This window comes from Strix aluco, chromosome 1, assembly GCF_031877795.1.
Source record: "Strix aluco isolate bStrAlu1 chromosome 1, bStrAlu1.hap1, whole genome shotgun sequence".
Taxonomy (NCBI): Eukaryota; Metazoa; Chordata; class Aves; order Strigiformes; family Strigidae; genus Strix; species Strix aluco.
In genome coordinates, this window is record NC_133931.1 from 171,088,066 (window position 1) to 171,222,770 (window position 134,705).

The 134,705-nt window shown below is 45.3% G+C and overlaps 1 protein-coding gene across 1 annotated transcript; it reads right to left on the reverse strand.

Moving 5' to 3' along the window:
• Positions 1-53,318: 53,318 nt before the first annotated feature.
• Positions 53,319-117,882, reverse strand: WNT9A (Wnt family member 9A). Its single transcript, XM_074845303.1, has 4 exons — positions 117,522-117,882; positions 80,148-80,407; positions 72,603-72,865; positions 53,319-60,197 (listed from the first exon to the last, which is right to left on the reverse strand). The coding sequence occupies exons 1-4, from the start codon at positions 117,614-117,616 to the stop codon at positions 59,724-59,726; spliced, it is 1,092 nt and encodes a 363-aa protein (XP_074701404.1). The 5' UTR covers positions 117,617-117,882; the 3' UTR covers positions 53,319-59,723.
• Positions 117,883-134,705: the final 16,823 nt, after the last annotated feature.

The following is a 134,705-nucleotide window of genomic DNA, read 5'->3' on the forward strand; positions in this document are numbered from 1 at the left end:
TATCAAATGGATTTTCTGATGCCCTCCATCACACACATCCAGTGAGCTCAGATTCATGTCAAAAATACAACAAACTCTCACAGGCTGAGCGGGACAAACTTCATGGTCTGAATTTCCCCCTTCCTCAATGTATGGAAAGGGATGACATCACTTGATGGGACGGGAACTCTGCATGAGTCAAGACTGCAAAAAGCCAGAACCATGTACTGTATTTAAAAACCACCTTTCATGCCAAAGGATTTGTATGTCCCTTAAGAAGCCATTTAAGGAGGATATGAAGACAGCATTCAAATACCACTAGAGGGGAAATTAAACTGAGATTAATCCACAACACTATCATTAAGGTAACCTATAGGAAAGCGTATTTTACAGATTCCGAATTTGTCTTCGAGTACCATATGGGCAAACAGATTCAACAAAGTAAAAGGAACATCAAAATTAACATATGGTGGCCAAAGCAGCAGACCATGTAGTCTCTTCTTCTTGAATAGTAGCTAGCTTAGCATAATACAGGGCAAAACATGGGTATACATGTACATATGTGCATGCACCTATCCAGCTACAATCATACTCTCACACATATGCAGGGACATCCATCAGAGCTGAGATGAGGACTTACAAGGTGTTATAGCTCCAAGAGGATGAAGATTTAACGAGTATATGAATGAATATCCAAGCAGAAGGGGATTAGGTGGTGCTCATCTCTTATACTACCTGTGGCTGTTAGCGATACCTTTGTACAACTCTGTATGGGAAAGTGAGCATGGGTTCACTGGCCTCATTCTAAGCCCATCCATGCCATCCATCTCCTTCCTTCCCAGAAAAACTCCTAACTAGGCAGACAAGATCAGTCTAACATGTAATCTTTCTGTCTGAAAGCTCAAATGGAGTGAAATTCTACCAGATACTCATCTGATCTGCATTTCATGATGGAGAATCAAGGTGAATCCTGAAGATTTATAAAATTATTCATTGACTCACTGGGAAAAAAGTGGTATTCCATGGTTAAACATTGCAAACTAAAACAAAATAAAATAAAATAAAGGGTATTAAGTGGTTAATTCCAAACCTTTTGCCAATAATCACCTGAAAGTCCACTTTTTTTTCTGGCTAGCCCCATAGTTGTCTAGACAACCAACACCTGCTCTTAATTAGTGACTAGTATCCCAAACCGGAAACAGTGCTCCCTTGTAACACAAACATGACCTCTGATCATCTTCTTCTACCAGCAAACGTTCAAAACAGCTGAAGACAGCCAAGCCCAGTTAATATTGCCCACCTGCTGCTGCAGGCTACTGAAGCCAGGACTGCTCCACTGTACTGAGTTCCTTAGGTTTTTTTGTTTTGTTTTTTCTGTTGTTCCGGGGGCAGTGGCCTGAATTGGCCCAAATCCAGCACTCCCACACTCACAAATCTGGAAAGAAAGAGAAAAAAATATCCAGGGTGTTTGCTCTATGTTTTCTTTCCAGAGAAAGGCATGCCTCCTCCATTCCACTAGTGCAGCTGACAGTAGCTTGTCTCCTAAGACCCTTGGATAGGCCTGTCAATCACAGTGATCTACAACTAGAGACATCAGGATTCTCCCTCCAAGGACCATCTCCAGAGAACAAGTGCAATATTTAAAGTTCACCAGACTCCACCACCAGCCCAACAATCCAGGAGAATCCTGGTAGCCACAATCTGGGTGAATCTGACTGTCAGACCAGGAGGCAAACTTCCTCCAGCAGGAAAAGTGAGCAACAACCCTGGTCACCACCAGTGAAACTTGTCTTTTTTAGCTCTAATCACAGGGATATGTCAAAAGAAGTCCATCTTTGCCTAACCATTATAGAGAGGAGCACAGACCACTGAAGTCCTGCCTCCAGTGGTGCTGATGCTGATTTTGATGCTGATGGCTGGGTGATATTTCTTTCCTCTTTAGGGTAAAATCTTTTGTGTAAGTCAAATGTACAGTGAGTAGCTAATGGTGACCTCGCTTCTTGAAAAACTGGGCCAAACATAAGACCCTAATGCGAGAAATCCCCAGCTGACATTTTCTATCTAAGAAACTACATTTTTTATCTAATAAACTGTCCATTTATTCTCGGTCTAAAGCCCTTATCTCCAAGTCTGTTCAATTAGCACTGGATGTTAAAAAGTCACAACTTTAACTGAGGGAGCTATCATCTACACGAAGCTTTACCTTTGCTAACTAGTATCTCACTAGCAGCAAAAGGAAGAGTTATAGGACTGTCTCTGGATGCTGGGACTTGGCCATTCATGTTACTCATTTGTTAACACTGACCGTATTAGCCCAGATGAACTAACAAACTTGCAGGTGACTCTTGGGTGCTCTTTAGGAGTTAGCACGGAAAGGAAACATTTCCAGGAGCCTGATTCCGTGCAGCCAAGGAGTTCTGAAGGGTAAATGTGTTTATCAGTATATGCAGAAGTTGTTCCTTCACAACTTGTCCCTACGCTAGAGTATAAACATAAATGTAACCTGAAGGTCATCACAAAAAATCCACTGGATCCATCAAAGACAGACTTTACTGCTTACTGTGATATCCATCTTCAAGAAAGCAATGACTCCAGCACTGCTGGATGCTGGCTTCCCAGACTGCTGTGATAAGTCCTTCATAAGGCAACTAGCTGGTGGTTCAACTACGATCCCAACTCCTCTCCTCCAAATTATGCATCCATTTTTTGACATCAGCCACCTAGGTCTGTTCAAACCAGACCATGCTAGGCATTCCCTGGTAATAGAGGAGTGAACAGACATATAATTACCCAAATAAGTGAAAACTGGCTTGTCAGCTTGTAAGGACCCACGTAAATGTTGATTTCACACCAAGCAGAGATGTGACATGTAATTCAATCTAGTGCCTGTGAGCAGCAGAAGTCTGCTCCCTAAGGGAAAAAATACATCACTGAATGCAGAGAGCTGTGGTAGAGATGGAAATAAAAAATTAAATGAACTGAAAACTTTCAGTTTGCTCCCATTCCCAGACTGATTTCCTCCTAAGCTCTCCATCCTTTCTGCAACAAGATGCAAACCTCGATGTGAAGGCTGTGTTTTCACACATGTGCACATGCATTTGCACATGTGTGTGCACACATACGCTTTCTCATTTCTAGTTGCATGCTGTGAACAAGGCATACGCTATATGACTGGTTAATAGCCTGGGGAAAGGACATTGTTTTTACTCTTGCTTTTGGACTTGGGCTGGAAGGGGGAGAAAGGGGTGGGTTGAGAGGTTAATGGTGCAGAGCAGCAGAAGAGAGATGAGATGGGAAGGCAAAAGAGGAAAGCAGAGGAATTTGCAGGATTTGCTCAAGTTCATCGACCTATTAATAAAGGACAAATGAGGAGTGACAGAGAGATAATACTGAGCAGGCCTCCACCATTTCGCAAACCATCACCTATAATTTCAGGGAGTAGCAACACCAGCTGACAGATTTTTGCAGCCAGCCATGGTGCTGTCATGGGACTGGGGAGAGGAGGAAAGGGGGGTGAGTGGGAGGGGGCAGAACTTGTGGAGATGAGAGAGAGGCGGGCAAAGCTGAGGTCAATGGTGAGGTGTTAGTGGCAGCTCATGTTCTGCAGTCTCCGGTCGCAGGCAAAGCAAAAGCTGCTGCTCAGTTTGGATGCACTTGGAGAAGGAGCACTTCATAAACTCTGCGCTCAACCATGGCAGAGCTGGGAATAGCCAGCCAGTTTGTGTTCTCCAGGGTGGCTGCTTACACTGCATTACCTGACATTTTCCCCTACCCAGCTTTACATGACTCAAGTGCCAGAGGTTGCATTAAGGAGGTGTGAATATCATGAATCTGGATACCAGCCAAAGCTCATGAAGGTCAAGAGAGGATTTTTTTTCCACCAACTTCAACTGGAGTTCTGATCAGTTCCAGGTTCAGCCTGAGACTTTCCCTGCATGTATCCAAGACACATGATAACTTTGCCGAGGACATTTGGGAACATTCCTGTTTGGGGTGCATGGAAAATGGGTGTCCTAGCAGGTTTTTCCTATTGTCTCAGAAGAAGTGGTCAAGACAATGTCACGGGCAGGAAGATGTTCAAAATATGGAGACAACATGCAAAATTAGGGCTGGATATTAATATGGTTATTAGCAAGTCCTGGGATGAGTTCCTTGCCTTGGGGACATTTTCAACCACCACGGACAGACTGCTCAGAGAGACAGCCTCCTTCATTCACAAATACAGGATCAGAACAAACTTCTAACCCAATAAGAGGTGCTGGGAGGGTAAAGGCATTGAAGTCAGTGAGGTAATTCAGTGGTGTGATTGAGAAGGAGTTTCTCCATTAGCTTGGTAGGTCCTCATCTGGTTTAACTGCCTTTGCAGATCTTGCGTAACGTGCTGAAATGCATCTTCAGCTTTGCCATCATCTCTCAAATAAATTACCATGGAGAGGTGTTTAGAGACCCCCATAGTTAGCAATGTGTTTTGAGAAAAGCACTAAAGAATGATGAAGAGTTGGTGAAATTTTATGTTACAAATATTTTTACAGCTTTAGCCCTATTTTTAGTTAACAGATCATCTATGCACCAATTATAATTTCCTTCACACATATTAAGTACACACAAGAATTTGCCAAATACACTGGTGCTAACCCCAAACATTCAAAAAACATGAGTCAGCCCTCTCTTTGCCTTCCCCCCTCACATCCCAGGCATATTATCGACTTAAACTTCATCAGACTTTTACAAAAATAAATGTAGGCTCTTTTTAGTTGCATTCTCATACTGGAAATTTTTCCATTTTGCCTTTGTAAGGTTTCTTCTGCACTTCTGAGGGTTGTTACATTATCTTCTTTTTAAAAGAAACCTGAGATTTCCTCACAATTACTCATCTTTCAGAGTGAAGGATGCATAAAAAGCTCTCCAGATAAAGACTGGGACAAAAGCACGCACAATCCTTGGATTTCCCCATTCTGGTTGTACCTATGTGGTCTTATTTGTTTTTTTCTTCATTATATGGAATATGCAAGTAAGCTGTGGTGGGTTGTCCTTGGCTGGATGCCAGTTGCCCACCAAAGCCACTCTGTCACCCCCCTCTCAACTGGACAAGGGAGAGAGAATGTAACAAAAGGCTTGTGGGTGGAGATAAGGACAGGGAGAGATCATTCACCAATTACTGCCACAGGCAAAACAGACTCAACTTGGGAAAAGTAACTTCATTTATAGCCAATCAAATCAGAGTAGGGTAATGAGAAATAAAACAAATCTTAAAACACCTTCCCCCCCCACCACCCCTCCCTTCTTCCCTCATTTAACTTTACTTCCAATTTCTCTACCTCCTCCCACCAGTGATGCAGGGGGCAGGGGATGGGGGTTGTGGTCAGTCCATCATCCATGCCACTCCTTCTTCCTCAACAGGAGGACTTCTCACACTCTTCCCTTGCTCCAGTGTGGAGTCCCTCCCACGGGACACAGTCCTCCATGAACTTCTCCAGAGTGAGTCCTTCTCACAGACTGCAGTTCTTCATGAACTGCTCCAACATAGGTCCCTTCCATGGAGTGTAGTCCTTCAGGAACAGACTGATCCTGCGTGGGTCCCCCACAGAGTCATGAGTCCTGCCAGCAAACCTGCTCCAGCGTGGGTTCCTTTCTCCATGGAGCCACAGGTCCTGCCAGGAGCCTGCTCTAGCCTGGGCTTCCCATGGGGTCACAGCCTCCTGTGGGTATCCACCTGCTCTGGCATGGTGTCCTCCATGCAGGTGGATATCTTCTCCACTGTGGACCTCCATGGGCTGCAGGGAGACAGCTCTGGTCTTCACCACGGGCTGAAGGGGAATCTCTGCTCTGGTGCCTGAAGCACCTCCTCCCCCTTCTTCTTCACTGACCTTGGTGGCTGAAGAGTTATTTCTCTCACATATTCTCCCTCCTCTCTCCAGCTGTAATTGTCCTCTCACAGTTTTTTTTCCCCTTTCTTAAATATGTTATCACAGAGGCATTACCACCATTGTTGATAGTCTCGCTTTTGGTCAGCAGTGGGTCTGTCTTGCAGACAGCTGGCTTTGGCTCTGTCAGACTTGGGGAAGCTTCCAGGAGCTTCTCACAAGAGCCACCCCTGTATCCCCCCCGCTACCAAAACCTTGCTATGCAAGCCCAATACAGCAAATACTGTGATTACTGTTTTGTTTTCCCAGCTGGGATGGGAGCTGGATTGAGGGTATGGGAGCAATTTGAAAGCTTTCAGCCTTTTTAAATGCAGACTCATTCCCCTTTCTTCCAAGCTGGTCATGGTGATTCAATTGCCTAAACATAGATGTCCAATGCCATCTGAGATGCTTTAGGATATTCCAGCTGGTCTCCAACATCTGGAGGACCATGAGTCTTGTACAAGACCTGTCTGGTATCCACCAGCCCCATGTGGATGTCTTAGGCTTCCATGACCCTCGGATAGCACTGGGCATCTATTTTTAGGGAACTGTGTGCTCTTTCTGTAGTGAGATCCCTGTAAATGGGCTCTGAAGATGACTTAAGAAAACTAGTATTTTGCATTGCAATGTACTTGTGGTCAAGTTACAGTTCATCCAACAGCATGACAGCTTACTAAACCATTCACAGTCCTCTACCCCCATTCCCCAAGAAAATTTGATTGGTGGAGTGGTGTTTTGGCCAAATAATCATCTTCAAACCTGTGAAACTTCTGCAACACAGTTGTTTCCCCCTCTCCCATGTGTCAAAATGAACACTGCAAAGCCCCTTTGGACAGATTTGGGATCTTTCCTCTTTTGCTGCCAGTGTAGCTTGTGTTAGACAAGCACTTAAACCATAAGTTTCCAAGCAGAGGGACTAGAGTTCTGTATAGTCATGTTCTCTTGGTTGCAGAACTCAAGATGTGCTGCTTTTCCTCTTCCCCAAACCCTGCCCAATATAGCCTTTTTCTTTTTCTTTCAAATGTAGATTAGAGTATCTCCTGGACTGTTCAAACTGATGGCTGCTCAGAGTTAGAATTTGCCACAGATTTCCAATCCATTAACCATTTTGAAAGCATGATCCATCAGAGGGCTCCATCACATGGTGACATGGACCATCCTTTTTGAAAGACAGTATCTCCTGAATTTTGTTTTTAAAGTTCTTTAAGGTAGATTATACGTTCAGCTCAATACCAAGCTTGTCTGACAAGACTGCAGATGTATCAGTTAATCTTGACTAATTTAGTATGTTTTTGTGTACTAAATAGTGTAAATTATCACTGAAAATAATGCAAGAAAGCAATCAGAACACGAATAAAATAATAGATACGCATGCTTAGATTTCCTTTAGATATGGTAGTAGTAAATGTTAGATAAAACTTAAATAAAATAAAATCTAAAATTGAAATTAAATTAAACAAATAATTGGCCAACAAATACATCTTTAAGGAAAATATTGAGTATTTCCCTGGCAGAGATCAGAAAACCAGCTTGACCAAAGCAGCAAATAAGTATATATTTTCTCATATATCAAATCAGAGAATGTTATTTTAGCAGTAGATATGCATGCTTATCTAATACAAATTATTTAAGTTAGTGCTAATACTATCCTGACATTTTATGTTAGTGATGAGATAGTGAAAGTCTCCATTCCACGGCAGTGCTCCTAAAGCCCTGAACCTGTACTCACGGTGAAGTTTCATCTACAGTTTCCCCAAAGCTTTCTTTGTACCTTGTTAGTGAACTAAAGTTACAGAGGATTTTTCATCCCTAAAACATTGATCATGTTTTATTTTTCTGCAAAGCAATCTTTAATTGTAAACATCAGCATTTACTTTTTTATTTGTGTTGTACTTCTTTCTAAATATCAAATATCCATAAATGAATTCTCCATGAGTTTGCATTTTGCTGATGGGGTCATGAAGGAAAAAAGCTCAAGAAATCCTTGTCCCCTTTGCTTTCACCTATTCCAGAGGACCACAGTTTGCAGATGCCTGTACCAGAGAGAGCTTTATCAGCCAGAAACACTCAGAAGCAAAACCCTGTCAGCATCCCAGCCCTCTTTACTAGTGTACACCAAAACACGTAGACAAGCAGGAGCAGAGAACTGGATGAGTGCTTCTGGACAACCAGGACCAAGACCATGCACACCTGGAGAAGGTGCAGACACATTGCAGGAAGAGAAGAGCCTGAGAGGCAAAGGGAAACGGGATGGGTTTCACACCCCCAGATCAAGCAGAGCTGTTTCTGTCCGACTGACTAACTTTACAAGGGACATGTAGAGGCTTGACTCTCATTTTAAGGACATAAATATATGTTTAACTACCAGTATCGATAGTGATTTGCATGAACTGCAGTCTGGCTTTCTACATGGCTGAAGCTTATAAGAGCATTTTGGTGCTCTTTGCACTTCAGGACTTACTTTCTCATCTAATTGAACAGTGCCACAGAAATGCTTAGCACATATAACATCATCTGTAAAAAGCTTCTTTTTGGACCAGCGTTCATTACAGTGTAGTGTGGCAGACACTGAAGTAAATCCCTCCTGGCCTGTGTGGTTTTGAGAGAATCCAGGAAAAAAAAAAAAAAATTAAAAAGCGAAATTCACCAGATCAGCTTTCTAAGCAGTGACTTTCCATGCGCTTTCCTAGAAACCCTGCTCTGCTTTTCCCATCTCCTGCCAAGCTGTATAGAATTGGATGAGCATAATTTTTCTTTTTCTCCTTCTACAGGAGCTAGTGCCAGTGCAAGTAAGTTTATTATTGTAACTTAACCCTCTCTTGCAAAGTGCATTTAAAGCACCTGGCTTTACATTTTGAATGAAACTGGAACTGACTCTACCTTGCTGAAAATTTAGCTGCTCTTTATTTGACTTGCAGGGTTTTAAGTCAGCTGCAATGGATTGGGGTTAAGACTGTCTCTTAGAAAAACCTATGAGAGGAGAGAGCAGATGGAAGTAAAATAAACTTACAAAATCCCTAAGATATTCAGAGACAGTACTGTATGGCAGTCTTCAAATTCTACCTGTCCTGATGCAAAGGAGGACCTGTTTGGGGGGTTGGTTGATTTCTTTTTTTTTGTTTGTTTTGCTTTTTTCTTTTAAATAGAGGCCTTTAATAAAATTGAACCTGAAGGCCAGGGAGTGAATGGGTGTCTGGAGTCTGCCTTCACTATAAAGGGAGAATTTTGTGACTAGCACAGACAAATAATTTTCAGACATCTGATATTAAAATGAGAGAAATCCCACCCCCACGTCTACTGACTGGGAATTCTGCCCTGCAGATACTTTTAATCGCTAATGTGGCTCCATGCACCCCAACCTTCCAGGAATGCTTTTTGCTGGGATATTTATTGATTTTTCTGGATCTAAACAAAAGCACAGGAAAGAAAAGAAAGAGATTAATAATAATAAAAAAGCTAGATGAGGTGAAAAACAGCTGATCACCCAGCATTACAGAAATCCTTAGAGGAGCTGTCTGCAAAGTTATCTTGAAGATGTGGCAGCTTTGTAGATCTGATACAACAAGGTCTGGATGTCAAGAAGAGTTAAGGAAGTTAGAAAAATCACTGAGTGGGAGTCATTAAGGGCACCCATAACTACTAAGCCTGGTAAACTGTTCTTGCAGTCTCATCTGTGAGAAGCGAGAAACCTGTGATCAAGAGCAGTGAACAGAAATCTCAGGCTTCAAAGCTTTTCATTGGAAAATGGTGTTATATCAGAATCTAGAGTGTCCAAGGACTAATTAACTGATAAACTAATCTGGAGTTCTACGTAGTTGTTATTACTGAATGCATTGTTTCTTCAATGTTGAAAAAGCAAAACAGGTCTTTCAAATCAGAGGCAATGTTCTGAAACAAAGTATTTAGCTCACTTTGCATCATCCCTCTTCCACTTCATTTCCGATCATCAGAATAATCCCTGACAAGGATTCATTTAGGGCAGGTTCCTGTGAAATCAGTTCATTTGCTCTTTAAATATGCATATCTAACTTCAGCTACTCCAGAAAAAGTAGAAAAGACGAACTTAGACAAGATATCAAATTTTAGATTGCTAGTATTGACTGAAATGAACACTACTCTTTCTTTGATACCACCCCCAGTTTCCACTTGTAGAATGAGGATATTGACATTGCCACACTTTAGATGGTGTACTGAAAGGTTACAAGCCATAAAAACCAATGCAGTGGCAGTGAAGACCTTGAAAATACTTTCTGTAGCAGCCAGGCTTAAGCAGTGTTGTCTTCAGTGCTAACTCTTTGTTCTTTAACTCTAATGTATCTCTAGGTCTTTCATTCTGCTTGCAGAGTTCCATCTTTTTATTTCAGTCTCTGTAAATGAGGAATGATATCCAATTCAGATTAATCCCTGAAACCAGAGGAACAAGGGCTGTTCTTCACAGCTTTGGGTCATTTTGAAATCAGTGCCTTTTACAGTGGTTGAAAGGGTCTGCTGGCCAGAACAAGAATGCTGCCAGATTGACATCAACATTTGTCACAGGAATGAGGATGAAAAGCACAATGCCATCCCACTCGATTCATGAAAAGTTGTCCTTCATGTCAGCTGCTAAAACAGGTTCATTGCCCTTTCCCAAGCACTGAGCTTTAGGTGAGAGCTCATCATACCCAACCTCTCACTAGCAGTGGGGTTGTCCTCATCTCTGACCCTGCTCTGAGAAAGAAATTGGACAAAGTGACCTGCAGACTCCTCTGACCTGAATTTGCTTATGATATGGTATGGCAAAGATTGAGGAAAGGTTGTCTTGGAAGTGGGAAGGAAAGGGAAACCATCACCTCAGGAGACTGAGGCTCACATGTGCAGTGATCTGGCAGGGACCCTGACAAACCAAGCAAGCTCTCATCAGTAATCTAGCAAAGCTCAGCTTGGTGAGACTGAACCCCAACGGGACAAACCCCAACCCAGTTCCTGCAAGGAGCAACTGTACATGGATGAGTCACTCCAATTGCTGCATTTGAGTCTTGCTACTGTGGCTGTCTGATCACGTTGCTAACTTCATAACCTTTGTCCTTCCTCAAAACTTTCCACTTGAGTCTGCACCGCCATTCCTGACCTTTGGCTACTCTGCCAAATTTTTCTCCTACTCTATCACTCCATATCTGAGATGCAAGCCTCAACCACAGCATGGTCGCCTGATTAAAATTTATCGAGAGAGCATACAGCAGACTTGCATTTTACATCTGGCCACCAGCAATAACCTCAAAAGTTTACCACATGTTAAGACAAGACAACATCCATTTTCTGAAGCCATCTTTCCTGTCATTATTTAGAGAGATATTTCACTGTTGGTTTATTGCTTTCTTGGTCAGTACTTGAGTGGTCAAGTGACTTAGTGCCATCAGGCTCATAGGGCAAGCAGTCAAGGTTGTGAAACATTATTTGCATATTGTTAATCAGACGTGCCTGATCTCTTTACACCACCAAAGGTGCTGTGAACAGTGTTGGAAAGTTTTAATTATACACTGACCCTTAAAACCAATAGTCACTTAGGGAAGGCTAGAACTGTCCTCTTTTTATATCTGTTCACTCATCAAGATTTAGAAAAAAAAGGAAGTGGATGGAAGGAGCAAAAAACGTTTGTGACACTTTTGCTAGGAATAGCACAACAAATGAAAATGCCACGTTCAAAATTTTTTATATATTTTCCTTTTTAAAAGATCAAAAATGCAAGGAAGCTTCTATTAAGAGCAAAATAAGCTGTCCATGGCATCAGGTTGAAGGGGACTCACAGCAAAGATGTTCCAATGGTCTAGTTTACTAAACAGCAAAATCTGGAAAACCAAGGCAGCTGCTTCTGAGGGACGGGATGGGTCTTTGCATGCTGATCCCAGAGAAGGAAAGGCAGATTTCCCACTCCAGACACAACTGAGCTTGCTTAAAGATAGAATAGTTTGATAGATTGATAGATAGATAGACAGACAGACAGATGCTTTGTTAATAGAAGGGATTGCAGCACCACAGTCTTCTGCCAGAAATCTACGAGGCCAACATATTCCAAGTACTGCTGAGAAAAGCCTTACAAAATAAGAAGTAGAAATGACCACAAATATGCCTGTGTTTTAAATTCTAGAGGAGTTGGCACTGCCTGGCAGTCTGCTGCTTGGAAAGGAGCAGCCAAATCTATACAATTGCAGTGAGGCACCCTTGAGTTCTCTGCAAGGGTGAATTTGCTGAGCAATGCCTGGCACCCAAGCCAATGCTGCAGAAAGCCATTTGCAAAAGTGATCTTCCTTTTACAAAGCAACTTGCAAAAGCTGTGCATGTCACTTCAAAGAACAGAAACCGCTGCTGTGTGAATCAGGCAGCCAACCAAAGCAGCTCACCTGCAGTGATTGCTGAACCCTATGTAACCAACCTCTCACTAACAAGTGTTCACCCTCAATGCATTGAGAGACAAAGTTGGGGCATCAATTCCAGAAAATTATAACCCATAGAGACAGAAAGTGATGAAAGGCAGCCAATAGGTTTTTAACCACAGAGTGTTTTCTTAGATCTAATCTCTTCCCTTGTTTTTAAATACAAAGAGTTTGGGAAAAAATGGGCCACTTTTCTTGTGCATTTAATCCTGAGGATGACAAGGGCACCAAGAAGGATAATTCCACACAGTACTGCGGATTGCTGTTGGGTATTTTTTGGTAAGGATGCTTGCACATGGAGAACAAATGGTCATATTCCAGCCCCTAGCTACAGCACATCAGTTAGATACAGACACCATCAACCCAGGAGAGCAATTTCTTGCTCCTTTAGTTGTCCATCCTTCCTCAGAATCTGGATTTAGAGTTTAGTCCCAAAAGGAGCATCAAAGCCCTTGATCAGGTGTCTATTCATATACACCATGCCTAACTGAACATAAAGTCTTTCTCCAACTATTTTAACCTTGTAAGAAGCACCTACTACACTATTTTCTAGATAGGGAGTGAGAGGACCCACCGATGCTTCCTGCTTCCATGCTACAAAGTTTACAGTTAGTATCTTCAGTGGGTCAGCCAAATTCAGAGAAATACTCTTTCCACATAGGCTGCCACAGAGAGATGACACGGTTGCAGTGATCAGGCTGAACTTGGGATTCTATTTCCACCAGCACTGAAAGACATGAAGAAACAGCACGTCTCTGGTGAACTCCTTGAACATTTAACATCAGTCCATGCTCATGTATTTCCGTGAGGGCTAAGACTGAAATTGCAGTCTTCATCATGGGGGAAGGGTTGCATATGCCTGTTACTCAATTTGGGAAGTGGGCATTTTAGTCATGACTAATATTTTTTCTTCTCTCTGCTTCCTGACTCCTAACCTCAAGAGCATAAACCTTTTTACCCACCACTTGCCTGTGGAAAGGGCCATTTATACTAGATAACATACTTTGGACTGTTTGATACTACACTGCTGTGTTTCCAATTAGGTTTCCTTGCTTTTATCTTCTTTGTGTAATCTATTCAGTCCCTCCCACTAATTAGAACCTTATTTGCCTTTTTTCCCCTTTCAACTGTGTTTATTCTCCGCATTGTTCCTTACATCTCTGCTTAGCAAGATTGACTTCTGTTATCTTTGTTTTTTAAATATATGTTTAGATTTTATTGGCACAGATGCTTGTTAAAGCAATCCAACTATTCATTACAGACCTCATGATTTTCCATAGTAAATTTTCTAGACAATCAACTCAGATCAACATTATTTTTTGTCTCATTCTACATTCTTTCAGAGAGCTATGTTTTATGAAAAGCCCAATACTTCAGATTATTACCTTTCATACATAACATTCCCTCAGAATCTGTGGATATCTGATGATATTCTGATGGCTAGACCTCCAGATGTTTTATTTTATTTATCATACTTGGCATGTTTTCTAGGACCGAGTCCAAACCAGCCTCTAATCTCAGGGGTTGCTCGACAAATTCTGTGAGGGGTTGTGAAAAGTTATTAAGGGGAAAAAAAAAAGTCTTTACACAACAAATAATTGTGCAAATCCTAGTGTTGTCCTTATGTACTTAAAATATATGTTGATCAATAATGACCTTGTAAGAAGATTAATAAGGAATTTATCACGTACTTTTGGGAGGGCATGGAAACTCTCAGAACAGACTGATTTCTTGTTAATGCAAGTCGGGAAGAAACTTTCCATGGGCAGCTTTCCATAATTATTGATTAGGAGTTTCTCGTGCTTTCTTGTGTAGCAGATGGCACTTGCCACTGCTTAAGAAGCAGAACACATTCTAGATCGGTAGTTTCAGCCAGGATACGTCCAGAAAACAAATAGAAAGAAGATGAGAGGAACCAAGTGTGTAACATGCTTCCCTCCCGCTCATGTGGGGCCTCACAGGGCTCAGAACCAAAAAAGACCTTTCTAGAAGCACAGACCATGGGCACCTGAGCTAAGGGGCATGCCTAGCGATAAACAAAGAGGTAGGTGAAGACCAAGAGACCCAAAATTAGACAGAATAAATGAGCCGATAAGTTTGCAATTAACAATTTCATTTCGATGAGTAAAGACATTAACAGATTTAATTTACTGATAGACAAAGGGTGTATTTCCATAATAAAATGGTCTCTGGGAAGCAATCATTTTCAGTCCACCCTATTTTCCCTGTAGTTTCAGCCTGGTTTTGGTATCAGAGATGGATGAGAGAACACAGAAGCTGGGAATTAAGCATTTGAAGTTAGATGGAGGGCTCTCACACCCAGAAACATCAAGCCTTCCTCCAGACAAATACCCTACTAATAACTGACATCATCTAAAGAACTCAGTGCTATGGTTGTCCTGAGAGGATCTACATTGCTTGGCAGTGCTATCAAGGCACCATCCCATTGCATGGAGCTAACACTACCTGCACCATGGGCTGTGAATGTCCCCAGATAGTGCCTCTCCTTCTCCTGCCCATGACAGTGCCAGAAGATGGTATCTGCAGCCAGTTCAGGGCTGGAGGAAAGGAGGAAAATCTGGTGGTGCTGGGTTACCAGTTGTCCAGACCCACATAGGAGGGAAAGAAAAAGGGGTCTGATAGCTCCCAGTGCCATCTCTCACCAATGCCAACACTGAGAGATGAAAGCTTTTCTGAACAGGTCCCACAGTCCAGGTGACATCAGAGCAAAGAGAGAGCAAAAGAGAGTGTTTCCACTCTAATTTCACTCAAGCTTTGTGTTAAACTTCAGCTTTCACGAGATCTTTAGGTTAGTGAAGTGAATAAAAGTTTTGCAGAAACATGGATTGAAGAGCAGAATGACCATTTGCTATTCTGTTCAATTCATTTTACACAAAGTTTTGTCAGAAGAAACAGATGAGATTCACTTTTTCAGTTCTTAATATAATCTTTTTGCTAGACTCAGTTAAACCATTATTTTTCTTATTTGTCTTCTCTTCTGCTCTGTTTCATTCAGTGACTGATACTTCAGTGGAAATCCCAAGTTCAGTGTCACAGGCAAATCTCTGGTCACCTGCAGGTATATACCTGCATGCTCTCTTCTTGATTCCTATAGGTCTTCAGCTGAAGTCCCAAAGCATGAGCATAAGTTGAACTAACCGCATAACTAAGCACAGTCTAATCTTGTCAAGTTGTTCTAAAATGCCTCTCATCAGGTTTTGTATTCTTGATATTTTGCAGCTGGGATCTCCAATATCAGCAGTGTTTTTGGGAAAGGCAGCAACAGGACAAATGAGACAAAACCAAACAGAATTTTTTTGAGCTTTCAAAGAAGTTTTGAAACCTTTTTTTTTTTAATCTTCAGGCTCCCTCTAATATAATGAAAATTTCTTTCTTTTCTTTCAAACTAAGTTCAAACCTGACATGATGAAATTCAGAGTAAAAAAAATAAAAAAAATAAAAAAATAAAAAAAGGTAGGAAATTTGAGGATTTTCCCACCCCACCCCACTTTCAACAGTTTCCAAACCTTTTTACTATGATGGCCTGAGAGGGCTTTTTATTTTTACAGCTGCTGCATACCTAGTTCTCCTCACTGGAAGACGCACACACAGCTCCAGCGATTCTAATCTTTTCATTCCAGGAAAGGAACCAGCTGTAAATCCACTGAAGCAAGATCAGGATACAGCACTAGGACTGTTGTTCTGGCCTCCTACTGGTTAAGACTTCCCTTGAACTGCTCTCGCACTCGGTCTTGTCGTGGGTCCAGGAGCCTCTGTTTTAAGAATCCCTTCCCATGTCCCAGTTCAGACCTCAGTAAGCCTCTAAAGGCAGCTGTATTATGATTTTCATGATCTTGTGAGACACCCCCGCAAAGCAACAGTTGAGTCGGATTTGGAGGAGCTGAGGGTGCTTGGTTTCTTCCATCCTGAAAGCACCCAAGAGAGGTGCTATGTTTGCATCCGCTCCCAATTTCCAAACAAATGGCAGGGATAAAGTTACTAAATGCACACTCCCTGTCCCTGGGTGATGCTGTAAATGAATTTGTGTAATGATGATGTAGCACTTCATAGCACAGCTCCTTCCCTCTTTTACTCCAAGCAGGGCTGCCACTATCCCTGCTGATATCAGACCAGCTTTTCACTATAAAATAAGCTCTAAGAACAACAAAAATTTTGGCACTGTTTAAAAAAAAATCAGATCAATGTTTGCAAAGAATGGCAATTTCCCCGCACCCATAGAAAACTGCTCAGGGAGTCATCTCGTGGTGGTGAGAACGACACCTCCAGGGTGGGTCTTTCCCAAATTTTCATGGTAGCCTGGTGCTGAGCGTATACAAACACTCACAATGACTGCTTAGCAACGCCTCCTGCCAACCCAGGCAGTGGCAGAGCAAACCAAAATTTGAGCCCCACTCTCCAGCTATTCCTGCAATGAAAATATATCATCAAGGAACAGTAAAATCTGTGTTGGACTGATGGGGATGAGGTGGAGCAGGACCTCCCACCCCTCTTCCCACACCACTAACGAAAGTCTGTCTTTGTCTTCTTGGACTTGGCAAGTGTCATTTGGGCTGCAGCGAGCCTCATGTCCCCAGTAAAAGCTGGCACACGTGAAAGCTATATATATATCTCTGTTCTGTGAGGGGATGGGGGAGGAGGAGGCAGTTCTGCAGCAGAATGCAGCAGCCATTCCTACAGCCCAAAGGTCAAGAGATCTGTAGGATTTTTCCAGATGTGTGTTGTCATTTCTTATCCTGTCTAGATCAAGGGTGGCCCAGCAAGGGGGAATGTGGCCATTTGGCATGGAAAGAGACTATTGCTCTCAAGGCTAGAGAATGAATAGATCCTGAGACCAAAGGCCACAATACACCCCCCTTGGCAACCCTGTGACCTTCTGCAGGGTGTCCTGCAGTACTCTTCAGCATATGACAGGACAGGTCCCCACTGAATGCTGGCCATGACTTAGCTCAGGCTTTCCACCTTTGGGGCATCCGTTATGATTGGTTTGATGACAGTTTTGGAGGTGGGGGTGCCTGTATCAGCCAGGGGAAAAAAATTCCAGAGAGGCCTGACCTAACATGGGGGTGAGCTTGTGCATCCATGCAGTACAGCCCTTTGCTATACAAAGGTATTGACTCCAGCTGACTGGTTACTTTGTCAGTAGGAGGGACGCTAGTAATCAGCTGGGTTGAAAAGAAATAAAGTGACTTGTTCCAAACCCTGTTGACATCGTTACATCATTGTTAGCTTGGGGGAAACTGTGCATTGCCGAACCTTTCATCCTCACACCATACCTCACCACAAAAAGCTGTTTCTTTGGTTTTCTGAGAGGCCAGGCAGAAGACTCTCCTCACTGGAGGACAGTTACAGGAGATGAGCATATGTATCACTAGGATAGTGCCCATTTGCGCCCAGTTTAGCTGACAGCAGGCTGCAGGCCTGTTTTTTCCTAGACTCTCATGAATATATTAAACTGGTTTCAAATCCAGGGCTCAGTATGTGAAACCCTACTGAGTGGGTGTTAATAACTCTTAGTCAAAACTCAAAGACAAGGCACCATGTTGTTTCTTAACAAGCATTTAATAAGCATAGAAAACCTTGTAAATCATCTTTGGAAAAAAACCTCAAATATTTGGGACTTGCAATAAATTTTAAATGACTGCTATTGGGTAGCTCCTCCTACAGTCTTCCTTCTTTCTATTGCTGTTAAATATATACCACTGGTGTTCCTTTACAGGTAATTTCTCCAAGTGGAGTGTGACTATGGGACACATTCAGAGCCGGAGAAGAATGTCAGGATCTTAGATGTTTACCTGTTGAAAGGTGGACACCTCTGGCAGAGCTTATAATAGTATTCTTTTGAAGAACAGTTTAGCTGAAGGTATTTAAATTTACTGCCATCCCCGGCAGCATTCCAGCTTTGGAATTAATACCTGCCTTAGTTTCATAGATAATATGACATGTCTATAAAAAGGCAACATGGACCACACAATATGTATTTCCTAGTCCTGCATCCACCAAACTTTTGTCCATAATTTGTATTTCCTGCTCCTGACTGTGCTGTATGTGTTTCAGTTTTACAAATGTCAGCTGAAAGTGACACCAGCTGCTCTACAAGCTCCAGAGGCAATCTCTAAGCACGGCTCATAAATACCATTTCTTACATTTGGATATGTCTGAGCCTTTCTAGCCATGCTACGCTGCCCTGCTCTCCATGTCTGCAAGAATCAAAGCTCTCCCAAACCCCTGCCCCTCCCTATGTCTTTGATCCTTTTGTCTGGACTAAAGAAATCCAAGCTGATATATAAAGCATGTGTGATACATCAGCCTGGTAAAAAGCTCCTTCGTGTATTAGCCCGCTCCTGGAGGAGTGAGATTTTTGTGGTATGATGCACAGAGCCAAACCTGCCAGCATTCCCTGGAAAGCAAGATTAAGGGGGAAAAAATCTGAGCTCATTATTTGAGATCTGATCATATTATTATACATATATATCTTAATTATTAAACAAAACATCCACCCAGTTAATTTCCCAATTGCCACCCTGGCAAAGAGGCCCTGGGAACTGAACATTGAAGTCAGAGAATATTGATCCATTTGGAGGGTAAGGGCTGGGTTTGTCCGTGCTGGTGAGCAGGAACATCTGGAGGGAAAGGAGGGTATGTTCCCAAAAAAAGCAACATCTGGCTGCCCTGTGCATCCACCCCAGCCACAGCTGGCACAGGCACAGCAACACCGCCTCAGAGCTCCAGCCTCCCACCACCGACACTGCTTCCATATGCTATTGCCCTCGCATCATATCCTCCGCTGCTCCGTGTGCCCCTTGTCACTTAGACCGTCCCCACGTGGGAGTGGCACAGCATGGCCCTGGCCTCTGGCCCTGTGCATTGTGAGGATACGGAGTGACGGGGGATCCAGGAGTTGTATCATTTGCATCATGGAGGCATGAGTAAGACCGTTTCCAAATACAGCAGCAACTTGCTGTCAAGGGCTGCAGGACCATTCATGCCAGAAGCAGATGATTTGTGTATACTGTCATACGACATTACTAACGTTGTTGGGTTCCTCCCAAGTGGAATACCTCCCCCTTTGAGGCAAAGCTGGGCTGGTATTTAACTGCACAAAGGATCTCTATCAACTATCCTTTCTACTAAAGCTCTGACAAATCACTTTCCTCTCCCCACGCAAGTCACAACGGGCTTGTCAACCTCCCCCTCCTGACACCATCTCAGAAACCCTCTCCCCCCAGTCAAAACCAACTCCCCCAACATGTTCAGATGACTCCTCTCCAAAAGAATCGCCATCCCACCACCATGCCACAGAGGAGGGGATCAAGTCTCCAAACCATGAATCAAGAGCCTCCTGTACTTGCTACAAAGCCACAGGGCTGTTTGACAATCCAAAGATTTCCTTAATTAAAACTAGAAATCAGATTCTCAAAATAGATATGATTCTATTTTGGACTGAGTCCCGACTTTGATTCTGATCTTCCTAGTCAAACTGTCCCCTTCCACTGGAAATCACTGGCTGGAAGCCTTTGGCACCCAGTAGAGCAGGCTTATTATAAAAGTGCTAAACAGCAGACCAATAATTCCTGAAATCTGAAATGATGGGACAGGAGTCAGCTAAACTGCTGTCATTTTAGTGCTCTTGCCCAACTTGTTAGATGTATTTGTCACCATGAAGCGTGGAGTGCTGAGGTGTTAAAGCACTTTGTGCCTTCTGCCACATCACGCGAGCTGCTAAGAACAATAAAACAAAGACCTTTAAATTCATAGACAATATTACAAAACAAGAATGACAGCACATGCCTTTTTTTTTTTGCATGTTGGGGGAACTGAGGCAAGACAACTGACTTATCAGAAGGGTGTGGTGCCAATTTGAGAAGCTAAAAATCTCTCTGGTGCACTAAATCTTTCATCTTCATTATAAACCGAATCATAAATGGGTGAGCAGGAATATTACTAACATTTACTTCTAATTTAAATATTGGAAAAGCCCCTGGGAAAATCTGGGCTGAAGAAAAGATGTTCCCAACCTCTGCCTTTACAAGGCAGTAGGCTGAGGAGTACAAAGCCCTCCAAGATGAGCGCAATGCAGACAGGTCATCTAAATCTTGTGGTTGCCTGAATAACTAACCACAATCTGGGAGTGGCCTGAGCATATCAGCTGTTAACTACATCACCCATCCAAAGAACCAGGGGCTAAAATCTAATCTCAGAAGTTTTGGGGGTAAATCTAGGGCAAATCTTGCTGATGACAAAAGACTCACCCCAGGCTGGACTGAGAACCAAAATCAGGTTTGAACAGCTATGTTCTGCCTCTGTCCAGACACTGCATTGTTAAGGGTGGAAGGTCAGTTGAAGAGTCAAGAAAAGAATCAGGAGCTGCTGGCCATCTCTCATCATGATGTCCAGGTAGGTAGCTCCCCACTCCATCCTCCCAGTCCCAGTGTGTAATTCAGCCCCTGTCTCCTACACTTGCACCATATCAGCCTTCAGCTCCTAGGTGACCTGAGCATTTTGGAGCACTCTTTTCAAAAGCAGAGGTTGGTCCCTCTTTCTCCAGTTAATGATCAAGGTTATGACTAAATTGTCACATATCTGGGTTGATTTGTTAGTGAGGATGGGAGAAGGGGAAAGGAAGGCACTGATAGGCACTGATATAGGTATAAAAAAGACAGCACAAGACAATAAAGATCTTTTTCCATTCTTTGTGTTGACTCTCATGTCCCCTTATGGAACACACACCAAGGGAGCTTTTCTTGCCTCGAGATCCTAATCCATAGATGGCTCTCTACCTCCATGGCCTTTGACATATATCTGGAGAACTGCTCATTGACTTCACCAAGTTTGACATAAGACTTGAAGTACTGAGTGTCCTATAGGTGTCAATGGATATAACATGGGTTGAGATGAGGACTGACAGACAAGCAGAAATTCCATTCCTGCTGGTTCTGGGTTAATGACTACCTTATCTCAGGAAGTGTTTTCAGACTCTAATGGTAAATTCTGCATTCTACTAATTTGTCTTACAGAGATTATTTTCTTTTTTAAAGCAGTGACTTTCCCCATGGCTTCCCAAGCACTCTCCTGGAGAAATTGGTTGCTCATGGCTTGGACAGGTGTACTCTTCTCTGGGTAAAAAACTGGGTGGATGGCCAGGCCCAAAGAGTGGTGGTGGAGCTAAATCCAATCGGCAACCAGTCACAAGTGATGTTTCCCAGGGCTCAGTACTGGGGCCAGTTCTGTTTGATATCTTTATCAATGATCTGGAAGAGGGCATCACGTGCACCCTCAGCAAGTTTGCAGATGTTGATCTGCTCAAGGTTAGGGATGCTCTACAGAAGGACCTGGACAGGTTGGATTGATGGGCCGAGGCCAACTGTATGAGGTTCAACAAGGCTCAGTGCTGGGCCCTGCACTTGGGTCACACCACCACCACACAACATTATGGGCTTGGGGAAGAGTGGATGGAAAGCTACCAGGTGGAGAAGGACCTGGGGATGCTGGTCGACCGCCAGCTGAATATGAGCTGGCAGTGCGACCAGGTGGCCAAGAAGGCCAATAGCATCCTGGCTTGTACCAGAAACAGTGGCCAGTGATTGTCCCCCTGTACTCAGCACTTATGAGGCTGCACCTCAAATACTGTGTTCAGTTTTGAGCCCCTCACTACAAGATAGACATTGAGGTGCTGGAGCATGTCCAAAGAGCAGCAGCAAAGCTGGTGAAGGGTTTAGAGCACAAGGCCTGTGAGGAGCAGCTGAGGGAACTGGGATTGTTTAGCCTGGAGAAAAGGAGGCTGAGGGGAGACCTTATTGCTCTCTACAACTCCCTGAAAGGAGGTTGTAGCGAGGTGGGTGTCGGTCTCTTCACCCAAGTAATAAGCAATAAGACAAGAGGAAAAGGCCTCAAGTTGCGCCAGGGGAGGTTTAGATTGGATATTAGGAAAAATTACTTTGCTGAAACTTTACTTCACTAAGAACTGGGACAGGCTGCCCAGGGAAGTGGTTGAGTCACCATTCCTGGAGGTATTTAAAAGATGTGTAGATGTGGCGTTTAGGGACATGGTTTAGTGGTGGACTTGGCAGTGTTAGCATAACAGTTGGACTGGATGATCTTAAAGGTCTTTTCCAACCTAAATGATTCTATGATTCTATGATTCTTTTTGCTTTGTTTTATTTGGTTTGCTCTGGTTTTCTTAGAGGTTCAGAAATGGAGATGGTTTTATCCACAAACCCACACTTAATTAGGGTCCCACTTCCCAAACACTGCATCTTCTTTTGCAAAGTCTGTTAATTAACCCCCTACACAGAGCAAGGTTTGGCTTCTCTGCTGAATACCCTGGCAATAAGTGCCAACTGTTACACACAACCCCTGAGGGTACTGAGAAATGGGCTGAGACCACAAATTCATTTCATATCAGTCACCAATATTATACTAGAGTCTTTGACCACCGCAGACAAAATAGGTTACTCTCAAACTAGCCATCTAGAAGAAACAGGAGAGGGATATTTTACATTACATTTTCCATGAGACAAGTGGATCCAACTTCTTAGGTTGTACGGGTTGGATGTCAATATTGGGACACTTTCTCAGAAGCTCTGTAGATGGGAATGCTGACCTTTATTTTGTGGCTACTTATAATCCAGACAAATGATAGGATGTATTTAGCTGCTGGACTCCATGTGTTGCCTTCAAAGTCATCTCTCCAAGGCAAATGCAGCAAGTTAGAGGGAATTGTCTTGGTGGCCAGATCCAACCCTCTAATCCCCAGCTGTGCATCCAGCTCACTGACACTGTGTGTGTGATCAAGGCAATTTAACCAAGGTCCAATCCTCTGGAGCTGTGCAAAAAAACCCCAAAGGCAATCCTTTCTGGTTGTCTAGTGGGCTGAAACAAAAATCTAACAAAGGACTAAAACCACAAATCCAAAAGGAAGGCTAAGACTAGACTTAGAGCTGATTCTTAGGAGTTGATTCTTAAATTCCATGTTTTATGGGAAGCGTGGGACCAATCAGGATGAAAGCAAAGGTTTCACTTCACTCTTTCCATTATCCACAATGACACTGCTAAGCCTGTGGTAAGTTCCACATAAAGTGATCAGAGAATGCCATAAATTACTTCATTTGATTTCTTTGTGCTGATGTTCTTTTTACTTTTGTGCTGATGTACTCAGCCGCACTGGAGAATTGTTGTAATAGCAAAGATATATGGAGTTTGGAGACGATCTGGAAAATGTAGAAGCAGAAGAGGCCCTTGATGGAAGCTGTGCCTGATGAGCCATTTCTGCTCACCTCTTGGATATTTCATTTTGACCCTCCTTTCCATCTCTATTTGGGATCTTTCCATATCTTTTCTTTTCAAATACAAATATTCCATCCTTAAAATCATCCCAGACAAAACATATCCATTATCTCCAGGATGTGCTGCACAAAGTCCTCCTTTCCTAAGATCTCCTGGTGCTGGTAACACCCTAACACATTCACTATTCCCTCTCATCTTCTTTACACTCCTATACAATTTCTATATGCTGTAGTTTTATGAATATCCATTCAGATTCACAAATGTTCCCTTAAAATACATGAGCCATGTTCAGAAAAAAGCAAAATTTCCTGCAAAGACAAAACATGGTGTAGTCTCTTTTCTTCCTTTCCAGGACTCACCTTGGTCCACCACAGCTATTTGTACATGTCTTCAGTAGCCCCACTCAAATGAGCTAATAAATTCCCAAGGAGAAAATGAGTCAAAAACCTATATCAGGTCTTACGTCAAATCTAGGTCAAATCCAGGACCTAGACAGATGAAGTATATGGGGGAAAATTCTGCTGTCTGTATATAAGTAGTAGCCTTTTAGTTACTAGTAGCCCAATTAGAAATCCTGACAGTATTTGACTAGTGCCCCTGTCAGGGAATCTAAGCAGACAGGCAATAGTAGAACAAACTCAGAAAAACAACATGTTTTTCTTGTCTGCAGTTCAGGTCCCTCGCAACAGGACTGAATCAGCCACAGTGGGGGAGGATGGAAGAGAGCTCCTTTGCTGTTGCTATGGTCTATTAGTCCTGTGGCTAATCAGGGGGTTTAAGGTCTCCCAGACATCAATGCAGGACTATAATCTCACATTACAAATAGCATCAAACTCACAAATCTATATCATACACATCATTCGTGGAAACAAGTAATTCTCCCAGACTAATAACCATTCTGTCATTCCTTTGGGTCTTGACATGCCATGGCCTCAGGTTCAGGTTATTTCATGTTCATTTGGCTTCTTTGTGGCCCTGTGTGAGGTCTTTCTGGAGTTTAAGCTGGAGGACAGCCAAGGTGTCAAAGGGACACCTTTCCTTTGAGCTGTTGAGTGGAATGTCCTAAGTTTATGAACACTGGGAGTAATTCTAGGTATATGGCTCTCGTGAGCACCATCAATCACAGATTTTCATTTCAAACTCTCCCTACTTTTTATGGCACTTCCTATGGTTAGGTAGGAGAAATGTTGTCACTCCCACCAGATCACTGAAGCCTACTGAAGTTGCTGAGATGGGTGCTAAGATATTTTTAATACCCAGAATGGAGCCTCCAGCAGATTCTTGATGAGGATTGTGGAAATCTGAGAATGGAAAAAAACCTCTCAAATATTCCAAGTCAATCCAACTTTAGTGTAAAACTAACTGTCCCGGTGCCCGCTGGGCCAGGACTCATGCAACTAAGTGTGACTGTGGACTGTTGTTGGAGAAATGTATGTATATATTCCGCAAAAACCCAGAGCGGTGGTAGATGGGAGTTTGTGGGACATGGTGCTAACATCTCATGCACTTTTAAGGATATTGATTTATCTATCTACTGATTTGTCTATCACTTACGCAGCTCTAGAAGTCAGTGCTGAGGTTACTGGTTATAATCTCAGGGAATATTCTACATGTTAAAAATAATGTAACCAAGAAAAGAAACAAGCAAAAGGCCTGAAATATCAGTTTAAGGTTTTTCCAAACACCTACTCATTCTCACATTTTACTGGACACATTTGGATAGATGTGGATCATTTAGACCTATCTTTCTGAGAATATTATAGGAATTCAAATAACCAGACAGACAGAAGGGTTATCTAGTCCAGAGCAGGAGTAAGGACTTCTCTTATTTTATGAAATTACTCACCAAATAACCAGAGCAGACTGAATTATTATAATTTATTAGAGATTTTCCCTTTAAAAAATCTCTGACCTGACAGAATCAAAACTTCTTAGTAGAGCATGACAATCCTGCTCGGCTACCTGTAAATGTTTTCTCCTGTCTGCCACTCAGGGCTGTGTGGAAATCTGCTGGTGGGACACCTCTTGGTTTCAAAGGGTTGCTTGATTCTTTGTTTTTAATGGGGAAATGTCATTTCAATGCAGAAAAACTCTTTGGTTTCTAGGCAGATACTGCCTAAGAGTGTCCAGTTCAGGGTAAAATTTCCCATCAGAGCCTGAAAAATCTTCCCAAGAAATTAGCTATAGGTTGGTGCTTGGGAAAACAGATTGCATAAAAAAACCAAAGTCAGTGACCAATTTCTGAGATTCATCATGAAGCAAAATTTTCATTCTATAGCATTCTCTTCTTCCTACCTTCTGGCCTGTGCAGCTCTTTGGCTTCCTGCAAGGTTCAGCTGAGCAACTCCTTAGACAAAGAAATATATAATTTCTCAATTTTACAGATAGGAAACAAAAACACACTGAAAGCATCTGTTTGACAGTTATGGACTTTAAGGAAAAAGCTGAACTTGGACCTGTATTTCCTATGGTTCAGACCAGCACACTAACTCCAAGTTCAACCTGCTTCATTTGAACATGTGGCTCAGACAAAGGTACAAAGCACATCGCTTTCCAAAGGGCACATGCAACTGTAGTCCTGGGTCCTAAGAGAGGGCTCCTTAACAGACATGAGGATGAATAAGCAGAGCAAGGCTGGAGAGCCATTCCACCCTTGGGTGCAATAAGCTGCAGCAGCAGCAGCGAAGCATGAGACTGCACATCCCTCCTAGGTGCTCTGGAGAGCCTTAGTCATCCCAGGACTCCCAGGGAACTGGAAAATGAACCTCACCAGCTTAGACTCACCTCCTCCTCCCCACACCTATCCTTGCCAGTCCAGAGCCCTCTAGAATCAAGTCCATGAGTTACAGTGCTAGGTGGTTTCAACAGCGTGGCATCTCAGGTTTTCCCACCTTCCTCTTTTATAACACAATCTCCTTCCCGCCCCAGCCTTCTGCCTTGAACTGTGGCCGATGACAGATGAAATCATAGAGGATTAGTCTCCCCTGTCAGGGAGGGGCCAATGCAGCGCCAAGGTGCAGACAGGAATTTTCCCCAAAAGCACTGCTACTCCTTCAGCCTTCCCACACATCCAGAGGCTCAGCAGCCTCCATCTCCCAAGGCTACAGCCCAAGGAGCCAGAGGCTTTGTCCAGCTACTCTGATGCCTTGAGGGAAACAAGGAGGGTATTTTCTTTGCTTGTTCCTTAATTCAGTTAGCAAACATTCCCCACACAAAAAAACAGAGCTGGGAAGAATTGATCTATGCACCATCTTGCATTTGCCAAATGGATTAGCTAGTAATTGCTGGGCGTCTCAAATGCAAAAAGGCTCCTGACTACTATGTATGGCAGGACAGGGCTTGGTCTTTATTTAATTTATTTATTATAATTATTATTTCCCTCCCCCTTTCTCACCCTTGACAAGACAAGACCCTGACCTGTTTCCTAAATCCTTTTTCTAGGGGGAAGAGGTGGAAGCAGGGGAGTGGGTATGGTGTTCTTTCATTAGCAAAGCCTGTAAAAAACCAGAGCAGGATATTAACCTTTACAGCTCCTAATGTTGCATTACAACATCTAATCCTGCATTCCAGGGCAGGCAGAAAAATGAGGAAAGGATGGGTAGAAAAGAAAATATGCTTCATTGTGCTTCACTCCAAAGGAAACAGAGGTCATTGCAAGGAAGGTAAAGATCCAGGAAAAAAAAAAAAAATAGTCAAAATAGATTTGGGTGGATTTTTCTGGGGATGTACAGAAATTTCCAAAGAGCAAGGGGACTCTGAAGTGGTTTATTGAAATGATAAGTTCATGCCCTCTCCTTAGTTTCACACCACTCCCCATGCCCTCTCAAAAGTTATCTGCTCATTACTGTTATCAAGCATTTATCACCCAGCTGTCCCCACCAGAGCCAGGGAGGAGCTGGAAATGAGGCGGGCAGCAATATGGTTATGTGGTGGGGTGGGAAAGTCCCACAGCATGGAGGAAGAAATGGGGCCTCACAATGGCTGTCAACAGCCCTTCCCTCTGGACAAAATGTGGGGTGACCAAAACATTCCTTGTGGGATGACTGATAATGCTGTAGGATAGGTAAAGCTCTCCCTCTGTCTGTGTTACCTTGCCACCAGGCTCAACCCACCAGTCCATCTCAAAGGGTGACAGTGTCTAGGACAAGCCAGCTCTGTCCCCATAATCTCCCCGCTGAAATATTTCAGTCCTTGTACATTGTATGGATCTTAGAGGCTGATTTCATGAGACCATACATGTCTGAGCCATAATATCATTAGACAATATAAGTCTTACTTCAAGGTACTCCTATGTATGCACACAATTAAGTGGGAAAAGGGATTTTGGCAAAGGAAGGAGAAAGAGGCAACCCTGAGTAAGCAATAAAACATCAGTCACAAAAGGAAAAAGAGAGAAGAAAGGAGAGTTAGCACTTGAAAATACCTGCATTTGAAAGTCAACATTGATAGCTGTGAGCTAAAGAACATCTCAAGATTTTGCTGCATACCAAAAAAAGAACCTGAGCTTGAGTCAGTGATGTCTTCAGCACAGTCTTTTCTTTTCCAGTAGTGCAGAGTGGGACACTACAACACTGTCTGACAATGATTTGGTTGGTTTTATCAGTGCTTTTTAACCTACAGCAGTGACAAAGCAAGGAAGAGTGCCAAAAATTTGTTAGGATCTAGATAGCTGTTGAGCCTCTGGGAGGTTTTACTCTGGAATATTTTTTTTCAGGAAAAGAGATGGTAATATCACATGGGAATAAATTGATTTTGATAACATTTTGTTCCCAAGAAAAAAAAAAAAAAGACAACGCTTTAAGATGAAAATTTCCTTCTCTGACATGTGCAGGGTGGAATGATTCATGTTATTTGAGCAATCTGGAGGAGAGAGGGAAGGAAGGGGATTAGTTTCTTCGTAAAGTGTACAGTGTTTTCTAAATTACAGAATTCTCTTGAAAGCCAAAGTCAGATCCCACACATTTTGCATGCCTTTCAGACTGCTTCTCTGCAGATGAACACACTGATATATACCCATCTATAAACCCCGACACTTAACTGATAATTAGATTTGATTACTGCAGTCTTAAGAAAGCTCCTCGTATCTTGCTTAGAGTCCCAAATCCCAATCAAGTTTGATGGCAAGTGAGAAAACAGAGGTCCTGGCTTGAGATCTGAGAGCTGGGTACAGACACACACTGAACGATCACCGCCAGCTGCTGTAAAATTACTCTCTGTTCATGTTCCTTGATCACATTCTTGCGTCTCTGTTCAGACACCCCACTTTTAAACCATTTTTCTCTTGGTTGACGTTCATGCAAATTAAACTAAATAAACCAAAGCAAATAAGCCCTGACTAGCATTAGGTTTGCTTCCTTTCTGCATGACACACACCGGGGCTTTGCTCACAGCATAGCCAAAACCAAAGGACAATTAGACTCCAGGTTCCCTTTTAAACTAAACATTCCCATCCAGGTCATGGGTTCTGCTCCAAACCAGACAGCAAATCCACCAATGGGTAGATAAAAGAGATCAGCATTGTGGCACTCAGTTGCACAGCTCCTTGAAACCACCATCATGCTACGGACTTCGGGGATGTCAACCTGATGAACCTCTGGTTCAGGATCTGAACATCCTACTTTTTCACCTAGGTCTGCAGACAGGAGAAGCATGTTTGTTATTCTTGAGGATGAACATTTTTTTCACAACAGTTAGCAAGGAGCAAAGAGGGTTGGAGAATTTCATTGCCTTGCTAATGTGTGGTTTGCAACAAGAACTGCGGAAAGGCTTCTTGAAGGAAAACCAAACTGGCTTCAGGAATGAGCCAAACCCAAGTGTTTGGGAGGGATCCGGGGGAGAGGATGAAGAGTGGGGAGGGGGAGAGGTAACAGACGGTAATAAGAGCTGTGTGTGGTACTTCCACATAAAAAAAAAAAAAAAAAATTCTTGAGGAATGGATTTGGGATTACTCCCTTTGGAAAGAGTTGAAAAAAGGGATCAGAAGCCTGCATTTAAGAAAAGGTTAGAAATGTTTAAAAAATAGACCAAAAAAATCCAAAACCATGTCCTTGAGGGTTTCTCTCCCATCAGCACTCCCATGACAGGAGAGCACACTGGGTAAGGCTACGTGACCAATGAATGCATCCTGACCCCAAACAGACCACAAGAATAATAGATCTTATATTGCGCTTTCATTTGGTGAAGTTCAGAACACTTTATGGGAAAAGTTGTGTTTTCCACAAAAAATGTTTTCCAACAGGAACTGGAAAGAAAAAAAACTTTTAGAAATTTTCCACCTAAAATATAAAATCTAGAGGGAAAAACCACTTGGGGGGGGGGGGGAGGGAAGTTTTGTTTAAAACCAAAACATTTTACTTCTGAGAGGAAAGCCAAGGCATGGGGAGGTTAAAGTGGCTTGTCCAGAAACCCACTCGGGACTTGCACCTAGATCTCCTAAGCCACAAGCCAGTCTGCCTTCAGTTAAGCTGTAATGTCAACAGAGATTTCAGGCAAACATCGAAAAAAGAGTCCGGTATTATTGGTAAAGTCGCCAGACTATAAACCAGCCTCTTTAGAGATCTCTGTGCCCACACACGTACTATTCATCATTGGTGTATAACAGAAAAGCAAGACAGGCTGTTCCCAGAGAGACCATTTACCCGTCTTATCCCCCTGTAATAACCAACCCACTAAAAGTGCATAAAGCATTCCTTGCACAATCTGCTCATCTGCTGTGTATAATATCACACATACTATGTACATAAGGTCAAGCTGTACATGCACAAGCCATTCCCAAGATTCTGAAATTCCTGCGTGCTCCATTCAGGCAAGTTCTATAAGTGAATTCCCCTGAATGACACTGAATTTTAGTCTCTCCAAGACCTCAAGATTTTCTCCGAAGCAAACAGCATGCTAATCCTGCATGGAGTTTTTACAGAGCACACAGATCATGTCACGTATGGAGACTCTCAAGATGTCATCTGCCACTTAGGAGGTACTAAGGGAGCCAAGAATAGCAGAAACCCAGAGCAGTGCATACCCTTGGGTGCTCTACAGCTGTGCTTGAGTCTGGAAGACATGTATTTTTCACACCATTTCTCACAAACATACATTCAATCAAATCCATTTTCCCGTCTCTGTGGTCTAAACACACAGATCTCTAATTTTCACTTTTCTTCTCATTCAAAAGAGTTGGCAGTCCACAGTCCACTGCATTTCTGTGCTGTGATTTACATTGGCTTCTGGAATTGGCTCTTCTATTTGATAACTATTTCATGAAGCAGAGAGTGGTGGAAAAAAACCAACCAACCAAACCTACCTGGATGGATTGATCAACATTGGTTGATGACTTTACTGCACAACATCTGGGAGTGAGAATGAGGTGGGACACTGAGAACTGGCGATGCAAAAAAACACAGCACAGTGAAGAAGAAAATGTGCCACACTACCTCCTTCCCACCTCCTCCTTTTGTGGGTGAAGAAGTCTTTGCAACTTTCATCCCTAGCCTTACTCATCTCTTCAAGATAACCACACACACTCCTCTAGCTAATAGAATTAGAGAGGGTCTACCAAGGATATCATTCATGTCATCAAAAAGAAAGGAGGAATTAATTATTTGGGAGGTAAATTTGTATGTTGGATATTGTCAGTCATTAATCACCATATGCACTGTGACTAGCATAACGAGCTCTTCTCTCAGCTGGAACTAGTCACATACCATCAATACCCTCTCAACAAATGAAACAAATCTGTTCCAGATGAAAGGAGAGATTTTAATTAAATTTACACCAGTCTAAACTATCATTAAATTTGACAGTAGAGGATACAGAAAAACACCTTGTGACATGGATTTATTTTCCTGACTTTATGGGAATTGGAACAGAAATGTTAGATCTGCAATAAGACCTGGACACAAACCCAAGATTTGGTCACCACAGGAGCATAATGTTGCATTGGGTTAAGGGTGTATTGCAAGGGTGTACCACCATCATGTGATCCTGCCAGTAGGTCCAATCTCCAAGGCTTTCAAACCAAATTGAGCTTAGATATTTTGTCTTGACTTTTTTTCTTGGGACCTAAACAATTTTGGAACTGAGCTCTCACTGAATCCTCTTTCTAGGCCTCTTGTGGACCTCTGGAAGCCCTAGCTTTCTACTGCTGCTGTGCTCTCCAAGTAGCTAGCATCCAGCTGCACAGAGAGTGCTGAAATACAGCCTGACAAGAAAAGGGTTAACACAATACCTAAGACACACTTTCAACATATATAGAGATTAAAATTTAGTCTTCTGTGTGATTTACTGGCAGATGCAGTACTCAGAGAAATATCATCCTTTACCAGTCCCAATGGCCAATAACTCATTACACTCAAACCCTCTCAGGTTCAATAATTTCATAGGTCAGATTTTTGGTGCATTTATCTGCTTTTTTTAAAAGATGGGCCTACCATATAAGCCTTGAAACAAACTCCGCATGAGGAAGAAACCTGTCAGCAACTGACAGCAAAGAGATAAACTGCAGTCCCTGTCACCACATGTCAGACATGCCTTCTCCAAACACCAGGTAAGCAGGGTCAAGAGAATCTCTGTCTCCCATGATAAACCTGGGTCACAACAGTCCTCCAGCTAACAGCCCCCATGAGGCATGAGGGATAAAGGTCAAGTCCAAGGACCCCTTATCAGAGGAGGAACATGTTGATGCCAATCTGGTAGACAAAATTCTTACTGCTGTTGGAGTCCTCTGTGCAGACGTGGGGCAGCGATCTGCTGTGGATTTGTTGTCTCCTGCCTGTCTTCTCCTACTTTTGGAGAAGAAGAGCTGGCTGAGAGGCACTTCACATCCAGCATTGTGTCTATATCTGAGCAAGGCACTTCACAAAAGGGCTCTTGCTTGCTACCCTGAAGATGCCCACTGAAGTCAGTGCAAGTGCATCGCTGAGCCAATAGATAGATGCTGGGTCAAGATCTAAACCAAATGAACTTCACTCTCCAAGATCCTGTATCTATCCATAAACCACTGTGGCATGTGTAAGCTACCAACAGAATACATGGGATAGGTGTGAAGAATAACAACTTGTGAGAGAGGGTCCCACTGATTGGAATAAAAAAATTGCACTAATTTTAATTAGGATCAGACTTGCTTAGAAAAACAAAGAAATAACAAAATCAATCTGTCCACATACATACTTTTCTCTAAACATTTAAAAACAAAACAAAACAAAACAAAAAACGATAAAAAATGCCAGTTTGGCTTGGATTGAACTGAGTTGAGTATGAAGATCAAAATGGGTCACTAATTAATGGTCTCTGGTTTTCTGGTATTTATGCACCATAAAAATTAATAAGGGACTTCTCTGGGAAAATAAATGGTTAGCTGGAAAGCCAGTTCTGGCCTTGGTTTTCTTCTGTTAGTCATAGCCTCTCAGTGAGATACCTCGAAACTTCGAGCTGGTTACTTCCCAGGAACTTCTAGTGATTTCCCAAAGTCAACATTTAAAATGAGGAATCAATGCAGTCTCCCTAATATCAGCATACAGAGACCGTGTGTAAAGTTTAACTGTTGGTGTTGATTCCCAGACCTCATTTCTCAAGGTACATGTATGCAGGAAGAGCAGGCAGAAAATTTTAAAAAGCTGCAGGTATTTTTAGATGTATCTATATACGTAATCTCCTGCATATCAAGATTTAGGCACAAAGGCCTCTATTCTTAAGAGTGGTAATCACCTGTAGTGGTCATATGAAGGTCAGCAAGTTTTTTCTTTTCTACCTAAGAAGCTCCAAAGCTAGGGAACGTTTTGACTGAGCGGTGGAGTATGGTGCAGAGTCCTGCACTGATACTTAGTTCCAGCCAATCTCCTCATATAATCCAGTCTGGCACCATGTAGAGATACCAGCTTAGTCCTTTAAACAACACAGTGCATGAGTATGGTATTAAATGTTGCAAATGAGCTGAAAAATTCTGCTTTCGAGTAGGTTTAGCAGGTGCAGAGCTGTGGAAGCAATAGGAGAAAGTACTCAGACAGCAAACAGCAGATTTAGAGCACAAGCAAATTTTGCTTGGGCCTCACCAAAGTCTCTTGGAGTTCCCATACTCCTTATCAGCCTCTCAGTCTCTCAAGAGGCAAATCCATTGCACTGCCACCACCCTTATCTGTGGAAACAACGTATAGCAGCCTGGGTAGGCTGGCAGAGGGAGGAGTGCGTGCATTGCTTTCTGCTAAAGGTCAGAAAAGGACATTGAATTACTCGAGCGTGTCCAGAGAAGGGCAACGAAGCTGATGAAGGGTCTTGAGCACAGGTCGTATGAGGAGCGGCTGAGGGAACTGGGGTTGTTTAGTGTGGAGAAGAGGAGGCTGAGGGGAGACCTCATGGCCCTCTACAACTACCTGAAAGGAGGTTGCAGGGAGCTGGGGATGAGTCTCTTTAACCAAGTAACAAGTGATAGGACAAGAGGGCATGGCCTCAAGTTGCGCCAGGGAAGGTTTAGACTAGATGTCAGGAAGTATTTCTTTACAGAACGGGTTATTAGGCAGTGGAATGGATTGCCCAGGGAGGTGGTGGAATCCCCATCCCTGGAGGTGTTTAAGAGTAGGGTCGATATAGCGCTGAGAGATATGGTGTAGATGGGATCTGTCAGTGCTAGGTTAATGGTTGGACTAGATGATCTTCAAGGTCCTTTCCAACCTAGTTGATTCTGTGATTCTGTGATTCTGTAAACAGACCTTGGTGCAGATCAGCAGAGCTCAGTCAGCGTGGAGAAAATGAGCCCGGGACCACATTTTTAGGTCTTCATGAGAAAAAGCAGCACTGACACCACATCCTTTCCTAGCAACTGGGAACCTCAGATTGAAGATCCCGGATCAAATCTTCAGTTGGAGTAAATCAGGATAGCTTTTGACATTCACAGAGCTGTCCTAATGACATCAGCTTAGGATCTAGTCCTCCTCTTTGAATTTTGTTGTCTTTTTTTTTTTTTTCTTTCTCTTTGCAATTCTCCTGGAATCTATGACTTTAGCTTTTCCCCTTACTGAATCCACTTCTTGCAACAGCACAGCATTGGAGAAGGACTCCTGTTTGGGCATTTCTAGGCACCAAGATCTTTTCTGAGGCCTGTGGAGAGCTACAGGTGTTTGGCTTTGGATGAAAGGAGGAACTAACAATGCTGGTTTATTCCTGACATTAGTCCTGGTATTTTGCCGAAGTATTTCAGTGATGTCAGAGCCAAACCTTAGGAAAAAAACATATATGTAGTACACAGGGTTGGGACCAGTGGATGGATTAAAGGAGCATGATTATTTTGATTACATTGATTTAGAGCGCCAGCGGTGCTGAATCATGTTCAGCCAAAGAAATATCATGGAGACAAAATTTACTTCTCTATACGCAGAAAAGCAGAAGAGGAGGAAGGCAGGGAGGAAAAAAAAAAATTACTCTGAATCAAAAGATGAAAATATATACCAGTTCAACATTTTCTTCTTGTAATGATTTTCTTTCTTAAGGTGACCACAAAACAGAGATGTTTAATCCACTAAAAGTGTAATTTTCTGGACAGGATAATCTGAGTTTAGTCAACCCGCCAGCCTGCTTCTCACTGGGTGGGCTCTGGCTGGGGAGGGGATAGACTTTCACTTGATTCCCTCAGAACAGGTCAATGTGCCACAGGCTTTATGGATGGTATCTAATAACCTTTGCTGGCAGATTGTCAACATGAGCACTATGGGAAAATAGATTTTCATCAGAGAGTAGCACAGATCTGAATGTCATCTGGTATCACAGTGGCAAGGGGGAGGATGACTTCTGGTGAGAGCATGTACCTTGGGCAAGAATGAAATTCTGGTTCTCTTTTGATGGTTTCCTGCCCCAGTCATTCAGCTCTTCCTGTTTTCCTCAAAGCGCATGGCTCAATGGAGAGAGATTTTGAAAGTCTGGCTTCTTGAGCCAGAGCAATGTAAAGCATCTCTAGAGAAAGAGTGACTTTGCTGAAGTATTAGCACAGGCAAGGACAATGAATGGATGCAGATGTCTCTTGTCCCTTCTCCTCTCCTCTGAAACAGGGAGGACAATACCAGGACCATTACGTTACAGCATTTACAGACAAACACCGAGGGTCTGTTTGGAAGATAACTTCAGAAGATGAAGCAAAGGCTTAGCTGTCATGACACAAGCACCATCAAACCATCATCCTCCCTCCAGCAGCTGTTGTGTGGGGCTGCACCTCATCATGGACATGGGAGGTCTAAATTCAAATTTCAATATATCCTTGGTCACTCTTAACTGTACCAGGTCTTTGTCTGTTCTACCATCGGCCTACATGTCTGTTATTTTATGACACGTGCTCAGGGAGCTCAGCTTTGTCTTGAAATAAGAACAATTCATAAAATCTCACCAAAAAGTAGCACATCTATGGTATTTGGAAAAATTTTTCCTGCTCATATTATTTATACTCACACTCTGCTTTCATTTGTACATAGATTCACACAAACATGAGGCCAGGTCTTGATGGCACAGAGCTAGAAGAAAGTTTGTCTGTTCTCCTGTTTCTGCTGTTGTCTGAGTTTTCAGAGCTCAGTCCATACAGGTTATTTTTACATCAGAAAGCTGAGCTACTGTAGTATCACTGTCAAAGCATAAGCAAAACTAGCTGTGATAAAATGACAAGATTAAGTACCTTCTTTCTTAAATTTTTATTTGCTTGCTTGTTTGAATGAAAAGAATGGGCTATAGAGTCACAGGAAAAATACACACACTATCTTTTTAATTTGTTCAGTTAAATAAATGTTGGGACTAGGTCTTTACAAAAGCAAAGAGATTTTGTCCCTTTCTCCTCTGGCAAAAACAGGAAATACACTTTTTATCTCTTCAGTTAAAACTTCAGTTAAGATGATTTCCTCATTAAAAATTATTTTGTTCTCATCAAAGAAAAAGCAAAAGCAACCCTTATATCCAACAAGCCCTGAATACAGCAGATGGGTGAGGAAATGTGGGCCAATATAGAATTGCTACGTCTATAGGTCCCAAGAAGTGTCCACACTGAATCCAGTCCTGACACCCAGGGTCTCTGGAGTAAGCAGACACCCAGCAAAGCCCCTATGCTACTGCCTCCCACTCTGGCAAGGGTGATTGAGTTAAGAGGAAAATAGAACGGATCAACTGACAGAGGCTGAAGACTGGGATTCCCTGGAAGGAAACTCAAGGAAAATCCCTTGCCTGAAATTCACTCTGGTCCCAGGCATCTGCCTGCGGGTCCTTCCTCACCAAAGTCATCCTAACCCTCTGCCCCACATTTCTACCTGTGGGAAGGGACCAGGCTCATCCCACCCTGGAACAAACACAGAAAAACAGCCAGTTCAGCATTGCCCCTCACCTTAGCTGCAATAATGTTCTAAATGAATGGACACATTACTGGACTTAGTAAGCCATTACTGATGGGTAAAATACATGCAGGCTTAGGGCCACCATGTACAGGCACAAACCTTGTGAGGTGGTCCCAAAACCACACTTGAACACGGGGCTTTTTGGAGATGGAGCATATCTTGCAATGTCCATTTGGTACTATGGGAAAGAGGTCTTCTTCGCTGAGGATTCTCCCAGAAAGGCTACAATTGCCCCAAAAGACCCGTGCGTTACCCAGGCACTAAACCACACACAAACTGAGCCCCAGAGGACATGGAGTTAACTGCTCATTTCCCAGAACCCTCAGGCAGTTTGTCACAGGCTAATAAAAAGAATAATGGATCATGGGGGAAAATCATAATTAGGCTTACAAAACAAACCCTAGGCTTCTGGTTTTGTTTCAAATATCAGTCCCACCAAAGAAGGAGTATTTTGTGTTTCTACGATTTCCTGAATAAAATTGGGAGGAAATCGTAAAATGCAAAAAAACACCCACAAACGAAAAGTCCTTATCTTGACATGAAAATATTATTCTAAATCTCTGAGGATTGTTTTGTTAATTTCCAAAATGAATGATCAAATACTGAGTGATCCTTCTTTGACTGCCAATATTTTTAATAGGCATCTTAGTCAATGTTAGTACAGCTGTCCTTTCAAATCAACTCTTCTGATGACTCATACTTGGATTCAGAGATTTCACGAGGTTTTATCTGCTCTCCTAATGCTCTTGGTGGACCCGTCCTTGAATCCTGTCACATGAGGGAGCAGGAGATGCCTCCTCATCCAAAACATACAACCCACTGGACAGTGAAAAGGACACACACAATTAAAAGAGGCAGGAAAGGAAGGGAAGCACAAAAATAAAAAGACGGGTGAAAAAAAAAAAAAAAAAAAAGACCAGCAGGGTCATTTCATGCTCCAGCACATCAGCATTTGTATATAAAACTCTTGGAATGCCATACTTCTGCAGCCACCCTCCGGCCTTACTCATGGTGAGTTCACATCACCTGTTTCCCCTTTGAATCGACATTTCCAAGGACTTTGGCTTCTTGACATGCAGTTGGAAAACTGAAAGGCAAGAAAGCCTTCACATTCTGAAGAAAACACTGCTCCTTGCAAAGCCTCAGGGAAATGTCAACAGCCAACGGAAAAGAAGAGGAAGCCATGAGACACTATCCCTACTGTAGAAAACAACCAATGAATTAATATTCATTTGAGGAATTTTATTTATCCCTGATTAAACTTTTCCCATGTCAATTTGACTGAAGATTGAAGGAGATTCAGTAATGCGGTTGTGGAAGGGAGAAAACATTCCCCTGTAAAAGCTCATTCTTCAGGTGAAAAGTGCTTTGTGGCCCAAAGTGTAACATGAGAAAGGTTTTGTGTCGATAACTTTAGTTTTGTTACTGCCCAGACTGCTCTTGGTCCTTCTGAAAAAAAAAAAAAAAAAAAAAAAAAAAAGAAAAAAAGAGAAGTCTCTGGGCTGAATACTTTAATTTTGAAGCCTCCAGTAGCTTGAAATATCTCCAAACCTATTAAACCCTGAAACCAAAATAAACATTTTGTCCTCCCTTCATGGAAGCATAAAGAATGTCTTAAGTCAACCTGTCCACTTGCCTGCCAATACCAAATTGCCCTCAAGAACATATTCTCCAGGGGTTTGTCAAATCAGCTTTAGCATTCCTCAAGCAACAGGGGGTTCTACCACATTCCTGGAAAGTCTATTCCACAACCTGTTCCCATATACTTTTCAAAAAACACCATAAAGCGCCTCTTACCTGCAAGCACCACAGCTGGAGAGGAATTGAATTTTCCATTCTGTGGTCAATCCCATGTTTTCCAATATCTTTCCAGTCTGGCTCCAAAGGAAAGCAAAATATTTTCAAAATTTCCTACTAAACACAATTCTGAGAGACAAGACTACTTGCAGTTGATAAAAATGTTTATGTTAATATTGACAAATTTTTAACTGAGTTTGAGGCATATTGCTTCTATACAACCAATATGCTACAGCACTTAAATAATAGAAATGAAAACACATTCTGAAACTGAAAATCAAAACTTTTTTTTCACAAAAGTTCATCACAAATAACATTTGCAGACCATTTCAGTTTTATCAAATTGGCTTTTTCCAGGAGGAAAACATTCCTTCAGAAAATTTCCTATTGGCTCTGACAGGTCTTTGCAATATCAACGTCAGAAAGAGTGGGTTTTTTGTTTCTGCTCTCCAAGAATTTAAACTGTCCAAATATTCCTTTCCCAGAAGATGTATTTCACAGAAAATTATTATAGTGCAATTGAAGGATTCCTTTTAAATTTAAGGAATTTAAATATTTTAATCAGTGCATTCAGGAGCAGTACAAGACTTATGGCTAAATTTAAACAGTGCTTAGGTAGAGCCAATTTTTTTTTTTTTTTTTTCAGAATTTTAATTCTTGTACCCTTTGTTTTCTAAATACATTTACCCAGTTAAGAACTTAAATGTTCCTTAAATTAAAGAAAGTGTCAATACACAACTTGAGTTACTCCAGAACTTAAAATTAAGCCTGTGCTTGATGTGGATTGTGAAATAATGGAGAAGGGGAAAAACAAAACAAAAGAAAACAAACCAACCAACCAAAAAAAAAAGTACATCAGGTTCTGGGTACCAACACAGGGCAACATTCATCCCTCTGCCCTCGAGATCATGTGAGCATATTCCTGACATAAACACATACCCCTCTGCCAAAAGCCAATACATTCCACCTCCCATTCACTCCCGTCTTAGAGGCTTATTGCATACCCTTCGCCACCAAACCCCCAACACTGATTAATAATGGTTTGCAGAGGGAAGCTGCTTGCACTGTCAGCCATTTAATATTGATTAAGAAGCGCTCTGCAAGGAAAGACTGGGTGGCTCCAGCTCTGGAGAGTGCCAACGAAAATAAAGCTGGTATTAGTGGTCCTCAGCTTCTTTGCTGGGGCTGAGAAAAAGGCAGTATTGTGGGCTGGGAGACTGCTCACCAAGACGTCGATCCCTGCCAGTTACCTAACAACAATAATAAGCACTGGATTAAATAGATGGGATACTCACAAGGGGAACCAACAGACGGAATTAAAAATGAGTAAAAGAAGAAAAAGGAGAGGAAAAAAAGGAAGGAGTTAGACTTTCCATCATTCTGAGAGAACAAGGTTTTATCCTCAGTCGGGGGAAAAACAGATCTACTAAACACAGTGACCTCACTTGTTTGCATAGCATTCAGTAACGTGTATTTTATTACCTATGATACCTCCATGCTAGCTTGCAAAGCCTTTCCAGTGGCCCTGTGAAGGATGCCGAGCGTATGGAAAAGAAATAAACCAGCTTGAGGAAGGAATGGCACAGCTGGGTGAAACAAAATAATACAGGCTAGAAATACACTGGTTGGGTGTAAATAAAACAGTGAGTGAACACCCTGGGAGAAAAAGTTTCTCTCCTCTGCCCGGTGTCAGCTCACCAGTGAGAGTCATTTGAACTGGTGAGGGAGAGGTGCAGACAGTGGTGAGAAGAGACCTCTCACTTCTCCTCCCTTACAATGTACGCACCATGGATTTGTTGGGCATTGGCAGATGGAGGAGAAGTGTTAATGGGAAAGGACCAGGCTGCAGGGTGACATGATCCCATCTAGAGAGGCTCCTCTGAGGGATCAGCCTCTGCCTGCAGCACAGCTTCTGCACCAGGAGTAATCATGACAGGCACTGCCAGCACTGGGTATGGGTGAAGGTAGGCAGCCCTTCTCGATGTGTGATCGCCAAAATATTGGGGGTCAGGCCATTGCACTGCATTGCAAATACGAAGCAGAGCCTGTCTGCCAGCTCATGTGAAATACACTGGTTATTTTTGATGAGGGAAGTACCATCCCTATATGCAAACAGAGGAAAGAGTCCCTCAAATTTGATTAAGCTGAAATCAAAGTTGAGCGGTTTTATTACCAAAAGTTTTTATCTTGGCTGTGGCTACAAGATATGACCACAATGGGTGAAACACGAAAACTGGTGGTCTGCAGTCCAGAGACAAAGCACAAAGAAGCCCCAACAGCCATTTCCTAGAGCCCAGCTCCACATTAGAAGTCTCATTCTCCATCTCTTTGCACTAAGAGCATCTGCGAGCTGAAAGGAAGCAAATAAGAGTCTTTAAACTGAGTACTAAAGTTCAACACTAAAAAATATAACAAAAGGAAAGCAAATCCCACTGGAATAAAAAACAATAATAATAATAAAAAAAACATGGAGGGGAATGGACTAGTATGAGGTGAAGTCAAGAGATCTCAGGCTCAGTCCAGTTTAAAGAAATAAAAACAAGCCATCAAATGATTTGTCTCAATCCCTGCATTACAAGAGCAGAGGCTCTGCCTGCTCTTGGAGCAAAGATCACACAGGAATCCATTCAGGCAAGACATCACCTATGCTGTTATTTCATATTGAGCTCAAAGTAAAAACAGGAGACGCAGGTGAGTTGTTGGACCCTGTGTGCCAGACAAATGTCATTTGGTCAGGGTGGAGTTTCCCCTGTTCAAGAACAGGGCACCAAATTGTCCAGGATCTGTGCAGACCAGACCCATGCAACTGTCTGTGCATCACTTCTCCATCAGCTGATGAATCTGGAGAGGATTTCCTGCTTTACCTGGACAGAAACGGAGGTTTGCCTGGACAGAACATGGATGACAGAAGAGTGGCCTTTTGAATAATCTCCAATATCTCACCTTGCCTCGGCCATGCTTGCTCCATTTCCCGGTCCTGGTTTTTTGTAATGTATTTTCTGACCTTTGGTCTGTCCCAGGTCTATGCTTTTTCTTTGCCTTCCCTTTTATTTTCTCCTTCCCTTTTTTCCTGGGATTTAGTTTAACATGAGAGCCATCCTCCTGCCCTGAACCTTAGTGTGGTTTCACCCTCGGTTTCTCCACCTCCTCACCATGAATAGCCTTGAACACAACACCACAATCCTGGCTCCGAACAGTAGTCCAGACTGCTGAGGTGCTTGCCCTCATCCATCCAATCAACCCCTAACAGCAGATACAAGTAACAGACCCAGGCTCTAACCTGCTGCAGGTGAATCGGGTCCTTTCTGGGCCCCAAATAATCATGTAACAGCAGGTGTGACTCTCATGGGATGAGCCCTGTTCAGAGGCAATAGGTATTAGCACAGATACAGCATTAAGTTCACCTGTTCAAACGGCTTTCGGTTCACAGCCCATTACCATCTGACCTCCCCAGTCTGCTCCTGGAGAAGACAGATATGAGCTGACTTCATCTGTGGAGACCCACCAAACCTTGTGCAATATATCTCTGCTGCCGATAATGCATATTAATATTAAGCCTCATTAAGGTTCCTCAACACCAGGGTGAAAGTCACAAAGCAGCAGCTCATAAAGCCAAGAGAATGGCCACATCTGATTTTATTAATGCAAATTGGGCCTGTGTGTGACCATCAGACTGGATACAAGCACTGTGGCATAGGTGGGGGTGCAGGGTGAAAGATACAGCTTAGAGAAAGGAGAGGCACAGCAGGGCACTGTAAGTGGCTCCTATAAGCTGTTAAGGGGCAGAAGCTGTCTCAGGGTCTACTGCAGTTAAGAGTCTCTTATAGATGGGAGAAGTGCATCAGCAGAGCATTTCCACAGACTTTGGCTCAGGGCTGAAATAACAGAAGCAGTCAGCAATGCTGCAGCCGTCACCTGAGCAGCCACTGAGGAACGAGGGTAGAAGCTCCATGAGACTGGCTTGAACCCAGCCTTGTTCCCAGTAAGCCTGGATGGGCAGTCCCAAGCTGCAAGGAGACTGCAGGCAGGAGTAAGGAGCTGACCTAGCAGTCATGCACGAAGTAAACAGCAACAACAGCTCTGCATTAACTGTTCTTCCCAGTAATGGTCAGCCATGCCAAGGAATGGTTGCAATGGCCGGATTTACATCTTGATATGAGTTCAATCTTTGAAAAGGGAACCACACGTGATTCCCCCTTCTTTGATTTTCAGAAGGAAATTTCTCAGTAAGAAAGACACTAATTTCCTGGACTGGGAGGGGGAGAAAAAACAACCAAACAACCAAAAAATGCCTCTTTTCAGCTAGCCACAAGGGTTGTGCAACCGTCCCAGTGTGTTGTCAGCTGTACCATTCCAAGGAGCTCTCTCCCAGCTCCACCTGGTGGCAAAAAGGACATTTGGGCTATTGCTGTGGGCTCCAAGGGGGCAGGGTTTCAGCTTCTTCATGAGTGTTCCCCGTTCTGCATGGCATTGGTTTGCCTCCTCCAGTGAGGTGGGAGCAGCCCTTCACTGCATAGGTAAGTCAACTCAGTCTCCTGCACACACGCAGGATGAGTGCAGTGGGGAAATCGCAGCTGGGAGGAAGGCACTTAGCGAGAAAGCAAAAGGAGCCTTGGGCTGGGCTGGTAACCAGGCATAGCTGTCAGTTATTTGCAATATTTGCCTTGGGACTGAATCATTCCTGACTGTCAAAGATCAAAAGAACATCAAGAGTCTTCTCTGAGTGCGGTTAGAGCAGTGATATCTCCTAGCTTGGCATTTAGAAGGTGCAAGGCTGAACTCAATTGCCCAGACATAGACATTTCATGTCCTTTGAGGTGACCTGAAGTCTCTCACCTGCCTGATTTCCTTCTCACATGAAGGAGTGGAAATTACGCTGCTACCTCATGGTGACAAAGAGACCTTCAGCTCCATCAGTATACTTGACATGATCGTAATGATAAGGAGCTGTAAAAAGATAAGATATAAACACCCCCAGATAGCACTATATTAGTCCAGGATCCTTCAAAGCCTTGACCCTTTGAATGAGTCAGATAACAAATCTCGATCAAGATAGCCCCAGGATTTGGTCATCTCCTGATCCAAAACACAGCTCAGGCTAGGCCTTACCACAGATTTCTCCAGCTACAACAATCAAAACAGCAGCAGCAGCATCATTGTCTGGTTTGTTTTTTGCTATGTTACTTTCTGAGAGAAGGAAAGAAAATAGAACAAAAAAGAGAAAGAGAGAGAGAGAGAAAGGAAGGAAGGAAGGAAGGAAGGAAGGAAGGAAGGAAGGAAGGAAGGAAGGAAGGAAGGAAGGAAGGAAGGAAGGAAGGAAGGAAGGAAGGAAGGAAGGAAGGAAGGAAGGAAGGAGAAGAAAGAAAGAAAGAAAGAAAGAAAGAAAGAAAGAAAGAAAGAAAGAAAGAAAGAAAGAAAGAAAGAAAGAAAGAAAGAAAGAAAGAAAGAAAGAAAGAACAAGCAAAGAAATTCCTAGTAGTTCCAGGCCAAATGCAGAGCTTCCCTCCCCTAAAAACAGGAATTAACTACAGCTCTTTTTCAAATGCTAAAATTTTGATATTTTAAAAGGTATAACAGAATTTATTTCCTGAGAAAACAGAAGGAAAAAAAGAAAGTTTTCATTAAAAAGTCTCATTGTTTTCCTAAATATTAAATATCTAATTTCTAAGTATCAAAAATTACCAAAAATCATGAACTGGCAAAAAGTTCTAGGACTGGTCCATAGCTAATTAAGATGCTATAGACTCAAGCATGCAATACTTTGACTTCTAACATAAAACTGATTACAAATACTGTTATTTATCGTTGCTGAAAAAACTCTCAGGAAGGCTGCATGTATCCTCTGGGGATGTTCCCCTAGCTTACAAGTAACAGGCCTGGCTTATACATGCCAGGAGCTGAGGTCACTGGTATGAGAAACATCAGGGTGTGAGAAGTGAAGCATTGGTAGGAAGTTATAGGAGCTATAGATGGCTAATGCCAAGTTCGGAAACACCTATGAAGCTGTATAGAGACAATACAGCATAAGGAAGGGGGAAAAAAAAAGGGAGGCAAAGCCACGTTGCCAACGCTTCCCAAAAGGCTGCATCCTACTGGAATCTTACTTATTCTGTAAACTGCCTGAGTATATAGTAAGCCAAAGCCGTATTGAGACCAGCAAAGCAGATGTCCCAATCCAACCTCCGCCCATCAGGATCTAGAGGGCAGTTCGCTGTGGCTTGGTGTCCTCCACCCACTCGGGCAGATCCCTTTGGGAAGGGAGAGGTGCCAGTGTGAGCAGTGGCAAGGCACCAAGGATGCAACATGAAATCCACATTTGGCTCTCTCCTGGGGTAGAAGACCACATAGAGGGCATTTCCAACCCAAAAAAGAAAGTACAAGAGTCACACACTGTCTCCCCTAACTCCAGAATCAGCCAATATGCTTGGAAATAACCAAGGCGAAGTCAGTAATTGCTCATTAATTCCAAAGCATATTTGGCAGTGGTCATAATAATTCCCATAAGCTCTAGTTGAACTACAGCTCAGGTGGGAGGCAGGCTTGACAGAGCATTTGGATGGGGGGGAGGACATTTAGGAAAAAGTTTGCGTTTTTGTTACCTATTCAGGTTTTTTGTTTTAAAAGAGGCAGAATTTTTTCCTCAAAGTGATTAGGACTAACTATACAACAGCATCTGTTTTCTTCCATTAGTGATTCCTACAAGTGTACCAGATATTTTTAAATAGTGAACTGAGAGCCCTGTGAAAAGCAAGAATGTTCCAAAATGCTTATTAGGGAAGAAAAGAACAGAAAACAACAAGATGATGCTTTTTAAGCCAATGAAATATCTGATTAAAAATAAATAATTCCTAAAATATGGAACATATCTGCAGTTTTATGAGCCTTTCACACGGCTATTTGTTTTGCATTTTAAATGAGTATAACCTGATGGGTTCTGGATTTCTGTCAGGATTCAGCAATAAAGAATCCCAAAATAAAACTGAAATATGGATTCACATGTAAACAACCTTCACTTTCTGAGAGCACTCTAGCACATCCCATATGTCGAGGGATATCAGGTGAGTGAGATGTAGAACTGGTGCGGGTAAGGTTGGCCTTGGGTTGATCTTGGCAACAGGAGCCAAGAGCTGGAATCAGGAGACTTCAGTATCACAGATGATCTTCTCTGAGGATCCTCTTATCTGCAGATAATCATGGGTAAAATATTCCTGTAAATATTTGCATTGAGTGGAGAATTTTGCTTGCAATTCTTTTCACAAAATATGCTATGATTTCCATGGAAATTATTGTTATTTTCATCAAATTTCCTGTTGTCCCTCCCTTTGTACTTCCATGCACTGAAAATACTTTTTTTTCCCCACACTATCTTGTGAGAGTTATAGCTCAAATGCCTTCTGTCACTGCTCTGAGATGCAGACCAAGCTCCCCAGCCAGTTCATCTCCCCCAGTGCCCACGGAGGAGACATGCGGTGCATCAGGGAGCCTGGTGTGACCAGGAGGCCGGTCTATAGGGGAGAGTGGGAACAGAAGCAATTGAACTTTGATTTTCACGAGGCATCACAGCTGCATTTTCTAATTTAAAAAAAATCATCCTTTTTTTCAGTTTTCCAACAAAAAATTGCTTTTTGCACAGGTGAAAAAGAAAGAAAACAAAACATTATCCAATCAGCTGTAGGCACTAGCACCAGTGGCCTACTTGTGCTGTTGAAATAATCCATTCCAGCTCATTTTCTGTTGCCAAACCTTGCCGAAATCTCAGAAAACTTCACATGTGCCTTTTTCTCCCCATCTTTGTAGCTTCAAGCCATGACTGAAAGTAGAAACCTTCCCTCCATCAGCTCACACGAAGTTTTCTTGTTTTCACCAGCTTCTCCACAGCAAAGCCTCACACTCCAGACCACTGCAACACTTCCAATTCACAATGTAATTTACTGCCACAATGAAACAACAGCTGACTTCCCTGCGTGGAACCAACCAGATTCACACAAAACAGACATTTGCCATCTTTCTTTTCACTTGTCCAGGATTTATAATCATTTCCATTTCACTCAGAGGCACCACTAACTATCCTTGAAAGAATTAACAGCATGAGACACCCACTGGAGCTCACAGGATTGCTTGATGGAAGATTTCCACCACCTTAAATGTGGTGACCCATGAAGGAAAAGCAATTCCGGATAAGCATCTTCATGCTAGGTCCATCATGTGTGTTTTTATGTGCTGTATGCAGCCACCATGAACATTTTGCGGTGACCTGGAAATTAGGAAACAAATGATTTGACTGTCTGTAAAGTAATTTCACTTGATGGTAGGTGACTAATAACATTTCAGTGCCATTACAGCTGTAGTAACTGAGATGAGCCAGCCCAGTGGGGAGAGGAAATCATGGAAGACTCAACCAAGCATGGTTTGGGCAAGACCACAATCAGTCTAGGGCTTTAAGATGGGCTGCCCAGAGCATTCAAAAAATCTAAGAATGGCTTCTTCATGTTTTTACCAAATGTCAGCTGGTAGAAGTACATTATTTAAGAAGACAAATTCGAAGTTAATAGACAATGAAATCCAGAAATAAAACTCAGTTATAAGTATACTCCATCTTCACTGTGCCCTTGTACAGCTGGCCTGTGCTTCTGAGCTGGGTACATATCCCAGTGACTTGTCACAAGGAATAAAGAAAGGCTAACAGGCACAGATGAGGTCGTTCATACCTGGGGAAGGGAAAACTTTGGTTTTGTTGAGGTTTTCTTGCCTCAGGGGACAATAAACAGAAGAACAAAAGAAAGGTAGCTCATGGAAAACGCGATAGCTTGGGACATTTTGCCAGTCTGTAAAATTAACCAAGACACTAAATCAGGTAAAGGACACCCACTAGTGCCTCAAATGTCTTCTTTATGCTTTTTTTTTTTTTTTTTAACCTGTGTCTAACGGTTCAATTTAAGTGCTACCTTGTTAGCCATAACTACATTTTTTCATTTTTAATCCTTACAAAAAGCAGTGAAATCTCAGACACGCAGAGCCTTCTGTCTGAATCATCAAGTAGGGTTAGCTGGTAGACTTTCTTAGCAGATGCTGGGGGATTCCCTAGGGCTTGAGGTCCCTCCAGTTTACACTTCAGTGCCCAACAACCTTTGTTTTCTTTTTATTCCTTCAGCCCTCCCAACACGCTGCCCAGTTCTCCTGGGACATTGCTCATAGAGAGCCTGGTCCTGTTTTAACAAGCATAATCCCTTGAGGGATTCTTCCGTGCAAGTGAGGGGGAGAAATGAGTGATAATTTATGCTGAGTACCCTTGCAATTAGCAACTTGGAAAATAACGCTGCCTGGGGAAGCTGAGAAGGCCATAAATGAAAGCATAGCCAGGACAGAAGTGTCATTCTGATGCTAAGTCTAAATTCTTATTAAAGTCAGGAGGCCGTGGAAGACAGGGATAGCATAGACTAGAGATAGAGGCACAGCCCCAAGCAACCAGAACTTTGAAACTCTCCCCTCTTTGTCTTACCTGATGCCATATCAAGCTCTTTAAGGCAGGAGTTACTGGCCAGAATATACTTAGCAAGCTGGGGTTACTATCAGAGACTTTGGGTAGTTTATCATTGAAGGAGAGGTGGAAAATGGATTGAAACACAAGCTCTGGGCTTGAATTCTAATATTTATAGCTGATATTCTAATATTAGTTATGTGGATGTGGGATTTCACATGCTGATCAGAGCCCATTAGGGTCTTTCTATTGACTTCTGAAGGTTTTGTATCAGTCCCTGGGTTTGGCATTCTTGCAGTGAGTGCTGCCTGCTGTTAAATTTATAAGAAATGTGAATGTAAATATACTAGCACGAGAGCATGCACATACACACACACACAGAGATAACCCAAGGCATGAACAGCCACTGGAGAAAGAGGCATATGAGAGGTATCGCTTACCCTCTCTGTTATTCTGTAGGTTTGATTACCTCTCCATTAACTACAAGTAGAGGTCACACTACCTGCATTCCTTATATAGGTACCTCAGATAAATAATTAAATTAAGCTGTGGCTGTTCAGTCCTTGAGCATATTGAAAGAAGCAGTGGAAGGCTCTGCAGGGCGTACAAAGAGTGATAAGCAATAAATGGATTACCTCCACTTTGGTTGTCTTTTGGCATGAGGTCTTTTTCAAGGTCTGGCCATGTCTCATCTAAAAAGTGATGAGTTTTGTGAGGTTTAGTGAGGTTACCATTACAGAAATCACTTCAGGGGTACCTTAGAGGCTGAAGTGCTGGAGCAGCTGTGATGGACCAGTTTCTTGATTTAGTCCTGGCCAACCAGGAATGCCAGCCTTCCCTGAGATGTGGTTTCCCCACCAACAGAATGAAAAAACTGGCCAATAAATACTTCAGGCTTAGTGTGTGAGGATTATTTGTAGAAGACTTGAATTTCTGCATCTATTTTAACAGATTTACAGAGTGGCAAGGAACATTCCCGGGCACCGGAACTCAGTTGAATATATTGTATTAGAAAATCCATGGCTTGCTTTTGTCTCAGACAAAAGCACACTCCCAAGCAACTCTTGGCATGGTTCAAGAATTAACATGCCCAGGAGACAGTTTGCATAGAGCTAGCTTGATCTGGAAAGCGAGAGTATTTATTAGGTTGGATGTGGGCTCGTTTATGCCAGGTAGCATCAGTATGAGAGCTATGTTTAGTTAACTACTGGAGACGTAGCCAGAAAGTCTAATCCACTCCCTATACCGACATAGTGACTCTTGGACGTAAGAGCAGAGATGACCTGGAAGAGGATGCAGAAACTGAAATTTCTCCTCTTCTTTTCCAATCAGCTGGTAGCATCTCCTTTCACAATCTCTATATCCCAGGTCCTGAGGGAAATGCTCCATTTTGCAGTTGACAGCAGCTATACCCTTTATTAGCCTAGCTACAGCCCACCAGTACTGTAGCCAACAGTGCACAAGGGAGTCATACATTTGGCATCATCTCCAGCCAGCTTTGATCCCCACTGCAAGACTGATAAATGACAGAAGTGGAGGAGACAGCATCTAGCATAAGCCTGGAGAGCCAGGCTTGAAGCAAATCCATAGGGAAACACATGAATCGTGCTGTTATCCTGTCTGCTTCCTATCGCAGAAAGGAAGGATATGAACACTGAAGTACAGCATGATTTGTGTCTCTTTCCTGGCCACCAGTGGTACTCCCACATCTCAAACAGTGTTGAGGGCACTTGTCACTACCTGGTTCTAGGCCCAGTTCTCAAAATGACCAAGGCATTTGGGAAAGTCACATCTCCTTTTTAGCCCTCTTTCATCTCTGACTGTGTCTGTATTTCTATTTAGACTGAAAGAGTAGGCGTAGCATCTGTGTCTTAAATAACTCAGTTAGGACCTCTACAGTGAGATGCTCAAAAGCACCTACACATCTTGAGTTAAGTTAATGATGAAGATGAATCAATACCTGGGACCTGACTCTCCCATCTCATCTCTTGGTGATTAGATTTCTAATTTTTTTTGTTCAAGTAACAGATACTCACCTTGCATGCCTATTTAAGAGAAAGCTCTGCATAAAATTTGTCCACTCATTGTTTTTTCTCTCTCTTTCTCCTCATTCTGTTTTTTTGCTTGTATATATTCTACATTCATCTATGCTCAGTTGTTAGTTTCCTAGCTGGGTTACACACACAGTTCCACACTAAGCACATTCCTCAGACGTGTAGCTAGAAGCTTGTATGACATCAGGCAAGTTCTTCTTTCTAAACTAAAGGCACCTCTACTGTTTATTGGACTTAGTTCTCATGCTCCCCTGCTGCTGAGCACATCCATAGATGCAGGCTGAAACCACTTTCTTGCAAAGAGCTAGCAGTGGCCCTAAGGAAAGGAATGGGAGAGAAGGGGGAAGGAAACCTGTTTTTCTGGAGGTGAAGTCACCCATTTGATACTTTTTTTTTTTTTTTTTTAATCCCAAATTCTTACAATACGCATTCTAACTTCACCCACTTCCTCTGCGGGAACAGCTGTCAAAACGCTGTTACATCCTAGGCTACTGTGGCTTTACGACTCACATTAGCAGCTCTTTAAGGGTCTGGCGGTGGCTGGCTGTGAGGTTTCAAGCCTGTGATTTCTCATTACCCAACTGCCAGGAAGTGTAATGCAAGGTCAGTTGGGAAGCTGAACCAGGCAGGGAGGTCTGTTGCAGGGTTTGACGGGACGTAGACCAGAGGTAGCTCCATGGATCCCCATCTCCAGTCCCATCATATCCAATCATCCACACTTCCTGCATAAAACTACCTGAACCATACCAGCCAAAGTATCTGCCTGGTTCCTCAGAGCTTGGTGATGATATTTCTCATCACAAGAAGGGGCAAAGCAAAACAAAAGCAGAAGGTGCATTGGTTGTGCAGGGTTCTCACTGATTTAGTAAATATTTCCTTGGGTGAATGCCATAGAGAATAAGCTGTGAGGTTTACAACAGTGTGATACAATACCAACATCAGCATGACACTGGATAAAGATACCATCATCTGTTTAAGGATGAACCATGCTGATTCTGTATGAAGTACTGAGGAGCCATCTCTTAAGGGGTTGGTTGAAGGCCTGGATGTGATTGCTGCACCACAGTGGAAAATGAGACTGAAAGGTAAAATAAATGTAAGAATTTTGCATGCGTGGAAAGGAGAGAATGGGATAACCAACTCTGACTTTGTGCAGCACTTTGGAGACACAGGCCACAGTTTTCAAAGTCCTCCAACACACCATCAAGAACACAGTAGCCCTTGTTTAATAGTCTAAGCTGGGATGTACAGAAGTCTGTCAAGGGTACACTGAAAGGACAGCTGTGGCTAAAGCTCTTTCCAAGCTCAGTTTTTCTATCACATGCCCAGTCAGCCTGCCAAGCAACTTGGGTTGGCTGTCTGCTGGTTTGAAGCATTTGGACCACACTTAGCTGCCTCGACAGGATGCCAGACCATTGAGGAGGAATATCTGAACACATGTATGAAAGCCATTAAGTTACTGCAGGGTAGGAAGTTACCTCCTGCCAGCTGAATTAGCATTATTGGTTATGTTTTTTCTTACCCCACTCCATGAAGAAGCTTTATGTTAACATGATTACTTGGCCATTGAGGGAGATAGTAAGGTTGCCTGCCTCAACGGATAGTAGCCCAGTAATCTAAATAGACTTACTTAATAGTCCACCCTCTGATGTCTCAATAAGATCTCTTCTGGCACAAGTTTTGCCTACTCCAGGGCCAGGTTTTGGGTTGGGTTGTTTCTTTGTTTGTTTTAAACATCTTGAGCAGTTGGACCTCAGGTAGCTGCTGGTTGATTTCTAAGCTTTCTACTCATCCACATGAAAAAGCAGCATTTGTGAACCATCCCACAGCTCTGATCCAGCAAAGCAGCATCTCATTGCATGCATCCATGTATGGGGGCACCGTGTTGTTTCTCAGAGGCTTTGCAAACCCATATCACCCATTTGAGTCATTAGTAGAGTATAAGATGAACAGCAACAGGCTCTGGTTATTTAAAGCTCAGCTGAAATGAATTTTATGTACTAAATAACTCCAGGGGATCACTGTGAAGAAAAAGATATTTGATCAAGCAAGACAATATGTAGCCTGGGATAATGACAACTTTTTTAATTGTTGTCATTCAGCCAGACTAGATTTGGCCACGTCCTCCCTATTCTGAGCTCCAGCCAGTTACTTGATCAGAGTAACTTTACAATCACATCATGACAGTGACATTCTGCCAAGGTATCATGACTTCTCCAGGAAAGTATGATGACTAGTGCAATCCTACAAAAAGCTGATGGAGTCTGTCAACCTCCTGAGCTTGTTTAACATTGTATTGCTCAAAACACTGGCACAGGGACTGGCCCAAACCGGAGCATTTTGTAACAGTCCTGAATCAGATTGTGCTTTGTGAGCTGTTTCACTGGGAGAGTAGAAAACCTGGCGGGGAGAGCAGGATTCCGGGGGTTTTGGCCTTGCTGTAGACAGGTCACTCCATCGTCATGCAGAATTGGCATAGAGGCATTTCTCCAGCTCATGGTAACACTACAAGGACAACTACATTTAAACTTCTGAGGCACTACATTGACTATGATCAGAGTGCCAGCTCACTTGGCAAGGCTTAATTGTTGCCAGGGCTGGGCTTGTTAAGGACCTATTTCCTGAGCTGTTGGCTCTGCTTTCTGCATGCATAATTACTGTAGAAAGGAGAACCACACTCTCTCCTACAAAGACTGTGAGCATCCCTTTCCCTGAAAGCCTGGAGGCTTTCAAAGGGCGGGGAGACTGTAACAGGACCAAATGGATGAGGATCTCCACCACCCAACCAATTAATGGGGATCATTTCACCTCTCCCAAAGCATACCGTGACCTCAAGCTGGACACACACCATCCTACTCATCTAGGCAATACACTTGCCAACCTACTAGGCTGCTTTATGGTCTTTTAAGGTTTACATTAGCCATGGGGACAGATTGGTTCCAGGACCACAGGTCAGGAGTAGTGCTGAGGAAGGTACAGGGGCTCCCGCAACCACTTGAACCTTTTTCAACAGATGCAAAGAAAGAGAAGCACGCTTCAAGTATAATTTAAAATACATTTATTGTTTCATTTGTTCTGGCTTTTTTGTTATACAAAGATGTTAAATAACTTAAATACATTCTCAACAGTCACTCAGAATCAGATTTATACCTACAAGCTGTACATATGAGGTAGAGAAAAATAACTTAGGCTCCCATAAGACATTGGAAAAAAAAAAAAAACAACGAAAACCAAGAAAAATACTAATCCTTCATGTTAGCATTCCCATCTCCCTTTAAAAGGAAATGCCATCCCAAGTGTGCAAAACAAATCCTAGACTTTACATTCAGGCCTCAAAGGGCATTGTTAGAGACTACGGTGGGGTGGAACAAGGGAAAATTCCTGTGCTAGTTTGGTAATTGCTGTTTCAGAAGGGTATATGCCCAAGGGGAGCTGGTAGAGTTCTCCACACATACCTTGATTAGTCCTGAATTCATCCCCACCTCTGTTAACCTGGGTGTCTATGTCTTTATCCCCTTCTATTGTCAGCAAGGAGAAACTGGCACCTCCACATGAACCAAATCACCTTCTAGAGGTGCATACACCTGATCTGATTCAGACCACAGGCTCCCTATCTAAGGGGGGATGACTCCAGTCCCATTGCAAATGCCCACTATGCCAATCAAGTCAGCATCTCTTCCAACTTTCCTGAGCAATCCTGTGATAAAAGGCAGGACTGGGCGAGCGAGGAATCTCCCATCCCTTTGGGTCACCTTGCCTAATGCTGCTGAGAAGGGTTTTGCCCATTTCTGAAAACATTCAGCAACAACTGAGAAAAATGCATTATTCAGATGTGTACCCTGACAGCCTGCTGAACTTTATGTGTCTGAATCATTTATGGTCTTAACTTACACCCTACTCACTCCCTGAACCTGAAGAAATGTAGTTCCAGGAAGCCTACCATGATGCCAGAGCTGGACTGTGCTTGCAATATCCATTTGCCTCCCAACTCACAAATACTAGAGATTCCCTTTTTTTTGTTGTTGTTCAGAAATATTCTGTTTCCTGGAACATGTAAATAGCTTGGTCAAATCCAATATTCATCAGTGAAAAATAGATCTAAAAGCTATTCAATGGTAATATCACAGCCCTAAGCTTGACTGCTTGAGCAATGACCAGATTTCTAGAGGCCTGATCCTGTGCCATACTGAGCCTCCTTCAAGTTACATGAACAGTAATGGTCATAAAAAAGCACTATTTCTCTTGAGGGAAAATGTTGCTCTCCAAAAGTCATCACCTAGTTAGCATCCTGAAAACTGAAAGTCAGGACAAGCTGGCCATGGAAGCCAGACTCAACCCAACAGATGTGCACGCAGAGCCAAATAAACCGGGAACGAAGAGCTTTGCTGCACCTGTTTTGTCAAGTACAGAACAGACCTAATTTTACTGCAGCATCAACTGAGGAATTTTTCACAGGCACTATAATCCACCAGAAAATTACCTTAAGCAGCATCTACTCCATGAAAGTACCCTTGAGAAATCTGTCCCTTCATCTGGGTTCTCATCCAACCCTACAACAGCCAAACCAACCTAATATATGTTGGCTAAAATAGGGCAGCTGAAAAACGATTAACAAAGAAATTCAAGACTTGGGCTGAAGGAAGGCAGATGTGTAGAAGCTGGCCAACCACAAAAAATCCTCAAAAATTATTTCGCCCCTACTCAGGTCTCCAAACCAGCAATCCCAAAAGCTCTTTTGAAAACAGATGGTCCGTAACTCATCCCCTACTTCCAAAGGTGAACAACAGGCTTCCTGAACCACTGCAGAGAAAGTTCCCAGCTCCCCAAGTTTTACACTGCCCCATTCAAATAGATAAAAATTGCTTGTCTTAGATCAAGCCTGGAATTTGGTCCTCTTCATTTAACCTTCCCATGTACTCAGATTATTATGATTTTTTTTTCCCCCGACAACCTTTGTAAGAGTCATTCTTCCAAGGCTAACTGAGATCAATGGCAAACATCTAGTTATTGTAAATAGGTTTCGGCTTTCCTCCATCCAGAGCCATCTCAAGACCAGGACGCACAACTGAAAAAGGGTAAGCTTGAAGTTTCAGGGTAGGTTTTTATATTTTAATTACAAGCTACTCATTTTTCATAACTCATTTTTAGTGTCAAGAATAATTTTTAAAAAGCCCCTTTGAGTAAACACTTGTTTCACCAACTGGAGTCTTTTGAAAGCTGGAAGACAATGAGAACGTAACGTTTAGGACTTGTTTTGCATGCCTCCACGTCTGGCATATATGAGTCAGTCACACAGAATAGAAGCTTGTTAAAAAACAGATGATGGGTGCAACAATTATTTGTGTGGGGTTTTATTTCTTTTAATAGAAAATTCTGATATAAAACAGCAAACATTTTCAGTTTGCCTTGTTTACAAAAATATTATATTTTTTTTAATATTTCTGACATAACTAAATGCACTATTCAATAAAAATATTCTTCCATCAGCTAACTTCTCTTTTAAAAAAATTAATAAAAAAGTTATATAAATAATGGTTGCACCCCCCCACCCCAAAACTGATCTCGCAAGTCTTGCTGGATCAGCTTAGGAGAACCAACACTTTGACACTTTTGGGGGGACAGGGGGTGAAAGAGGATCAGAAACCAGAGACCTCCCCTACACCTGTCCATCCTTCTCCAGTTACATCTGCTATTTCTCTGGGGGTAAGAAAAAGGGAAAAAGTCGCTTTGCACTTTTTTTTTTTTTAATATGAAATGACACCATGAAAGATTCAGGAACTCAAATCCACTCTTGTAGTAGTTTTACAAAACCGAGCAATTTCACTGAATTGCACTGGAGATCCAATGGTGTGGTGGTAGAATTAGCCTCTCTGGAAAAATCCAATTTCTCACAGCTGGAACAAAAAGGGTTTTACAAAACACTACCCAATGTTTTATAGAGGCCTTCAGGGTCTCTTATCTAGGGTTTTCTGAACACACGTATGGAGTAGCACAAGCGTAAGCTCCAGCTCCATGGGTCAATTCAATTCCAACACATCTCTATCACCAGCAGAAAACCCAGGTCAAGCACTGAGAGGGTTTTGAGAGGGTTTGATGTCTTTTCTACTAGCTGCTACTTGTTTCATCCTACTCAAGCTCCATTGGATTTTTCCAAAACGAGGCTTTTCCCCCCATTCTTTCTTCAAAGATAAGGCAAACACTGGAACATGCTGGAACTAAACACCCCCTTACCCAAAACACACACAATGCAGTGGGGGGAAGAAGAAAAATAACCCACATATGTTTTACCACCCTAGGTCAAAAGGCCAAGACGACATGTTCTCCTGATTTCAGAGTGTTAGTATATTTTATACACTGCCTATACATTTAACACATGTGCCTCGCTACTATTTAGTTATTTATAATTTTTTTTAACCACAGGAGAATAAACCTTGCTATTTACAATATATAACAGGCAAGTAATATATCCACATTAACATAAATACAATTTGTTTTTTGTGTTTGCTTTTTTTTTTTTTTAAATACTTACAGAAAGCATCCAGGCTTCAGTGCGTGAGTTACAATACACAGAAGAGCTCTTTCACTCAGTAGTTCATTCACTCTTTGCCGCTTTCTTCTAGTCAAGCTTTGACAAATCTGCTTTATTGCCCTCCCATCTCTCTCTCCCCACCACTGCCAAACACACCAAGCTACCCCACCCCATCTGACCCAGGCATTTTCTCTGCAATGATATCTATGCCAACACTGCCCTCTCTTCTGCATCTAGGGACTCATTCTCCTCTCACACCAGTGCAATGTGGAGTTACTCCAGCGAGGTCAACGGAGACAGAGACACCAGTGAAAAGAAGGAAAATGAGGCCCATGGTTTAAATACAACAATAATAATAATAATAATAATTAATAATAATGCACATAAATTGAGGCCCATTCTTTAATTAAGAACAAATATTTTTTTTAAAAGAATGGAGCCAGAAATAGTAATTCAGACCCAAAAATCCTCACGTTTTGAGAAGGTTTGGATCCGGCCTTACTTTGGAGGGGAAGAGCTATTCTAGCACACACACAAAAATGTAACAGTGAGTTTGCACATATGTGTGAGAGAGAGACAGAAGGAAAAAGAGAATTTAACATAATACCACATTGAAACCATAAGAAGGTCCTTCTGAAGGGCTTTACAATAAATAAATGTTCGTTCAATATTTATATATATATTTATGTGTCAGCGCGCGTGTGTGTATATATATACACACATGCACACACTGAATAATAGGTTTCTAGTCAGTTTATTTTTTAAGCCATTAGATAAACTGCTCGTGGGTGACTTTCAAAGCGGTGCATCTCCCAGAAGCTGCAAGACATTCCTGCAAACTTTCTGCATCAAATGCACCACCGTGCATTTGCCGTGGTGGAAAGGACAAACACTGTTCGTGGATTCCTCCTTCTCCAGCACTACCTCAACCTCCAGAATTGTACAGCAAATAAGGAAATAAAGAGACAGTACGCTTCACTTTGCAGGACCATAGCGCTATTAACGGTAACATCCTGTCCCTCCCCATGCCCCCACCTCAAGATTTGATGCCAACAAGCCAGGTTGGACTGCAGGTATTTGTTACTAAGACAAAAAAAAAAAAAAACAAAACAAAACAAAAACAACCTTTTATCCTCCCAGTAGATGCACATGAACAGCTTAAATATTAGTGGCTACTATTTGGGGAAAAAAAGGTTTAAAAAGAAAAAAAAAGAAAATAAAAGAAAAAAACACCTTGAAAAATAATGGTCCAGCTTGGAAAACTGCTCTTTTTGCTTGGCTAACATCTGCCACTGCTTGAAAAACTCCAGCCAACTTTCCTCTTTTGAGAACCAGATGAATGGCTTATATAAAATTGGTGGAAATTGCTACGACTGGACAATCAAAAATCGCTACCAAAAATAAAATAAAATGCCCTCTGCTCTCCAGCGGTTCCTTAGAAAGCTTTGTTGAGGCATTCACTAGATGCTTCCAATCCACTTTTATATGACTGAAGGATATTGCCACATCAAGTCCTGGACTGTAAGTCTCCTTCTTCAAAAGAAAAAAGGAATTCTGAAGGTTGTCATCTATTTCACAGCGTCAGAACGATCTACCACTGCAGTCAGTTTCTGGCTTCTCTGGCCATTTGATAGTTTGTCTCTGCATCGATGGGTTGTTCCAAATCCAATAGCTGGTTGTCATTTAGCAGTTGTATTTTTAAAATACAGTTCTCGATCTAGTGGTTAAAAAAAATCTTAAGGTCATAGGGTTTACATACAGCTTGTGTCATGTACCACTGCCATAGTTTAGAGTAAATGGAATGATGACCTAGTAAAAGAAAAGTCAACTCCTCCAGAGGTCTGATCCAGGCCAAAAAGGCTGCTGCACAATGCAAGACATTGCTGTGTTCCAATATGCACTCGAATTTCTCTCGTCCTACTCAGAAACACATGTCCAAATTCAGCTGGCATAAGACTAAAGTTCTAGTTCAGATTTCTGAAGCAGTTACCACAGGGTGAATTTGATCAACAAGAGGTGGGAAGAGAAGAAAAAAAATAAATCGTGCACAAAGTGAAAATAAAAGTATCTAGTGGTTTTTTTTAAAAAAATAAAAATAAAAATTAAGACAGCGATAGTGCTAAAGAAACTGCATTTGAAGAAATTGTTTTAAAAAAAAGAACAATTGGACGAAGGGGGCAGGCACATCTGGTTTTCTACTGTCTTCCCAACCTCATTCTTGGATATATTTCTGTCTGCAACATGGTGGACCCAACATTTTTTGAGCTGTATTTGGTGATCAAAGCATGTGGATACAGAGCTGTTGTTAAAAAGTCTACCCTCCCAGTGGGTCTCTTTGTCAGAGCCTCATTTGCTCAACGTGCAGAAACTCCACTGGAGGAACCATCAGGGCTGTTCCTGCTTACCCTACACACCTCTCCAGTTTTAGAAGGAGAAATAAATGACCACTTCCTGTGCCATCGCATTCAAAACAAAGATCTTTCTTTCATATCTGCTTAGTTCTCTAGGCAGTTGGGTAAGTTTCAGGAATAAAGTAGTATAGGTTATTTATGCCAAAAATAATATATTAGCCCAGGAGTTCATGGAGGATTGGTGAAATGATCAAGATGTCTCAAGGATAAATGATCCGTCAAACTGCGTAGACAACTAAGGTGGAGGTCAACTGGTGTCTAACCCCAGTGTGACAGGCACTTATTTTCACATGGTTGGACCTCATTAAAATTCAGTCTACAGGAAAACAAAACAAAACAAAAATAAAACAGCAACACAGCTGGGTCACCTGTACCCTACAAAGTGCTTATGTCTCAACATAGCTTTCAGATCCCAGAAGGTCAATCAAACCCTGTTTGTCTCCATATGTAGTTCTCATAGATCACCATCGCCCGTCACCGAGGGTTGCCATCGAGCAGAAGACGCGTCAATCTTTGCAGGTGTAAACCTCTTCTCTCTGGGTGCATTGCTTGCATTCCACATAGCAGCACCAACGGACCTGGCACTGGCACGGACGGGTGACCACCCGGCTCTGCGTATTGTGCCCTCGCCCGCAGCAGATGCTGTCACAGTTCTTGTCTTTGTAACATTTCCTTCCCGAAGTCCCAGGTGAGTATCTACTCATCATGCAGAAGCTTGGGGAATCGTCAATGTAGACAAGATCTGTAGTCCTTGGGATTTGATCACTGTGACCAGGGATGGACTTCTTGGGTGGGGAGATGTCACCTTCCCCCGTGGCCTCATTGGTAGTGCTGCCCACTTTGAGCGACGTCTCGTACTTCTGCTTCAGCTGCTTCCCTATTTCATGGAATGGAGAGAGCTGCCTCCAGCAAGTTCGGACAGTACAGGAGCCCGATACGCCATGGCATTTACAGGTTGTTTCCACTCCAGCTTTGATGACCTGCAGACACACATGGCCCCAAAAGAAAATCAGTTATGGGGGAAGAAATCAAGACACAGAAAAAAACCCTTTGCTAGAAGACACTTCTGGAACACAAAGTCGATCACAATACAAAAACTATCTGTTGAAAGAGGACAAAAAACACATACTACAGGAAATACTTGTTCTAGAAAGGTCCCAGTTTCCAGGAATATGACATTTACCTGCCAGAATATTGCTTTATTGGCTAGTTAATGATACTGTAAGGTGTACAAAGGCTGTCCAGTGCTGGCACTCATCTACATAAACAGAGAGCTGAAGCTGTGGTGCAACTAAGAGATTAATACATATTTTAACACCTATTTATCTATTTTAAAAAGAACAAGGAGATAAGATGTAACAAAAATGGAAGGAGTTGGATTAGTGGAGAAAAGAGGGAGAGTTCTACTGTAACACACACGAACATACAGGTGGGGTGGTACATGGTCCAGAACATGAGTGTGGAACCATCTCCATACCACAACACACATGATACCACCTTAAACTCAAACACCTCCCATTTAGCAGCACAGGCTCAGTGGAAACATGCTTAAGCTGTGCTGTTTCTACTAGTAACAACTAGGCATAGCATCCTACCCAGTTCACTTTGTGACTCAGGAAAAACCTTCATGTAGCTGATATATATATAAGCCCTCGATAACAACACCTGAATCACCCTCACCAAAAGGAGTAGCTCCAAAAACATCCCGGTAGCTTCTGCCTCTCCAACCTATGTTCAAGATCCTATTCCAGAGTGTGGTAGCATGTTCAAAAGGACCTGCCAATTTTTTTTCTGCTAGCTATGAAGAAGCCTGCGCGTGCTTTTAAAAACAAAGAGGGCTTGCTGGCCAAACACTTGTTTAATGAAGTATGTTTTCATGCACGGTGAAGTCCAAGGCTGCCTCAGTCTCCTCTGTGCCCTCCTTTTCTCTGAAAAATTAAGATGTGAAGAAATAGAAAACGGACCCCTGTGTGAAGGGCTCAGTAACTCTAGGTGCTTTAATGCAGCCCCCAGGATTTACTCTGCCTGTGGCACCAGCTGTAGGCAGCTTGGAAGGCTGGCTTCTCACATAGAAAGTTTCAAGGGGAAAAACATGAAATCTGGGTTGATGCTGCAGTGAGAAGGGTCCAGGCCAGTGGCTTCAGTCCCCAGCCCATCAGGCAATGACCCCTGAGGACTACGACAGAGCTGGTGGCTGCAGGAAGGACTAGGGACCAGTCTTCAATTTTCAAGCACAGAGAAGATGTGGGGCAGTCACTCTGCAGGGAGATAAGTGGACTTTAAATTTTCAGTTCTGGCCATAGGAACAGACCCCCTGCACTAAAGGCTGCACCACCTGCCCCATCATGAGAAAATAGGAGCTACTCTATGTCAGGATGAGGAACCTCAACTGCTGCCTTGATGCTTCAACAGCACCTCAGAGTGAGCAGGTCCTGAGATTTGACCAGGCAAGTCAGTAAGCAAGGCCACAAGTGTTTACAAAGAACTTGACTGGGGGGTGGAAAAGTCACTTGGCTAAATGCTGTGTCAGGCTTCTGGTGAGGAGATAAAGGGAAATGGCATCACACAGGCCTTCAGGGGCTGCTGCGCCCAAATGTTGTCTACACAAGCCACTGTCCAGGGAGGAACAGGCTGCAAGGTTCAAGTCCCAGGCTAGCATAACTTTTATAAGGTAGTGACAGAATCTTCTATAACGTGTTTTCAACTAGGATGAAAACATATATTTTATTCTCTCCACAAAAAAAAGCAGAGCACTTACAACCAAGGCCTTCATACTCAATGCGAAAAAGAAACGTAAGGCATTTAATCCCTTAGAAACTGAAGTAGATTCTGTCCCCTCCACACCTGGACTCTCATGTTAATCTTTATGCCTGCTTATGCCTCTGGACTACAACTATCACAGGCAAGGCTTGGTTTCAAGTCCTTTCTTAATTACTTTTTATTTCAAAATTCAGACCCTTGTAGTCGGTGTTGTAATGAGAAATGAGACTCATCTCACAGATCCCTACAGGAGGGAAATAACTTGTTCAAAATATCAGAAAATAAATGTGTATGTTTAATTTATTCCCAAAGCAAAAGAAAGCCAGTGTCCATATAGCAAGATGTTCAGATCTTGCTTACGGATAGCTCTCTTCAGACCACCACAAAGTGTAAATGCAGAAGGAAGAGCAGAGCCAGTGGAACCACCGTGTTCACGTATGAGATGGAGGGAACAGAAAGACAAGGTTATTTTCAACAGAAAAAGCAGCATGGGAAGGAAAAGCAGTATCAGGAAGGGAAGAGAAGAAAGCAAAGAGAGGATCAATGGCTATTCATCTTGAATAGAGACAAAGGTGGTAACAGCATCCCAGGTGCTGTAAAGGACCCCACACCCATAAATGGATAGATGCTAAACAAAGGATCCCATACTTTTCGAATCAGGCTATGATAAAGATGCTTCACGGCACAGAAGCATACCCATCTCCTTATAAATGGCATCTGAATGTTCTCTCCCACTTTCTCCAGAGACAGATTCATGCCTGGGACTCCCCCGTGGGCAACATGAGAGCAGACACGTTATTTGCACAGTCCCAGATAACTTGCATTTTGTCCACAGATTATAAGCAGGTATTTATAGTTCTAGTTCTCCCTCCCTGCCCCTTCCCCCAAAATAGGTTACATTTTGACTTTAAATGGGTAAAGTATAACCACCCCTTAAAATAGCAAGCTACAACAGAGTTGGTTTTATAGAGCTGCCTCCTGTAAAGTGCTACTGAAAGTGCCCTTCCTTTGGGCATCTACGGCATGTAAAGAAGAAAAAAAAAAAATATCTCCCTTCTGCCCATTATGGCACCTGCCTACATTACGGCCTCATGACAACAGAAGACTGGCTCCAGTCCATTTCCTGACCATCCGGTTCTTAATTATTTGGCAGCATGAGTCCTGCTGAGCACCATGTGCAAACGTGCAATAGGTCATGGACTAAGAATTGGGGTCTGGCCCAATCCTGATATTACAGAGACATTTTTAGAAAGACACTATGCATAATACGGCCCTCAGCAAAGCCTGGCCAATGGTCACACTTCATTCCTGCAACAGCCAAGACCTTTTCAAATGCAATCCAATAATACACAGTAGCATTCAAACAAGTGACGGGTTACAGAGAGAGATGTGTTACTGCTTATAGTACTCAGCTGGGTCGGCTTGGTTAGAGGCTGTCACGCTTTGTGTGCCAAAGTGTCTAGCCAACTCTGCAAGAAATCCCACAATGTTAGACAAGAGCGTACAGAACACGTTTCAACACAGAGAAAAAAAAAAAAGCCCTCACCCCTACCGTCTCTTATGTAAAGTCACATTTCACTGGTTGTCCAGAAGTGAGAGGCAAGTTCATGTGAAACAAAGCTCCTGTACTTGATTTCACGCCCAGACCATCAGCAAACTGGGCAAAATTGCTGAGATACTTGCAGAAGGGCTGCACACTGCAGTCATTCATCAGTTCAGGCTTTTCTCAACCCTTCCACCTCCCCCAACCCATTTGCATCTATCTGCTCCACCTGGAAGAGATGACCACCATTGTACAGGAGATGGGAAAACAAGAAACCAACAGGAATCGCATCAGCTGGTAGATACTCTCCTGTGCACAGGTTTGGCTGGATTTAGAGCTAGTTGAAGAAGACATGGTCATGAAATGCAGGAAGGGAACTTGGACACCAGGCTGTTCCCATCAGGAGCCACCTCTCCAGAGCTCAGTGGGAGAGCTGACGTTGCAGGTGCAGTATATCCAAGGCATACACACAGGGCTAGCAGATATGGCACAACATGTGTTGGAAATCCAGATCCTGACAGATTGGCAGCTAGCAGATGGCAGCAGACCTTCAATCAGGAATAGGTATGTAGGTTTAGGCACTTGAATCACACCATCCAGCCAGGGTTGACCTCACTGAGGCAGGCATTAGAGTTTAAATGCCTGCATTTGAGGAACACCTCTAAACTCCCATCTGACTCACTGGAGCCAAAGCAGGCAAAGGATCCTGCAGTGAAGCAGACACCTGCACATGCTCTGCTGAACAGCTCTCCAGGCTCCACTGATTGTGCTGACTACATCTCCACTCCTGAACAGGAGCCTAGGGAGCCAGCTCACATGGAGGCACCTCAGTTTAGATACCTTCACCTGTGAGCAGAATCCCACCCTCTGGGCCAAATTCAGGTGTCTAAATGTCAGCATTCAGCATTATTTGAGGTATTATAAATCATTGCTCTTCACTACCAGCTGCCCCTGAGCATAAGGTCATAAAGGTCTTTCAAAAGGAAAGAGCATAAAGGTCTTTCAAAAGGTGTTAATGCATATGTTTAGGTCCCTGTCTGGGCTTAAACAGCGATAAAAAAAGCCCCTAGTGAATCCTAGTCCATTTTATTCCTGACCCAATTCCAGCTCCTTGTTAAGCAGTGGCTAGGACAGTTTAGATGTCATGCACTGGTGGACCAAAGCATAAAGGGTTTCCACTGTCCCCCTTCTCATGAATACACCAATTCATGAAATACAGTATGTGGATTTTCATATGATCATTGTGCAAGTGTGGTGCATCCCAACTGCCCCATAAACCTTCTCCCTTGAAGGACCAAGGAAGGGCTCAAGAATGTTACAAGGCAGCTATAGTGAACATCCCAGAAAAATTTCTTCCCCAGCCAGTCTGCCCTGCTGCTGACAGTCACGATGCAGCTACTCAAGGCAATGCGTGATGAAGAACTGCTGCCTACAGGCCCCTAACCACCCACGAACCAAAATGAATCTTGGCAAAGACCTTCTGTTTCCCATCTCATTCTCCAGCTTCCACAAAGACCTTCCTCCTCTTGATGCAGGCTCCTGTCAAAGACACTTAAATCCACCTCATTCCTCCAGGAAGCAGAGAAAGATTTATCCAAGTCAGCAGGTTGCTTGGAGAGGTGTTGGAGAAACCTTTCCTGGCTGGGCCCTTGGACAAATGGGTAAATGTCTAGATCATGCTTTCAAACCTGGAAGGACTTCCAGGATAGAATAACTTAGTTTTCATTAACAAAAAAGTCTAGGGTACAAGAGGCAGAATAAGACTTTAACACAAGCTTATTTCAAGAGCCATAGGTAGCTCCTGTTTTCAAGGCACAGAACAGTTCAGAGCCTGACCCGTATCCATCCTTCATAGACTTGAACCTCTCTTGAACACACATGGCATCACCACTTATTTATCGTATTTCATCTACACATAAGTGGTCACACACATGCTCCTATCCTGGCACAGATGTGAAGCAAAATTTTCAGCTTAAATCCAAAGCACAAAACTTTTCATGCTCCCCATGGCATAAACTCCATAGCTGCCACACATCAGCAGAGTTGTAGTAACTCAGGAGTAACAACACAAGTGTGCATTTGAATCCTTATTCTGTTATATGCTGTAGAGAGCTTCCACCATGAAAGCAAAGTTGAACAAAGACAATTGGTGGGTCAGGGATAGCATCACACATCAGAATTATGTCCTCCCACTTTCCTCTGAACACCCACCTGGTCTGGTAGTCTCACAAATAAGAGAGCAGTTTGGGAGAAAAATAAACCTCTTTCAAAAAATTAGTTTGCTTGACTTAGGAACACAAACTCCCATTGATCTTGTCATGAGAATACCAAATACTGACAAAGGCACAATGAGGAAAACAATTATGATAGAGCAAGACTGAACTGTCTCTATTGGTGCTTGCTGCTAAGAGGAAATCAGATAGCACTGCAGGACTGCCTGTCCAAATCTTTACAAGAGCCATAGGGAAAAAGGATCACAGCAGAGCATTGCTATGCAACATGTAATCCTTCCTCACAACAATGGTTTGCTACGAAGCTCAGACTAAGTGCCCCTGTAATGATCAGTCTCAGACATGCTGCAACACACAATTTCTCAGTGTTTTAGCTGAAACACTGAGGACAGATTCCCATTCATTCCCAGCTGGGTCACGGGGCTCTGGCAGTGGTTTTCAGACAACTCTTGTCTGGGCAGCAGCAGTCCAAAGCGCACGCACAGCCGTGAGAATTCCTCAGTTATAGCTGCGCTGTCGTCATGGCTGGTCTGCGGCTCCAAGGCTTCAAACCATTCGCTATGGTTTGGGGGAGAGGAGGGAGCAAATGAACCTCCTTAGAGTCAGCTCATCCAGGAAAAAGCCTGCCCTCATCTTGTCTTATTTCAGAAAGGGCTTTGGGATGCTTCTTTACGAATCAGATCTCTTCCATTCTCTCTCTCTCTATATATATATCCTCCTTCAATTTAAATAGGCTTAGTTATTCTCTCAGCTCAAATATTAACGTTCGTTTGCACAGCAGCCATGGTCCCTATTTCTTCACAGTGCCCAAACAACTAGACGACCAGACTCGTCCCTTAACACTGGCCATCAGCATTGGTTGAATTATAAATTCTTCACAGATTCTTAGAAGTTTTCTTTTCCCTTTCCTTTTTTCTTCTATCTTCTTAAAAAAAAAAAAAAAAAAGCGCCCTTCTTTTGAGACTGTTCCCAAACTTTTTTCAGAAGAGTTTTCCCTTTCCACTACCCTTCCTTCTTTAAAAATATGAACACTTATATTTTAGTGAGATATGCAATACAAACACTTAAACATAGAACAACATACCCCTACTTTAAATTGAGAACTTTTTTTCCCTTTAGTATTCCTAGTGTGCTTCACATGCTAAGGGAGCTCCACATAAACAACTAATTTCAACTTATGGGACACAGCAAGCAATTTTTTCCAGTGTTGATTTCCAGGCCTTAGAAAGACTTTGGCTGAGCCAATCTCAGCCTGAAAGGATGGGAAAATCCAGAGCGCATGCTTATGCATTCCTACCTGTCATAACCTGGAGCAATTAATACTAGTTGTGGCCCTGAAAACTGATCTGTACGTATGAAGTCAAGAGCTAGTCTCAGAGAGGCTGCTGTTTACTAGGTTTGATTTGTACCTTGGTAAGTGTGATGCTAGATTTCTCCCTGCAAACACACCACTAAAGAAACTGCCTAAAAGATGCATTATGTCTTTCTTTTTTTCTTCCATGCACCAACTGTATTAGTATAAGCTCATATAGATTTGTCTCAAAAAAGAGCAATTATTATACTTTTAGAGAGTGCAGAAAAACAGAGGGGTTAGCATTTAAGCTTGCCTGTTCAACAAACTCTGGAGTGGAAGCATATTTGTTAGTAGGAACCGTACGAGACGGGATGGACAGTGCTTGTAAACACTGTCTCTACAACAGGAGACCAGGGTGCAAGCCTCTGCTTCGTCACGTCTGTGTGTGACCTTTAGTAAGTCACTTAATCTTTCTGGGTCTCATTTTCCCCTCTGTAAAATGGAGATACAGAAATGAAGAGGGTGGTATGCTCTGATAACATGTTATGTGATAGCTCATGAAGTTCCTCAGACAGATGATATCTGGGAAAACATCTACCTGATATGGAGAGTCCATCTCCAGCACAGGAGGCACGCTCAGCTCTTGAGATAGATCCCTGCCAGCACTGCTTAAGGGAAAAGCCATTTCTTGCATGGACTTCCAAAACAAGCACAAGGACAAGGAAAAGTCCATACACCTCCCACTATCCTCTCCAGAGCATCCCACACGGTTTCAGAGATGCAGGCATAGCGTTTCTTGGGATGGGTCTGAACTTGAACCCTACAGCAACAAGGGTGACAAGGGTCCTTCAGAAACACTCATACAGTCTACACAGACCAAAAGATGTGGGATGATATTGCGCAAAAACAGTTAAGGAAGCCTCATGAAGGGAACCAGTTTCAAATATGGCCTAAATAGGATATTGCCTAAAGAGAGATCTTTCAGAGGGAAGAATTTTCTTGTTCTCCATTTCTGCCCTCCCATAGTTTTGCACTAAACACTCTTGGCTCTCAGGGAGACTGTGGTTATACCCCTGACTTCAGGGTCAGGCAAAGGCTTGCTTGTGTCCCTCCTTCTGGAAGGATAAAGGGAAAAGGGAATGAGAACATGACTTTTTTTTTCCTCGGGTAACAGCAGCCCCCTTTAATAGTGCCCCTTGGATCTGCAAGACATGCTTGACCAGACATACCTCTGGAAGAGGTCAGCACTCCTGGGATTAAGAAACTTAGCAACGCTCCAGAGAGGGAGTTGGAAAGTCATGTTTAATGATACTTTGCTGAGAAACTGGACAAATTTAATTAAAACATCACTTACTCAAGCCCAGTGGAACTAATTGAGTGCTCTAATATTCCGACTTTTCATTAATGGGTTACAAAAGAGGGCTGCACTTGTGTGTACAAGGGGGGAAGACGGGGGGAGGATATAGAGAAGAGAGCTTTAGCAAGGCTGCCTGTGCTTCATTTAATATAACCAAGAAACTTCATTGCTGGCAACCAAGCTTTAATACGGTTGACTTCTCTCTCCACCACCACTCCCCATCCCCTTGACACATACACACATCCCCCCAACACACACCCTCTCCACCCAAGACCCCTCTGAAATAATAGCTGAATGAGCAAGAGTAGATTTGGCAAAGGAAGGGAAATTGCTTTTTTAATAAGTGGTCTATTCAGAGCTCCTACTTTTCAATAAAGAGAAGGCTGGAGAAGTCCTGGTCTAATTACCTCATCCTCACACTAGACAAGCTCACCCTTTCATTAGTGATTGAGGTCATATCATATAACTTTGTGAGCCATCACAGGCACAACATGTTCAGTGATTATTTCATTGGTGGCAGCAAAATTACAGTCAGCCCATCAAGGTTGTAAAAAACAGAAGTAAAATAATAACTAAATGAGAACTTCTACCAAGAGAGACTAAAACTAGGCGGGATAGGATAATGTCACCCTTGCAGAAATACGCGGATTTTTTGCTAGTGTGACACCATGGAGAAACTGTCATGTTGACCAGAAGGGTATAGGGGTGGTTGCCAAATCAGTCAATTAAGCACAGGTCCTTTTTTTGCTGGGTCTCAAGGGACTGTTTATACACTCTGCCATGGTTGGGAGTAATTAGATGAGAAGGATTTTATGTTGTTAAGAATCAGAGACCACCATGCTTGAGCTGTATCTTTAACTGACATTCCTCTACTCCCTCAGTGAACACACATGTGCACATCCATACATACACCGTAAGTACACCAATATTGGCTGGCACTGCAGCAAGCTCCTGTAGCAAAACCAAGTAGTGGAAAAGAAAGTCTCTTTGTCCATTCTCAGCCTAGTCCAAAACTGTAGTGCAAAGGGTCCATTCTCAGCCTAGTCCAAAACTGTAGTGCAAAGGTTTCGGTTCATGCATGTATGGCTTCACTAATAGACATGAAATCTGTGGTTTGGTTAAAGAAAAAAAACACACAGCACGTGCTGAACAGGTATTCAGGAGAACTGGCTTCAGTCTCCTGGCTCCATCATCGGCTTGCTGCATAACCTTGGGAAAGGCATTCAGTTTGCATCTTGGCTCCTGCTTGAAGTGGCCATAATCATCTTTCTGGAACTCACAGGGACATTAGAGGCCATAAGAGCATCTTAGTCATATAATGAGCACTCCAGTTCAAAATTGTTCCGTTCCAAAATGGCACAAATCCAGGCTATCTGCAGTCTTTCTATATTGCCTTTGATTCACATCAAATCAAATACATATGAGTTATTGTTCAGATAACCAAACTAGGTTAGTTCAAGGTAGCTTCAGACTGTCATAGCCACTAAGTTAGCATCTCCTGCTACTCAATGGTTGGAAAGTCTATATGGCAGCAGTTAGTTGATGGGCAGCTTCTTTGGAGAAAGATGACTACAGGAAACATGATGAGTTTCATATTTAACCCGCTACCTTCACCAAGGAAAACATCAGTAAATTCAGCAAGGGAACCTAGTACTGCCTGTTGAGCAACTCCTCCTCCAACACTGCACTTGCAGTGGAACCAGGAGGAAGGAAGCAGATTGAACCTGATATTAATCTACACCCAAGCGTAAGCAACGTCAGTGACATCCCATCAATCACACCAAGGTCAGTGCTCAGGCTTCAAATCAGTTTGAATATTTTGACATCTGAAACAAGTGCTTCAGGTTTACAATTAGAAAGCCAGCCTGGGTCCTCATCTCTGATGAACATCTCTGATCATCATCTTAATGGCACCTTATTGTGCCAGTGCTTTAGGTCCACATATCCTGACTATATAGACATATGTTCTCCTGATCTTGAACCACCATCATCCTAAAAGCTTCCTTCTCAACGTGCAGTTCCCTTGTTCTCTGCCTGGCTTTGTGTTGGTGTCACGAATCTGGTGCACTGCTTGGCTTGCCTTTCAACTATGGTTTCAACTAATTCTAGGAGCATAAACAGAGAAGTCATTTCAACCGCTGCTGCAAATAGGCAAGGAAAGCTGTCAGACAGCAATACCAATTCGACAGGCACGGTGTGGGTGGGCTAAAATAGGAACACTGGATCACTGATCCGCAGCAAAGGTCTTTGACTTGGATTGCCATGAGGGTTCTCAGTGTCTGGACAACTGTCACAACTGTTACTCAGCTGTTTAGCTGCAGATATTACATTAGTGCTTAGAAACCACTGCCAATGACCAGAGTCTGACTGTGCCAAGTAAAGTAGAGGCAGAGGATGCAAGAGTGCCTGACATATCCCCTTCCCTGGGAACTAACTCCCAGTGGGATCGGGACAAGACAGGGAAGGAAGAAAGTGGAGATTCACTCCCTCCAGCTCATCCTTGGAGTTCGTTTAGTCACATAGAGCAGAGATGACAAATAAGGATATCTAACCTAAATCCAAGACTGGGTCTCAGCCATCTGGGCATCATGACTGCAGCTACTGGGGTGGAGAGCACTGGGAGTTAAGTCAAATCCCTTGGGCAAGTTTTTTAGCCCCACCACTGCTGGAAGGGATACCCATGGATTTACAATACGACTCTGGAAAGGGAGGAGAGCTAGGACATCTCACAGCAATCTCCAGCATGAAATCACAGCCTCCATGGACCACTTTCTCCACTTTCAGTCCCATCTGCTACACAGCCAACTCCAAAGAGTTGGGACAAGCTCTCAGGAACAACCGACCACAAGGATTAAAGCAGATTTCATCACCCTGCAAAGCCTGTTCCACATACCAAAGAGCTGCAACAGGAGTCCAGAGGCACTGAGCCTTTTAATCCAGAGGCAGAAAAACTGTCAGCCAAAGCCAGACACTAGCTAAATCCAGGATATTTCTAATCCTGATCTCAGCGCTGTCTAGGAGCATCTGGTGGTGGGGAGAGGGGAAGACTTTTTGCTGGCCAGCACTCGCTGGTGGCATTCTCCAGTGCCCCAACTCTGTCTCGAGGAATGACATTTTATGCATATGCACAGGAACAACTGAGCTGGGCTGGTGATTCCTAGAATGCACAACTGGCTGGGCTGCATTTGCCTGGGAAACTGGAGACCCAGGTCCCCGATCCCAGCCCCAACCCTCCATCCAATCATACAGACAATAACAAGGCTTGAAGGCTATTTATAGCCTTACAGTATGTCCCCCTCCGAGGTTGGTGCAATGAAACACTGATCCTAGGCACCTGTGCTGGCCAATCAGAAGGATTTTCGTGTTCAAGCAACTCTAGGCTAGGTACAGCCAAGCAGACTACAGGAGAAGGTGGAAAGACCCTTTCTTTCCCCTCTTTTGCTGGGATGATCCAACAATTGCAGGTACTTTGTCCTTTACATCAGTCCTGCGGGGACGCCCCCAGACAGGAGGGTAAAGCCTTGTGGGAAAAACATGGGGTAAAGAACAGAAAGTCCTCCTGCAGAGAGGATAAGAATGGGAAAAGAAAAAATAAAAAAGAGATTCTACACCCAAGCACTGGCAGCTTCAAACCTAGCAGCTCTAGGCAACATGGAAGGCTTCTGCCAGAAAACAAGGGCTAAAGGGACTTTTACAACTGATGTCACTCAGAGAGTAGTACCCCTACACTGGTTCCCCTCCAGGTGTTTGTGCAGCCAGTTTTAAACAAAACTGGCTATGGAGATGCTAGACTGTCCATGCTTTGCTGAACTGCTGCAAGAAAAGCATCCCTCAACCTGTGTTGTGGTAGTGTAAATCCCTTTCTCCTTGTCCTACCTCATGTAAGCCTGAAGAACCTGTCCTTCCATCCCTTTGTAGCATAAGGCCCTCTCCTCCCTCTGGAAAGTCAGTAATATTGGTCCCCACCTCATTTTCTAGACCTGGACAGTCCCGTTTCTTTCCCTCTGGTTTCCCTCCAATGGTTTTGCACAGCTCTTGAAGTAAAACCAGGTCATAGTCCCACAACCGAGACTTCACCCCTTTAGCAGAAGGATCACTCCATGCATTTTGCATCCAACACTCCTGTTTCCACACCTAAATGCAGCACATTATTGTCCCCACAAAAGCATGAACCCCCATGCTGAGCAGTCTGCAATGTACCTTCATGCCCACGAGGTTATTGTGGAAGTCCACCCTGGCTCGCAGGTCTTTGTTGGGCTTCCTCCCCAGGAACTCCTTGACAAACTTGTTGCTGTATTTCAGGTTGTCGCCGCAGCCACCCCACTGCCAAGCCTCACGGTTCTCCAGGTCAGGGGCCTCATCGCAGGTGCAACGCTCCATCCGCCCTGCGCTACACGCCTTGGCCATGGCGTGCGTTAGTCCTGCAGAGGAGATGGCGAACAAGAAGGCTGTCTCTTTAAAACCTGCAGGAAAGAGGAGGAGATTGCTTTAATTGCAGCTGGAGCAAGGGTTAAAAAAGAAAAAAATCAGGAAAGAGATGCAAAAAACCCATTGTGAGAAGTTTGAACGATGTCAAAGCATGATGAGCTCTATGTGCATCACTGATGGTAAAGAGGACACAGTGGAGGGCAAGGAATGATGGATAGAGGTGGAGCAATGCAGGATTCAAGAATGTAAATTAAACCTGGCCAGCTCTGTGGCTGTCTCTCTGGAGATAGTCTCTGCCTGTAAACAGAAGGATATGAGCAAGAGTTGGACAGGCCTTGGTGGTAACACCACTATGGTACAGCAATACAGCAACCACGGGGACACCAAATAGCAGGAACCCAGCATAGACTTCCAGTCTGATGGTTGGGATAGAAACCATGACCACCCTTTTTTTTTACCTCTCCCGCTAAAAAAAAAAAAAAAAAATCACTGGGTCCTACTCCAGTCCAACAAAATTGTTAACAGAAGGCACCTGAGGGCTAGGAAGCACACAGTAGCCAGCCTGTCACCTAACACAGCACCTCACTCAGATGCCTCAAAAAGCAGTTTACACCCCAAATCTTTCATGCACAACCCTTTTTTACACCTCCATGCTTGCCTGCAGGGAACTGACAGCATCCACTCCCCCCCAGTAGGTAAACAGAGTCCCAGAGAGACCCATGATTTCGATCAAAATAATAAAAAACAGAAATAAAAAGCAAACATGCCAGTATTTATAACTCCTCGTTCTCTGGCTATGGAAGCCGTAAATGACTGCATATTTGAGATGCAATTCCAGAACAGCTTTGGATCCAACTCAAGAAATCCCCCACTCAAAAATAACACAAGTGGATGGTGACAGTAGTGGATATATCTGTAAGCTGGTGTGTCAACCAAGGACATGCAGAGACACTGCGTGGCCTGCCAGGTCATTTTTGGAACTGTTCCTTGGGAGGTTCATGTCCAAGCAAGCTCATGGGGCGCTACCCTGGCCCATCCCCAGAGCCTGTCTTCTCAAAGCACTCCCAGGTGCACAATGCTGAATATTAACAGAAGACTGATGAAATGTCAGGCCAGGAGACTGGGGTTTGGTCCTTCCAAGGGGGCTGACTCAAAGCAGATTGTAGTAGGAATTGTCTGACTGTTCTACCACACACCTGGAAAAGAAGAGCAGGAACTTTTCCCTCACTGGAAGGAAGGTTAAAATAAAAAAAGGCTCATCTCCACACTCACTGAGGATACCATAAAGGGTGGTCAGGGTTGAGAAACCAGATTTGGGTGTTTTCCCTCTTCATTTTCTCGCTGAAGTTAGACCACATCCTCTGACACCCCAGAAACATCTTCAGTATTGCAAACTCTCTCATTGGGAGTGGTGGGAGAATTCTTTACTTATTTCACACAACAAATTCATGGGTATGCAGACCACCAAATTCATCTAGGTAGAAAATGCCTTCTAAGCACCTTTCATCTTTTGTAGGCTAGTTCAGCTTTTTCTAGGTTACACCCTAGGTCAGACTGCCCACACGCCTGTCAGAGGGATGCCACTGCTAGAGACAGAGCCTCCATGCCGCCAGAGTGTAGAATCAGCCTCGTCACCACTACCACTTGTGCTACAAAATGGAGAGGTACCAGTGTGCTAGCAGAAAGTCCTCGATTGAATAGGTCGTGTAAGCACTCCTCTGAGAGCCTGAGACACTGCAATTAGCAGCAAACAGCCTGGATGTGGTCTGGTTTAGTAGACAGCCCAGATCTACAACCTGCTTGAAGGTCTCCTGGTTTGAAGCTCTGAATTCAGAGAGGTTGTGAAATCTCAGCAGAAATTCAGTGCCATGCAACCTCAGTACATACCAGGTTTGATAGAAAGCCAGGAGGAATTCATTTGTCAGGTTGTCCCCCTCCATCAATCTCCCCATCAGCTTCAGCTCTAGTCCTCCCATTCTCCATCACTGAAAGCTTCACAAACTCCCGGTGCCCATGAGCACAGGTATCATGTCTCCCGCAGGCAGCTCAGGTGGCTTCCAAGCAAGTCCATGTGACATTTGGCTCCAGCCAGATTTAAAGCCATCTCCGCCATATACTATTTGATTGCACCAAGATATTTTGTAACAAGATAATGAGCTTTAAATCAATGCAGGCATTCTAACCCCCAGTGTATCAACAGCCTGCCATCCACAGCTATCCAGTTTCAGCCATTTCCAAAATTGTTCATGAGTATCCAAAGAGGATAACAAGTCCCTTAAACAATCCCCTGTTATTTTAAGAAACGGGCTGCATCACTCCAAGTTGCAAACCAGCAGCCAGGCTGTTCTGGTGACCAAGTGTAAAAATGGAGGGAGAAACTTTTCTTAAGTGAAACGTGGGGGGGTTTGCCTTTTTTTCCCTCTCTTCTTAAAAAGCTGCAATGGTCCTGAAAGAGAGGAAGCAAGCCCACACTGATGTATTTGAATAGCTGTGTCTTAGTGGGTGATACATGTGCCCCTTTGCCCTGGGGTATCACTTGCTGCAATGCTGAACCAGGAACCAGCAGCTCCCAGAGAGGAGGAGAAAGATTTACAGGGCAGCATGTTATGCCACAGGAACAGCATCTGAAGGATTTACAGCATCGGTGGAGGGCAGAGATGTTGCAGGGGCATAAAACATGAAAGAATGAGACAGCAGGCAGAGCCTTGCAACTCTCAGAACTACCATTTATTACACGGGGTCCTGACAAGGGGTGGGGAGGTGGGGACGGAGGCGGGTGGTGGTGGTTCTTGATGGTGTTTTAAGGCAGCTCAACTTCAGGCTGCTTTGAAATACCCCTTGCCGAGGGCTGCCCACCGGCACAGGCACATCTGAAGGAACAAGCTGTGGCCTCCAGGTGTCACCATGAGAAAGTGCTTGGCTTTCCCAAGGCACCACTAATCCAGGGACTCCTCTGACATGCAGGGATATTTTTAAATGTCTTGCAGCTCTGGCTGGACCTCTTGGGTTTCATAAGGACTTTCCTTGTTTCCACAGCAGTCAGTGACAATGCATTACATTACATATGACAATGCACTGGGGTGGCTAATTGAAGGCTCGGGAGCTCAGGTCATGTTTTCATCAATCCCTCAAGTGGAAGGGAAAACCACTGAAAGAGGGTGGAAAACATATCTGATTAACACGTGGCTCAGAGACTGGTGCCACCGTCGGAATTTTGGGTTCTTTGCTCATGGCAAGGTTTATAAGGCACCTGGTCTGCTGGCAAGAAATGAGACAGGTGGGATGCAGCTGTCCCAGAGGGGGAAAAGGATTCTGGGGCAGGAGTTAGCAGGGCTTATTGACAGGGCTTTAAACTAGATATGAGGGGGGACAGGGAGATAACTGGGCATGTTAGGAACAAGCTCAAGGGAAGCATGCCAAAGCTTGAAGGATGGTGGACTGGTGAGGGCTCTCCCTCTGCCACTTCATTTGCGAGAAGGGAAAGATGTTTAGGAACTGTGGAAGCACCTGAGAAGGGTCTGGTAGGGAATGGGGCCCACACTCACAAAAAGGTGTTGGATTCATGAGCTCATCTCAAGTGCATCTATACCAATGCACGCAGTATGAGCAACAAACAGGGGGAGCTTGAGGCCATGACGCAGCACGAGAACTATGACATATAGCTATAACAGAAACGTGGTGGGATGCCTCACACGACTGGAGTGCAGCAATTGATGGCTACAAGCTCTTCAGGAGGGATAGACAGGGAAGGAGAGGTGGTGGAGTGGCCCTGTATGTAAGAGAATGCTATGAGAGCTCAGAAATCAAGTATAGTGATAACGGAGTTGAGAGTGTTTGGATTAGGTTAAGGGCCAATAAAGCAGATCTTGCGGTAGGAGTCTGCTATAGACCCCCCAACCAAAGCAGTGAGGTGGATGAAGCTTTCTATAAACAGCTGGGACAAATCTCGCCATCACTTGCCGTTGTTCTTGTGGGGGACTTTAACCTCCCGGGTATCTGCTGGGATCACAACACAGCAGAGAGGGAACAATCCAGGAGGTTCCTGGAATGTGTGGAGGATAACTTCCTCACACAGCTGGTGAGTGAGCCGACCAGGGAAGGTGCCCTCCTGGGCCTGATTCTTGTGAACAGGGAAGAGCTGGTGGGGGAAGTAAAGGTTGGAGGCCATCTAGGGTGCAGTGATCATGAGATGATTGAATTTTCGATCCTTGGAGAAACAAAGAGAGGGGTTAGTAAAACTGCCACCTTAGACTTCCGGAGGGCAGACTTTGACCTGTTCAAAAGACTGATTAACAAAATCCCTTGGGAGGCTGCCCTGAAGGATATGGGAGTCCATGAAGGCTGGACATACTTCAAGAGTGAAGTCTTAAAGGCACAGGAGCAGGTGGGCAAGGAGACCGGCCTGGCTAAACAGGGACCTTTGGCTGGATCTTAAGAACAAAAGGAGAATCTATTGCCTTTGGAAGAGGGCCCAGGTCTCTCATGAAGACTATAAAGATGTAGTGAAGTTATGCAGGGAGAACATTAAGAGAGCCAAAGCGCAGCTAGAGCTCAACTTGGCTACAGCTGTTAAGGATAATGAAAAATATTTCTATAAATTCGTTAACAGCAAAAGGAGGATTAGGGAAAATCTCCCTCCTTTATTGGATGCAGAGGGAAACATGGTAACTAAGGATGAGGAAAAGGCTGAGGTGCTCAACGCCTACTTTGCCTCAGTCTTTAGCAGTGGAACTGGCTCTTCCCTGGACACCCAGCCTCTTGAGCTGGGAGATGGGGAGGGGAAGCAGATTTGAGGTCAGCACAGTTGAAGAGGAGGTCATCAGAGACCTGCTACACCACTTGGATGTACACAAGTCTGTGGGACCGGATGGGTTACACCCAAGGGTGCTGAGGGAGTTGGCAGATGTGCTCGCCAAGCCACTTTCCATGATTTACCTGAAATCATGGCTAACTGGGGAGGTCCCATTGGACTGGAGGGTGGCAAATGTGACACCCATCTACAAGAAAGGCATAAAGGAGGATCCAGGAAACTATAGAGCTGTCAGTCTGACCTCAGTGCCCGGGAAGGTCATGGAGCAGGTCATCTCGGGTGCCATTAAAAGTCATATAATGGACAACCAGGTGATCGGGCCTAGTCAGCATGGGTTTATGAAAGGCAGGTCCTGCTTGACAAACCTGATCTCCTTCTACGACAGGGCGACCTGCTTATTGGATGAGGGAAAGGCTGCGGATGTAGTTTACCTTGACTTTAGTAAGGCCTTTGACACCATTTCCCACAGCATTCTCCTGGCAAAACTGGCTGCTCGCAGCTTGGATGGGCACACACTTTGCTGGGTAAAAAACTGGCTGGATGGTCAGGCCCAAAGAGTTGTGGTGAATGGAGTTAAATCCAGTTGGCGGATGGTCACAAGTGGTGTCCCCCAGGGTTCGGTTTTAGGGCCACTCCTGTTTAACATCTTTATTGATGATCTAGACGAGGGGATCGAGTGCACCCTCAGTCAGTTTGCAGATGACACCAAGTTGGGTGGGAGTGTTGATCTACTCAAGGGTAGGGAGGCTCTGCAGAGAGATCTGGACAGGCTGGAGCGATGGGCTGAGGCCAACTGTAGGAGTTTCAATAAAGCCAAATGCCGGGTGCTGCACTTGGGCCACAACAACCCCCAGCAGCGCTACAGGCTTGGGGAGGAGTGGCTGGAGAGCTGCCAGTCAGAGAGGGACCTGGGGGTGTTGACTGACAGCTGGCTGAACAGGAGCCAGCAGTGTGCGCAGGTGGCCAAGGCGGCCAATGGCATCCTAGTTTGTGTCAGAAATAGCGTGGCCAGCAGGGACAGGGAAGGGATCTTACCCCTATACTCGGCACTGGTGAGGCCACACCTCGATGAGTGGGTTCAGTTTTGGGCCCCTCACTCCAAAAAGGCCATTGAATGACTCGAGCGTGTCCAGAGAAGGGCAACGGAGCTGGTGCAGGGTCTGGAGCACAGGTCTGATGGGGAGCGGCTGAGGGAACTGGGGGGGTTTAGTCTGGAGAAGAGGAGGCTGAGGGGAGACCTCATGGCCCTCTACAACTCCCTGAAAGGAGGGTGCAGAGAGGGGGGATGAGTCTCTTGAACCAAGTAACAAGCGATAGGACAAGAGGGAATGGCCTCAAGTTGCACCAGGGAAGGTTTAGACTAGATATTAGGAAGTATTTCTTTACAGAACGAGTTGTTAGGTGTTGGAATGGGCTGCCCAGGGCAGGGGTGGAGTCCCCATCCCTGGAGGTGTTTAAGAGTCGGGTTGACCCAGCGGTTAGGGATATGGTGTAGTTGGGATCTGTCAGTGCTAGGTTAACGGTTGGACTGGATGATCTTCAAGGTCTTTTCCAACCTAGACAATTCTGTGATTAGTTAAGCCCCAGCACTTCTGAATTAATCCTTCTCACTAATTAGTGAGGGAGGGCACTTTGCAAACCTCTGCTCTTATCTTTGAGCACATTGGGCTATCTGGAAGTCCCTAAAAGCCCTCGAGACCAATGCAAGCTATCTGTGAAATGCTCCCACTGCACTGTTAGCTGCAGTCCAGAAATAAGAACTGGATTTTACTGGGAGGGTGCAGGAAACTGGACTTATAAAAGGTAGCACAAAGGAAGGACATAAAAATTCCACTGGCTCCTCCAATACTCTCTCTCGGCTTCTGGTCCTCTCCACCTGAGCTGCTGGGAAAGGGTGTGGGAATTACCCTCCAAAGGGGAGCTCCTCCCTGGGTAGAGCAGTAAGAGGACACAAACATTTGCACTTTTGCCCTGCACTATGATAGGGTTCACCTTGTCCCCACTAACAGGACAGAACAGAACAGTCCATTTGGCCTTATTTCCCTTAAAAGGGCATTTTCTCAACCTCTTTCTGGAAAGGTTGACATAATAGGGAAAAAATAAAACAAAAACAGAGGGGACAGCTTTGGGAACTTCCACACCTTCCTCTCTAGCAACAGCTCAGCTTCCAGCAGAAGTGAGGAGCAACCATAGCTAGTAACTGCAGACACATGCACGAACATCTCCAGCCTCCACAGAGAGGAGCCATGGACAGCCATGGGAAGCAGACAGGGGTTGCTTCACTACTACAAGCACATAAATTACCACCATATAGCACATCCTTTGCTTGCTGTGCACTTTCACGGATGAGCGGAGCCTGGCTTGGTGTTTACCTTCTACAAGCTCTTTTTGGACCTCTGGGGAGGTGGTGACCCACCGCTGGCAAAGGATGCACCAGGATGACCACTCTGCAAAATGCCAGGGAAGCCGATGGGTGCTGGCAGTGCCGAGACCCCCACCCCGCTCACCTCTCTTTAGCAAGCTGGCCCGGTAGCGACCCTCAAGGGTGCAGTTCCAGCGCTCAAAGCGAAACTGGTACTGGCACTCCAGTGCACTCATGCTGATGGCCTCCATCAGGGTCTCGGCCACGCCAGGGTCCCGCCGGCACATCCTGCGCTGCTTCTTCTCCAGCTTCAGGCGGTCACAGACTTTGTAGTGGGCTTTGATGGCAGCTTCCTCCATTTCTGAAGTCAGAGGGAGGATGGTCAGGGGTTCGTTCCCCGTCAGCCTGCAGAGGAACAGAGGAACACAGCAGTGAGGAGAGAGAAATACAGCCCGTGGTAAAAATGGCAGCCATGGCGGGGTCCAGCTCTCCCTGGCTGAGCACCCATGGGGACTTGCCAATGGCAATGAAAGATTCTACAATAAGGGTCCCTCCAGTATGTGTGCAAGGTGGGAGCAAGAGAAGGGTAAGAAGCAATACTTGGATTTATTTTCTCTACCAGCTCTCACAGAGCTTGTTTGGACATAAGACCTTGGAAATCTCTACCACAGGACTGTGTTGAAAACTGAAACAGGAAAGATATTGAAGGTACCCAACTGCATGAACTTGGGAAACTAGCAAAAAATACAAGAGCACTACAGTCACTCTCCTGTGCATAAACAACAACAACAAAATCATTTTAGCACATCAAGCAGAGCCAGAACCAGCTTGAGAAGGGATAGAGGGTGATTCGTCCCACCAGAACCCGAGACACAGGAGAAAGCACTTACAGCCACCCTGCCCTCAGGAGAAGAGATCCTGGCATAAAACCTAGTGAGCCACAGCCTGAGGCTTTAGAGCAAGATACTTTCCAGATGATGCCGCCAAAAGCTTTTACAAGGCAGAACAAGCTCAAAACCTAAAAAACAACCCGAAGAAATTTGTGTCCCATTGCCTTCTCCCCTGCCCTGCCTTCGCCAAGCACAAGGTCCTTGACTTGTACAATGTGCAACAAAAGAAGCCAGCCTACTGTTCCCGGTGTCAAGTAACAAGCTGCTGGAAAAGAACCAGGCTGGCATTAGCCCCAGGGAGCAGAGAGGCTGCAGAAACATCTGCTGGGCTCATGAGCAGTTTGTTGGCCAGGCTGCCTGCACCCCACTCTCCTGGCTCTGCCCTTTTCCGGCCAGGTGCCAGTCCACACAGTCAATGGGAATCACTATGCAGGGTTTCAAAGGACCTGAAGACATATTTCCCCAGCCAAAAAGGAAGACTTGCTTAAAGCCAGAATTGAAAACATGCTGGAAAATTGCAGTCCTGCAGAGGCGAGAATGGGGATGGGTCGCAGGCTTAGACATCTTCATCGCTGTAGGACCACCTAGGGAAATGGGGTGATGGGCACAGGAGGGGAGCACACACTCACCCCCTTCACTGAATGCAGATGGGTCCTGGAAACCCTTTAAAACCCCAGCTGTCCTGCAGAAGCAGTAATTTTTTTGTTTCTTTTTTCAATGAGGATTTCTCCCTAATCAGTGGAATGCATCCTGCCAGGAGTACAGTCCCCGAGAGCAAGCAGCTAGGATGCTTTAACTCCCAAACCTCCTTGCACAATTGGCACAAAACCCTGACCTGAGCCACAACCAGCAACATCCCGTACAGATCCAATCACGACTGATGATTTGACAAGGTGATTTAACATCAGATGTCTAAAGAAGGGAGGAAAAGAGATGGCTGGGTTTGAGGTTTGGATTTTTAGAACAGAGATGGGCAGGGAAATGTTCTCCTTCAAAAGTGTTAGGATTTCCAGGAAAAAACCTGCAATGGTAAAAATGAAGTCGGAGTGATTTGTGGGAAACATGGAAAACTAGTGAACCCAGTGTAAATTTCCCCCCAAAACAGTTTTTTCCCCAAATTCTTCTCCCCCAAGATGATAAAAACATCTAGAGGGCCAAACAAGCTCCATCTGAAGCACTCACAAATGTTAACCCTTATGTTTTTGCTCTGTCTTGACTGGGACAGAGTATGGACTTGGTCTCAACCGCTCCCCAAGCAGATAGGACATCCCCCAGCCCTGGTGCCTCGTTAACTGAAGCTCTGAGCAACCTTGTTCATGAGAAAGGTGGCTTGGTCTGAGCTTCACAGTAGTAAAGACATGTAAGAAAATCTCCAGGATATTAATTCCTGGCCTTCATCAATACCTCTGCTCTGAAAGTTCATTACTACAAGCTTTCATAGTTGGTGCAAGAGATATCCTCAGCTGGCAAAGAAGAGAGAGGGAGGCATAAAAGCATTTTTTACAGGTCCCCCTCCCCAATTTACCTTTCCAACTGAGCAGGTACTGTTCAGCTAAATGTTCTGGAAAATATAAGCTCCAAGTATCAGGTAACAGATGGCTATCACAGTGAGGAGGAACACAGGAATTGATCCTACGGCCAAGATTTCTGTAGAGCAATTGCTGATTTTGAACCCCTTAGCCACCCCTCCCCCTTAGGTGCTTGGCTTTGAGGTACTTCAAAGTGTAGTTTCCCACAGATCGGCCTGGCAAAACTTGCTAATAGCACAGCTCAGTTGCATGTATCTTCAATAAAAGTCACCTAAATAAAAACAAAATAAAGAGTCAGGGATAGGGAGAAGGTAGAAAATCGGATTTGTGGTGCTGCACAATGCCAGAGGACAGGCCTCCAGCAGCCACTTAGAATTAGTGAATGGAAAGTCCTGAGAAACAGTAGAAAACTGAAGCATTAAATGGACTAATTGTCAGCGAACCCATATTCATTGCTCTGTGCAAACAGCTTAGGTCATCAGCTCTGATACTGGGGACACGTGGGTAACAGCCACAGTGATCTGAGAAAGCTGGGCCAGCATGCAGACACCCACCTCACCCCTTCGAGAAAACAACCCAAAGACAAGATACCAACACGATGTCCTGTAGAGAAGGCAGGATATCACCTTTCTCCACTTTCTGTTTCCAGATGCAGCTCTGCCCTGCCCTCCCCATTAGAGAAAAGGGGACATGAAAGACCAAACTGGTGAAAAACAAGCCATGCAACGCTCATGCTGAAAGAGACCCATCCACCACTGCCTGGCTTATTGCTCGGACTAATTTCACTGGCTTTCAAGCTGGTCTGAATCAGAGCGAAGCAAGTGAATTAGGAAAGCATCTCCAGAACATGACAAGCAGTAATTTTAGGGGAAAGGGGCTTTTCCTAGCTAAGCAATGAAGTTCTTCCAAATGAAGACCTCCGTGAGCAAAAGCAGCACACGTGCATGCACACATACATTTTTCCCTCCCCAGTGCTGGATGTGTGCCCGTTTCAGCAGGGGGGACCAGCGAAGCAGCCTCAGCTCTGCACACACGTTCCAGCATCCCCGGGAAGAGGGGTTAGGCAGCACTTTTCAGAGCATAGCATCAATAATAAACGAGCACAGGCAGAGCCAAGGAGAGCCAGTGACCCCACCTGAAATGCTGCCTTGGAGCTGCCGCTGCATAGAACCTTTATAATCCTATAAAGCTCTTTTATGCAACCTAGGCTGGGTAAGGTCCCGTAAGGCAACGGTGTCAGAGTCGGATGCTTTCTCCACTCCTCACAAAGACTGAGCTGTTCCTTCCAAGGAAATTTTTTGGGAAAGGGGGGGGTGGTGGGGGGGGTGGTGGTGGTTTTTATTTTATACACATCCAATCCACAACTGTTACAACTAAATTGCCAGCTAGCACTCCGTACAATTGTATTATTTTGGATTGGGGGCTGAGCATGAGATGGAATGTATGTCCACTAGGAACCTGGAGAGAGACCAAAAAGCTCATTGTACACAACCCAGGAAGCTTTAACTCTCTGGAAACTGACTGTGGCCTCTATGAGAGCAATATGAATCTACAAAGTCAAGAGACTGTTTCTGCTTCAGACTTTGACTTAAATCTTCTGTGCACCTTGCCTGACTTCTGCTCCGAGTGGCACACTTACACTGTCCAGACCCCAGTAAGAATCTGGTTGCTCAGTGCCATACCCACCTAGCTGAGAGGGACCTTTGCAACATTATTTGCACTATTCTTCTTCCAGTTAATCTATCACTAGTCTGAAGTCAGAAAACCAGAAGGTTTATTATCACCAGATGTAAATAGCATGATCTATCTGGTTTGCGCATAGACTACTGGTGGTATTTCACTGCCTTGGTTGTGAACTTCTTGCCAAGCACTGCTAATTGCTTCGCTTTCCTGGAGTTCAGACTCCAGTCACCCAGGCCTGGGAGAGATCCTAAACACAGCCCCTGACACTGCACAACTCACACTGATAGCTGTGTAGCCAAGTTATCAGTAGCACCATGGAATTACTGCCCTTCCAGAGAGGAAATTCAAGATGGGTCCTGCTTTCAGCTCATCTTGGAAGTCAAGAATTTTTATTACCCCATCAGCTCACTCCTTCAGTGTCCCTGTATTTTCTCATTTTCCTGATGAGAATTTTAGAGGGACTGGACAGAAGATGCCTGCATAGACCCGTGAGTGCACTCTAGTTTTTGACATGCTCAAGAGTTTCCATTGCAAGTGCCGCCAGAGACGCGAGACAAGGTGAGCTGCTTTCCTGCAAGGAAATGCCTCTGCTATACCCGCCTGGAATGACAGGCCTGCTGAAATATTGCATTCCTATTCTGGCACTTCCTTCTCTCTCAGGAGATTTATCTTTGGTACCTCTGTACAAGGACCAAATTGATTCTATTTTCACTTTTTATATGAACGTTTTTCTTGCAGTATTGCTACTCTTCCAACCTTTTTTTGTCTCTTTCCACCACTTCTTTCTTTTAATAGTTTAAAAACGTTTCTGAAAAGTTGACAACTTGAACACTAACCTTCTTCACTGCAATACCTAAATTAATGACTCCACACAACTCAAGGTGTCAGACTGAGTTATGCTGAACACCAAGCCTGTTATTTTTTGCATCCAGCAACCTTCAGCTGCCCTCTCTCTCTCCCACCATCACACTCCTACACTGTGAAGAAGCTTTCCTAAATTGATTTACCAGGGTACCCCCATCCCACAAGGGCTAATTGCTATTTGAAGTATTTTGCTAAAACTCCATCTATCCTGGCACTTTGCAAGGTTTTCTCCTCTTATCATCCACAGACCACTGCCCCTTTTGGCACATGCTAGTTCTTTCTCTTCAAGATGATTCCCAACCAACTATGCTTTGTGCTCTCCCCTCCTTTTTGCTCTCCATATCATTCTCCATAAACAATGGTGTCTTGATGCTGGAGAACATTAAAACAAAGCAAAAGACTATTTGGAAACTCAGTTACAGCTATTATGTCCCAATTTATATTTTGATCCTTATCTTCCTCTCAATAGCATGGTACACACACAGAGCTTTTCTTTAGGTGTCAACCTCTCAAACATGGGCTTCCTCATTAGTCAATAGTGCACAAATCTCAGTTGCAGCTTCTACTTGCAAAGAAACAAGTAACAGTCCCCACCACGGCAGTATCACACACTTCCACCCACACATGGTAGGAGTAATAGAGACTTGTAACCTCGCTTCATGCAGCTGGAAAGCAGCCATACCCTACGCTCATGTGCCAATGAAGAGAACGCATTTGAGGGGAATACCTTTAAGTCCTTGGTTCCAGTTCTGAGTGGTGGGAATTAGGAGGATAGAGAAGAGAAAAGCTACAGCATGGGGGAATTTCCAACCCAATAGATCCTGCTTACCAGGGAAGGAAGCATCAGTCTCTATCAGACTCCTGATGAAGTATGATCAAACGGATTTCTTTTTGGGTTTTTTTAGGAGACAAAAAGGTGTCGATTCTTGTAGGCTTCAGTCATTCAAATTTTCTTCAATTACTCTGCCTGGGAAGATCTACACAGTGGTTTCCTCTGGGCATCTCCTCTGAGCATCTTGGGCAAGAGGATGGAGTAGTGAGCATGTAAGGATCCTGCTACACATACCTGTCAGGCTCTCAGGTCCTATCGAGAGTTCCACCATCCAGCGAAAAGATAAACAGCTGCTTCTGGAAGTAAGAATTCGCTGCTACAAGTCTGCAGCTCTTCCCTTTCCAACACAGCTCTCCTGAATGCTTCTAACGCACATCAGCCACGCTGATCCCAAGTTATTAAGCTCTTTTGAGGCTCAAGTGTTACCACAGAGATAATTTATGCCTGAGTTTCCTGTTTTAGCCTTAGCTGAAGTTCACACAGAAGTCAGAGGACTTCTCCCAGGCTGCTGAGTGCAGCAGTCCAAGCAAGTGAAATCCTCCCCCAGGCCAGCTGTCCTGCACTGAGAAGAGAGCTGGACCCCAACAGCCTTACAAAGGAGTTGTCACATCAGTTCAGAAAGGATTTTTCTGTGAATGGAGCAAGACACAGATGGTTGTCTCTCAGATACAGGATGGTCATTTGTGTATAAATAAGCTTCCATGCAATTTCCTGCCAAAACATGCCCTCAACTTCTGCAAAAATTACCAAGAGTTTGGCACATAGTATATTAAGGCAAAATTTAGCAACCAAAGGAAAAATAATCCAGTGAATGAGCAACAGTGTGACTCAGCTCAGATGCAGAGGGCTGGAGATGTTCTCGTTATGGTGCATTCCTGCGTAGGACCTATGGGACCAAGGTGCCTGCCATGAGGAACAGCTATTTTTGCACTATGGCAACCAGAAGCACCACAAGCAAATACTTCAAGCTGCTGCAGTATTTCCCACCCATGCAAGGCGGAAGACCTGCACAGGTTATGAATTACAGCTAATAGCACTCCACTGAAGTAAGGAAGCATTGCTTTCCCTTCTGCCTCCCTTCCCCCATTGAGGAGGGCATAAGCAATCAGAGAAAGCCCATAGCAGAGGAAGAAATCAAACTTGGGTCTTTCAGACCTTGGTGCTGTGCCTGAACCGCAACGCTGAACTACATCTACTCTTTTCCCCCCACCGTCCTTACAACAAACTTTATACAGGAAGTTTCCAGTCCACCAGAGTAAGAGATATTTTTATGTTAGGCAAATATCTGAGCTGCAGCATTAAGATTCACCAGCGTGGAAACGATACGAGGAGAAGACAAATATCAGGACCAGCTCTAAAAGAGTTTGCAATACTCTCTTGCAATTCCTGTGGCTTGTGCTAAACAGTTCCCAGCACCAAACCACCTTTAGAAAACACTGCTGGGTCTTTGAGGAGGTGGTATTCAGTTTTTACAACTCAATGACTTATTAGCTGCCCTTAGCTGGGAGGTCCCAGGTAGCTTGGCCCAAGAGCAGCCAGCAACTTAATTCCACTGGAATAACCTATTTTGTCCATAAGTGAGCAGAGGTGGAGAAGGGAGGTGGGGAGGGGGGAGAAGAGGAAGGGAAGGCTGTTTCCTCTCCCCTTCATCCTCTCAAGAATGAAACAGCAATCAGCAAGATTTACAAAGGATTTTCAACCCAACTTAAAACCAGCCGGTGAACCGCGGTGCCAGTGGAATGCACAGGCCAGGCGGCAACAGGGGCTTTCACTCCCGATTTAAGACGGCATTAGCTTTGCCCTTGGCAGCCTGTGCCAGGAATTACCACCCCGCCGGCACCCCCCTTCTTGGCTGGACAGCTCCTGGATCCCCACCAGATCCCTGCCCCACGACCCACTGCTGCTCCTTATCCCAGCCACTGCTTATTTTCTTTTTTTTTTTTTTCAGCTTAACATCATTTCTTTTGGCATGAGTCCCACTATACCGTAGGTAATGTGTAGCTGTGAGTTTTGGTGCAGAGAAGCAGTTAAGCAGGGAGCAATGCAGCAGAAGATGAAAAAATAAGCCCAGAGAAGAAAATGAAAGGTTTTAACCCATTTAGCTCCACACGGTGTGGAGGGAGGAAAGAGGTTTTCAGAATATTTTCCATGATAGGATGTGCACATGCACAACATATCTATGCCCTATAGTAACACCTCCTTGCAGCAGGAAGATAAAACTACCATAAGGTAGGGGGTTTTGTCTAATTGTTGTGGGGTTTTTGTGGATTGGGTTTTTTGGGGGGCATTTGGGTGGGGGGGAAGTTGTTTTTGTTTTTTTTTTTTTTGTTTTACACTGCTGAGAATCTTGCCATCCAAGGATCTCAGATCCCTGCTGCAGTAAAAACCAGCTCAGCTTCATCCCTGACATGGAGTTAGAGTAAATCATTTTAATCCAGAATTGGGCTTAACAGCTCTCCATGACATAGAAAACAAGGGACATTTCTGGATCACACAAAAAAATACAGATAACCATCCCTCCCCCCACCTTGCGTTTGAACAGTTTTTGGTGGGATTGAGGACCAGAAGACCACAGATGTAATGGATCACACAAATACAGCAAAATAATTTATATCAGATTTTACAGACAGCAGACCAAAGGAAATGTGCCAGGTGCTCAATGGCATGATTTTCTTGTAAAGAATTGAGCCCTATGCAAACTGTTACATCTGCTCCTATCATGAAGCCTGAATTCCTAAAAGCCAGAAAGTCATCTGTGCTATAAACCTGAAGTAATATTTTTGTTTTTTCTGTTTCAAGCAAAGAAAACCCAAGTTCATGGTCTTTCTTGGTAGCTTCCCTTGTCTGGGGAGAGTTGCACATAACAAAGGATATTTAGTATTTGAAAACTAAACAAAAAGGACCAAAAAACCACCGTAGATGTTTGTTCGTTGTGCTTTTTGCACTGCTGCAGCTTTATATTTATTCCAGCAAGTTTACAAAGATGGCATCGGAAAGCATCGCTCATGGGCTAAGGGCATTCCTTCACAAGGGCAGTTCCGTTTCCCAAAACACCTGCAGTCCACACTTCTGGCTCTCTACAGCTCAAGGTACTGACGTGAAGCCTAACGAAGCCCCACAGATCTGCCCAAGGCTGGGGGCTCCACAGGGAGCGCTTTGTTCAGGGCAATGCAGGAATCCGACTTTTTGACTCAGTCCAGGCACAGCAGTAAAAAAAAAGAAATGCTAGACACTCCGAGAATAGAACATTTTTTCCAAACAGCACATCATTAAACTGCAAGGTTCATTGCCACCGGATGTTGTGAAGCTCAGAACTATGAATAGATTCCAAAAGGGATTAGACAAATTCAGGAAAGGTTCACCCAGGTGGGTGATGAAACATGAGGGCTTGAACACTGCCTCTGGCTCAGGAAGCCTCAAACCACTGCCTGCAATGAGCAAGCACGACACGCCAAGAGACATCACTTGTACCATTTCTCCTTGGCTTCCCCAGATAGCCTGGCTGAAGAAATCTTTGGTTCAACCCCGTATGGCAGTTATGTTCTCAGCACCGGAGACAGGCACCTGTAAGATGCACTGCAGGATGCTTCGGCTGTGGCATTTAACCCACCTGCACTCTCCAACCCTTTGGAGGACAGCAAGAACCAACCCAGAAGTGTCAAGTACACACCACAGAAAGACATTGCAATGTCAGCTTGATCGACTCGTACATCCAAAGCGCCCCGCTCTTTCCTTGAAGAAGCTATTGCTGCTACGCTCGCTTTCAGCAACCCCACCTCCATGGTCCTAACAGCAATCCTTCCACGTCCTCAGCAAACCTCCCACCCACGGTGGCCCTCAACACACCAGGACATGGGCATGCCTCACACGGCTCCAGTGGCAGTGCCGCCAGCCATGTGTTAGTGTCAGTCTCTCCCACCCGCCCCTGACAGGGAACACATCTGACTTGGTAATGAATCGCCCATTTGTCTCCCTAACACCTCAGCCAGCCCTTTTGTTAAATTTGGGACATAAAGGCTTCACAGCTCCACAGCACACATCATACAGCAGGACTTGGCCTGTGCCTTTCCCCCTCCTCTCTGTCAGATAAATCGTCCTGTCCCTCCCAAACACTGCCTGGTCTGTTCTCAGCAGATGCTGCAGTTACATGGGTGCCCTTGCCCAGACCAAGGAGACTGGCAGCCAGGGAAGAAACTCCTTGTAGCCAGCACAGCAGCTTCCCTCACTGCCCAGAGATATCCCTATGTACACACACATTCAAGTAGCACAGCAGCTAAAGAGAAAATAAAAGTTGCTCTCCAGATGACACAAATCTCAGAAGGTGTGGGTTCAAAATTGAACCTTTGAGGGAAGCACTGTGAATGCAAAGAACTCCTCAAGTTCACTGGGACAGAAAAACAAGTGGAGAATTAACTTCTTCCTCCTTCCCAAGTCCCAGCTTTTATATTCAGGACCCAAAGGTCCCAGCTGAAAGCAGAGACTGGTTCCTAATCAACTTCTGGACAAATGACAACTTCTAGAAACAAGTATGCAGATTCAGGCAGAAGGGGGTTTTCAGCTCCCCCTCCCCTCAAAACATTTTACCCAGCCCCTATTATATATCGCACAGAGGTCATCTCGTGGAGTATTTAGATAGTTGAGCGGTTTGACACCTCATCTGATCTATTTTGGGAGCAGTTTACAGCTCTGCAATTCCTCCCCTGCACAGCAGCGATAGCTTTTCCACTCTAATGTCATATTATCCTCGTGGCAGGTTTAAAAACTAAACAGGTGAAAAAACAAACTTTCTGGGCACTGGAGAGATCAGGATGCATGAGACACATTATGGTGATGGGATGGCAGAAGTTTGTCGTCATTCTGAGCCACAACAGATTGTGGGAATGAACTGTGAACATAGAGGCTAGCTCCTTACAAAACTCAACAGGAGGATACTCAAAGGCTCTTGCATAAAGGTCATCCCATGACAAAAGGTGTCTCGTGAATGTCTTTCTGAAGAAGCTTTACAGTCCTGAGGTTTTACAAGCCTCAAATGAAACTTCAATGGTCAGGTCTCCACCTAAGCAAACTAGCTCTGGCCAAGGTTTCAAACTCATCAGATAAGGATAAACCACCCATGCAAGAGACTAGATTCTTGCTGAGGTATCCTAGAACAGGTTCCCACAAAGCCAACCTTACAAACCTTACTGTCTTCTGCTCCAGATGAAAGGGCACTGCATGGTCCTTCCCGCACTGCCACCCATTGAACAGCATTGCTCTCTTTCCCTTGATCTCCTCTAGCACCCCAAAACCCTGCTCCTCCGCACCACAATTTGTTCCAGCAAGAGGGAAAGAACAAACAACGTGAACATCTCCCATCAATCTCCCAATGTCCATCCGCCACCATTAGGAAAGGCCCAGGTCCCACAGCATTATAGGAACAGTGTAACCTTCCTCAAAGGAGTGAATCCGTGCACTCCCCATCCCTTTTGTGGAAGGGGAACAGATGTTATAACTGTGGTTAATCACAAGTGATGAATAAATTGATATTGATAGCCAAGATGTCTAACAGACCTGTGCTGCTGTCAGGACCCTCATTCACCTTTTGAAGGTGACTGGACTACAGAATATCAGCAAGGAGCTCAGCCAAACCTACCTTTGGCAACAGTTCTGGTGAATACCCTCAGAATACTTGGTGACTTCAGCCTATACATCTTTTTTATAATACTGGAGTCTATGAACAAAGTCTACGAATACTAGAGTCTATATGAACAAAGAGTCACGTTAACCAAAATAACATTACATGGCCCAGGAAGAGCCAAAGCTTTATTCTGCGAGTGCTGCTGAGCAGACAGGACTGCGTATTATCCATCTTCAAAGCAACACATCTTTTATGCATTGCACGATAAAGGCATGTGTGGCACACTCAACCAGCATTAAGGAAAGCATTTCCTTCCTGTATTGATCACCCATCCATCCAGCTAAGTTGCATTAAGAAGGCAGGGGGGAGGACAAGCCAGGTGTTATACATAGCAAATTCTGATTAGATTATGAAACTTTAAGAAGATCTTAACAAGTGGACAGTGTGCATTTTACATAATTAGCTTGTTACTTATAAATGCCTTTCATAGTGCCAGTGGCAGATTTTCACCACCTAAAATAGCCTAAAGCTGTTGGATTCAAGAACTCCTGCCATCCCAATTTAGATCAACTCAAATACAGAAACCACGAGGTGGTTTCACTACACCAAGATTAGGAATTGAATCGGCTCTTGTGTGCCTGGATGTTGGAAGGGGTAAGAGATTATAGAGGGCAAAGACATATTATGTCACACTGTACCTTGCCAGCCCAATCCTCACTGAATGTGAAAGCTGTTCTTCACAGCATTCTGACAGGTTTCAAGTCACTTTGGGGGGGATAGAGCCTTGCTTTAAGACTGGACATAAAGATGCAGCATTGTGGGATGCCACAACTGTATCCATATTCATTTAGCAGAGAACTGTTCCCCAGCTCCATGAGACATAGGCTTCATGAAACTGGGACTGTTTCACCTCAATTCCAAGAAGCCGCTCAGAGCAAACCTTGAGTTACAACCACTGCCTATAAAATATGACCTCAGAAGTAGCAAATCAGGTAAGGAAGCCATCTGATTTACGAGCTGCTCATGCTTGACAAGGAAGTCCCAAGAAACGCAGAGCTACACAATGTTATTCCTATGCCAATCCCTACACCACTTTTTCCCAGTGCCTGCAGACATCTAAAGGGAGAAACATTTTCAATTCTAAGTAAAAAGTGCAAGAAAGCATGCTAGAAAGCACCTCGAGGAAAAACTGTCTCATGGGAAGAGGATCCACAGGCTTAGAGTTATCCCAGGATGCAAACATCATCCAGTACACCATCAACCAATTTCTGCAAGTTCCCATTTTCTAAACCACCTACCAGCAGCTTGCAGAACAAGCAGAGCAGAAAGATAGTCCTTAAATCACTAGTTACCCAAAAACACCATGGAGCTGAGCTATGAGCTCTATGGCTGCATACTATGTGATGTCCTATCTTCATCTACTGAATAGCATTAAAAGATATATAAAACTGCTACGGTGTAACATTGAGTATGCCCTTTCAATATGCCATATAACGGCCATTTCCAAGGACCGAAGGGCAAAATGGTGGCCATGTATCTAAGGCAGCATATGGCCCCAGAGAACTTGAGGAAAAAGGAGAATACTTCCCATTTCCCTTTGTCTTACTACTTTTACTCCTTAGACCCCAGAAATATCACTGGATCCACCCTCTTCAACAAATCCACAATGCAGCGTTTGACTCTTTTCCTTGAAAAAGATTGTCAAGTTACAGCTGAATGAATGGCATAAGGTTTCAGCTGACTGTGAGAAACTATAGTGAGGTCAGAAGCTCCAACTGAGAGATGTCCCATTAATCTACACGTTTGGGAAAAACTAACAGGGAAGAACAAAAGTCAACTAGTGCACTTTCTGCACCCAACTCTACAAGAATTTCCTAGGTTGATATTCTGCTTTATAACACAAATGGTTTGTGTGGCCTGAAAATATATAATCCATTTCCCAGTCCAGGGCTGGATGATCAGTTTTTCCCAGATTCACAAAGGCATTTAGCTGACATGTCATCTGAAAAAATTATGATCTATATCCCTAAACTCCTTTTGAATTCAGACTGCTTTAGAATCCATCTGTGAAACTGAGATGAAGAGATTTGAAAGTTTTGTAGCTAAATTATCCCTTGTGAACTCCTTTGAGAACTAGTGGAAGTGGAAGAAGTGAAAAGAACAAAAATCATTATACACAAATGACTTGCAGTTGAGCCATTCAAGGGCCAGAAAACATCAGCACAATTATGTGCGTGCGTTAGGAAATCGGTTCTACTTAAAAAGGTTATGTGGCCACATTCTGCAAAGGATCACTGCATGAGAGAGATACTCTTTTCCAGATTCCCATTTTGTCTTCATTCCCTGAGGACAACTAGATGGAAATGAGGCATGGGAGGAGCAAACTGTGATCTTATGAGTATCTTTTTTGAGAATTACAATTTATTCTAGCAGGGCCACGATAGAAGACAAATTCAGTAAAAGAGCTTTTGCAGTTTTTTGCAAGTCCTTAGCATGCCTCATTTTCCAGACACTGAGACTTTGGGTTTCCCTAGTGTGACAACTAAACATGGGATGACCCATAATAATTCTAAATACTCAGGGGTAGTGAAAAGAAAGCTGACTTTCAGCATCAGAAGGGATGCTGTAGATAAGTGGACTCTTGATAACTTTCTCTTTGAGCTCTGTGTCTCAGACAGCATCTTAAAAACACCCACAAGGAACCAAATGTGTTTTTCATTGAGTACAGAACCTGGATAATGTGTTCTAAATAAGCCTTGGGGCCACAAGGTTAATGAGAACGATAAAGAGAAATATTTAATAATTGCCCATTCACTGAAAGAAGCAAGGATTTTGCAGAACAAAACTTGATTGCAATCATGAAACAAAATTCCACTGTAGTGTGCATGCACAAAGGGGATGATTTAGGTTACTTACACAGCTCACTTCTGAGGCTTCCCAGATTAAACTGTGAAGCCTTACATTAGCAGTAATCGTGTATTAAAAGGTATCTCCAGATGCTTGAGGTGCTGGCATTAAATCACACTGCTTCTGGATTCACTTGCAGATGCACTTCAGCAGTTATGCTCAGCTTTCACGTGCATTTGCCAGAAACAGTGTTCAGCATTAGAAGGGACAGGCAAATTCCAGGACTGCAGCCTACACCTGGCAGGTATATACATCAGGGAAATCCTGTGGCATGTATAAACAATCAAAGCTATTTGTGGCAATGCTTTCGTGCAGGTGGAATTTGTCTGATATGGAAATACTACAAACAGGAAAAGAAAAATTAAAAACCGCAATGGGCATATTCCATAAACTTTGCTGTAAGTCTCCACAGACAACCTGTATCTTCCTTTTCAGCTTAGTTCTTCCTATCCTGACATGATCAGTAATAAAGAACACTGAGACCCCCCTCCCTGGACTACTCCATCAACAGATGCTCATTAGAGCTAATCACAACCAGAGCAGCTCCAGCTTGAAATGGAGTTTCCATCTGTCTTCAAAATGCATGTGGGCTTGCTTTACAATTCCCACATCCCACCTCTTTCAGTGGGTCTGGAGACTGAGTCATCATCCCCAGGATGATACAGGGCACAACTACATAGAACCTAACAGAATTCAACCCAGTAGGCCAAAAAAAAAAAAACCCACACCAATCAGAAGGATCTAACTTAAATTTCCAAGTGTCACAAAAGGTGCTCAGCTATACAGCAAAATCTCAAAAAACTATGAATAATGATACTGGAGCAAGAGTACAAATGTGTTTCCAAGGAAAGAAACAATTTGTCTGTGAATAACTCTCCCCAGCAGATTCTCTCACAATGGGGGTAAGCAGGACTACAGCTGTCTGCTCAATACTAGATAACATCCAGAAGACAGAAGTCAGGGTAAAAGAAGTTAAAATCTGGCTGAACCATCAACTCTACCCTGCTTGCACTCCAATTTAGCGTGAATTATGTTTTCCCTTGAATCCTGTGGCAAAGCATATTTGAAAGGAAGGGTATGAATGCAAGTTGAAGGGAAATAATTAGCAGATTCAAGGAAGTTTAAACTTAAACAGAAACATACCAAGATGAGATATCTCTTTGGCTTCTTGTATGAACAGAACTAGAGTTCCCAGTGCTTTAATCAACTCGCTGCACAACAGCATTGCTGAGGCAGCAGCTGAAACCCTATAGCACTGCGACAGAACTTGGCTACATCCTTCTCTTAGGTTTTACGTCCTTCCCTGGTAGACAGTATCACATTCCCCATCCCCTTTCTTCATCTGCACTTGAGACTTTCCAGTTGGCCCTGTGTCAAGAAAACTGTCCCACCCCCAGCCTTGGTCTCTCCTCCCTGCAAGAGCACGTCCCTTCTGCCAAGCCTTCCACCGACCTCCCGGGCTCCCTCCAGCCCTCCCCTGAGGTTACAGAGGCATCCAGCATCCCCTGACCCACATCCCCAAGGGACGCTAACCCACAAGTCTCACACCTCACTTCCTTGAAACCCTGCAAGCGTGGGTTACACTTGCAATTCTGCTGGGTGAACCACAGGAACAAGAGTGGCAGGATCTCACTTGCTTTGCCAGTTTTCTCTCCACCACAATCCCCACAGTGACATTTGTTTTCTCAGTGGTAGAGAAAGGAATCCCTCTAGTTTACCCCTCTCCAGTCCCAAAATAGCAGTGGTTGAAAGTGCCCCAACAGTATATATCTTGCATACGCAGCTGGAGCAATAAGCAATACTGAAACTAAAATCAGGGAAAGGCATTTTATTTTATAGCAAAGGAACAACCAGGAGACATTCACTTTTTTTGTTGTTACAGGCTAACTAGCAGGTCTCAGGATAGAAGGGAGAAAGAACGACCCATCCTAGCACACAACTATTGCTATTACTTGCCAAAAGCACTATTTGTATTCATTTCTTCCACCCTGTGTCTAAGAGTTTAAGCAAGTACTCAGGACTAGTCTCCTAGGCTCATGATTTCCCACCCAGCTTTCTGCCAAAGGATATCCATGTTGATAGTCTTGACATCTCAATAACAAACTCTGATCTATTCTGGAGCCGTTAAGTCAACTTTATCAAAGCAAACGGCACTTTCAGGGAGGAAAAGTAAGGCCCAAATAACACAAAGATGAGAGAAAACCTTTCTAACGGGGCTCTAACATAATTTCTTTGTGAATCAAAAGCATTCTTCACACTGGAATTTTCCTCCAAGTTAAAGAGGGCTTGCAACTAATTAAAAAAGCCCTCCAAGTTTCCAAAGTATTTCAAGTGATAAAACCAAAGTTACAGCCTGAAAATAAATCATAACAGTAATATGCACACACTTGAGAGAAAAAAAAACCAGATATAAACCTACACTGGAAAAATCTTACACTTAGTGCAGCCAAAATGCCAGTTGATACATGTCACATTTGGGCGCTCTAGGCAACGTTATCACAATGGCTAATACAGGCAGGCAGAGCTCCAAGATGAATGTCCAAAGCCCAAGAGGACACACAGATGCTCCCTGGAGCCTTAGAGAACAGTGATGGCATCTCAGGCCTTTTGCTGAAGCTTTCACACACGTTTAGCATCTTGAGCAGCAGCGCAAGTCAAAGAAAGGCTATGACCTTTCAGACGCTGTTACCAGCTAATCCTTCTTGATGGAGGGCCTCAGAAAACATTTAGATTGAAGTATCTGTAAGATTAAGATGTTTATCCATCTTATATTTTGCACATTTGTGATTGCAGTGTCTCCTGGCTGCAAGAGCTCAGGAGGACCAAGGGCCAAGAAAGAAAGAGAACTCAGGCAAGGGGAAAGGATAGCAACGCTAAAAAATTCTTTGTACGTTTGCTAGAAACCTGTCATCAGTCTGCAAATAAAAGAGTAAAACAAAATTAGGGGAGATTTTTCCCCAGATGGAAATACCTTATGCAGCTGAGTTGACAGATCTATTGGGCGTAACGAGAACTAAGAGCATAATGCGACAGGTGCTCCCTAAGACTTTCCAGGTGTTTATGTCTGGCTTCAGCCAGGAGAAGTGCCATGAACCCCTTAAGATCACCCCAGCCCAAAGCTGTCTCAGCACAAAAGCTAAGGAGGTCAATAAACTCACACTGTGGCTGGAGATACTGTGGTAGCGACCGCATGCAGAGAGACAAGAGTCTCCCCTTCTCCCACCCCTAACTGGAAGGGAGTTTGTCACCAGAGTCTTCATGGGGAACCCTCATGGAAAAACCTCATGGAGACGCTCAAATCCCTGGAGGATAACGCTGACCTTTTCCAAGCACAGTTTGCAGCATGGGAACGAAGGTCTCCAAAGCAGCTTTGTCCAAGTACCACAGAAAAACGTGATCTATGTGACTGCAACGTGGAGGAGAGCTTAGGTAATACAACAGGAGGGAGGATGAAGACACAGCAGCAAGAAGAGAGCACTCCTCATAACACACACGCAGTGAGGAGGACAGCAGGTTTACAGCAAGATGACAAATAAAAGCCTTTCTAACTCAGTTTGCCACCTTCATCCTCAAATAACTATCATTTGCAGAGTGCGCGTAGCACAGCTTGTAAGCTCCAGGGTTAGAAAGCTCACACCAGACGTCTTTGGTCACAGATGACGAGACATTGCTTTGCTCCTACCACAGCAAAGCCACACTGAGCTACAACTGTTCTGAAGAGTCATGCCTTTGAGTAGGACGCTGCATGGCAGGAGTTGCGTGAAGGCAGGGGGCAAGCTATCCAGTGCTTCTGTGAAGTTTCTGGGCTCAATACCTATTGTGGCTCATTTAGGATGATGGGGAGCTGATCCTGGGCCAGGAGGGTCCCTGACAGCTTTATGTTCCTACACATTTGATCACAACAAATGGGCGAGTGGATCAGAAGGAGAGAATTTCAGGACGCGACTGGACATCCCCCAGGCAAGGCTTTACAGCCTCCCCAAAATAATCTTCACCGGTTTCACATTGAAGGCCCCAGAGCTTGCGAGCAGGTTTAATTTTAGAGCACGCTCATCGGATTTGCTTACATAATTTTCTTGATTTGGAAGGCTTTTTATTTTCCTTACTGAGAAAAGCTGTCCAAAAGTATCAGGTTAAGCAGGGGGCTGCTTGCCCATAAGGATCTTAAAATACATTGGCTGCAATTTTCCTTTTAAAATTTGCATATCACAATTAGGGCAATATGGAATTAGAGCAGCTTTAAGAAGTGAGGTGGGAAAGAAACCATTAAAGAGGACAAATCCTTACCAAATTATATTGGCATCTAAATTCAATGGCCCACAGGGTGTCCAGAGGCTGCTGAAAACAGGGCAGCAAGAGATCAAGAAACGTTCCAGTCTGAACCTGTTAAGCAGGATGTATAAAAATCCCACAACAGATTTTTTTTGATTTTAAGTTTTCAGTAATTTTAAGGGAACGCCATCTTTCTGTTAAAGGTACATTTATAATTATGGGAGAAGATGTTGGCCTCATCATCTAACTGGACAAGAGCTTAGTCTGCAAAGAAATCTCTCCTTTGGGTACCTTGTAAACCAGTCCTCGTAGCCAGAGACAGGACTTGGTAGCAGCCTAGATACTACTCCAGATTTAGTTCTGTTCAGCTCCTCCACCTAGGCATCACTTGAGTACAGTAAGAATTCAACTTCTGAGGTTTGTACTTACCAACCTGAAATCACAAAAAGCCATAAAGCCCTCACATCAATATCTCACTTGATCCATTACTCCCAGTTTTGACACTGTTTAGTTCATTTTTGTAGATGGAAGTTGAGCAACTTCTACAGCAGATACTTTCCACCCTATGGACAAGTTGCAGGAGTAGAAAGGGTCAATTTATGCAGACTGAAAACAAAGCAAGGAAACCCCACAGACCCCATGAATGTCACAGGTCAGCATTCTCTCAGGATGAATGCTCACAGGAGCAAGAACTCAGTTCAGATATTGCCAGGTATCTTCCACCTACTGAAAACCCATTTTAAGGGCCACTCCAGCAGGCCCTTTACCACTCTACTCTATGGTCATATCAATGCACAATGGAAGAAGTCACACCTCAAGCAGAATTGTTTAATTTGGGTCTCAAATGCAGCTCACAGGTCTATGCAGGTTTTGCATTTAGGTTTCCAGCACTCCCTACTAACAAGAGTAGCCCTGAACCACTCCAGAAAGCCACAAGGGATGGAAAGCCACTCTGGGTTGCTCTTTGACATGAGCAATTCCCACTTCAAAGGCAGCTCATTAGCCTCCCTCTTAGATGATGGTTACAAACTCAATTAAATGACAGCTGCCTTCAATCACGGAAGTCTGAGGTCTTTTGGCCACAAGCTTTGAGTAAGGGTGACACCCCCAAGACAGAAGCAGGACAATAATTAGCTAAAGCAGATCCTCACCTCCAACTTTTTGCACAGAGGGATGGCGACTCCTCCAGGGAGCTCGGCTTTTTTTATTCAGGTACCTTTTTCTCCCAGCACCTGCAACCCTATTCGTCATCTTCTACTGAAAAGCCTACTTCATACAAGCATGGCCTCAACAAAGAGGCCTTCAAAGAACTACTCCGGAAAGGTCCCCCAGGCTTGTCCAGGCATCCCTAAGACAGGAGGAGGTTTAGCAGGTGGCACAGTTTGACAGGATGTATTAACACACCTCTTCATAGATCATGAGGTTGAAAGACAGCATCAACCTCAAGTAAAAATTTGCACCTAAGTGAAACATTGCCTTTCAGCAAGACCCTGGGGTTTTCTCAGGAGTGAAGTTACAAGTTGGCTGCTTACACAAAGTGATGTGTGCTCAGTCATCATATTGTTTTCAGTACTGTCCAGAGCAATAGCCCCCAAAAAGCCTTAACAGACACTACAGATTAGGTTGATGGTCTCATGTCTTAGAGGAGGAAACAGCAATACCTCAGGGTTCTAAACTCATGAGGGCTTGCCACCAAAACCTAGCAAGACAGAGGTCTTGGCTCAGGTAATTAAAAACCTAAGGAAAATAAATTTTTCCCCATACTGGTAGAGAATACTCCGAGTATCCTTTCTGAGAGTATCCTTCGAGCAAGAATAAGAAAAAAACCTCCCAAAACCTGGCCACTGACTTACATTACTGTTCCAAACAACTTAGCCAGAGAAAGCAGATTTAATGCGTAAGTACATCAGCAAACGTCCACGTTGTCATTGTTTGTGCCCACCTTATGACCAAGCCTGAAGGCAGCTGGGAACTGGAGAGCAACATGGTGATGTTCTTCAGCCATGCACAAGCTGCTACAGAGAGGGAAGGAGTTCCTTAGTCGTAAGAAAATAAGATGAAATTAGCTTATGGTTCAGCCAGAGAAATCTCCATCACCTGTATTGATAGGAAGTAAAAGAAGGTGGCCAGGCTCACAGCAGAGAATCCTTCATTGAGCATTTGAAAGCTTGGTGTGGGAAAGCATCTGCTGGGGATTGTTCAGACACTTAAAACAGGTACCTTTCCAGACCCAGTTTATAATCCAGCTGTGTCCTTCCACATCCACTCCCCAAAAATAAAACCCAACAGACCCTGAACATCTCTGAATGCCTGGTTAGAAAGGGACCACCGGCAGCTTTGGGCATGCCTCTCCTCCACCATCCCCATGGCCGTAAGCAAGTTGCAGACTTTGCATGGTGGCAGAGTGTGTCCTTTGAGGGGTTTCAGAGCTGCAGCATCACAGCACAGAGTGGTCTCACAGCCCCAGCACAGCAGGGCAGCAGCATCTGCATCCCGCTTGTGTGCAACATCTGTTCCCTCCTTCACAGCCTTCAGGGCACCGGGCAACTTTTCATGAGAGCCATGAAAAACCTGAGCTAAAGAAACTGAAAGTTTGTTCCCGCCCAGAAAAAAAGCTCATATAGCTGTCAGCTGCTCCTGTGACCACCCAAACTGTTCACCTATTTCTTAAATAATGCTAAACTAAGAGGAGCTGAAATGTCATAAGCAGGGGAGAAGCAAGGGGGGAGAGAATGAAGTTACACGGGGCTATCAGCAAAATAAACCTTTGCTCTGGCAGGCTGAAGCAGCAGTACCAAGAGCAATGTTGTCACTCTTTTCAACCATCGTGTTTAACCCTTCCTTTCCTTGGCCACCATCCCTGTGAAAGATGGCAAGGCTATGCCAAATAGCCATTCCCTCCCCAGTCTGTTAGCAGCCACTCAGCAGGGATTAAATCTAGACCCAGAGCGGCAAAACAGGAGTCTCAGGTGAAGCCCAGGGGGCCAGGATGGTATTAAATCACTTAATGGACTTCAGGGATACAGGCAAGGGGATGGAGAGCCTCATATGCAGAGGGGTCAGTGCTGCCTCCTCTCCCCTTCGGGAAACAGAGCCAAAATGTTTAGGGTCAGTATGAAGGAAAAAAAAAAAGAAATGTTGTGATAATATTTCCTCCCGGTCAAGGATCTTCCCCTCACTTGGTGCTGAGAGGATTCCCCTCTTCTCCAAGACACACATCATCCAACACTTAAAACGCAGAAGAAAACCCCTGTCCCACCCAACTCTTTCCAAAACAAGAATTATCCTGCCCGCTGGCCCAGGGCACCCCATCTAATGACTGTTGTTTGCTCAAGCTTCATGGAAACAGGCCAATCTCCTTCACAACTACAGCTCATCTTCAACTGGAGAGTTAAATTACCAAGTTAAGATGAGTGCACTGGTGAAGTACTATTTTCTCCAGTGAGTTAGGGACAGCAGAGAAACACTTGCGTGTGACTCACTGCTCTTCATTTTTAAGTGAAAAAGCAAAGAGCTTGGTCTGAGGAATTAAAAAAGCAAGATGTGGAAAGTGAAAAATGAAGAGTGAAAAAAACCAAAAGACAGCAAACACCTCTAAAACTCTGGCTGGGGAATTTTAAGCACCAAATCAGCAGATGCAGGAGGTCTTCACAGGAGCTGGTTCACACATTATCCTAGGTAACGTGTTTGCAGCTTTATATTTGAGAGGCTGCCTATATTAGTCATCTGTAAGGGGACACTTCAGCAATGCTAACTGGAATGAACTGAGCACAGGAATGCAAAGTGGGGTGGTTAAACCACATGAGTTTTGAAGGATTGCCGCTGAACAAGGCTCTAAAGTGCCCTTAATTCAGTTTAGCCTGATTTACATTGAAATCAAGTGTGTTAAAGTGAATTAAGGATCTTTAACCCCCAAGGAGAGTGTTTCCACCAGGGCTAGTTAAGAGTAATTGAACTAATCCACTTTAAAAGTCAGTTCAGATTAGCTGTGCTAAATGGCTCTGCAGATGAGGCCTGGGAGCACAGGGACTGTATCTAGCATGCAATACTCACATCAATCTGCCCCTGGGGCTGCTCTGGGAGGACAGCTACAGCAGGGCTATTTTGCTATGCAGAGGCTGGGAGTGGTCCAAGACACTCAATTAATAACACTAATAGAAATGTCTGCTTGTGCTTGACAGGTGCCATCTGGTTGCAACTGGAGGCATTTTCCACATGTATTTTCTGTACATACCATATATGCTGGGTAGGGCCAAGCTGTTTTTATGGGCAGTTCAGGGACCAGGTTGCTTGTCCAAAAAGTGCTGGCAGCATCTCTCATTCAAGTCATGCTTGAAGCTCACATCCCCTCACTGAAATGTCATACAAGTTTGCAGGTCTCCCCTCCCCCTGTCCCAGAGATGTCAGGAGATGTATTGTGGGCTCAGTGGAGGACTGAAGAGACCATCTCCACCAGACACTAATGGCTGGGGGTGGTTGGTTTCCTCATTTAGTACTATCACACCCACCTCCCAGGGTGTTACCCACTTCCCACTGGTTTCCACCCCAGCTTTTTAACTGGACTCAACTGGTTAGAGCAAAAGCAGTTCAGCCCCACACAGTTCCCACAGAAATAGGTAAAGGGAAGCTAAGAAGGGGCAACAGAAGTCAAAGAGAAGGCTAACAACCACCCCAAACCCCATCCTGCCCCAGTTTCTACTGCAGGTCCCCACCCCGGAACAGGCAGCAGCTCAGAGCAGGCTCAGCACAGGTTTTGCCTTTCTAGGAAAGCACCGAGCCCCTCTGATCCAAGCCAGTTCTTCCCCAGCTAAGAATAATACCCCCAGCTGCTGTTTGATTTACACATTACCATGGATGCACAGTGTTTTTTATCTGGTAGATATACAGGAGGAGAGGGAGCAAGTCTGCGTGTGATCGTTCTAGTTAATGTTTCCTGTGCGGTTCAGGCTGTTATGCCTACAGGTATGTTTATTCCACTACTTTAGCAAACCAGCAGACTTTTTAATGGAACTGTTGATGTTTTTCCTGGCTGATCCTCCTGGAGAGGCAAGGCAGCGTACAAATGAAGTTCATTCCTAGCTCCAGCCTGAAGCTACTCTTCTCCTCCTGGGACTGCAGGGAATTGAAGGTTTCCATTGCACTGGTCAGATTTCTTCCTTCTGCAGCCTTCAAGTTTTAGACACATAAACAGAGGCGCTCAGGCAGCTGACAGTAGCAAGAGCACTGCATGGCTGGTGCTTTATGCAAGGGTATCAGCTACACTGAAACGCCAGCAAAACTCTGGAAAAGGTTAGCGGGCACAACACTGCACCCTTAAAATGAAGCTTGTTTTGCAGTCAGATCTTGCAGGCTGAAGCTAGGGGTTTCCTGCTGTGCTGGTTTCGTGTGGCAGGGCTTTTGGTAGCAGGGGAGAGGGCTACAGTGGTGGTCCCTGTGAGAAGCTTCTCGGAAAAGAAAAAGGTTCGCCCAGCTCCAAGTCAGACCCACCTCTGGCCAAGGCCAGGCCAATTAGCAACAGTGGCTGCACCTCTGTGATAACGTGTTTAAGAAGGGGAACCTGAGAGCAAGGGGTCTTGCAGGAGGACTTACAAGGACACCTCTGCGAACAGCAACATCAGTGGAAAGAAGGAGGAAGGGGGAGAGATGCACTGGAGCACGGAGCCCCCTGTATCCCGTGGTGAGATGGCAGGGACTCCCCTGTCATCCATGGGGGTCACCAGATGAGCAGAGATTCGCCTGTGGAGGACCCCACACCAGAGCAGACGGCTGCGCTAGGCTGGGACTGAGGGGAGAATCCCCTGCTGTTGTAGTTCAGCACTGGGAGGTGCAACACATGGAGGTGACCCACACCAGAGCATCTCGAGAAGAACGCATCCTATGGGGAGGACTCACAGCAGGGAGGGTTTGTGGAGGACTGCCTCCCATGAGAGGGACACCAGGTGGAGCAAGGGAAAGAATGCAGAAGAGTGCTTAACTCCCACCTTGGAGGAAGAAGCAGAGGACTGACTGCACCCCCATTCCCTGCCCCTGTGCTGCTGGGGAAGGAGGTAGAGATATGAGAAACAAAATCTGGGCCCCAGGAAGAAGTGAGGGGTGGCGGGAGGTGTTTTAAGATATGGTAATGCTTCTCACTGTCCCATTCTGTCTGTTAAAGTGTTGGTTTTGTTAGTGTTGTTACTTTAATTCAAAGTGATGTTCTTGTTTTTATTCCCTTAACAAGTCTGTCTGGTTTGCCTATGACTGTTTTAATGGAGAAGAAGAACCCACCCTGTCCTCATCTCAGTTCCTGAGCCTTTCTGTTTAATTTTTCTCCTTCCCAGTGCTGGGTGTGAAGGACTGAGTGAACAGCTGCATGGTGCTCAGTTGCCTCTGGGCCTAAACCACAACACCTGCTTACCAACATTTCAGAGATCACTAAGACATCAGTAGATCCCCACACATTTGTCTTTGAACCCCCTTTACTGCTGCAGCAGGAGCAGTGACTCCAATCCCAGAGGACTCTGCTCCATCAAGCACCTATAAAGACACTTTCAGACCTGCTCTATAATCTAACCAGCCCTTGGAGGTCCTGAGAAGACCCAAGGGATATTCACTAACTCCTCAACTCTGCTCACAGCCTGTTCCCCCTGAAAACAGCCCTGTTTTACAGTCTGAAGCACCCTGAGGTCAGTGACAGTGCCCAAAGCTACATAGATGCCCGGCAATCTCTGCTCATCCACGCCTGTGGAGCAACAAGGTGAAACTTACTCCTGGCCTCTGAACACATCCAGACAGATCAGACACCAGCTCTAGAGCCACTTTAATTGAAAGCAGTACTCTGAAGAGTTCTGGTGACAGAGTAAACAGCCCCACACAGGCAGGCAAGAGCATCTGTTTGGACAAGGCTACCCAACTGCACCTGCCTCTGCCCTGCTGATCTGTCCAACAGCAACTGAAGCACAGCATCCCCAAGAAGACCTCCCCAGCCTCACACCACTCTCAACGCTGGAGCAGTCAGCTTCTGGGAATAGATGGGGTCACCACCTACCTCTTCACCACAGAGTGCCCCCCTGCCTACAGCACGGTCTGCAAGGGAGAGCATCCAACCCTGGCCAGGGCACATGGTAAAAACATGGTCAGTGTCACTACATAACAGGGTCAAGCCTGCTGCAGTCCCAAACTCCAGTGAGTCAGAAGAGGCTAAGCCTTCAAGCTCACCTCCTCCCTCCCAGCTCCAGCTGTCAGGTTTTCCATGAGCCTTGCAGCAGTCCAAGCAAGTGCCTCAAGGGATGCTGTGCTGAGGGAAGGATGCCCTCCTCTTACCCTGGTACCTCCCACAAGGCAGTGTCTGGGACAGCCCACAGGGAACCCAGTCCATGCACTGGGGAAGACTGGGACCACAAGCTCCCCAGAGACAAACTGCAGTTAGTTTGAAGGCATCTCCATCGCATCAAGGCAGATTTGTTTCTGCGTGGCTGTTGATCCCTCTAGAAGCTCAGGAGACAAATGCAGGATTATGCCTGGTCCCACTCCCCTCCAAATGCTCTTTGGCACAGCATCCGTCCTGCACCTTGCAGAGATGGGGGTCTGCCCGTAAACACATTTCATCAGCTACAAGAACCAGCATGGAGATTATGGCTTCAATCAGGAAAAAAAAATAGCTATGTAAGACTGACCACAGGGACTGCTCAAAGTCTTGGTTAGTCCAGTTCACACTCTCCCAAGAGTGGCTCTTCAGCTTCAGTCCTCTCTTCAAACTCATGCTAAGCCTCTGGATATCCAGAGTCAACATGGGACAAGCCAGAAGATAAACAGTCACCAGGGGTGCAACACAGCCATGCTAATAAGCCAAAGAGAAAGTGTTGGATCTTTGGTTAGACCCTGTAATTCAGCTCAAGTGGCTGTTTCACCTCTGGCCTGTCAGATCAGCTTGCTAACCACAGACTGGGAAACAGCTCCCTGCTAGCTCCCAGAAGGAGATTTACCTTTGGCAGGGGCTGAAAACATCCCAACCCCCGCCTCACCTTTGATTACAGAGAGGCCCAGAGATGCAGAAAGAGATGTATGCTCTAAGTTTGCCAGGTATTTCAAGATCTCACGTTACACTGGAAGAGGATTAGGGCTAGAAAAGAATTTTGTCAAGATTAAGCAAAACAAGTCAGTTCTTTTAAATAAAGAATCAGTTCTGGTGAACTGTCCCCAGAGGAGTTCGGGCTCCAGGATAGGGTTTCTTGACAGAGGAGATGGGCAGCCCTGGAGAGCTGTAGCACAGCAGAGCTTGCAGCAGAGCAGTAGGCTGAACTCTGTGTCACTGAGGTGGGCAAGCTCTACTGAAGTCATTGACTGCTTTGGGGGAGGTCCCTGTAGCCAACACCAATGGAGCCAGCCCACAAGGATTTGCCCAAGTTGAATCCTCATCTGAAGTACAAACTCACTCAGTTGTTTCCCAGGTACCCAAGTCCCACCAGCTGCTCAGGCTCCCAGGTGAATACTCCACCCTGAGCTGAACTTGGCTCCCAGACACTGTCACATCATAGCACATGTCATAGCTCATTTATTCACATCGCAACTCACCTGAGCAAGACCAAAGCTGGTTCCATACACTGGAGAAGCTCAGCTCTACAAGCAGTGCCACTGCAAGAGGCAGGCGCATGCAGTGCTGTAGCATGCCTCAGGTCAGTGGGATACAGAAGCTCCCATACCTGAGGGGGGACACTACGAGTCTCCTTTGAGACTGCTGAAGGAGGTATCCAGGCCTCCGCAAACACGGGCAGGTTGGGATAGTTGCGTTGGAGGCCAGAGAGCAGCAGGATGTAAAGAAACTGAGAAACACCAAAATACACAGTGGTCTTCCTAGGCTGAACTCAAGTGGAAGCATATTTTCTTGGCTTGCCTGAGTATTTTGCAATGCTTTGTCTGATGTGCCCTCACCCACGCCCCCAGTGCTGAAAGGCACTGCCTTAGAAGAGACTCTGTACCCATAGAAGACAGGACTAACTGATTTTCCATGGGAATTGGGAGACACTGAAGTCAAAGCAAGATTTGAGGGAAGCAAGCCATCTGAGAAGGGATCTGGCAGACCTCCTGTGATTAAGGCCTACCCTTCCTGCAGGCAGGATGAGGAGCTTCAGTGTTAAGGCCCACCAAAACACACACCCTACCAGCAGTCAGCTACCAGAGGTCTTAGCACTGATTCCAACTGAGGCATTGTATTGGTCACCAGGGTAAAATGAAGCCCCTAAGCTCAGCTTCAGGCATAGCCAAGGAGCACTAACACCCAGAAGGAACACTTCACCTTGGCAACTTCAGAGCACAAGGTGTTTACTAACAGTAGTCCTAAAAGATAGCGCTGGAAAACCCCAAAAGAAGTCCTCTGCAACATGCAGGACCAGCTTCACCTACAGTCTTCAGTTGCAATCTCTAACAGAAGGGCAGTTATGCCCCCCACCACCACCACCCCAGGGCTGCCTGGCTTTGTTTCATTGCAATACCAAGCATGAGATCACCAGTCAAAAAAAAAAAAAAAAATCAACCTGCAGAGAAGACATTACAATGAGGATATTTAAAGGTCAGAGCTGACCATAATAATGAAAGGCAGTCAACACACCCAACTCAGCAGGTGTTCACACAGCAAGATCTACACTGCTGTAGGCAGACCATGAGGACATAGCAGTGCCTCTGTGCAGTTTCTTTTAAGCAACCAGTTGGGAATGTCTATAAAGATCACACTAAGTCATGAGAGCAACCTGTCAGAGCTCAGGAGATGGGCATTCCTCCATGATCCTGCAGCCCCCCCCACCAACACCCCCTTGAGCCAAGCCTACGGAGGGGTCAGCTAGCACCAGTGCACTCCTGCGCACGCTGTAGCAACACACAGTACACTCCCACGTGCAGAGCTGGGGAAGCTGTCACATACAGCTGATCAATGACAGCAGGGAGCATAAATAAGGCACTTCGTGGAGGTGGAATTTAAAGGGTAATAACTTGCTCTAACTGGAAGTTAGAATAGGTATTCTTGAAGACATGGGTGAGCCCACCTCAGTAGATGCTCATCTGGCAGTGCTGATGCTGTTGGAGCCAAGTCATGACCAGTTCCTTCTGGGAAGAAGTTAAGAGGTGTTTAAGATACTGAAGCAAGAAACCCAGTGTCAACCTGTGGGCTCTGTGCATCAAAGTAATTAATCTTATCATCTTATTTCACTTACCAGCATGCTACACATGAAGGCATCATCCAGGGGTCAGACTCAAGACACACCCTTGTGTATCTCAAGGTAAACTGTTAATTTACTAGACCCCAAAAATGGAGAAAAAAAAACCTAAGCAGTCCAAGAGGCAGTGGAAGCTGATTTCTTTTGCTCATCCGCTGACCTCTTCCAAAAGGACTTGGCCTTGAAGGCAACAGTTGCTTGACCCTACTTGCTTTGGGCAGCTACTCTATAGTTTGGTTTCTGAGATGTTTCCCCACAACAGACCAAGGCTCTGGAGTAAACCTCTGCCCATTCCTCCCAGGACTGCCTTAGACAAGGCCATTTGACAGTTTGGGGTTTTTTTTAAGCAAAACTCAAGATATTCCTATAGGCATCTCAGTACTTCATTTACATCTAGGGGAAATCACACGTTGCTCCACAGCCCAGGCAGCTACCTCCTACTATGCACAGTAAATGGCCAGTTAGGCTACTTCACCCTCTGAAAGTCTCAGAGCAGTTTTTCCAAGAAAGGAAACTTTTGCTACAATTGTGAAACTCGTCCATCCAATGCATGGCAAATGTAGAAGTCAGAACAAGCTAGTTTTTCCCCCGAACTCCATAAGCATCTGGCTATCCAGTTAATGCTATTTTAGTGAGCTAGGCCAAATGAATCTGCTTATAAAATTCATGCCAACCCCCATACAGCCTGACATCCCATCAACATGAACTGCACACTCCACGCTACCTTCCAAGCCAACACAGACTCAGCATTCATGTCAGATACTGTTGAGCTTGCATGTTCTGCAGTGGATGTATAGAAGAGCTGTTTTGCTCTGTGTTCTTTCCAAAGGAAGAGTTCAAGCTTTTTTGACCTGTCATTTCCCCTTCCCCCAAAAGAAATCCTTCAACAATTAGCAAAATACTCCCCGCACCTTACAGAAGAATCATTTAAGGTCACAAGCAGACTGGAAGACCGCATAACACATGCGGGAGCTGCTTGATCCGTATGAAATAGTGCTCTCTGCAACAGCTAAAGAGGAAAAGTCAGAATAGCATTTTCTGTCAGCTAAATCAAATCCTGTAACTGCTATGTTTATCCATGTAGTCAAAATACTCCCTGTTCCACTTAGCACAGTACAAACACGCATTACAATAAAATGTAAACCTTACTGAGCTGATAAATTTCATAAGTGTATTTTATGACAGTATCTCGAGAGATAAGACTCATTAGCACTTACAGTCACAATCTGAGGGAACCTTAAAAAGCACAGTTAAAAACAGGGAAAGAGGAAAAACCTTGAGACTAAACAAAAAAAAAAAAGACAGCTTCTAAAGGGTTAACCCTTTCCACCCAGCACCATAAATTCTAACTCCACTCAACCTGACCTGAGCTGCTTCCCCAGCCCTGAGTCCAGTAAGTTAGGAAAATATATCCTACCTATCCAGCCTGCAGCCAGACCATGTGCTGGTCCTGGACCTGCAGCACCCGTCTCCCTGTAGCCACGTTCTGCAGGAGGAGCAGCAGCCTCCCGCCAGCTTTTAACAGCACAAGCAATTGGCCCTCTGCTTGAGGGCTGCTCAGACTGAGAAACCAATTGCATTAACATGCTACAAGCCACTAGAGAGCTTTTTTTGGCTGCACAGAGAAAGGCTGCTTCATTATGGAGGGAAGCCAGAGGCTCAGCATGTTTGCAGTCTGGAAAGCCAGGTACATAAGACTTATTGGATTGCCTCAACACAGACCCTGAGGGAAGCACTGAGAAGGTGGCAGGTTGCTATTTGGAGAGTCGGGAAACTTGGGGTAAAGAAGTTTGTGTCTAACATAGGCTTTTAGTATGAACTAAGCTAGTGCCATCCCACCCAAGAGTACTTTCTCCAGAAGGCAGCTGTAGAGAGCTGCATAGGGATCGCCTTCACATACACCAGAGCAAGATAGTTTTAATGCATTGAGCCTTTTCCTCTGAAGTGCCTCAGGCAGCAAACATCAGGATGAGTTGTCCCATTTGTACTCTGAAGAACTCAAGTGATCAGGGAACACAAGCCCTGAAGGTGCCACATTGCTTCAAGAACCTGGAGCAGAGGATCTATATCAGGCTTCTGGCAGCAGAAGTCCTTACACCTCTGGTGGCCTGAGACCACGTTTAAGACAGTCTACCTCATAGGGATATTTGAATGTAGCATCTCCTCAGTCTCCAAAAAAAGCTTCCAAGCCCCCTTCCAACTGAAGTCCCTCTTAGAAAACAGCTACTCACAGGGACATAAGAGGGAGACAGGGCAGGCAAGTCTAGCCTTCAGCTATTCTGAGCTGAGCTTTTGAGGTCTCACCACCCCTGTGCAGCTCCAGTCAGCTTTGCATCAGAAACTGCCTCATGCAGTGGAAACACTGGTGATGCTCACTGGTCCAGCACCTCCTCTGGCTAGTCAGACTCCTCCGTGAATAGACAGCACAGTTCAGCAGTGTCTTCTGGCCCAGCTCTTCCACCAAAAAAAAAAATCTCAAGGAGCCTGTAAATACCAACATTTCACCAAAGAAAACACTACAAATAAAAACACTGTCAGCACCTCCCTAAATGAAGGGAATGGAATACAGCATCCCTGGGACAGGAACATCTTCTCCAGGAGGCAGTTACACTAAGTCTGCAAGCACAGTGGATTAAGCAAAACTGAAGAAAGCGGCAAAGACTGACAAAACCCAGTGCAGTCAGAAAGATTCAAACCAAGGAGCATCACATCAGCTTCCCTGTGCAGTCTTCCAGACCTTCCACTTAACCCTCCCCCTTCCCAATCCCACAACCTAATTCAATTACCCACCACTGAATAAGCCTTAAGGCAATTCTCATTACCCTGTGATAAAGCACAAGGCCTTTAATTATTAAACACTCATGGGCTTTTTGTGTTGGGGTTGTGGGGCTGGACTCCCTTTTATTGTTGTTAGCAGCTTCCAGAAAGCAAGTTAATCATTGACCAGGCCTTTTACCAGGAGACCAGAGTCCTATAGATTCCTGGTCTCTAGTTCTGCATCACCAGTCACTAAAGAAAGTCACTGGCCTCCTGCTTTGCCAAGTATAGACTCAATACTCTAACAAGCCATCTTTTCCCCCCTAGGGAGTCATCTGTAGCACTGGTGAGCCCTTCAAAAAGCACACAATATTTGGACACAGAGGCTGCATACAATGCTCACCATTAAGTTGAGTTCAGAGAGTAACAGCCCCAGTGTCTTTCCAAGTACAGGAAACTGAGGCACAGAATAGTGGCTCCCAAGTCTTAAGCAACATGGTCAATCCAGTACATAAGTCTAAGACATACTAATCTCGGTCTGAATAGAAGTTTTGCTCCATGCTTTAAGTACACTGCAGCTTTCAGGTACTTCCCAACCAGATTTGGGACAGATCCTGGTCCCCAGGGCTGAAGATGCAGGTCTGGTAGACCTCAGCTGCATGCACAGTTATTTTTCCAAACACTCCTGGATTTGTCACCACCCTCATGGCACTTCAAATCCAGTGCCACCTTCAAGCATCTACAAAGCAAATGCATCTTCTGGGCATGGGGTTCCTCAGAGATTAAACACTGCTTTCAATTGACCCAGAGCGTCCAAATTTGGGAGAGAAGCCAGTCAGGACTCAGATCAGTCTCTACGTGACAATTCACCCAGCTTAAAAGCAGCAGGGAAAAAACAAAAAAACCACCAAACCAAGCCAGGCACACCCTTCCTATTCCAAGCAAAACCAGAAATCCAGCACCTTAAAAACTGGCATCACCATCTAGAAAAGGCAGAACACCACAGGGTGGGATGGGAAAGCCGCCCTCCCAGCCCCAGGAGCTGCCTTCTTACGCTCCAGCTGTGTTTGCCTGCGTGCTGCATTCCTCCCTCACCACCCGAGTCCAGGTTTTGTTTTTTTGGGTTGTGCTGAGAACCAGCTGCTCCATCTCACACACGCCAGAGACGATCGGCGCGTCTGGAAAGCCAACGCGCTGTGGCCTGGCTACGCAACAGCTTCCCGAGAAGTTCACACGCCTTCAGCTGAAGCTGCAAACGCGAGCATGTGGCCCCACACTACCATCAAGTGACAGGTACAGAAATTCTTGATATTCAACAGCCGTGTTAGCACCTAGCATATCCTGCAGGCCGGCAAAAACAGGCAAAGCCTGCCAGTGCCCGTGGGCTTGCTTTTATTGGAGATGACATTCAAGCTGATGCCACACACTTGTAACAACAGAGTTCAGAAACTCATGCGAACTCTCAGCCCCCTTAAGATCCCACCCCATCAAGGTGATCACAACCCCTGAATACCCCTTCAAGTCCAGTATTCAGATTTTTTTCCTAAGGGATTTTAGCAGAATGACACTCTGATTTGCAGGGCATGTAATATTTCTCCCCCAGCAACACCTAAAGCATAGCAGCGTACCTATTCTGTACCTGCCAATGGGAACAAAAATTTATTATGCTTCCCACACCAAAAAACCCCACCACGCAGTAAAAAGCCTGCTCTCACTAGCGATGTGTTGGTAAGTCAGGGCAAGCTATGTTTCCCCTCCCTCCCCCCCCCCCCCCACACGAGCATTTAAGGGTTCCTGTTGCCTGCGTGCAGTGTACAGATCAGTTACATTTATGAAGAACATTGCAATCTGTCAATATAAACACTATGTAAGCATGAGCCACTTGTAACATTACTACTGTCTTGACAAGTGTTTGCAGAGGGGGCAGAGCTGCTTGGCTCCTTCTGCTCCTGGGGGAAAGCAAAGCAAATCCCAGCTTGCAGAAACCAGCACCTCTTCCAGCAAGAAAAAAAGGGGTGTATCAAAACTGAATCAGATTATAAGTGAGAACACCCATAAAGAAATAGAGTGTTTTGATTTATGGCCTGGACAAGCTGCAGCCTCAGATCCACAGACCAGGCAGCTCAGGAAAGCAGCAAGCTCCTACAGGCCAGTTTGCCTTCCCACTAGCACCAGGGCACAGCAGGACTGAAGTTAATCATCCTGCCTGTCACCCCAGCACGGCTGATCTTGTAATCTGCCATTTCCAAAGCCTGGTAGTGCAAGACCCAGCACAATTCTCAGATGCTTCTATGGCATTTTCACCACCACCTATCCACGTTTGAGAGAAGAAAGGGAGGGAGGGGAGGTACCCGTACCCAAAGCTTGTAAGGCACGACAAAAGCAGAGCAGGGAAGAAGAGTGAAATGCAGTGCTTTCTCAGGGATTCTGTAAGTCTGGGGATGCTCCAAACTACCCCCAGCAGCCAGTTGCAATATGGTGCAAATCAGTTTTCAGACAGCCCAGCTGCAGAGGACACGACTGAACATAAAAGCAGGCTCATTCTTAGAGCAGCCAGTGCATCTCAACAAGCCAGTCTCAGCTGACGCTTATCCCAAGGCAATGCTTTCCCCTCTGGTACAGACTCAGCCCGTAACAGTCTCTCAGACGTACTCCTACCCTAAGATGCACCCATCATCATCATCATCATCAAGCATCCTGATGGGCAACTCTAAACCTACCACAAGCCCCCGGGTCCTGCTCAGTTTTGCAGGCATGCTTTTTCCCCTCCAGCATGAAGAAGTCTCATATCAGACAAGGCTTAGGAGCTACAGCATCACCACATCCCTGAGGCCAGCCTCTTTCAGCTGCTTTCCAATAACTAGAGATGGGAACCACTTCCTGAGCAGGTGCCTATATGGCCTCAGCTCTGCTCACTGCTACACATCAGCATCAGTTGAGGTCCTGCCTTTGCTGCGTACCAGCTCCAGCCGGCACCTGCTTCTCTCCTACACCAGGGAGAAGGTCAGCAACACCCAGGGAGCAGCACTGAGGCTGCCAGCATAACTCTAGGTGAGGGACAAGCCTCTCACATCCTTCACCCCATGTTCTAACCAGGCAGCTTAGGGATGGAGCAAGACAGCAGCAAGGGTCCCATCTGCACCAATGCTTTATCACAGACACCAGCTTCCAGAGGGCATTTATCATTTTTGGCTGCTTGTGCATCCATCTAAGAACACCAAAGCCAGACATACAGAGAAGCAGCAGCCTCCAGCCGTGGCGTTCCCACCCCAGCATCGCCTCCTGCTCGCTAGCTGCCCCTGTGGGACAGGCACAGACATAACTACATGCTGACACAATCTTGTTATCGTGTAACCATGCCTGATTTCTGTCCCCGTGCACTAATTCCCCGCCAGGCCACACATTTGGAGACACTGAATTCTTTCCCTGAAATAAGACATTGGGGATGGGGGGGGAGGGATCATCCACAGCTGTCCCTATCCCCCACCAGACTGCAGAACAGAGCAGCTAAGCTGCAGCTCCAGCATGACATCTGTTTAACACAGCCGCCTGCTTTGCTATGCTCCCCACCATCTCCTCCGATGGCGACGTTAGCACTCAGATCAGAGGGGCTAGCAGGCCACCAAAAGGTGTCACAGTGGCTCTGACAATGCCTCTGACTGGGAAGGAGTGTCCCTCCCCCTGACTAGAAAGGGTGTGAAATCAACTAAGCCTACTTCAGCATTTCAGCTCAGCTCCTGAGTAAAGGCTCATCATGCATCCAGGTCTTTAGGAAAGATTTATATTCTAACAAACAGATGTGCATCCTCACCTGGAGCTGTTCCTCCATGCATGTGCCTACCTTTCTAGGCATAGCAAGAAGGCCTAATACCAGCCTTCACAGGGCACTTGCAGAGGTACCAAGAGCTCTGCAGGAACATCCAGCTTTTCCCAGGTAAGAGTTTCTTATCAATATAGAGAAGCCTGCAGCAAGGAGAGCTCAGCTTTTCCACACACACTTGTTAGATCACACATTGCTGGGGATTAGCAGGGACCCTGGACCTCAGCATTGACTATTCCGTGTCCCCATCAGCTCAGCAAGTGCAATCTCTGCTTTAGGCCTCTTGGAAGAACAAAGAGGAAATTAGCAGCAGATGCTGCTGCTCTAACCAGAGAGCAGGATGCTCTGCACAAGCAAACCTCACTGCGCGCTGCAGCAGCCCTGGAGCGCACATCTGGCTGGGTGCACATCTGGCAGCATCTCCTCTCCCTTTCTTGACAGAGAGGGAGTCTCAAATCAGAAACAGCAGCCATACCGAGACAGAATAACACGAAGCGGTCAGGACAGACCGAGCAGCACACTTCCCTTGGCTCAGCATGTTCACTCAAGTTAAAATCAACACCAGCCACACGAGGCCAGAAGAGAAATCCCAGAAGCAAACGACTGGAATGAGTTACCTGCTGCACTACAGCAGATACCAGCACCGCGTGCATTAACAGGAAAGTTACAGCCAAGCTCCTTACAAGCCCTGTCAGTCCCTGAGGCACAGTGCAACTGCACAGTGCCGGTGGTCTTCGGCAGACACACGAGCTAATGGGGTCGGCACAGCCCTCCATGTGCTGCTGAGGGAGAAGAGGGCTTTTCCTAAAAACCTGCACACACAGGACAGGCTGTTTCCCCAGAAAACCAGCCCCAGCAGCATGAAGTTTAATGGTTCTTGAGCTGGAAACAGAAGATGTAAGTAGCACTGTTTAGAAAACTTTGCCAGACCACAAGCAATGGACAAGCCTCAACACCAGGATCTATTTTACTGGAAAGAGGGGGGAAAAAAACCTCAAGTCTGCTAAAACATTCTCCAGGGCCGGTCCAGTGGCTCCTACCAGCGGTCACAACACAACATCCCCAAAAAGAAGCAGGAACCATCACTTTTGAGTAAACTTGCACCAAAACCTCTTAATCAGGTGCTCAGGGCCCACTTCCCTCGCAAACTGACCCCGTTTTGGGACAAATCTTTTTTTTTTTAAGAAAAAAAAAAAAAAAGGCAAAAAGCAGCTACACTGACACCCCAAAAAGGAGAAGCGAGGGCTGCGCAGAGCCTTTGCTGGGGGCTGAAGCCTCCTGGGGGCGGTTGCGGGGGGGCTTTAAAGATGGGGGGAAAAGGGTTTCATTTGGCTCCTCCAGCTCAGCCCCGCTCAAGGGAAGGGGGATGCGCAGGTCGTGGAGAGGCGACAGGAGGGCGCGGGATCCACCTGCGCGGCGCGGAGCGGGCGCGGAGCTGTAGCGCCCCCTGCCGGCCTCGGCCCCGCCTCGCGCACAGGTGAGCACCGCGGGATGCGGTGGCTCCGCGCTTCCCTCCGCGCTCAGCCCCGAGGGGACCCTCATTACTTTCGGGAATAAGCTTTGCACCGTCTCGGGCTGGTGACAGCAGCACGCACCCCCTCTCCAATTAAAAAAAAAAAAAAAAAAAAATGCCGCGGGGTGATGTCGGGACCCGCTTGCCAGCACCTAGTGCTGAAGCGTGCGCTGAAGTGGGGGTAAAAAGTTTTTTTTCGGGGCTGTTCCATGCTGCTGGATGTTATAGTACCCGGAGCCGAGCTTCCCGGCCACCCCGCTCCGGGTCCCCTCCGTGCCGGCCACCGCCGCCCCCCCCGTCGGGGAAAGGCAGAAGGCAAACGCTCCCTCGCCCTCAGCAGCCGCGGGAGAAGCGCGGCAGCCCCCGGCAGGCAGCAGCCCCCGGCAGGCAGGAACCTGCCGCTCCCGGAGAGCCCGGCCGGGCTGGCAGCACCCCGCGGGGTCCGGGGCGCTGGGACAGACGCGGGCACCGGGCTGCCCCTCCCTGTACCCCTCTCCCGGGGCGGCTGCCGGCGCTGGGGGATGCCTGCACCCAGCGAGGGAAGGAGGCTGCCGGCAGCATCCCCACCTCGGGCGGGAGGGACAAGGTGCCAAAAAAAAAAAAAAAAAAAGTTTTAAAGGAGGAGCGGCGTCCACGCGGGGCACCTACCCGAAGTAGGCGGCGGAGGGCCGCGGGGCGCAGGCGAGCAGCCCTAGGAGCGCGCAGGAGGAGAGCCATCCCAGCAGGACGTGTCCATCCAGCATCTTGCAGCGGCGCCGGCGCTGCTCATCTCGTTCCCCCGCCGCGCCCGCTGCGGCCCCACCGCCCGCGCCGCTTCTTATAGCGCGGCCGGCGGAGAGAGCCCGGCCGGCGGCGGGGCGGGGCCGGGGCGGGGCCGGCGGGGGGCGGGAGGCGGCGGGGACACACCCCCGGGAGGCGGGAGCTGGGGGAGGGAGGGGGGGGGGGCAGCGGAGCGGCGGGGAGGAGAGAGCGGGGCGGGAGGGGCCGGGGAGGGGCGTGCGGAGGGCGGGGGGAGGCAGGGAGGGGTGTGCAAGGAATGGGCGAGCAAGGAACGGGGGTGCAGGGGTGGGTGAGCAGGGAGGGGTGTGCAGGGGGTGCAGGGGTGGGCAAGGAATGGGTGTGCAAGGCATGAGTGTGAAGGGGATGGGTGTGCAAGGAATGGGTGTGCAGGGAGAGGTGTGCAGGGGTGGGTGAGCAGGGGATGGATGTGCAAGGAATTGGTGTGCAGGGGTGGGTGAGCAGGGGATGGGTGTGCAAGGAATGGGTGTGCAAGGCATGGGTGTGCAGGGGATGGGTGTGCAAGCAATGGGTGTGCAAGGCATGAGTGTGAAGGGGATGGGTGTGCAAAGAATGGGTGTGCAGGGGATGGGTGTGCAAGGAATGGGGGTGCAGGGGTGGGTGAGCAGGGGGTGGGTGTGCAAGGAATGGGTGTGCAGGGAGAGGTGTGCAGGGATGGGTGTGCAAGGAATGGGTGTGCAGGGGATGGGTGTGCAGGGGATGGGTGTGCAAGGAATGGGTCTGCAGGGGTGGGTGAGCAGGGGATGGGTGTGCAAGGAATGGGTGTGCAAGGCATGGGTGTGCAGGGGATGGGTGTGCAAGGAATGGGTGTACAGGGATAGGTGTGCAGGGATGGGTGTGCAAGGAATGGGTGTGCAGGGAGAGGTGTGCAGGGGTGGGTGAACAGGGAGGGATGTGCAGGGGATGGGTGTGCAGGGGATGGGTGTCACTGGCCTGGGTGTCCTGGGGCTGGACATGCAGGGGATGGGTGTGACATGGCTGGGCAAGCAAGGCCTGAACGTGCCAGGGATGGGCTGGGTGTCTCAGGGATGGGCAGTTGTGCAAGGGCCAGATGTGCAAGAGCTGGATGTGCCACAGCTGGGTAAAGGCTGGGCAGTCATGAAAGGGCTGCATGTGCAAGGCCTGGATGTGCCAGGGCAGGGCAGTGGTGCAAGGGCTGGATGCGCCAAGCGTGGGCCACTGGGTGTGCAAAGGCCAGACTGGTGTGCAAGGCCTGGACCTGCTAGGACCAGGCAGCCGTGCAAGGGCCAGGTGTGCAAGTGCTGGGCAGCTGTGCCAGAGCTGGGCGTGCAAGGGTTAGATGTGCAAGGGCTGACAAGCTGTTTATGGACCAGGCGTGCAATGACGAGGCATGCAAGAGCTGCTGGTAATGATGATCTGTCGTGCACAAACACGTAGTTGTGCAAGGACCGGACAGTTTTTCAAGCGTTAGACGTGTCAGTGAGGCTTTTAAAAGCTAGACAGCCGTGCAGAGGCAAGATGGGCGGGAAAGAGCAAGAAAGAGCTGATCCGTTGTGCAAAGGCTGGCCGTGGAAAGGCGCAGGCGTCGCACACTCCTGTGCGAGAGCAACGCACCCCGGCGATCGCCGACGCGTTGGAGGGGAGCGCAGGGACCCCAGTGCATGGACAGGACGAGGAGCGCCCTGACTGGGAAGGAGTTAACGCCCTAAACGTCAGCGCTGGTGCTCAGCGCCTTGTTCTGACGTCGCTCTCGTCGTCATCCTCGAGGTAATTTCTTCACTCGCTGCCACCCAGGAACAAAAAGGTTTCCCTCCTGAGCGTGCGTCGGGCTGCTGAACCGCCCCGTGTCCCCGTGGGGACAGACCGGAGAACACGTGGGTACTTGGCACTGGGTTCACCCCCAAAGCTCCCACAGGAGTTTGAGGTGTTCAGCTCCGCAGAGCTGTCCCCAGCAGGTGACAACTGGGTTCATGACGAGACAGCGAGATCCTCTGATAACCGCGGCGGGGTTCCTCACCCCAACAGTCTGTGGACAAACTGCTTCAGGAGCCGTGCAGGGGGTGGGTTAATGAGAATGAACTTTTTGTCCTGAAACAGCCCCTGGAGCAGCACTGGTGAATTTATTCTCAACACCAGCCACGCACTCGGGCATTTCCAGCCTTCCCAGCACTGTGCAAACTATTTGGGGTCTGCTTATTTTCAAAATAAAAACTTTTTTTGCAGGGGTGAGGGGAAGCTGCTGTAATTTTTAATGTGTAAAACATCCCAGCCCACTCTGCGGCAAAACCTTTGCAAAATAGACCAGTGGAGAAGCGCCACGCGAAGCCTCTCGCATCCACGTGCACGCCTGTGGTCTGGGGGGGTCCCACTCTGGCTTCTCATCACAAGCCTCAGCACCCCTCGGGGTGGGGGCTGGAACGTGCTGGGGGGAGCATCAAATCCAATCCAGCCAACGGCTTCCTCAAATCCACGTGATTCACCAGGGTCTGGGAATATCTGGGTTCCCTAATGCCGATGGTTGGGGTGTAGCAGCACCGTGCCACGGCCTTGTGTGCCCCCACAAGTGCTGGCAGGGGAGCAGCCCCCGGGCTCCGCAGGCGATCGCAGCCCAGCCGAGGCCAGCAGCAATATTGCATTAAAGCCCCATCTAGAGGCCTTTCATTGAGGAGAGTTTGGGAGATGAGGACCAGCTCTGGGGTCATGTTGGGTGTCCTTATCATCCCACCTGAGCTCTCCCAGCTTAAGAAAAGGCAATAAAGGACCGCCGATGGAGGGGAGGAGAAGCGAGGTGTTATATATATCATTAGGAGGCTTTGCCTGACTGTTTCTCTGCTGGAAAAGATGGTTTAAGAGTCATTCTTCATGCACATCGACTAGAAGCTGGTGTGCCCAGCGCGTGGAAGGAAACTCCGGTTGTGCCAGGCAGAACTCCAGGGCAGGACCATGGAAAGGCAGCACAACCCTCGCCATTACTCATTTCCTCTGCCCCGAGCAAGGTGCCGTAGCCGGGGTGATGCTCTGGGGCGCGCGCGCGACTCTTTCCAAAGTGAGACATCACCAAAAATAGTCACCACTTCTGCTTTCAGCTGGGGGAAAGGGGAAGCCCAAGCAGGCGTTCACTCCTCCAGGGCTTTGCTGCCTGTGGATCCTGCTTGTCGTGCCTGGGGACCATGCACCGGTGCTGGGTGCAGCATCCTCCCAGGGCAGCTTTGCAGGTCCTTCAGCAGTCCCTAGGGTGACACAAAAGCTGGGTGTTTCTACTCAGCAGCGGTTGCCTTGGCCGGTGTCCCCGTAGCCACCGACAGTAGAGGGCAGTGACACATAGGCACAGTGCTGTGGTGTCCAGGGCGGCGTGGACACGTGTGCTTGGCTTTTAGAGTGAGCATTTTTCAGCAGGACGTTTTATATCCGAGATGGAGCAGACACCCCACAGCCAGAGTGAAGCAGCCAAGTGGCCAAAGAGTTTGGCCTTTCGAGTGACAATTTCAAAGAGCCACAGCACCATCAGCACCATAGCATCTTCTTTAGGAGCAAAAGAAGATGCCAGGGTGCAATGCTGACGCTGGGCAAGGAGCCCCAGAGCAGTTGTCACTGGACCTGTCTCTGCTTTGACATCAGCAGAAAACCTGCATCCTCCCCCTAACCCCAATCCCACTGTTGTGCTTCTATAACATGCCCCTGCATGCAAAGGGGGATGGTCTGCGAGGGTCTGGCATCCTGCAAAGGGTCCTGGCACCCTGCAAAGGGTCCTGGCATCCTGCACCCGCTGCCAGGATGAGCCCTGCCTCCCAGCCCCATGGGTGACACCGACCGGAGACAGCCAACGAGCAGAGCTGACGGGACCTCCTCAGAAAGCACAGGCTGCTGCAGTCGTCCCGTCAGGCTCTTCCCAGGCACGTTAGACCACAGGGGGATCTGGAGGGTGACTTACTTCAAGTTTTCCTTCTCCATGACTCAGCTCTCAAGCAGGGCTCAGCCTGCTTACATTGCTCCAGAGGCTTCCCCACACCAGAGGAGCCCTCACCACCATCCTCACTTTTTTTGCAGGAAACCCAGCAACTTTTGTGCTTGGGGACCCCCTTCTCTCCCTATGGTTTTGCTCCAGGCGCTCTTCCCTGCATGCCAGGCTCTGTCCGCCCACCAAGCAGCTCCCGTTAGAGAGGCGAGGACTTTGACCAGCTCACTGAGGTCTCGTTACATGAACCAAACCTCTCCAGGGCACCGACTCCAGCTCAGCGGGGCGATTGAGTCATAGGAGTGCGAGAGGGAAGGAAAATACCCATGAGGTCATCTCGTTCATCCCCCGTTGCCAGTCCTGCATGGGTTCCCCACCAGATACTTGGCACTCACTCCCAGATCGGAGTAACTCAAGCAAGGCAGCAAGAGGTGGGGACCTCACCAGGCTCGGTCTGGGCTGGGTATCCGAGGCTGTGCCCGGGATAGCTGGGACGCCTTCAGCTGCATTTCCTCCCGACAGATCGCCTCCGAGACAAGCCACTCACATTTCCCTTCCTCAGTTTCCTTAATTAGAAGTGGGCCTGGCATTTATCTGCCCTCCGGATACAGTCTGAAATAACAAGACCCAGGAACGCCGACTGCCCACGGGATGTCGTTTATTCCACCGTCTCAGGGATCACACCGTGCAAGCCCCCCCTGCCGCCACCGCCTTCATTTCCAGTTACTCTTTTTTCACCGTCACGTGGACTTCCAGGGTGTTTCCTCTCTTCGAGTGATCACACAATGGGCTGGAAGCCAGATTCTCGCTTCTTTTACATCAGGCTTGAATGCAGCTAGAGTCACACCAGGGACAGCTCTGAGCTTCAGGCAACACGGTGGTGTGTTGTACCTCCATCCCTTCCCTCCATCCTGCCAGCACCCAGCGCTCTGGACAGGGTCAATGATTTTGAGGGGTAACGATGTTGTCAAAATAGGCCTGTTGCTTTCAACTGGGCTGCTGAGAGCCAGGTTGAAAGCAACCCTGCTTCCCTAGGTCTCTGAGTAGTGTAAATCACTGCAAATAAGGAGCAGCATGTCTCTGATCACCACTGCTGCCCTGTCTCTCCACCTTTCCAGATGAAAAGGCACTGAAGTGAGTTGCAGTGCATTACTTCAGCGTTACTGAAGGCAAAAATCAAATGAAAGCCTGTCATGCAAGTTCTCCATCATGGGGCCCCCTTTCCATCCAGAACTGGATGTAGGGACATGGGGGTACTGTAAGGCTGTCTGTCCCCAGCTGTAGAAGGTGGGGACACACCAGCTTTGTCCTCTGAGTTCCATCTGTTGTGAGGCCATGCTGGACTCAGAGCCATAGCTCATTGGGCTAGACATGTTGAACTTTTGCTTGTTCCTCTGTAGGTCTACCCCAAAACGAGGCAATCTGATGGAAACAGAATCAGGCCAGGGCACCAAGCTGCCATGGGACTGACCCCTAGCAGGGCCTTTCGCACCAAATTTCAACAAGCCATAGGTTTCTCTAAGCCTCACTCCCATCAGTGATCCCCTCTCTTAACTGATTACAGGACCTATATTAAAATACTTTGAAAGTATCTCGTGCAAGAAGAGCAAGGGGTGATCTTTAGGAGCACTCACCTCTTTCCCCTTAATTTAAGAGGCTATTGCTTGCAAGTTAAGCTGAAGGAAGGCCCAAGTTCATTGCCTATTTGTGAGGTCAAGGTGGCTGCACAGACTTACCCCAAGAGGCCTATGAGCACCGCACACAGGTGGAGTTGCTTGCATCTGGTCTTCCCTTGTGCATCTTTTTCAAGGACTCCTACATCCCAAGGCACACAGGAGCTGCTGATGCCCTGTTGCATTTTCTCTTGGTCTTCGGAGTGATGTGCAATGGCAGTGATAACCCAGCATCTGCATAGGCTTGCAATAAATCTGAATTAGGGCAGTCCAACCAAAAGAAGCTCAATAAGGTCCAGCAGCAGGCATGTCTCCCATTTAGGAGGGCTTTCTGGACTCCTGGGCTGGGCTACAAAGTCCCCATAGTGGTGAAGAATAATGCATTTGAAGACCTCTGCATCCATCCATGAGGTGAACCCATGAGCAAATCATGCCCAGGGGCAGGCTGGGCTGCTGCCCCACAGGCAGTGGGACCATGCAGAGAGGGGGAGAGTGGAGGGTGACTCACTGGGACTCCCACAGATGACTTTGATGGGCCTGAACCACAAGAGAGCACCATCAGGGGTCCCCAGGCCTCAGGGCTTGCTGATATTATACACGTGTACGTGTGAAACAAAATGTTTTCAAACTTTTTCCTTTTAATTGCTCTCCATCATTAAAAAATCGAAATTGTAAAATATCTCCCACTCGTGGAAAGCCCAGTAAATGCTTCTCTTAAGATCCAAAGAACATCTCTTTTCACTGATGTTCCCAAGAGTTGGAAAAATTATTTTAAAATTACCTTAAGAGGAGATTTTTGACTCCTGCTTCCATGCATATATTTCCTCAGTTGTGCTCTTCTCTTGCGAAGGTTTTTCTTCTTAAGTACACAAGTACTATCAAAGTAGCCCCTCTGAGTAAACCTGGACAGGTTGTCCTTTACATGGAAATCACCTTTCTCCTCGTAATTTCACGGAGAATCAGGGACTTTATAGTCTGGACCAGAATGATTTTTAATGCAATTAGTCCCAGTGCAAAATAAGGTCCTTATTGTCTTTATGACAGTCAGGCATGCTAGGAATGAATGTGTTTTTGTTAGACAGAACTGCAGGAGGTATTTTTTAGGTCTGAAGGAATAGTGCCAAGGAAGCAGGGACTCTTTTCACATTCTGCCTGAGCCCAGACTGTAAAACACAGTGATTTACCAGACATTATTTGAGGGCTTTTGATGACAGTTTGCTTCCTTCAGCAAATCAGGTAGAAGAGAGAGATCTGAATTTGTGCACAGTGAAGGGAGAGGCCCCTGTCTGAGCTCAGCAGCTCCTTTGAGCTGCTTAATGCCACTAACGTAGTGCCAGCCCTGAAGAAGCCACCAGCCGTGCTGCTCGTGGGCTTACTGTGGAGATACTGGAGGTGGTAGGGGAGTGACTGGAGGAGGGAAATCAGGAAATTGAGGTTGTGCATGTGTGGGGGTAGGCATTAGGAAAGCTGAAGGTGATGCAAGAGTTACTGTGAGGGTAGATGTCCAGATGTCATCTGCATATCTATAGGAGACCTCATTAGCTCTGCTCCTGTAGGACCTCTTGTTTACCTCATCCTTAGAGTGACAGGTGCCCTGGGGTAACCTATTCCTCTATCTTTAAGGTCACCCACCTTGCCTCTGTATCTTAGAGACTGATGGCAATGACCAGGCATATGCCCAAGTCAAGGATCTTTGACCATGAACATACATTAAACCAGTTAACTGAAGGACATGCACGGTCCCTGAGAGGGAAAAGGAGAGCTGTGATAATGTGCAAAACAAAGGCAAAGGAGAAAAAAGGAAAAAAATAGTGAGGAGTAGAGACCGCGTTTCTAGAGTTCAGTTTCTGTGTCCCTGGCTGCAGTCACTGCTGTACCCTTGGAGAGAGGTACACAGAAACCTCTTTAGATGCCTGCAAATTCATTTTTGGTTGATGTTTTGTAACAGTTTCTAGCCATACCAGCTGTCTGTGGATGTTGCCATTCACCATGGGTTTTTTTGAGGTTCCCCTAATTAATTACTACTCAGATTAAAAAAAAAAAAAAAGAAAAGAAATCCTTTTATTGATTCCTAGTTTCTTGCCACCATTTCATTTTGGGTCTCTTCTTGATGGTAAATGACAGGTCATAGCATCTGCTTTGGTTGGACTGCATTTATGCACGTGGGTGTTGCACAACACGGGGCCAGATGTGGCTGAGATGGGCTGGTGCATGTTGAATGTCAACGTGTGGTCCTGGGAAGCCAGGGAAGGAGCAGGGTGTGCGTTGCTGGATGGGATGGTGGAAGGGATACAGGATGTTGGATCAGTTTTTAACATGGCAAAGAACAAGAAATTATAATAAAAGTGGATGAGGAGCAGGTCTGGATAGTGTCTTTTCTGTTTGGTTTTGGGTTTTTTTGAATAGTGATTTTTTTTGAAATGGAGATTGGGGAGGAACAGAAGATATTCATAAATTTCTGTTGAAATTATGTGGGCTGGGGAAAAAAGTGGGAGAAAATTTCTGGGGAAAAAATGAGACATTTCCCTCCAACATTCTCAAGGCAGGTCCAAAATGCCAACAGATTTCCTTGGATATTTCAAAATAAGACCTTTTTGTTTGAAAATTGCATGCTCTCTTAAAAAAAAAAAAAAAAAAGCCCCATGTGCAAAGGAAAGTCAGTAAAGGGAGGAGTGAAATGCCCTCAGAAGGAAACAAAACCAGCAACTGACCTCAAACGGACTGTTATGAGCTGAGCCAAAAGGACATTTGCTGTTCTATGATTTCATATTTTCCTGAAAAGCCTGAGGAAAAAAAAAAAAACCCAAACAATCCCCTTTAGTCTTTCCAATCTACCTGAATTTACTTCTGTCATCACTTTCCAGCAACCGTTTTTTGGGTTCAACCTCCCTTTGGCTGTCCCTCAGGAGATCCACCTCTCTTCCCCCCATGCTGGGGTCATGTGGGTTGGTGGAGAGGAGCTAGAAACATTGTCCAAAACCACTCACCACCAACTCTTGGATGGCAGGTGTCTCCCCAAGGACCTGTCCTACCATGCTTCTCTGTCCTGCGAGCAGCCACACTTATTTAAACAAAAGGGGAAAACTGCTGCTCCTCGGTCCCACTATGCCCTGTTTGAAATGCCGAAGCAAAAAGTAGCCGTTGGTTGTTTTTTAAGCAGCTCTGGACAGTTTCTCTGAAACTGTTGACAGTTGCAGTGGCTCAAAATGGTGGGATATTTCTAGATTTACCGGGGGGGGGCATTTCCCGAGTCCGGCAGCGCCACCATCTCTTCAAGCCGTACGGGTGTGCTAGCAAACCCATCTCATTGAATGTCAAAGCAGAAGGGATCCAGCCAAGAGATCTGGCAACCCATCAGCTGCAAAACAGCCAGAAACAAACTGAGCAAAAATATTTTTGCAGTCACAATATCAAGCCCACCCATTGAACATGTGTCGGGTATTTTCCAGCACTGCTGAAAACTCTTTGCTTTTATATTAAACGAAGGTTGATTTCGGTCATGTTATTTCACTTTTGGGACATTTTATGCTAACAAAAGGGTTTTATTTCACAGTGTTTATCCTTCTTTTAAAGTTGGGCTTATGATTTACTGCTGTAACTGAAATGCCATTGTCTTGAATGTTGTCATCTGTCTGGTCTTCAGCCAGAGTGTCTAGGAGCTGGGTGTTTTTACCTGTGTTAGTGCGTGAGTAGACTACCAGATTTTGGCTCGTAAGTCCTGAGTTGGAAGAAGTTTCCCATGAGTGAGTCTCCACTCCTGTGAGCAAAACGGCCCTTTAGAAAGAACATTCAAGCTCAAAGTCAGGATCACAGTCATGGGACTGGTCAGCCATGATGCTCCTGGGTGGGTATAAAGCAAAACACAGAAACTCTCAGTGGGACCCAGCCCTCTCCATTCAGAGGTCTCCAGTGAAGGTGTCCTATGTCTGCTAGGTACCTGAACCCACATGACAGATGGAAGGCAGATGTCTGTTGTCAGCAACCTGGCCTTGGGCACCTTGGACATCCACACAGGGCTGGCAGGTATCGCACAGGAGACCTGTGTCTTCTGGAGTGTCTGAGTGTAGAGTAGAGGATCATTCTTGCTGCGCTACCTGTCTGCTGCCAGTCCTGCTCCCTGCTTGCTTGCTCAATATTTAATGCCTTCCTGCACCACCAGAGTGATGAAATAATCATTTTGCAATGTGCCAGTTCCTGCTCGGGCTCTTGTAAACCTTATCCTAGCCTACTACATCTCTGAAATCCTTTACCACTGGTTTCCCTCTAAGTGACAGAATAAAAATGCCAGATATCAACAGGTAACTCGCTGCTGGCGAAAATCTGAGTATCAGTAGTGAGCTCCAAATATAGTTGTTTAAATGATTCAGGGTTGAACTGTATGATGGCTTTATATTTAGACATTCAGATACCACTGATGGTGGGTCGCCATCATGATGATGAAGGATGATGATGGCGTATACTGCTTGATCCAGTGTAAGCCCTTACAAGCACAGCATCATGCTGGACAAAGCCATCTCGCTGTTTTCTTCTGTTTTCTTCCCTCTCTGTAGCCCATTGTCTTCTGTCTTAGATTGCAAGCTCAACACCTAATACAGTTTGGGAGACAACCTGAAGCCCTGTTATCTCGCAGCATCCAACTTTGTGTGTCTACAAGGCTCTTGCAGGTGGGCTGAAGGTGCCCAGAGTCCAAATCTTAGGAAGACTCCCAGGCTGTGTGGTCTGATTGATATTTGTGATGTGACATTATTATGTGGGCAGTTGATAAGCAGAACACTGAAAAGCAGCATCCATCCACACTGGTAAACTGTGATCTGTGTGCCATCTATAGGGCAGGATACCCATCCTGGATGTACCAAGTGGGTCACTCCAGATCTGGCCCAAAATCTACCAGCTGGCATATATTTGATTAATCTGTCTTGCATTCAATCCTTAAATGAGATTCACTGGTTTGGATGTAGATATCTACAGCGTAGATACCTCCATCTGACCTGGAGGCTCATGTCAGGTTCCTTTTATAGCTTTTGGAGAGCTATGCAATATATGAAGTGGAACCTACAGGGCAATTCTCCCCTTAACATCTAAACTCTCATCCTAGTCAGTGGAGCCCTAATCAGTACAATCCATGGGTGGGAGTCAGTTGACTTAACTCAAGTATTTTGGGCCATTTTAGAGGACCTAGGTTATCCCAGGCACCAACATGTGGCTGGAAGATATAACCCAGGTCCTCCTGGACCAGCACTTGGAGGCCACACAAGACTGACTGAGACAATATCTCCAAAGCCACAGCCCTAAAGGGCAGGGCTTGAGAGCCAAAATATACTTAGTCTCTTACAACACAACTTTGGTAGAATATCGGCAAGTAGGCCCAGGAGCACAAGAGAAAGCACAATAACCCAAACCCTGTCTGACACTGGGATACTGAGCAATCCAGGAATTAAAATACCTTGCAGAATGCCCCTTTAGTATCCAAAGCTGCAATACTGCCTAAGTGCAGAGTATCCACTGCCTGAGGTGAGCTGAAGGTGCACTTAACTCTTGCTGTCCATGTCTTTGAAGGACATGCATATGTCAGGTTGAAATAGAGCTGGGCAAAATTTTTTACTTAAAAGAAGTTGTTGAAAATGAAAATTTTCTTTTATTTTTCAAGCAGTTTGTGAGGGGAAGCGGAAATGAAGCTCAGTATGTAGAAAAGTTTGTCCTTACTTGTTTCAAATAGGTGTACAGTTTCAAAGTTTCAATTCAAACGCTGGACCTTCTTTTTTTTTCACTCTTCTACTTCACAGTCCCAAACCAGATCTTTTGTATTCTGTTTTCATTTTCAGAATACTAAATAACTTTGGAAATCTGACTTTCAGATGACTTTGAGGATCCCAGACTAAGCTCTGCCTTTGGGGAACTTCCTATTTCAATATTCCTGAGAACACCGAGATACACCAAGGAATATCCCATATGCCAGATGTACAGCTTGCAGAACGTCCACCCAGTCTGCATCCATGTACTAGCACGGGGGGGAAAAAAAGATATCTTCCCATCACTGTATCTGGTCTTTGTGTCACATCATGATTTTGATGACATCCAGATGGAAGAGATTTCCCCTTCATATCATTACATCACCACTTTTCCTTCTCTTTTGAAATTAGAGAGGCAGGAAATTCAGTTTCCTGAATTTCCAGTAGCACCCACCAAGGAGAATGACAGGTAAGAAGTACTGGACAGTTGAGCATGCATAGAGCAAAACACAAGAGGGATGGTTTGACTGGGAATGCATCTGACAGACAAGGCAAGGATGGTTTGCAATGTAGGGATTAATTAGTGATGATAAGATAGAAAGGAATGATTAATTCTGCCTCATGCAAGGACTGGTGGGTGTTTGGCCAGTGCCTCCAGATGAGCAAATCTGTGTGCTTTAGCATCCCCTGAATTCAGACATAGCATTTCTGCAACGTGTGGACACGCTTCATGAAAAAGTGAGGCTGAAATTGAGTGGCAGCTATTAAGTCTCCCAGGGTTTGATACAAAGCATGTATTCGGGCAAGATTAGTTTCCAAGGTCAACACAGTGCAGATGAAAATATGGGGAGCACTGGCCTCCGGCACGCGATTGGTTGTGTGAGAGCCCGAACTGAGTCATTACATCGCAATATCCGCACAGGTCTGTCAGCAACAGCACTGACGAGATGGACAAGTTGGGGTGCTTTCTGTATGGGACCCATTGTTTAGCAAACCAGAGGGCCTTCCTATTTGGTTAATGGGTCAGCAAACTCTGTTGCTTTAATGGTTAATCATCTACTTACATTGTTCAACAAGTAAACCCACGTAGATAATGCTCCTTGCCTACAGTTCATGTGACAGGCTGACTTCCCAGCTGTGAGCAGGGAAAGTATTTGAGACTGGGAGAATAAGAGAGAGGAGAAATGCCAGGCTGTGAGGCTCTGACTTCAAATCGGTGGAAACAATGGGAGCAATAACATACATAAATGCATAGATGTGTACATACACACAATTATATGTGCGTGCACACGCAAAAATGTGCGCATGAACGCGCACACAGAGATCCGTATAAAAATGTCTATTTCAATCCCAGACCATTTTCCAACAGTTAAATTAGCTGATTATCAGGTATCACACAAATGGCTGCAAGCTGACCTGCAAAACTCACCCCAAACTCTTTTAAGCAACATGTCAGACTGAGGGCCATCACCATTCAGGATTTCAGAGTCTCAGTAGCATCTCTTATTCTGATTGCTTAAACATCATACAACTCTAGCCTTCTGGATCCCAAACTTGCACATCCCACCCCTGCACTCCGTGCTGTCTGAATAGATCAAACAGAGATGTTGTGGACCTTGGAGTCAGGGGGCCAAATTCTACTCACTGGTGTCATTTTGGAAGTGTCTCTTGCTTGTACATGCCTAATAGAGAGAATGCACCACTACTTTGAGTCTTGGAAGCACCTGGAGTCATCCAGATGAGAAGTCAGAACTTCTCAGGGAAAGGCAGGAGTCACTGGGTCCAAAATCTGATTTACTGCATTCAGGCTATCAAATCTGTCCTTCATTCTGAATTTCCCCTTCATATCATCACATCACCACTTTTCCTTCTCTTTTGAAATTAGAGAGGCAGGAAATTCAGTTTCCTGAATTTCCAGTAGCACCCACCAAGGAGAATGACAGGTAAGAAGCACTGGACAGTTGAGCATGCATGGAGCAAATCACAAGAGGGATGGTTTGACACCTAAGACAGGTGTCTATGAGTTGATGGGAGGAAACACCAACCACCAATATGCTGGGGAGATGTCCATTATAACTACCCTTGGTACATTCCCATCACCCTGAGTAGGATGCAATGACTTTCCTATCTGCTAAAACACAAGGCCAGGCAACCCGACACCAGGAAAGCCACCAGATTAAAAAAGACACATCTTGGACAATAAGGGCTAACAGACCAGACATACGACTTCCCACAGCAGTCTTGAAATGCTTGTGACTCAATATGATCAATACACTTCAAGTCCACTTAGGAACAAGGCCTTGGCTTCATGTCATCATCTAGGGTAGTAAGAGGTAATAGGAGAATGGTCTACAAACACTTGGAGTGTTTGTTCCTCCCCGGCAGGTACTTGTCACTTGGGAAGTACTTCCAGCCTTTCAGGGCACGGATGGGTAACCTTTGAAGTAAAGGTCCCCTTCCCATCTGGAGAGGCATGCCAGCACTGCAGTATCACCAGATTTTTTTGTCGTTAAGCAGTGAACATTGCACCGGATGATGGGGAGAGGTCATGGCTGCCACATTAGAGAAGAGGATCAGCAGTAGAAGTTAGTCCCTGTGTCCAGAGGCAATATGTGCTTAACTCACATCCTAAAAATGGGGAATGGGACAGTCTGTAGTTTCTCAGCAAGGAAGTACTGAGATAAACACAGATGGCCTGAGATGACATGCATCTTTTTGCCCTGGTTTCAGGCATGAGCTCCTCTACTTGCCCTTGTGCCAGAGGTTTCTGTACTCCTGGAGGAGTTTGTGGAACAGTGCCCACAGCCCAGCTACTCCAGATGATCCCACTGCACTGTCTTGGCTGAAAAATCTGACCCCTCTGTAGGCAAAGGATAGCAGAGAGATGGACCTTCTTTTGCTCAGGGACAATGAGGCAGAGTCCTCTCACCCTGTAGTCCTGAATTTGACCTGTTTTGGGACCCTACCCTCATCCCAGCACTGCAATCCACATGTCCTTCCCAGAAAAAATATGCCTTGACCTGTCTCAGGCTTTCAGCTGCTTCAAGGAAGGATGTCTCCCCTCTAGAGAGGGTCACAGGACAGCAACCAAGATGAAAAGAGGTCTTGAAAGAGGATCTGTGAAGGGCAATGGAGGAATAGACTTGTTTGGTGTAGGGGAGACCGAGCGGTGATGGGGTCAGTGTATCTACTTGCACTGCTGGGAAAGGGAGGGCATAAACTGCTCATCTAGAGGGGAGGCAACAGCGGTCTCCGAATGCAGTGACACAGGCTGGAGTTAAACATTAGTGTGACCCGTCTGTAGGCCCGGCTGGCAGCAACATGGACCAAGCTCAAGTGTAAAGGGGTCACTCGGAAAACACAAGCCTGGGCCTCCAACCCCAGGAAGCTGAGGACATCCAGCAAAATGCACTGGTGTCTGCTGAGCTAAAACTCCCCTGCTCACCAAGGTCAATAATTTAGTTCAGCAAACAGTATTTTACCCAAGGAAGGAAAAGCAAAGCTAACAAGGTAGGAAAGCAAAGCAACACAAAAAATACCTCCCCAGCACAAAAAATTACCTATGTAAAATAAACACAGTCCAGACCTGCCTGTTTGTCCCCCCTGTTTTAGCTCTGCTCCTCCCCATCCAGTGCCAACACATCCTCTGGCCTTTGGGATCCTGTCCCCATGGAGGACACCCGTGATGATGAGTTGGTTGCTTTGTCTTTCAAGACGTGGCTACCAGGCTTATGTTTTTTAACTGGGAATCCAGTAAAAGCCTGAAACCACCTGGCTGTGGAGGTTCCTATGGGCACATTTCTGCCTGGGGTGGTCTGGGCAGACGTAGTGCTGTCTCGAGGCAGAGTGAAAGAGTAGATGAAATGCCCAGGACCTTTTTCCAGTCTGGCCAGTTACAGCTTTGTGAGAGTCACCTCTCCTGTTTTCAAGGGCCCTAACCTATGAAATGCAATTCAAGTTCAAATCCCACCTAATTTTCTGCTGGTAATGCCTGCAAAGTACAGAAAAAAATATGGATTCAAGTCATGCGTCAGTCATTTCTAATAACATTCCTGCCTGCAGATTGCTCTGCTGCTTCTTGTAGCTGGTCTCCAGTTTCCCCATCTCACTCTTCAAAGCTTGCTCTCTCCTTTGCACTGTCTGAAAGAGTGGAAACTGAAATGCACGGCTATGCCAGCGAAGAGAGAGGCTGATAGTCCCCCCCAAAATGCCCAACACGTATCATTGCAATACCATGCAAGCAACCAATAGTCCTCTCCACACCCAAGTTCCTCTTTCCAACAGATCCAAGGTTTTTGCCACACTAATTTCAGCTAAATAAAAAACTTAAGTTTAAACTTCCATTCCTTTACGATGTGATTACTCTTTACAATGTGATTGCTGTAAAAATAGCTTGGGTAAAGGTACTGACATTGGTTCTTGGTGGTTCCCCTTCTACATGTTCCTGTAGCAAATAGTTTTATTTTATTACTTTTTAAGTGCTCTACATGAGCTCTGGGGCTGTCAGGTCTATGGCCAAAGGCAAGACTGGCAGCAGCCCAGGGCAGCTCACTCATAGCTAGCTAGGAGACTGCTGGTGACAGACCTTATGACCAAGAAAACAATGCAGAGGGTGGAGACCCACCTCCAGGTCTCAGCTGCCACATATTCACTGGTTTGGTTGTTTTCTTCTCATTCACCACTGCCTTTAAAGCTCTGCTGACCATAGGAAGCCTTTGGATTAACATCCACCTTGAAAAAGACATAGAAGTGGGATTTGGCTGCACATTAAAGCACCTAAATCTTGGTGTCTACACCTGGAGGCAAAATTCAGTTGCTTAACCACAGGTACATACTGCTATCTAAAATGCTCTGTGGGATGCCCCACCAGACTCCAGCTGCCACCCCATCTGAATGCAGTCCTCCAAAGGGTCCTATGCCCTGCAGACCAGGCTCATGTGGATGCCTTAAATGTCCCAGGGTGTCTCAGATAGCACTAGACACCTACACTGAGGCAGCTGATTTGAGATTTGGGGTCTCTATTTGAGTGGATATCTAAGCTCCATTATAGTCAGTGGAGATCTGATCAGTGGGGACTGTGGAGGGGTTCAGGCAGTCGCATGCTGGTATCTCTGAGTCTCTTGCTCGTACCAGCATAGGAAGAGCAGCCTGGATTGATGTCAGTGAAAGGGGCTCAGCTGCCAGGGCACTTGCCACCATCACAAAACACATGGGCGATCACTCAGCTGATCTTGGCAGACACACAGCAGCTGCTTAACTCCTACTCATGTGCCTGGACTACGTCAAGACACATGGAGTGACTTGAATGTAAGGAAATGTTACCTGAATTTGCTGGATTCAGCAAAGCCTTTTTCCGAGAGGTTTCTGGCGCCCAGAGATCCATAAGAGGCAGGTTAACTTGCACATCATTGCCTGATGCCCTCAGCTTTGACCTGGAATGAGAAGCAAAATTTGACCTTGGAAGAAGCCACAAAACAGACTGACTGTGGTTCTGCATTTACATCCTTCCTTGCCTGCCAGGGAAATTATGGCCTGATCACTAATTTCCAGTTTAATTTTTCTCCACATTACTTTTACTGTCCTTCATCTTCTGGCTTTTTTGAATCAGTGATGGGTTTCCGAGGACGAGATAGTAGGAAAATGTTCTGCTGTGTGCACTGCAGATGCTGAATGCTCAGGCCTGTTTCTTAATGTTGCTCTGAGATAGTCATACCAC

Excerpts from the sequence above, each read along its gene's own strand:
- WNT9A (XM_074845303.1), bottom strand. The coding sequence starts at position 117,616 with ATGCTGGATGGACACGTCCTGCTGGGATGGCTCTCCTCCTGCGCGCTC. Across the intron at positions 80,408-117,521 it reads CCCTCCGCCGCCTACTTCGG|GCTGACGGGGAACGAACCCC; the intron begins GTAGGTGCCCCG and ends GTTCCTCTGCAG. Across the intron at positions 60,198-72,602 it reads ATAACCTCGTGGGCATGAAG|GTCATCAAAGCTGGAGTGGA; the intron begins GTACATTGCAGA and ends GTGTGTCTGCAG.